The 137,216-nt window shown below is 42.4% G+C and overlaps 21 protein-coding genes across 22 annotated transcripts, besides 136 other annotated features; 15 read left to right on the forward strand and 6 right to left on the reverse strand.

Moving 5' to 3' along the window:
• Nucleotides 1-5,104: part of a mobile genetic element that runs on past the window's edge.
• Nucleotides 1-5,111: part of a mobile genetic element that runs on past the window's edge.
• Nucleotides 2,533-2,588: a tandem repeat.
• Nucleotides 4,917-5,104: a long terminal repeat.
• Nucleotides 4,966-5,009: a tandem repeat.
• Nucleotides 5,105-5,108: a direct repeat.
• Nucleotides 5,110-5,711: a mobile genetic element.
• A 246-nt stretch (nt 5,712-5,957) lies between these two features.
• Nucleotides 5,958-6,016: a dispersed repeat.
• Nucleotides 5,991-6,190: a mobile genetic element.
• Nucleotides 6,012-6,272: a mobile genetic element.
• Nucleotides 6,018-6,190: a mobile genetic element.
• Nucleotides 6,024-6,084: a tandem repeat.
• Nucleotides 6,193-6,202: an inverted repeat.
• Nucleotides 6,193-6,561: a mobile genetic element.
• Nucleotides 6,234-6,242: an inverted repeat.
• Nucleotides 6,234-6,706: a mobile genetic element.
• Nucleotides 6,386-6,396: an inverted repeat.
• Nucleotides 6,386-6,864: a mobile genetic element.
• Nucleotides 6,552-6,561: an inverted repeat.
• Nucleotides 6,635-7,069: a dispersed repeat.
• Nucleotides 6,698-6,706: an inverted repeat.
• Nucleotides 6,854-6,864: an inverted repeat.
• A 190-nt stretch (nt 7,070-7,259) lies between the features above and the next one.
• Nucleotides 7,260-7,389: a tandem repeat.
• A 234-nt stretch (nt 7,390-7,623) lies between these two features.
• Nucleotides 7,624-7,721: a dispersed repeat.
• A 420-nt stretch (nt 7,722-8,141) lies between these two features.
• Nucleotides 8,142-8,239: a dispersed repeat.
• A 1,094-nt stretch (nt 8,240-9,333) lies between these two features.
• Nucleotides 9,334-10,865: a mobile genetic element.
• Nucleotides 10,683-10,766: a tandem repeat.
• A 5-nt stretch (nt 10,866-10,870) lies between the features above and the next one.
• Nucleotides 10,871-11,437: a mobile genetic element.
• A 55-nt stretch (nt 11,438-11,492) lies between these two features.
• Nucleotides 11,493-12,328: a mobile genetic element.
• Nucleotides 12,002-12,044: a tandem repeat.
• Nucleotides 12,304-15,304: a mobile genetic element.
• Nucleotides 12,572-12,580: an inverted repeat.
• Nucleotides 12,572-12,692: a mobile genetic element.
• Nucleotides 12,684-12,692: an inverted repeat.
• Nucleotides 15,299-15,303: a direct repeat.
• Nucleotides 15,304-15,458: a long terminal repeat.
• Nucleotides 15,304-19,082: a mobile genetic element.
• Nucleotides 15,304-27,828: a mobile genetic element.
• Nucleotides 16,422-16,464: a tandem repeat.
• Nucleotides 19,083-23,343: a mobile genetic element.
• Nucleotides 21,895-21,946: a tandem repeat.
• Nucleotides 23,328-24,325: a mobile genetic element.
• Nucleotides 23,568-23,604: a tandem repeat.
• Nucleotides 24,326-24,374: a dispersed repeat.
• Nucleotides 24,383-27,838: a mobile genetic element.
• Nucleotides 27,408-27,468: a tandem repeat.
• Nucleotides 27,674-27,828: a long terminal repeat.
• Nucleotides 27,828-28,089: a mobile genetic element.
• Nucleotides 27,829-27,833: a direct repeat.
• A 4-nt stretch (nt 28,090-28,093) lies between the features above and the next one.
• Nucleotides 28,094-33,374: a mobile genetic element.
• Nucleotides 31,841-31,888: a tandem repeat.
• Nucleotides 33,371-34,974: a mobile genetic element.
• Nucleotides 34,951-35,996: a mobile genetic element.
• Nucleotides 35,232-35,301: a tandem repeat.
• A 513-nt stretch (nt 35,997-36,509) lies between the features above and the next one.
• Nucleotides 36,510-36,631: a tandem repeat.
• A 1,531-nt stretch (nt 36,632-38,162) lies between these two features.
• EKO05_0010489 (uncharacterized protein) lies at nt 38,163-39,812 on the forward strand (the record flags this gene model as incomplete). Its single annotated transcript, XM_038947063.1, has 1 exon — nt 38,163-39,812. One exon carries the CDS (start codon nt 38,163-38,165, stop codon nt 39,810-39,812), a length of 1,650 nt encoding a protein of 549 aa, XP_038794187.1.
• Nucleotides 39,813-40,037: 225 nt separating this feature from the next.
• Nucleotides 40,038-40,057: a tandem repeat.
• A 2,090-nt stretch (nt 40,058-42,147) lies between these two features.
• Nucleotides 42,148-42,510, reverse strand: EKO05_0010490 (uncharacterized protein; the record flags this gene model as incomplete). The annotated part of the gene is made up of 2 exons (XM_059637763.1): nt 42,148-42,254; nt 42,309-42,510. The coding sequence occupies 2 exons, from the start codon at nt 42,508-42,510 to the stop codon at nt 42,148-42,150; spliced, it is 309 nt and encodes a 102-aa protein (XP_059493746.1).
• A 537-nt stretch (nt 42,511-43,047) lies between these two features.
• Nucleotides 43,048-43,083: a tandem repeat.
• Nucleotides 43,084-43,171: 88 nt separating this feature from the next.
• EKO05_0010491 (uncharacterized protein) lies at nt 43,172-44,350 on the forward strand (the record flags this gene model as incomplete). Its single annotated transcript, XM_038947061.1, has 1 exon — nt 43,172-44,350. The coding sequence occupies one exon, from the start codon at nt 43,172-43,174 to the stop codon at nt 44,348-44,350; it is 1,179 nt and encodes a 392-aa protein (XP_038794185.1).
• Nucleotides 44,351-45,339: 989 nt separating this feature from the next.
• Nucleotides 45,340-45,806: a dispersed repeat.
• Nucleotides 45,807-48,323: 2,517 nt separating this feature from the next.
• Nucleotides 48,324-48,365: a tandem repeat.
• Nucleotides 48,366-49,659: 1,294 nt separating this feature from the next.
• On the forward strand, nt 49,660-51,374 carry EKO05_0010492 (uncharacterized protein; the record flags this gene model as incomplete). Of its 2 annotated transcripts, XM_038943088.1 has the most annotated exons (4): nt 49,660-49,755; nt 49,802-50,073; nt 50,124-50,572; nt 50,626-51,374. In XM_038943088.1, 4 exons carry the CDS (start codon nt 49,660-49,662, stop codon nt 51,372-51,374), a joined length of 1,566 nt encoding a protein of 521 aa, XP_038794184.1. The 2 variants fall into 2 exon arrangements, with proteins under 2 accessions (XP_038794184.1, XP_059493747.1); XM_059637764.1 differs by having other exon boundaries at nt 50,124-51,374.
• Nucleotides 51,375-51,393: 19 nt separating this feature from the next.
• Nucleotides 51,394-51,627: a dispersed repeat.
• A 310-nt stretch (nt 51,628-51,937) lies between these two features.
• On the forward strand, nt 51,938-53,150 carry EKO05_0010493 (uncharacterized protein; the record flags this gene model as incomplete). Its single annotated transcript, XM_038943019.1, has 3 exons — nt 51,938-52,177; nt 52,230-52,443; nt 52,501-53,150. 3 exons carry the CDS (start codon nt 51,938-51,940, stop codon nt 53,148-53,150), a joined length of 1,104 nt encoding a protein of 367 aa, XP_038794183.1.
• A 571-nt stretch (nt 53,151-53,721) lies between these two features.
• On the forward strand, nt 53,722-55,227 carry EKO05_0010494 (uncharacterized protein; the record flags this gene model as incomplete). The annotated part of the gene is made up of 2 exons (XM_038943168.1): nt 53,722-54,269; nt 54,318-55,227. The coding sequence occupies 2 exons, from the start codon at nt 53,722-53,724 to the stop codon at nt 55,225-55,227; spliced, it is 1,458 nt and encodes a 485-aa protein (XP_038794182.1).
• Nucleotides 55,228-55,629: 402 nt separating this feature from the next.
• EKO05_0010495 (uncharacterized protein) lies at nt 55,630-57,594 on the forward strand (the record flags this gene model as incomplete). Its single annotated transcript, XM_038947060.1, has 1 exon — nt 55,630-57,594. One exon carries the CDS (start codon nt 55,630-55,632, stop codon nt 57,592-57,594), a length of 1,965 nt encoding a protein of 654 aa, XP_038794181.1.
• Nucleotides 57,595-58,436: 842 nt separating this feature from the next.
• EKO05_0010496 (uncharacterized protein) lies at nt 58,437-59,134 on the reverse strand (the record flags this gene model as incomplete). Its single annotated transcript, XM_059637765.1, has 2 exons — nt 58,437-58,859; nt 58,892-59,134. The coding sequence occupies 2 exons, from the start codon at nt 59,132-59,134 to the stop codon at nt 58,437-58,439; spliced, it is 666 nt and encodes a 221-aa protein (XP_059493748.1).
• A 3,058-nt stretch (nt 59,135-62,192) lies between these two features.
• EKO05_0010497 (uncharacterized protein) lies at nt 62,193-63,917 on the forward strand (the record flags this gene model as incomplete). The annotated part of the gene is made up of 5 exons (XM_038943162.1): nt 62,193-62,885; nt 62,935-63,033; nt 63,080-63,167; nt 63,218-63,339; nt 63,387-63,917. The coding sequence occupies 5 exons, from the start codon at nt 62,193-62,195 to the stop codon at nt 63,915-63,917; spliced, it is 1,533 nt and encodes a 510-aa protein (XP_038794180.1).
• Nucleotides 63,918-64,466: 549 nt separating this feature from the next.
• On the forward strand, nt 64,467-65,027 carry EKO05_0010498 (uncharacterized protein; the record flags this gene model as incomplete). Its single annotated transcript, XM_038947059.1, has 1 exon — nt 64,467-65,027. One exon carries the CDS (start codon nt 64,467-64,469, stop codon nt 65,025-65,027), a length of 561 nt encoding a protein of 186 aa, XP_038794179.1.
• Nucleotides 65,028-66,812: 1,785 nt separating this feature from the next.
• EKO05_0010499 (uncharacterized protein) lies at nt 66,813-69,016 on the forward strand (the record flags this gene model as incomplete). The annotated part of the gene is made up of 8 exons (XM_059637766.1): nt 66,813-66,892; nt 66,948-66,993; nt 67,067-67,308; nt 67,361-67,859; nt 67,914-67,952; nt 68,003-68,071; nt 68,121-68,326; nt 68,374-69,016. The coding sequence occupies 8 exons, from the start codon at nt 66,813-66,815 to the stop codon at nt 69,014-69,016; spliced, it is 1,824 nt and encodes a 607-aa protein (XP_059493749.1).
• A 231-nt stretch (nt 69,017-69,247) lies between these two features.
• EKO05_0010500 (uncharacterized protein) lies at nt 69,248-70,170 on the forward strand (the record flags this gene model as incomplete). The annotated part of the gene is made up of 2 exons (XM_038943140.1): nt 69,248-69,950; nt 70,001-70,170. The coding sequence occupies 2 exons, from the start codon at nt 69,248-69,250 to the stop codon at nt 70,168-70,170; spliced, it is 873 nt and encodes a 290-aa protein (XP_038794176.1).
• A 1,558-nt stretch (nt 70,171-71,728) lies between these two features.
• On the reverse strand, nt 71,729-73,584 carry EKO05_0010501 (uncharacterized protein; the record flags this gene model as incomplete). The annotated part of the gene is made up of 3 exons (XM_038943146.1): nt 71,729-72,837; nt 72,885-73,006; nt 73,058-73,584. 3 exons carry the CDS (start codon nt 73,582-73,584, stop codon nt 71,729-71,731), a joined length of 1,758 nt encoding a protein of 585 aa, XP_038794175.1.
• Nucleotides 73,585-75,437: 1,853 nt separating this feature from the next.
• Nucleotides 75,438-75,481: a tandem repeat.
• Nucleotides 75,482-75,505: 24 nt separating this feature from the next.
• Nucleotides 75,506-75,556: a tandem repeat.
• Nucleotides 75,557-75,909: 353 nt separating this feature from the next.
• Nucleotides 75,910-75,930: a tandem repeat.
• Nucleotides 75,931-76,011: 81 nt separating this feature from the next.
• Nucleotides 76,012-76,022: a tandem repeat.
• Nucleotides 76,023-76,051: a tandem repeat.
• A 5-nt stretch (nt 76,052-76,056) lies between these two features.
• Nucleotides 76,057-76,104: a tandem repeat.
• A 177-nt stretch (nt 76,105-76,281) lies between these two features.
• Nucleotides 76,282-76,309: a tandem repeat.
• A 77-nt stretch (nt 76,310-76,386) lies between these two features.
• Nucleotides 76,387-76,499: a tandem repeat.
• A 346-nt stretch (nt 76,500-76,845) lies between these two features.
• On the reverse strand, nt 76,846-79,141 carry EKO05_0010502 (uncharacterized protein; the record flags this gene model as incomplete). The annotated part of the gene is made up of 3 exons (XM_038943045.2): nt 76,846-77,308; nt 77,397-77,628; nt 77,677-79,141. 3 exons carry the CDS (start codon nt 79,139-79,141, stop codon nt 76,846-76,848), a joined length of 2,160 nt encoding a protein of 719 aa, XP_038794173.2.
• Nucleotides 76,852-76,888: a tandem repeat.
• Nucleotides 78,830-78,862: a tandem repeat.
• Nucleotides 79,142-79,705: 564 nt separating the features above from the next.
• Nucleotides 79,706-79,755: a tandem repeat.
• Nucleotides 79,756-80,760: 1,005 nt separating this feature from the next.
• On the forward strand, nt 80,761-81,639 carry EKO05_0010503 (Sorbose reductase; the record flags this gene model as incomplete). Its single annotated transcript, XM_038943047.1, has 2 exons — nt 80,761-80,960; nt 81,009-81,639. The coding sequence occupies 2 exons, from the start codon at nt 80,761-80,763 to the stop codon at nt 81,637-81,639; spliced, it is 831 nt and encodes a 276-aa protein (XP_038794172.1).
• Nucleotides 81,640-83,051: 1,412 nt separating this feature from the next.
• EKO05_0010504 (uncharacterized protein) lies at nt 83,052-84,730 on the reverse strand (the record flags this gene model as incomplete). Its single annotated transcript, XM_038943118.1, has 2 exons — nt 83,052-84,020; nt 84,071-84,730. The coding sequence occupies 2 exons, from the start codon at nt 84,728-84,730 to the stop codon at nt 83,052-83,054; spliced, it is 1,629 nt and encodes a 542-aa protein (XP_038794171.1).
• Nucleotides 84,731-85,833: 1,103 nt separating this feature from the next.
• EKO05_0010505 (uncharacterized protein) lies at nt 85,834-87,105 on the reverse strand (the record flags this gene model as incomplete). The annotated part of the gene is made up of 3 exons (XM_038943075.2): nt 85,834-86,176; nt 86,228-86,834; nt 86,883-87,105. 3 exons carry the CDS (start codon nt 87,103-87,105, stop codon nt 85,834-85,836), a joined length of 1,173 nt encoding a protein of 390 aa, XP_038794170.2.
• Nucleotides 86,692-86,864: a mobile genetic element.
• Nucleotides 87,106-90,565: 3,460 nt separating the features above from the next.
• On the forward strand, nt 90,566-91,276 carry EKO05_0010506 (uncharacterized protein; the record flags this gene model as incomplete). The annotated part of the gene is made up of 1 exon (XM_038947057.1): nt 90,566-91,276. The coding sequence occupies one exon, from the start codon at nt 90,566-90,568 to the stop codon at nt 91,274-91,276; it is 711 nt and encodes a 236-aa protein (XP_038794168.1).
• Nucleotides 91,277-94,326: 3,050 nt separating this feature from the next.
• On the forward strand, nt 94,327-95,135 carry EKO05_0010507 (uncharacterized protein; the record flags this gene model as incomplete). The annotated part of the gene is made up of 3 exons (XM_038943122.2): nt 94,327-94,515; nt 94,570-94,873; nt 94,933-95,135. 3 exons carry the CDS (start codon nt 94,327-94,329, stop codon nt 95,133-95,135), a joined length of 696 nt encoding a protein of 231 aa, XP_038794165.2.
• Nucleotides 95,136-95,201: 66 nt separating this feature from the next.
• Nucleotides 95,202-95,692, forward strand: EKO05_0010508 (uncharacterized protein; the record flags this gene model as incomplete). The annotated part of the gene is made up of 2 exons (XM_059637767.1): nt 95,202-95,253; nt 95,304-95,692. 2 exons carry the CDS (start codon nt 95,202-95,204, stop codon nt 95,690-95,692), a joined length of 441 nt encoding a protein of 146 aa, XP_059493750.1.
• Nucleotides 95,693-96,056: 364 nt separating this feature from the next.
• Nucleotides 96,057-96,175: a mobile genetic element.
• Nucleotides 96,173-96,193: a tandem repeat.
• Nucleotides 96,177-96,250: a mobile genetic element.
• Nucleotides 96,251-96,302: a mobile genetic element.
• Nucleotides 96,297-96,813: a mobile genetic element.
• Nucleotides 96,814-96,815: 2 nt separating this feature from the next.
• Nucleotides 96,816-96,947: a mobile genetic element.
• Nucleotides 96,900-97,668: a mobile genetic element.
• A 1-nt stretch (nt 97,669) lies between these two features.
• Nucleotides 97,670-100,071: a mobile genetic element.
• Nucleotides 98,179-98,205: a tandem repeat.
• Nucleotides 99,309-99,362: a tandem repeat.
• Nucleotides 100,072-104,793: a mobile genetic element.
• Nucleotides 104,637-104,670: a tandem repeat.
• Nucleotides 104,794-105,509: a mobile genetic element.
• Nucleotides 105,457-105,502: a tandem repeat.
• Nucleotides 105,506-109,079: a mobile genetic element.
• Nucleotides 108,777-108,985: a mobile genetic element.
• Nucleotides 108,780-108,982: a mobile genetic element.
• Nucleotides 108,822-108,985: a mobile genetic element.
• Nucleotides 109,071-109,075: a direct repeat.
• Nucleotides 109,076-110,946: a long terminal repeat.
• Nucleotides 109,076-114,552: a mobile genetic element.
• Nucleotides 109,080-110,946: a mobile genetic element.
• Nucleotides 110,945-111,547: a mobile genetic element.
• Nucleotides 111,059-111,261: a mobile genetic element.
• Nucleotides 111,059-111,267: a mobile genetic element.
• Nucleotides 111,059-111,276: a mobile genetic element.
• Nucleotides 111,104-111,264: a mobile genetic element.
• Nucleotides 111,548-112,685: a dispersed repeat.
• Nucleotides 112,684-114,552: a long terminal repeat.
• Nucleotides 112,686-114,552: a mobile genetic element.
• Nucleotides 114,542-115,088: a dispersed repeat.
• Nucleotides 114,553-114,557: a direct repeat.
• Nucleotides 114,823-114,983: a mobile genetic element.
• Nucleotides 115,089-115,322: a mobile genetic element.
• Nucleotides 115,320-116,400: a mobile genetic element.
• Nucleotides 116,197-116,427: a mobile genetic element.
• Nucleotides 116,428-116,440: 13 nt separating this feature from the next.
• Nucleotides 116,441-116,952: a mobile genetic element.
• A 7-nt stretch (nt 116,953-116,959) lies between these two features.
• Nucleotides 116,960-117,811: a mobile genetic element.
• Nucleotides 117,812-118,070: a mobile genetic element.
• A 359-nt stretch (nt 118,071-118,429) lies between these two features.
• Nucleotides 118,430-122,675: a mobile genetic element.
• Nucleotides 119,733-119,768: a tandem repeat.
• Nucleotides 120,269-123,249: a mobile genetic element.
• Nucleotides 120,567-120,575: an inverted repeat.
• Nucleotides 120,567-120,627: a mobile genetic element.
• Nucleotides 120,619-120,627: an inverted repeat.
• Nucleotides 123,023-123,100: a tandem repeat.
• Nucleotides 123,189-123,275: a mobile genetic element.
• Nucleotides 123,276-123,952: 677 nt separating this feature from the next.
• On the forward strand, nt 123,953-126,380 carry EKO05_0010509 (uncharacterized protein; the record flags this gene model as incomplete). The annotated part of the gene is made up of 3 exons (XM_038943126.1): nt 123,953-124,520; nt 124,572-125,270; nt 125,329-126,380. The coding sequence occupies 3 exons, from the start codon at nt 123,953-123,955 to the stop codon at nt 126,378-126,380; spliced, it is 2,319 nt and encodes a 772-aa protein (XP_038794164.1).
• A 186-nt stretch (nt 126,381-126,566) lies between these two features.
• Nucleotides 126,567-126,591: a tandem repeat.
• Nucleotides 126,583-126,618: a dispersed repeat.
• Nucleotides 126,619-127,609: a mobile genetic element.
• A 160-nt stretch (nt 127,610-127,769) lies between these two features.
• Nucleotides 127,770-129,223: a mobile genetic element.
• Nucleotides 129,072-129,107: a tandem repeat.
• Nucleotides 129,223-129,300: a dispersed repeat.
• Nucleotides 129,233-130,099: a dispersed repeat.
• Nucleotides 130,100-130,107: 8 nt separating this feature from the next.
• Nucleotides 130,108-133,275: a dispersed repeat.
• Nucleotides 130,201-130,236: a tandem repeat.
• Nucleotides 133,276-133,613: 338 nt separating the features above from the next.
• Nucleotides 133,614-133,892: a mobile genetic element.
• Nucleotides 133,893-133,925: 33 nt separating this feature from the next.
• Nucleotides 133,926-135,604: a mobile genetic element.
• Nucleotides 133,933-133,936: a direct repeat.
• Nucleotides 133,937-134,089: a long terminal repeat.
• Nucleotides 133,937-137,216: part of a mobile genetic element that runs on past the window's edge.
• Nucleotides 134,407-134,462: a tandem repeat.
• Nucleotides 135,842-135,900: a dispersed repeat.
• Nucleotides 135,900-137,216: part of a mobile genetic element that runs on past the window's edge.

Genomic DNA, 137,216 nt, shown 5'->3' on the forward strand with positions numbered 1-137,216 from the left:
TCCAGCGTGGTTCTGTCTTTGTCCTAGACAGCTGGGGGCTTTTAGAGCTAGTACTTATTAGGTATCCTATTAAATCCCTTAGGGTTAGTGCTAAAGGTAACCTTAATAGGAGATTCTCTATATACAGAGTAAGCTTTAGAGTTGTAGGCATACTTAGTATATAGCAGGAGGTCTACCTAGTTATTGTATTAGTAGTTTATGTATATGCGTAAGTACATCTCTAACTCCTAATTCTAACGCTCTATTTGCCTGTCTGTCTAGGGATAGAACGCTGTACTAAGCTGGTAGTTAATTGTTAGGTAGTAGCAAATATTAGACTAAAATTGGCTAGTAAACACTAAACCTTAATCTAACAGCAGCGTATCTAGTAGTCCTTGCTTTAAGAAGCTCTATTCCATTAACAGTTTAGCTAGGTGCTAGGCAGTAATTGTCTTAGTATAGGGTAGGTACTAGACATACTTACTAAACTAGTCTATAAGGACTAGTATAGCGTTATACTTGTTCCCCTTAGTGTCTATTAACTTTAGCAGGTCTGTTATAAAGTTAAGGGAGAAGTGCTACTAGGCTGTATTAGGGACTGGAAGTAGTGTAAGTAATCCCTACAGTTTATGTCTCCTAACTTTGTAGAGTTAGCACTTAGGGCACCTTTAGATGTAGTAATGTACGTCCTTTATCAGCCCTAGCTAATAGTACTTCTTCTTAAGTACTTTAGCAGTCTTATCTACGCCATAGTAACCTCCTATAGGGTTATTATAGTTCCTTAATAGGATAGTGTGGCGCAGAGTAATATTATTAGGAATCTAAACTTTCCTACTCCTGCGTAAGGTCCCACTTAGGTTAACCTCCTAGTAGTGTTGTGCCTTCTTTGCTCCGCTATCTGTTCTAGTTGTTAGTAACAGCTTTCTAGGGTATAGTACGTCCTGTTGCTAGACCTGCTTAATAAAATCTGCTAGGATTAATAGTGTATCTAGGGCAAAAGCAGAATCTCCTTATGTGGCTTTATTTGTAAGGTTTATAGGGGCACTAACTCTGCCGTCTAGGCTATAAAGGAGAGCTTTAGCAACGTTAAAGTCTAGTCCCCTAGCTTTAGTATTAGGCTAATCCTAACCTTAGTTAATAGATAGAGGATTAGGGTTTATAGGAGACAAATCTCTATAACTAATCTAATATTAGTGGAATTCCTTAGGGACAACTTTAGGTAGTTGCTAGACTGCTGCTAGGTCCGCTATAGGTACGTTAAGCCTAGATGTTACCTATGCATTATTTTAAGCCCTAGACTTATAAATTGTCTAGATTTAAAGCTTTTATTGTAAGGTAGGCAGCATAGCGTCCTGCAGGGCCTGCTGTTCTCTAACCTTAAGACCTTCTACGTAACCTAGACGCCTTAATAGGCTGTCTGCTGCGTTTTTAGGTCCTAGCTTGTATTTAACTTTAAAGTTAAATCTTGCTAGCTCCTTTGCCTATTAGGCTTGCTTAGGAGAGAGCTTCTTTGTTGTTATAAAGTACCTTAGGTTATTGTAATCTAAGAGTACTCTAATCGTCGCTAGGGCGTGTTTAAGATAGTGTCTCTACTGCCTAAAGGCTTTAACAATTGCAGACAGTTCTTTATTGTAGGTATGCTATCTAATAGATAGGCCTGTAAACCTCTAGCTCTAAAATGCTACAGGCTTCTAGTGTAGCTCTGTAGACACTTTAGACGTTTAGGGTTGTAACAGGATAGCTGCTATAGCAAAGTCTAACGCGTTAGTAAGGACAATAATAGGCTTGTTTAGGTTAAAGTGCTAAAGCACTAGGGCCTTTATAAACTTCTCCCTAATTGTAAGGAACGCTGTGCGCGCTTCCTCTAGCCAGTGCCATAGTTTATACTATTTTATTAGTCCCTTCTAACTCCTCTTTAGTCTTGCCCCCCCCCTCTTCTTAACTAGGGACCCCCTAGTCCTCTGCTAGGTGTTGGGCGGCTGTTATATAGTTAATAAGCAGCTAAATAATTCCTAAGTAGTTAAATATAAACTGCTAATAAAAGTTAGTAAAGCCTAAGAACACTTAAATATCCTTATAACTAGAAAGTTTAGGCTATTTAGTAATAGTACGGACCCTCTTAGGATCTATTACCACACCGTCTAGAGTAATAACAAATCCTAGAAACTCTACTAACTTGCTAGAGAAGACGCACTTACTTGCCTTCACAAACATTCCCTATTTAACTAGGCAATTAAGGACCTCTTTAACGTGCTTGTTGTGGTCTTTTTTGTCCTAGGAATAGATAAGGATGTTGTCTAGGTAAACCACGCAGATCCTATCTAGTAGGCCTCCTAGAGCTCTGTAGATATAGGATTAGAACGTGGCTAGTGCGTTAGCTAAGCTAAACAGTATTACTAGGTATTTAAAATAACTGTATCACGTCTTAAACGCAGTCTTCTACTTGTTGCCCTTCTTAATCTAGAGCCTATAGTAGGTGTTACGTAGATCTAGCTTAGTAAAGACCTTTGCTTTTAACAGACAATCTATTATCTTGCTTACTAGCAGGATAGGATACTAATTCTTAATAGTTATCTTATTTAATCCCTAATAATTAACACACAATCTTATAGTGCTATTAGGTTTAGGAACAAACAGGATAGGTGCTTCTGCCAGCAACTTGCTTAGGCGGATCTAGCCCTTCTCCTGTGCTGCCTTAAGGTATTCCTAGAGTATATCTAGTTCTTAGCAGAACAGGTTATAGATTAGGAGGTTAGGAACCTTAGTACCTGCCTTAATCTCTATAGAGTGATTATACTCCTAGTAGGGCGCTAATACACTTGTCTAGCGTTTACTAAACGCAAACTACTTATAATAGAGGTGCTTAGGCACGTATTTAAGCTCTTCTATGTCTAGGGCATTAGCCTCTAGTATAGGGCTACTATTAATTCCTACTGCTATAATCCTTAACTACTCAGCAAGGGTTGCGTCTAGCGTCTGTCTGTTATCTGTCTAGTAGACGTCTGTTAGGCCCCCTATACCTAGACTCTTAGACTGTAGTAGGTATAGATGCTTGCCTAGGTCTAGGTTACTAAATAATTGTTTAGCAGTTACTAGCTAGACTCTCTTAATGTTGTCTGTAAACTACTTATAGGTTCCTGCAGAGAAACAGATATATAGGTCCGCCTTAGCTAGCTATAGATAACCTAATACTAGGTTGTATCTAACAAATAATATAGACTAGAATTTAGTTAGACTAACTGTCTTAGGTGTTCCCTTACTGTTGTAGCAGACTATTGTTAACTAGTACTGCTCTGTTAACAACAGCTTTGTATTGTCCAGGACTACCACGTTTAGTCGCTGGTCCGTTCCCTTTAGGTTAAGCCCTAGGTCTTTAGCTACCTGTTTAGTAATAAGGTTTAGCTCTAAACCTAAGTTGTACAAGGCCTAGAGAGTCCTAGGGTTACCCTTAGAGTTAATTAGCTGGATAGTAACTACTATACAGGTTTATTTCCCTTTAGTCTCTAGCCCTAGTTATAGGTAGGAAAGGTTAGTAACTAGGGCTTCCTATTTCCCTAGTTGCTACTAGGTTGTTAATTACTGCCTCTGCGGCCTCTCTAATAGCTCTGTTGCTAATAGCCCTAAGGGTTTTGCCCCTAATTTAGCTAATAATAACTACCCCAATTAGATTGTTAGTAGTAATTGCCCCTATAGGACCCCTTACCTCCTGCTAAATTAGCGTTATTAGTTGCTGGCTAGGAGTCTCCTGGCTGCTTTCTGGCGTTGCTCCTAGAGGGGGTTAAGGCCTGGCTGTAGTGCCTTTTAAATCCTCCCCTATTAGAAGAAGAGTAAGGTCTTTTGTTTTAACTGCTGCCTTTAGCCTAGAGGCTTAAGTTTAAGGGGACTGTTACGGTCTCTGCGTTACAGAGGGCCCATTTAAACTCTATCTACTTAGTAATATATTCTAGGCTGCTATTACGCTAGATCTTATGTTAGAGTTTATAGGGAGTAAGGCTCTATACAAACACTATCTTAAACTTATAGTTATCTGTGCTGTTATTAAACTTAGCAAAGTTACAGGGCAGTAGAGACTCTTGCTTGTTTAACTTTATTAGGAAGGTGTTAACAGAATTGTTAGCCTTCTACTTATAGTTAAAGTACTTATTATAGTTCTTATACTAAGTAAAGACTAGGTCTTATATAAGCTACTCCTCCTCTATATAGAAGGTAGCCCAGGTTTAGATTAATCCCTTATTAATATGTTGTTAGATTAATTTATAATAGACACTATAGTAGATAGTGCCTATAATCTAATAGGTGCGGGTTACAGAGTCTTTAACTACTTAAGCGTACTAGAACGCTGTGTCTATGTCCTTAATCTACTAGTCTACCTGCTAGGTTAATAGAGGCTTGTTATCTGTCCTAAGTTTTAGCTTAGGTTAGACGTTGTTAAGGACTTATATTATCTTGCTAGCCTTATTAAACACTAGGCGGTAGCTACCTGGTATGGGTCTAATGTGCGTCCACTACAGGGTCTCTACTACCTAGTTAAATTACTGCTGCTAGATTTTAATTTCTTGTTTAGGGGCACTAGACAATTCTGCCTTATTAAGTGCCTCTAGCAATAACAGGATAGAAGCCTGTAGTAACTCTATTTGTGTAACGTGTAGCGTTAGGACGTCTAGCGTTGCAATGCTTGCTGCTGTAGTAGCTAACCTACCCCTAATGTAAGGGTTAAGCAGTAGCTCTATAGGTGCTAGCAATACCCTAGGCGCGTTGTTGCGGCATTGTGCATCCAGCTCCTAACTAAGGTTGTTGCAAGGGGGCAACTCCTCTACGTTGCTAGTGGTTAAGCAGAGGTTGCGTTGTCCTCCAGCCATTACTAATGGCTGAGTTTTTTCCTGTCTCTCTGCTGCTAATTAGCTGCCTGTTCTAAGAGGAAGTATAAAGGATTTGAATTATAAGGGCACTGTAGGCAGGCAATAGAGCAGAGCGATATAGGATGAAATAATAGGTAATATTAATAGATAAGACAAATCCTTAATAGATAAGTCTTTAGGTGTGTAGGTGTTATATACTGGTCGGTGGGTCTCTAGGCTTAGCCTAGGACCTAACTAAGGTATCCCCTGCTGTAGGGAGAACACCTATAACATGTTGCAGGTGTGTAAAGACATCTTAACTTACAGGTTACTAGATATAGAGATTATAGATTATATAAAACTCTAACAGACAATTATACAGTTTAAGGACAAAATAAAGAGAAAGAGGAGATAGTGTTAAAATCCTGTGCTAGGGCACAGCATAAACATAAGTACTAGCTAACTAAGACCCCTAACTCTACTATAAAGGAACAAACTATAGAGAATGATAGAACAGAAAGGGTTATTATATAACTGCTTATTAATAAGCATAATATATATAACTACTTATTAATAAGTATAGTATAATATACTTGTCTATAAGCACCTTTATATATTTTATTAGACTAACTCTAGTTACTTGTTAATAAGTATTATATCTTCTTAATATATAGTTTATAGGAACATAACCCTTCTAGTTTATATTTAACCTTATTAATTAAGTTTGTCTTTAGAATCTTAACCTGCTCTTTAACTAGACAGTCTACTCTGTACTATTTATTACACCCTATCTTTATAAGCTTTGCTTAGTTAATAACCCTAACCAATCCACTAGTACTTATCCTCGAGAGTTTATAGAATTAGTGCTTATGGTCTTTAACTAAAGTACGACTTCAACAGCGGTATAACACACTAGTTACCTAAAGTCTTTTCTAATTCCTCTCTAACTTATTACTAACTTAGTGCTGTTACATCCGTGTCTACCCTACACCCTAGGCTAGCACTCTAATTCTTCCTAACTCTTATAAGGTATAAAAGGCACAAGGTTAACAGGTATAGAGATCTAGTTTTTAAGTATTCTTTTGTACAAGACCTATAGAAATATAACAATTCTCTGTGTAAACTATCCCAGTGCTCCCATACACCTCGTAGCGGATACCCACATCTTTTAGAGACTTCTATCATCCTGCCTTGTTACAACTATTTTAAATAAAGAAGAACTAGACGTATATTTAAAAGAAGATGTTATAAGTAAAAGTATAAGTATCTTAGACTATTATAAAGCTAATAGAGATAGGTTTCCTATATTATATAAGATAGCTAAAGATTATTTAGCTATAACTTCTAACTCTAGCCCTAGTAAATCTACATTTACTAGAGTAAGTAATATAATAACTAAGTAAAGAAACAGGCTATTACCTACTACTATAAAACAGTTAATAACTTTATAATCTTAGAATATTATAGATAACGAAGAACTAGAGATCAATAATAATAGATCCGAATTTTCTATTATAAGTATTAATAATATAGAAGTTAAGATTAGATACAATAATACAAAGGAGTATAGCTTTCTAGAAAATAGTACATGTTCTTTCATAAAATAAATATAATAGAAAGCAATAATTTTTTAAATATAACTTTGTAACCAATGCTTAATATAGAAAAGCTATAATAGTTATTTAAGTTATTTAATTTCTTTAGTTTATAAGTATTTTTTCTAAAAATTCTATTTACTTACTTTATACTAATTCTATCTGCTTCTATATAGTACTTAAGTAAGAATTATATTATAATATAAAAGAGTTTAGGTTACAAAAGTAATATATTTCACTTTAAATATACTATACTAATCCTATTTACTTCTTTTAGTAATTCTGGTAGTAGTTACTATTAAGTTCTTTCTATTACAGCTAAGATTTAGAATCAACCTTCCTATTAATCTATTTGTTTGTTAGTATTCTATCTATTAAAAAGCTAAACCTAACTATTTTTAGCGTTATTAAAGCTTTTAGTTATCTAATTTTTAGTTAAAATTCTACAAAGCTTATACTTTCTTGTATTTCTACTATTAGAACATAGGCTTACTAGTAGTAATATTCAAGATTAAAACCTAAGCTTACAAGGAATCTATATTAAGTTTTTTTAATTTGGTACTATAATTTTTTTAATTTAAGCGTAAACTTAGTAAAATTTCTAAGTATATCTAGATTAAAAGTAGATAAACTATAAGATATGTAAAACTTACTTAAAGTAGTATTTTTAATAACTTTTTTTAAAAAAACTAGAGTTTTTAAGCAAACTTGAACTCTTAAACAGAAGGATTTTTAAAGCTAGGCTTTAAAGCTAATATACTATACTTTTCAACCTAAATAACTTCTATAATATTATAATTTTCTATATTAAAATAAATTTAAAATTAAAAATTAAAAATTTAAAGCTTTTCTTATTTCACCAGGTAATTACTTAGTAATTACTATTTCTGAAGTGTTACTTTACTATTTATTTTTACTTTTTAGTAATTTCTATATAGTAAAATATTAATTACTTAGTAATTACTATTTTACTATTTTCCCCGTCTATAAGTTGTAGTAGGTTTAGTTTACAAGTTCTAAACGATTTACCTATCTATTATATTTTAGACTGCCTAATTAGGTAAGGTTCTGACTTAGCACGTGCTACTCTTACAAACACTAAAACCTTAAAAAAATAATTAAAAATAGATATTTGCTGCTGCAACAAAGGTGCACGCATTGTTTAGGGAGCGTAGGGATTACAGGCTATGCGAAATTAAAGGGCGCCCTGTGAGGGCTCGGCTCGAACCCACCTGAGCCACACGGACCAAAAAGGTACACTAATCCATTAGATAGATTGACTAGGGTTTAAACAGTATAAATACCCGTGACAGTATACCCCTCTCCTCTAAGGCTTAACCTAAGACTTGCTTAGGCAAGCCTATTGCCCCTAGGCGCTGCCCTTGACGTGTAGTGCCGAAGTCTATAACGCCCCTAGGCACTCCCCTTAACGCCTCAGCGCCTCCAGGGCTCCCCCTTAACAAGCTGGCTAACCAGTCAGGGTATGTATTCCTCTAGAGCGTGCTCCTTAAGCCTAGGTTGCTGCAAACGCTGCCTAGGACTAGGCCAGGCTTAACCCAGGTCTGCCACGTGGCCATACTAGACCTCTTAGCAGCAACAGCGTAGCAGCTAAAGGGCCCCGCCTCACGCTTCAGCCAAAATTAGCTGGCCTAGCTGCCTAGGAGTAGTAGCAGGTGAGGATTAAACCTGCAACCTGCACACGCTCCCAAGATCTAATGGATTACTCTGTGAGGGCTCGGCTCGAACCCACCTGAGCCACACAGACCAAAAAGGTACAGTAATCCATTAGATGGATTGACTGGGGTTCGAACAGTATGAATATCCGTGACACGCCCTACCTAATGTTGCATTACGCGTTATCTAAACTTATCTAGGCCATGCCGCCCCCTGTTAGCTCTCAGCCAGAAAATCGAGTTTTTGCGGTAGTTATATCTAGAATATTACATACAAGTAAGATAATTCTTAGTTTGATTATAAGATTTACCGTATAAAACTTAAATTAGAGTTAACGTCTGTTCCTGTGCAGTGGGAGACCCGGCAAGCTAAGAAAAGCTAATAAGAGCGCAAGGATGGTATTCTCTGCGACAAAGCGCCGTGTCTCGTTAGCTATTCTCAACAAATGTTTACTAGAATCTTACGTTATTAACGCAGGGACTGTGATGGGTAAAGGCCCGTTTAGCAGCGTCCCTGATGGGATCTCAGTGCTCATCCTCAGAATCCGGGTGCGGGTCCTCACACCTGGATTCTGCTCATCTGAACCGTGTTCAGATGGGGCGCGCGGATGCAGCCAGACCGTCTCTCTGAACGACGCTCACATCAACAGCTGGGCATGCCTCTCTGATCTGCACTCAGATATAAGCTCTCTTATAAGTAGTACGATAACTCTTTATCGAACACAACCTTAGTAAACCTGTGCATCTGCTCCTTGAGCGTAGCCCCTTACAGGGACGGGCTCTTATAGAGACTAGAGAAGTATAACCCTTAGGATGTAGTGTACCTTGACCCCGTGTAACAGATAGACGTTAGTTAGACAATATTCACAGCCTGAGATTGTAAAATTTGGTCTAATCAGCATAATCCAACTTTATGCAGTAGTTCTTACCACAGGTAAGAAAATTAGACAACACTAGGAGCGCATCTACGAGTCAAGGGCATATTATCTGTTAGAGTGCTCGTTGGACCAATCTCCGTATTACAACCGGTTGCTGCACTACAGCACCTCCTGACTTTCGGTCCGCATATCTGTGCTAGGCTAGAGCCTAGCCGTGGTGATGTTCCTCGGTAGGACATTCGGAGCCTTGGCAGAACCTTAGAGAATCCTTGAGAAGGTTCTTAGACCACTAACGTGCCCGTGCGCGAGACGCCCGGATTCGCGAGACGCCCCGCCGAACACCATCTCAGCGATCTCAAATTTGAAGCCGTACGGAGGAGCATTTCAAAAGTCTTTCCCCCCCCCTGGTCAACGCACGGGGTAGTGTCAGGGGTAGTAGGCCCGATAGATTCAATCTAACTTAATCAGTCCTACGTACATCTCTGCCCTGCTTGTACTTATTACCTATATCTAACTTAATAATCTTCTAGATATAGATTAGGATACGCTTAATCTAGCACTAAATCTTCTCTTAAGGTAGCTTATCCTAACACTGTTTCTATACCTAAATAGCCTAAGGTCTACTCTTTAGTGCTCCTTTCTTTGTTATATATCTCTTTATCCAGAACTAATAAGGCTTAATAGCATTCAGATCTAGTAAGTTACTACACTAAAGTAGCTGTACTATGTGCTTCTAGCTATATACTACTCTTTGTATATAGTAGTTATAAGCAAGTGCTTTATCCTTCTAAACTAGTGTACTAGGCCTCTCTCTTATACACTCCTTTATAAAAGGAATTAGCTTAGGCTTTATAATAGTTAACTAGTACTGCTACTAGTCTATTCCTAAGCCCTTGCCTTATTATAGCTTGCTAGTCTTCTAATTCTATCTCTATTAAGGTTTCTTGCCAGGCTTTATACGTAGACTAAGCCTCTCTATACCTGTTATAAGCTTCTACCTCTCTTTTATTAAAGGCTCTATCTCTTAGTTTAACTTATTAATCTTCTTTATAGCCTCTTCCTTCTCTTGCTTTATCTTAGGTGTCTAGTAGTAATAAGGACCTTTCTTCTTATACGTAAAGCAACCCTAGAATATAAACTTAGAGTATCCTTTCTATCTCTCTTAAATATAGCTCTTAACAACAGCCTTATCTACCTTTCTCTAGACTCTGTATCCTCTACGTTAATAAAGGAGAACTACAGCAGTCTTATTACTCCAGATAACGTTCTTCTAATCCTTAATAGTCTAATCTTTATGCTTAAGACACTAAGCTAACCTCTTCTTCCTTATCTATTTTGTTAACCTAGGTTTCCTTGTTAGTTTAGTCTTCTTGTAGCCTGCTTTTCTAAGTACTCTCTACACTGTAGAGGCTGAGATATCTAGGCTATCTTAACTAAGATTACTAGCAATATTAGCACAGATCTTCTTTCTGCTATAATAATCCTGTCTTATAAGGTTTACAACCTTCTTAAAGGCCTATTGCTGTTTTAAAGGCCTCCTAGATTGCGCTCTATCTTTAACATGCTTGTTCTCTAGTTAAATAGGTCTAACAGTAGGATTAAAGCCTCTCTTAATTACTTATAAGTAGATTTAGTTAATTATATGCTTCTTAACACTAGTTAAGAACGTAATCTCTTAATTTATCTTTCTATTAGCCTTATAGGCCATAATTAGAGCACAAGTAGCAAGATTAAAGACTAGCATAATAAACTGTAGATAGATAGAAGTAGATAGAGAAGGTAGAGGAGATAGAAGAGAGAAAGCCGAGAGGACACGTCATAAGCAACCCAGGCCGATTTACCCTTGACTGCTCCGTGCGTTGACCAGGGGGGGGGGGAAAGACTTTTCAAATGCTCCTCCGTACAACGCCACACAATAGCTTAATATTCATAAAAACGCAATGTTGCAGTAAATAGATGCTTGCGATTAACTTGTACTATCTATATTCTTGTAGGAGGTTGACGTTGCGGCCACGTGATGTGAGCTTTATTGGAGGAGCTGGAGGCTCTTCTTGAATTTAAGCACCAGCGCAAGCAGCCCTAACGCGCTTTTAACGCTTGTTGCTTGCTAAGGATACTTGTAAGGCTGTTCTCTTTCACTTTTAGGATAATTGTAGAGCTTTAGCAGCATCTCTCTTCCTTCTAGCGCGCGCATTCAGCTACTTTCTCAGCTTGCTTAACCTCCCTTATCTCCTTAAGTCTCTGCCTCTCTACACGCTTCTCCTTAAGCTTAACTTAACGCTGCAGTTAAGCCTCCTTGCGCTGCTTCTTAGACTGTGCTTTTTAGAGTTTCTTACCTATTTAATCTCGCTCCTGTACTGCTTCTCTAGCTTAAGCCTCACGCAGCTTGCAAGGAGACTAGTGGACTGCGCTACTGTAATACTCCTAACGCTGTTAAAGGTTAAGAGCTTTACCCTTCTTCTTATAATTCTTTTTATGTTAAAGAGCCTCCTTTAAGCCCTTGTTTTTATGCTGTAAAAGCTTATACTGCTGTTAGATTAGATAGTAATGGTAATAAGTTGATGATAAGGTATTAATTGTCTGTTGTTGTTCTATGTAAGGGTGATTTTTGTCTTATCTTGGTTCTAGTAGGAGCCCCTACACAGTTTCTTGGCAGGTATATCGCCTAACCTATTTCTCTAATACCTTTTATTTAACACAACCCCTTAGCTTAGAATCCTATTACAAGCTGCGTAAACTAGTTAATTAACTCTTTAATATAAGGTCTTCTAGTTGCTCTTACATTCTCTTAAACAGGATATCCCTTATTGCACCCTTCTAGCCCTTAATAGTTCCTAACTAATTAAGGAAGCTAGCCTATTTGTTAATTAGTAACAACTTTATAAATGTATCTGCAATTATATTATTAGATAGGATATATTCTACTTTAATTATTTTGTAGTTAACTTCTTATCATAACTAGTAGTTGTATATATTAACATGCTAAAGCTTAATTTTATATCTTAGTAATATCTACAGTAACTAGACGTACTGTCTGCATATTGTTATATTTAAATGTTATTGTTAGAATGCTTAGAGTTAAACAAAGCTCTTTTGATAGTTAAGAGGTAAATATTACTTCCTTAGCTACTTAAGACAGTGCTAGGAGCTTAGCCTTACTAGTGAACGTTGTAACATTATCTTGTTTGTTTGCTCTCTAGGCGATAAGTCCTCTAAATAGCTTAATAGCGTATCCTTAGGAGCTCTCTTAGTCTACAGTATTATTAGCAAATAATGTATTACTTGCAATTTTTAGTCCTTTGCCCTGTCTAAAGCTAATTAACAGATTTCTTGTCTTCTGTAGGTATAGATGCACTTAGTTAGTATTTAAGTCGTACTTTAGTTAAAGACCGTAAGCACTGATTTTATTGGTTCTCGGGGATAAGTACTGGCAGATTGGTTGGGGTTATGAACTAAGCAAAGCTTTTAAAAATAGGGTGCAATAAATAATACAGAGTAGACTATCTAGTTTAAGAGCAGGTTAAGACTCTAAAGACAAACTTAATTAATAAGGTTAAACACAAACTAGAAGGGTTATATTCCTACTAACTTATATACTAAGGAGATATAGTGCTTATTAATAAGTAACTAGAGTTAGTCTAATAAAATATATAATAATGCTTATAGACAAGTATATAATACTATACTTATTAATAAGTAGTTATATATATTATGCTTATTAATAAGCAGTTATATAACATCCCTGTCTGTTTAATCCTTCTCTACTATTTAATCGTTTAGGGCAGAGTTAGGGGTCTTTGTTAGATAGTACTTATGTTTATGCTATGCCCTAGCACCAGATTAAAACACTATCCCCCCTTCCTCTATAGTTTATCTTTAGACTATGTAATTAATTATTAGAGTTTTGTATAATCTGCAATCTCTAAATTTAAAAACCTGTAAGTTAAGATGTCCTTACATGCCTACAATATCTATCTTATATTAGAAATTTGTTAAGCTAATACACCTACTAAAGTCTTCTATAATTGTTATTTCTTTAGCAGCTATAAGTACTATATTATGCTAGGTAGTCTAAAAGGTCTAAAGTGTGCTAAGTCTATAAAGGCTAGCAAGCTATATATAAATATGTCTTAGGCATTATTAAATAAGACTTGCAAGGATTATAATAAAAAGGTAGAAGTAGATAAGTTACTCCTTATAACTATAATTGCGCAATTATTACGTAATAAGAAAATTCTAAAATAGGTAAATTAACGTGTGTGGTAAAAGGCGTTATATTTAGCAAATAGAATAGTTAAGGCTAGCAAGTTAGACCTAGCTAAGGAAGTTAATTCTTACTGTCCTGTAGCGTCTATTAAAATATATACCTTACTAGCTACCTACGATGCTCTTAGTTTAATTAAAGAGTCTATAGTAAATTATAGTCCTTATATACTCATTAGTAGCGCCTTATAAGGTGCGTAGGTGGTTCCTATATGTTTTCTAAGTTTAGGTATCCTGAATATTTAACTAGATACCTTTGTTAATTGCTATTTCCCTTGTATATTACTATTTTTTTAACTTTTTATTTATATTTACTATTAGCTTAATAATAGAAGGTCTCCTAGATAGACGTTCTAGGGTTAGCTGGTTCTAATAGCAATATGTGGAACACTAGATAGATCTTTGCATTCTTTAGTAAATTAAGTCTATAGTTAACTAGGCTTATCTACTTAGAAAAAAAAAACATCTAACTTTAACGTAGTCTAGTTTTTGAATTAGTCTTTACCTGTAAAGGTTTTGTTTAAGGAGATAGAGTTTATCCCCCTCTTTTAGGTAAGGTGCTGTTTTTCTTTACTAGTTAATATATAAGAATACTTGTTCTTAAGCCCTGCTAATATTTTCTAGTGCTTTTTTATGTACTTCTTTTAGTCTTACTACTAAAGATATTGCTATTTTAGTCTAAAATAGCATGTCTAGATTTCTAGTAAAGAGATTTAGGTGCATCCTGTAATTTAAAAAGAACAGTAATTCTTGTGTTACTTCTAACAATTTGTTATTATATACAATCTTTGCTATAGGTAACAGTAAAACCTAGTTATCTTACTACTAGTTGCTGAATATTTTTAGGTATGTTTCTATAGTCTTATCTGTTCTTTTAGTCTATCTATCTGTTTACAGATAATAGGCTATTAAAAGCTTCTTCTTAGTACTGATAGCTGCTAAGAGCGTAGTCTATTAGTTTAACGTAAAGAGCTTGTCTTAGCTACTAATTATTAAATCTAGTATGCTATAATACCTTATATATTTATCTAGGAACACCTATGTAAGCTACTCTGTTGTATAACTATATTAAACCAGTATTATCTTAGCGTACTTAGTAAATCTGTCAACTATAATAAAGATTAAGTTGTAGTTGTATCTAGTTACTAGGTCGCTTAAGATAGGCAGCTGTGTAATAAGGTCTATTATAATATTTGTCTATAGTGCTGTTAGCAGCTCTATTACCTAAATTTTTCTGTATTTTACGTGTGTACTATGTTTATTTTGCTAACAGTTAATATAGCTCTTAACATTTTTAGTAGCCTTATCCTTTATATTACTAAACTTATAGTTTCTTTTAATAAGCTCTACTATATATGTAATTCTAGAGTGTCTGTATAGTAGGTTATAATAGTTATTAGCTATAATTTTGTTCTAAAGTTCCTCTAGTATGTCTAATATAATGCGTTGTTTATTTTTAATTTATATTATATTTTTTAGCTGCTGCAATAGTCTAAGTAACCTATTATTGTTAATTCCTAGTACTGCGAACTAGTTTATTGTTTTTTCTCTAGTAAGGCTGTGCCGTCAGCTAAGTGCGTTAGCTCTGCTATTATCCTTGCCTAGCGTATATAATATCTTACATTTGTATTACCTAAGCATCTTAGACTAACATATTTATAAATAATTTAGAACTTTAGTAGTAGTAAAGTATACTAGGTTCTTATAGTTAGTGTAGATAGTAAGTTCTAAGCAGCTTTCTGCGTATAGTTACTAATGTTCTAGAGCTAATATAATTGTAAGTAATTCTTTTTATGCATATTGTAGTATTCCTTAGGTCCTAAGAACTTATATAAGTAGTAAGCAATAGAGTACTATAGTCTATCCTTTTCTTATATAATACATGCGCCTAATATAAGATCTAAGGCGTTAGTCTCTATGCGTATAAGTTTACTACTATAAAATGTAATTAACATAGGAGGTATAATACAGGCTTACTTAAGTGCCTTAAACGCGTTGTTCTATTCTTGTCCCTACTTAAATAGTGTATCCTTCTGCATAAGCTTTATTAGCAGGATTGCAATCTTAGAGTAGTCCTTGTTATGGGCTTAGACATTGTCTGAGCCTTAAGCGAGACAGGGCGGTCACGTGCCCTACAGACATATTCGAAGGACACGCAACTTGTTACCTTCTTAAGAGATACAATACTATATTAACCCTTATTACATCCTACCCTAAGGCTAGTCTATAACATTTATATCTCTTCCTCTAGAAGAACAGCTAGCACTTATACTATGTTAGCTAGTTCCTAGAATAATCCCCTAGACAAATCTGTCCCCCTAACTCTTTAGGAATTTATAGCCTAAACGTTACAGTTTATAATAAACTTGTAGTAAGCCTTAACTACTACTAATAAGCGTATAGTATTACCTAAATATAATAACTCTAATATATACGTATTTGTAGAGTCTCTAGCATAAATAGCTAACGCCTGTACTAGACCTGCGTCTACAGTCCTATTATCCTTCTTAGGAGTAACGCTGTACCTATTAACATCTACTCTAGCCTCTAACCTGCCTTATAAAGCGCTGTTTTTCGTGTCTACCCTAGGCCTATTTGCTTCTATGCAGACGTCTACAGCCTATAGGAAACTTCTTCCTATAGGCAAGGCCTTTTCTATGGATAAATTCTTATTTAAAGTGTAGTAGGTTATAATATAATATAAGCTGCAAGTAGATATATCCTTTATTAGTAGGCTATAGGACATGTTTACCTTTATATAGTCCTAGCTTAGTACGTCTGTGTAATAAGATATAGCTCTGTTCTATAAGATTAGGGGTACCTAAGGTGTGTAGAGCCTAGAGAACTTCCTAGTATACCTAGAATTCTGCTACAGCAACAACTATAGCTAGGAACAGGCCTAGGCAAAACTAGAGAGCGTCTGTTAGGGTCCTAACAAGTTATTCTTAGACTTTTTTATCTAGTTTAAGCAGCTACTAGTGCAAAGTGGCAGCCTCTACTAGGACAGAGAACAGTGCCTATTAAAGCTCTATTAGGCCCTAAACGCAAACATCTAAAATATAGTAATAAACTAAGGAGTACCTTATATAGATTATAACGTAGCTGTTATAGAGTATAAGTCTATTACTATAGACGTTAAGACTATAGCTATAGAAAACTAGCTGTGCTACAGCCCTACCTAGGCGCTGCCTAAGCGTAATAGGGATAGTAATATTAAGATAACAGTTATGTCTATAGTGTGCACTAGCAGCAGTACTAAATGTAGGAGTTAGAAGTAGTCTGCTCCTAACTAGGCTATGTAGGTTCCTAATAATGTATTCTAGCAACGCTAGGAGGCTAACCTGTGTACCTGTTGCGGCAAAGGGGGATACATTTACTAGGAATATGCTAACATAGTAGTAACTACAGTATAGGTAGTAGTAATCTTAGGTAAGAAAGAGGCTAGTTTATATAGGGGAAACTAGCTACTTTTAATATAAGTCTAAGTTAGGAGCACTATAGGAGCAAGTTAGCAGAAGAGACTACTAGTGTAGGGGCATTATAGGCTACTAGGGGAGCTATTATAGACTCTATAGACAAGCCCCTATTCTACATTCTATTATTTATTAATAGGGTAACTTAGGCTAACGTGCTAGTAGACTTGTTGTGTAAATGCTTTAGCGTAGTAAGTAATAACTCTACTGCGCGCTTAGAAGGTAACTTTATTAAGGTGCTACTATAACGCTTAGCGTATGTAGTAGGCACTAGTAGGAAGTCTATAATCTCCTATTTAGTCCTGTTTAGGTATAACTTAGACAGGTAGCACTTACAGGCTGTAGCCTACGTAGTGCTAGGTATAAGCTAGGATATTATTTTAGAGAAACTCTAGCTTTAATAAGAGGGTATAGTATTAGATGTAGAGAAGGGCACGCTAATAATATAAGAGGTAGGGAACCTTATAGTTTATAAGTTCTTATAGTATACAGTAAATGTTTACATAGCTCTTCTATTAGTAACTAAGTTTAATAAGACCCTAACTAACAGGCTCTAGAAGCACCTGCCTAGAGACTAATTTGTCTCTACAAGCCTCTACAACATTACTAAAATCCTCTTAGTCTAATCCCTAGGGGCGTAAGGGACGGCGGAGGAGGTAGACTCTCTCCCCCCTAAGTAGTCTAGTTTTAGGACCTAATTAATAGGAGGAAGGCCTTAGGCCTCTCTCTATATAGGGGCTAGATAGATTACTATATATAGTTACAACGCAACTAGTCTAGGAAGGAGGAGCCTCTACCCTAGGGCCCTCTGTACAACATACTAAGGGACTAGCTACTTAAGCTATAGAAGCAGGTGTTAGCACTAATAGATAAGGGGTAGATCTGCGCCTCCTCTTCCCTAGCAGGGGCCCTAGTCTTACTAGTTAAGAAGTCCTCTAGTAGGTAGCGCATAATTTTTTGACTATTACGCACTTAATAGCATTATAATTGCTAACTAGTACCTACTTCTTCTTATTAAGGATACGTTGCGTAAACTAGGGGGTGACTACTAGTTCTCTAAGGTTAATATTTATACAGCGTTTTACTAGATTTGTGTTATAGAAGGAGATAAGCACCTTACTACATTCTGTACTTATTCTAGGCTCTTTAAGTAGCTAGTCTGCCTGTTTAGCCTAGCTAGAGCACTAGCGTACTTCTACTATTACATTAACAGCGTGCTTTAGGAGATATTAGGCAACTATACTACTATGTACCTAGATAATATCCTTATTTATAGTAGCAGGTCTAGAATAGACTACTTAGGGAAGGTTAGCAGAGTTCTTACGCTCCTACGTAATGTAGGGCTATATTTAGATCCTAAGAAGTGCGTATTTACAATAAAGAAGGTACACTACCTAAGATATATTATAGAAGCTAGAAACAACATTTACCCTAATCCTAAGAAGGTTAAGGCTATCTATAATTAGGAAGCCCTACAGTCTTTGCACAGGGTCTGCAGTTTCCTAGGGTTTACTAACTTCTACTAGGACTTTATCCTAGCCTTCTCTAATATTACTGCCCTACTCAATTATCTTATAGGGAAAGATATCCTATTCTAGTAGGGGTAGGAGGAGGACGCAGCGTTCTATTAGCTAAAGAACACATTTATAACAGAACTAGTCCTAGCCTAGTAGGACCCTAAGCAAGAGACACTACTAGAGGCTAACTGCTCTAGCAAGGCGTTAGGCAGCTGCCTTTCTTAATAGCATATGAAGGTGCTTTGCCCTATAGTGTACTACTCTGCTACACTTATAGTAGAATAACAGAACTACACTATCTATAATAAGAAGTTAACTACTGTTATAAAGTGCCTAGGAGTCTAGGCAGCTAAATTAGGGTCTGTTGCTAGGCTGTTTACTATCCTAACTAATTAGAAGAATCTCTAGTACTTTACTATAGCGCGCAGGCTGAGTAGGAGGCAGCACTGCTAGGTAGAGGAGCTGTTAAAGTTCTGTTTCTACCTTTGTTTCCGCCTAGGGCGCCTAGCAGCCTAACTAGATGCGCTGAGCTGTTAGGAACAGGACTATAATAGGGGGTTAAGGGGGGTCTATAAGATAATAACCCTATTTTTAGTATTAGTAGTTAGTATACTAAGCCCTAATATACCTCTACTTTTTATTAACACGTATATGCAATTGCTGTAGAACAAAGGTGTTTAGCAGGACGTAGGGTATATAGCGCGCCTGTCTACTGTCTATAATAGGGCCTGCTAGTTCCCTCCTAAGGCTAAGACTACTTAGCAAATTGCAGATTGCACGCTTAGTGCTTATAGCACGCTGCTGTAGCGCAGGGTTACGTAGGTTCTGTGTTAGAAGCTACTTATAACTATAATAATCTAAAGGGCTGTTAGATAATATGCTTGATATGTAAAGATAATAATAAAGGTGATTAATTGATAATTATCTGTCTTAATGGCTAATTTTATGTGTGTGTGCCGCTAGCCCCTAAGTTAGCCGAGGTTAACCCTAACTTGGTTTGGCAAGGTTAGTTATCTAACACACCCCCTTAGCTTTAAGGCTCTATTCAAGGTGGACATATTTAGCTCTTATTGTACCTCTAGGTCAGCAAGCTTTTACTTAAGTAATTCTATTTAGGTGTTAGCTAGCTTTCTTTGTTTAGTATGTTTCTCTAGTCCTAGCTACCTTAGAAAGGTTAACTACTTACTTGTAGGCAGAGCCTTTATAAGTCTATTAGCTAACATCTTAGTAGATAGGACATAGGTTACTGTTATAGCGCCTTTATTTACCTCTTATTGAAGCTAGTAGTTGTAAATATCTACATGTTGTAGTTTAGTTTGTATTTTAGAGACTTCCTTATTAATTAATTAGATAGTCTAGGTATTATTACTTTAAATCGTAATTGTTAATTATAAGAGGTTTATACTAAGTTCTAATAATAGTTATAAGATAAAGATAACTTCCTTAGCCACCTGTGCTAGGGCAAGTAGCTCTGCTTTAGTTGTTAATGTAGTAACTGTGTCTTGTTTATTAGCTCTCTAGGTAATAAGTCCTCTATATAGTTTAATAGCATATCCTTAGAAGCTCTTCCTATTAAGAGTATTATTAGCAGATAAAAGCATTACTAGCAACTACTAGGTGCTCGCTGCCTCTAAAGGTAAGGGACAGGTCTTATGTTCCTTATAGGTATAATAGTACTTAATCTGCTGCGTTATAGTGCTGCTGTCTAGGGTTAGTTAGAAACTGTGCTAGCCTAGATGTGGCAAAGGCAATGTTAGGCCTAGTAGTAACTGCAGTAAAGAGGAGAGATCTAATCTTTCTATAGTATTTGTTAATTTCTAATACTACAGCTTCCTCTTTATTTAGTAGAAACTTAATACTTAATAGTAGTGTGTTATATTGTATGTCTGTCTTACCTGCTAGGGAGCTAATTTTGTTAATGTATAACGCCTGTAAGAGGAGGATCCTTAGGTTGTCTTAATCTTAGGTTATCTCTACTCCTAGGAACTATAACAGATTGTTTCTCCCTATAACAGAGTATTTGTTAGTAATATAGCTAAGGGCCTTGTCTACCTTATGTCTTCTAGTTAGGTAATAAGCTATAATAATATTGTCTATATAAAAGAAGATAGTAACTCTATTCTAAAGGAAGCAGTAGGGTTTATAGGGAAAAACTGCGAATCTATAGCTTGTTAGAGTAGATGTAAATTCCTTCTACTAGAGGAGTAGAGAGAATTTTAGTCTATATAGTGCCTTATATAGCTGTAGGACTATGCCTAGTTTCTAATACCTGCGTAGTATCCTTATATAGACCTCTCTGTTAATTAATATATAAATAAAGGCGTTTATAATATTGAACTGCTTAAGTTCTAAGTTATATGCTGCTAAAATTGCTATAAGCATTCTTAAGGACCTGCTAGCTAGTGTTGCTGCGTAGGTATCTTTAGAAGCAATGTTTTATTACTTTTACCTTAGACTACTAGTCGCGCCTTATATTTAAGTAGGTAGTAGCTTTTATTAAGCTTGTACGTGTTTACCTACATACAGTTAAGTATCTAGTGTCCTGCTGCCTTAGTCTCTGTTAGGGGTACTTCAGACTATAACTTTATGTTCTAATAGCTGCTAAGTTGTTCTTATTTAGCTTCTTTAAACTATTTATAAAGTAGGTAGTCCTCTAGGTTTAATTATACTGCTAGCTCTAGTAGGAGTTAGCTTTAATAAGGCTTAAGGCCCTTTATTAGCATTTATTTTAGCCTAGCCTTATTACCATTATTGCCCTAGTATGTGCCTATGTATCTGCCCTATATGCTAGCTATAAGTATAGCTTTCTACAGGATAGTTTGTAAACTTCCTTAAGATAGCGCTAGCATTAATTCTAACTAATTAGCTGTTAACTAGTGACACCTGCCAACTCCTGATTAGCTGTTACCTCTTACTAACTGGGATAACGGCAGTATGTTTATTAATAGTGCGACTAGTAGTAGAGTTAGAGGAGCAGTTAGATATATATACCTAGCGTTCTGTCTATAATAGTAGCCTAGTTAATCTTCTGTAGTATTTAAGTGTGTAATAGTGTTATCCTTATAGAATAACTAGATTTCAGCCTTATTTTAGGTTAGAGGCAGAAGCTCTACGCTTCTTGTCTATCTTACTATCTCTTTAAGGGTGCTGTGTATAAGGTTGTCTATTAGGTCCTAAGTCTAGCTACTAAAGACAGTATCCTTATTAAAGATTATATCTCTTGTTCTAATAACTTTTACTAAAGTTAGAACCTATACCTAATATATATTTAAGGATTAGTATCCTACTAGGTATCCTACCTATGCTCTTAGGTCTAGTTGCTAGAGTTGTAATTTTCCTTAAAGGGTGTTACTTATAAGAGTAAAGGCTTTATATCTATATACTTTTAGATATACCTAGTTTAGTTTCCTACTTTATATATATAGGCTAGCTAGTTAAGCTGTATAGGTAAAGAACACATTATAGGGTATTTTCTAGTTATTTAATAACCTTAGTATTTAGTTGTGTAGGTATACTGCTGCCCTTATAATCTCTAGCTACTTTTTCTATAGAAGGTTTATGTCTAATCTTATAGTGCGTGCCTTATCTTTTATTATACCCCCTAAGCGTTTAGCACCTCTGTTCTGTACTTAGGTGTCTAGTGTAGAAGGCTTAAGCCTAATTAATTATACAGCGTACTATTATAATACTTCTAGTTTTATTATAGTAATTTTACTATTATACTTAATTAGCTTAACCTAGATCTTGTATTGCTTTAACAGGAATTCTGTAAAAGTGTCTAGGAAGTAGATAATTATTTTTCCTAGTTAATTATCTTTAAAGTAGAAATCCTAGAGGAAGCTAGATTGCCTGTTAATAGTAAGTAATTAGCTCTTTTCTTTAGTAAAGCTTCCTTCTTTATATAAGTAGAAGTTAATTGCTATGCGTTCTCTTAGTCCTTTATTGCTTATTAGCAGTGTTTAACTAATTTACCTCTTAGTCTTAGCCTGTCTGTAAGCATTATATTAGACTATAGTAATACCCCTTACTCTTACCCCCTAAGATTGTTAGATAAGGTGTTTAATAGTAGCAGCTCTAGGGTGCCTTATTCGCTTGTGCTATAGCATAGTAGTAGCAGTCTTAGGTATTTAGCTTTATGTTAATTGTATTGCAAACGCTGTCTGTAGCTGTTCCCTAAGTACTTATTATCTATGTTGTTTATCTAAGGATGTAATAGCTGTGTTGTCTACTTATCTAAGCTAAGTTAGATCTCCTTTTATGTCCTACTAGATGCCCTGTTAACGTAGTTGTTAGAATAAGACAAGGTTGCAAAGTATGTCTAGGCACTATGCTACGTTGTATAGTTTAAGAGTAGTTAGTTAGCTTATATTTAATAGATAGAGTTAGATAGTGCTATATCCCTATATCTATACCTAGGAGTTTCTTACCTATAGGTAGTTGTTTAATATAGGTAGAGTAAAGTCTTATATCTAGTCCTTGTTATTTATAATATAGATTGTTAATCCTAAGTTAAGGATAAAGAAGTTCCTAAGAGGGTAGCTTAGTAGATCTATATTATATAATTTTTTAACTAGACTTATATTATTTATTAATATCTTCTATCTCTATAGTTATTTTAGAGGTGCCTCTAGTGTTTAGGATGTCTTAATAGCTAGTGTCTTAGTATAAGTTTATTTTGCAGATCTAACCTAATCTTAAAGGTTAGTATTTTGTTCTATCCTAAATTATACTATCTTAGCAATTCTATTATATAGGGTAAACTCTCTTAGTGCTTTATCTTTGTAGATGTAGTAGTAATCTTCTAGTCTATAGCGTTGTCTACAAGCAGGGAATTTTGCTCCTCTAGCTGCTGCTCTATCCCCTCTTAGGGACTGCTTAGATGTAGTTATTTAACTAATATTCTATTTTTACCAATGTCTTCCCTAACTCCCCTATGTAGTAGAAGTAGATAATACGTCTTTAATAACATAAGAGGCGTCCCTATTAGTGTCTAAAGTAGATTTACTACTAGTAGTAAGAGTTAAGTTATTTTCTGCAGTAAAGGCGCCCCTTTACTATCTACTCTTTAGGTAGTACTTGCTTATATACTCTTAGAATTGTTTTATTATTTCTGTCTAAAGTAGATTTACTACTAGTAGTAAGAGTTAAGTTATTTTCTGTAGTAAAGGCGCCCCTTTACTATCTACTCTTTAGGTAGTACTTGCTTATATACTCTTAGAATTGTTTTATTATTTCTTTATAAGTTATGTTTTGTTCTTGTCTGCTATAATCCTAAAATATTGTTACCTAGGTTAGCGCTATTTTTATTACTATATCTAAGAAGTTATAGATAGTGTCTTATATATTGTATATTTTAGTAATACCCTTAGTTTTAGTGTTAGTTATAGTATAATTATACTTAAGGAGCTAGATATTCTAGCTCCTAGGTTGTCTTATTAGCTTAAGGGCTGCTAGGTATTAGTAGCGTGCGCGTAATTGTTCTTCTTTAGCATTAATACTAATAGTGTGTTTAAGTCTAATAAGTTATATTAAAATTAATTTACCTAGTTAGTAGTAGTTCTTTATAAGGTAAGGTAATACTAAGCTTTAGATAAGTATTACTACCTTGTCTAGGTTAGCTTATTTCTTATAGTAGTCTCTATCCGCTATCTTATAGGATTTAAGGCAGCTTTTCTAATAGTTATTGTCTTCCTTCTATGCCTTTAGGCTGTTAGCTAGTAGTTTAGATAGAATTTCTAGAAGCTTAGGGTTTCCTTGTTTATTATTGCTAAGGGCTAGCCTCCTCTTATAGTTAGTAATGTTTAGAGTGCTAGTTACTTGTAGTTTAGTCTTTAGAGGGATAGTCTAATTTAGGTCTATCTTCTCCTATACGTCTAGAGAGGCGTAGTAGGTCTATAGTTAATACAGCTAAGGTATGTAGGTTATGTAATCTATAAGAATTATTATTAAATCACGCATTGTTAATAGCGACATATTAAAAGAGTATTTTAGTAGTGTTAGTAAGACCATTAATTGTTATATAATATGCCTAATATGCAAAGATAATAATAAAGGTAATTAATTAATAATTATCTGTCTTAATGGCTAATTTTATGTGTGTATGCCGCTAGCCCCTAAGTTAGCTAAGGTTAACCCCAACTTGGGGTAGCAAGGTCGGTTATCTGACAAGGGCACACAAATCTAACCTAACAGGCTATCTAGGTGCTAACGCCACTTTCTACATTATTAGACGTAACTTCTACTAGAAGGGGATGTTACAGAACGTCTAGCGTTATATCTGTAACTGCTACTGTTTTAGCGCGTATGTGTTACAGCGCTAACAGTAGGGCTTACTTTAGCTATTGCCTATTACTTACTATTTTTAGTCCTAGATCTTAATAGACTTTATAGTTAATCTCTCTTAGGCTAATAAGAACACACTAAGCTATCTCTTAGTTATTATAGATTGTCTCTCTAAGCATATGCAGCTAGAAGCGATAACTTCTATAGCTGTATAAATATTACGCTAAGGTCTTCTATAATATATAGTGGTAGTTTTATAGCTTTTCTAGTGCTATAATTACAGACTGCAGCTTAGACTAGCTAGGATATTTTTGGACAACGCTGTGTAGCCTTATAGGGGTGGACTAGCTACTCTCTACAGCCTATTACCCCTAGACAGACAGAGGGACAGAGCGCGCTAACTAAGAGGTGTAGGCAGTCCTATAGGTTATAGTTAACTTTAAACAGGATAACTAGCCTAACTATCTTCTAGCCTGCTAACTAGCACCTAATAATCGCAACTCTTTAGTTACTAGGGTTAGTCCTAACCTGCTTCTCTATAGTTATAATATAGACCTCCTACAGACAACAGTGCTACTAACTATTAGCTAGAACACAGTACAGGGACAGGTAGTCTATTTTCTAGACGACCTTTAGTAAGGTATAGAGCTTACCTAGGTAGCTATAGTATAGGTATAACAATATACCTAGGATACAACAGACTATAGCTATAGGCCTATAGAGTAGTACTATATAGAAGATAAGGTATTGTTTTTCCTCTATAATAGAAAAACTAATAGGCTAAGTTAGAAGCTTAACTAGTTATAAGCCTAGTATATAGTAGTCGCAGTTCCTACCCCTCTAATAGTTACTCTAGATTTACTATGTAACCTCTATAAGACAGTGCATGTAGACGTACTAGAACGTGCAGCTTCTAACCTGTTACTAACACAGCGCCTGCAGGAAAGTAGACCAGGCCTACTAGTTGTCCTAGAGTAGGACAACCTAACCCTGGCTAAATAGGAGGTAGAGGCTATCCTAAAAGAGAAGAGGGCTTGCAGGTAGAACAAGTTACAGGTTCTAGTTAAATAGAAGGGATACATAAAGCTAACGTAGGAACTGCTAGAAGCATTACAGGATATAAAGGCCTAGAAGGCCTTTACAGCATTGCATATAGCACGCAAGAAGTAGAGGTAGAAATAGAGAAACTTTTATTATTTATAATAACCCTTATAGGGTCCTATTAGGAGATACTGCGTAGGGCATAAGGCCTAGCGCAGGAGAGCTTAGGGACCTTACAGCAATAGCACGCTGCCGCCTCCTGCTCTACACTACTAGACAACTAGCAGCAAGCCTTAAGACTTAAAAAAGATAGAGTTGTTAACAGATAGGGAATAATAGGCAGCAGTAGCTGTATTCTAGGCCTAGTTTTACGTAATGTAGCAGTAGTATTTAACCTTGTAGTTATTGTTGTTATCTACCTTATCTACCTTAATAGTGCTGCTACGCGTTAGCTATAATATCTCCTTAAAGTTATAGTAGGGCGTGTGCAGCTGTATAAGGGAAGGTAAGCAGTAATAGTAGGTAAATAAGCGCAGCTCTATAAGAGAGGGAAAGTAGTAATAGTATAGGGGTATAGGTAACTCTATAAGAAAGGGAGAGCAGTAACAGTATAAGGGCGTAGGTAACTCTATAGGGGAGGGAGAGCAGTAACAGCAGGGAGGTAAGCAGAGCTAACAGACAGACAAGCAGCGCTTATTAGAGGAGTTAGAGCAGTAGTAGTAGGATAAGCAGAACAGCAGAGTGTACTCTAGGCGGCAGTAGAGTATAGTAAGCAGGCGCTTAACTTAGTTAATAGCATCCTTTAGATTAAGTTAGCTGCACTCCTAATATAGTTAGAAAAACTTATAGTAGTGTAGGCCTAGACTGCCACTATCTAGTTTATGCGCTTAGTTTAGGACTAGAAGGCTAACCCTACAGCAGCTATAAACTGTTAGAAATAGGAATTAAGCTAGTTACTGCTATAACGCCTAGACAACAGCGTAGTAGGTAGGGTAACCTAGGCACTAGGCTTTATAGGGGCACAGGCAGCGTAAGAGGTAGTTAGCCGCTTTGCTAGCGTACGGTTAGCTAGGGCTAGGTTAAGGGTAGCCTTATACACCTGCTAGTGCTTATAGTAGGTACCTAATAAGACTATTATATTAGAAAGGAAGACCTATAGGGGCGCTAAAGGGGTAACTTATAGTAGAAGACAGGCTAACGCCCCTAGTTAGCCTTGTTACTACCTACACCCTAGGTGCTAGGCGTCTTAATATAGGCGTTACTAGCGCGCACTAATACCTTAGCTGCTGTTAGTTAGGAATATAGGGCTAGGACAGAGACATATACTTAGATGTACTACTTAAAGTTACACTAGGTACAGCAGAGCTTAGTGTTTATAGTAAAGAGGTTGTTATTATACACCTAAGTGCGCTTACGCTTAGCGTAGGTACAGTATGTTTTTCTAGCGCTAGGAATAGAGTTAGCTGCAGAAGGTTAGCAGGCAAGTAGGCCTATAATAGAAGCAGGACACGTATAGAACTAACTAGTAAGAATAGTAAGAAGGCGGCATAGGTAGTATAGGACAGCGCTAGTAGAGATAGAGACTAGGTCCTTGTTATCTAAATTACCCTTAACCTTATAGTTACCTATACAACAGTAGCAAGCTTTCTACATATATAGTTAGGCCCTATAACTAAATTAGAAACTATAAAAAAAAATACTAGAGGAACGTTGTAGGTAGAGGGGAGGGACTGTAGCAGACTACAACCGCCCCCTCTAGGGGGACTACTAGCTCCTTAGCTAGTAGCCTAGTAGCTATAACTAAAGGCAACAAAGACATAGTAGGTAGAGCGTAGGCATAATACAAAAAAATAGGGTAGATATAATACAGGTAGGTTAGGTAGGATCGTAGAGTAGTATAGTAGCTAACTTAGGTAGGTGCGCTAGGTAAAATAAAAACAACCTAGGTGTGCGCAGGGACTACCCTAGGTAAACTACAGACTAGACTAGTAGCTAACCTACTAAGAGGCGGACCCTTACACAACTACAACTAGCTCTAGGGTTTACCTACTACTATCGTCCCTCTAGTCTACGCAAAACGCGGAAAGGACCTAGTAAAATACATTTAGCTAGGGAGAGATAGGGAAAGGAGGTATGTTATAGGCTTAGACCTTATCTAAGCCTTAAGTAAGACAGGGTGGTCACGTGCCCTACAGACATATTAGAAGGACACGCAACGTGTTACCTCCTTAAGAGATACAATACTATATTAACCCTTATTGCATCCTACCCTAAGGCCAGTCCATAACAGTCCTTAATAAAGCGTTAGCAAAAGTTAACAAATCCTAAGAATTCCTAGATCTGTTTAACTGTTTTTAGCGTCTGCTAGGTCTTAACTACTTCTACCTTTGTTAGACTAATCTTAACTCTGTGTTATCCTTCAATGTACCCCAGAAATTTAACTTCCTTCTTATGCTATTTATACTTCTTAGGTTCAAGCTGTAGGTCTACCTACTTTAGGCATTCTAGCACTTCTGTAACGTGTTGTTTATGCTCCTCTAGTGTCTTTAAAAACTGTTAAATGAAAGGTATTAGAGAAATGGGTTAGGCGATATACCTGCTAAGAAACCGTGCAGGGGCCCCTACTAGAACCTAGATAAGACAAAAATCACCATTACGTAGAACAACAACAGAACATTAATACAATATTATTAACTTATTACTATTACTATCTAATCTAACAATTAAGAGTCTTACTACTGCTATAATAAGCGATAATAACAAGCAAAATAGCAACTAGCCAAAGCTAGAGGGACGCAACAGTCATTCTTACTAACTTAAGCAACTAGGTCTCCTAGTACTGCTAATATGAAATTAAGTGCCAATTACAAGATATATAGCTGCTAGTAGATCTTAAAGGGGTGTAACTCTAACGCATACAACTAAAGGCTCTACTACCTTTAGAAATTACGTAATATAAACTAGTAATAAGTATAAGCAACACCTTAACTATATTATTACAGAATATCTAAGCAGGTTAAACTAGAGCTTATAGAATAACACACAAAGTAATAGATATATTAATAACGACTCTATAAACACCTATAATCCTAATACAGGTATTAGACCTCTTAGAAAAAGGATAAGAGGTATATAAAGAAGATTATAAAGACTATAAGCTTTACCTTAAGTTATATAAGATACTTAAGAAAGACTATTAAGATAAGAAAAGCAAAATATTAAGAACTATTAAGCATATTCTTACAACAGTAACACTATATCTGCACCTAAGCTACTGCGCAGAAAATAGAACGCTGCGCAAATAGACAACTACCCTCTAAGACACTATTAGAGTAGACGTAGACAAAGAACAGGCGTAAGTATAAGAAAGATACTACACTACACTTAGACTAATGCAAATAACTGCAAATTAGGAGATATAGCTAGGTATTTAAAATTAGGTAGTAACTTAAGCTAAGACCCTTAAGGTGGCTAAGGTTATATAAACACAAGCTGTTATTAATAATCTTAAAGGCTCTGTATCTAAGATAGCATTAACCTAGACTACAGCGTTCTAAGGGCTAGGATATAATAAGAAAGCTATAAACAGAAAAAGAATAATAAAACTCTTCTATAATTATATAAGCCTTTAATATCTACTAAGAGGGAAGCCTAAGAGCACCTTTACATTAGGAGAGGCATTATACGCAGTAAGTAGTAAATCTAACTTAAACCTATAAAGGAACGCCTTTAGTAGAGAACTAAGAGCGCTATCTAACAACTATTATTAAGGCTAGGGAAACCCTAGGCAAAACAAAAGAAAGATAGATAGCTAAAGTGCTAGAACCAAGCAGTTTCTAGAGAGGAATATAGTAAGAGCTAAAGACATATGTCCTACCTGTAAACAGCGTTACAATATATCTAACTGCTACTACATAAATACAGCTAAGGCACCTAAGTAGTTTAAGCTAAATAGAGGCATTGTAAAACTGGTACAGTACAAGCCTAAACATAATAGTAACTTACAAAAGAGAATACAGGCAATGTCTTAAGGGACTAAGCAACTGCAAATAACAACAATAAACTCTTACTTAATCATTCCACACATTAAGACTTCTTAAACACCAGACAAGATTATTAAATAACTAGATAGATAAGAAATTGCTTAGGTTAATAAAGGTAGTATAAAAGCAGCATGTAGCGCAAGCAATTAAGGATATCTATTAAAGGAGGTATTTCTCTAAGATTCTAGCTTAACTACGCATATCTGTAATAACCTCTTAAGACTTAGAAACGTACGCTAGCTAGCAATAGGAGATTATATCTAGACTAGGAACTCTAAGGTCTAGATATAAGGATATAGTACTGTAAATATGTTTACAGAGGAATCTTAAGGCAAATAAGTACTATGCTTAGACAATGTTGCGTAGTGCCTAGATTTCCTCTGCAACCTAGTATTATTTAGGCTACTCTAAAGACAGGGAATATAGTAGGATAACTAAGAATATCGAGCAACGCTATGTTAAAGAAACAGCAATATTATAGCTATCCTAATAGAAAGCTTTAGATAGTAGGTTATTAAATAACTAAATATAGCTAGAGCAGCACTCTATATGCATTTAAATTGCAATAGAAAATTACTACAGAGAGTAACAGGCATAATAAGGTATAAGAGGCTTAGATATCTAGGACTATCTGCAATTAAGCACATTATATATTAATCTAAGGGGGTTAAGATTAAAGGTATTATAACAGTATAATGTAACGTATATAGATAATTAAAGTTAAAGCGTTAAATATAAAGAACCCTATAATTAAATAATTAAGGCCTAGGTAAACAAATAGGTATAGACTTCTATAAATATAAAGTAGGAAGCTTTAATAAGGAAAAGAGTTAAATACTTATTACCTGCTAACACTCTTAGTGCGTGTGGGACTTCTACTTAAAGGACAACAGGCCTGCAAGATCTATTATCTGTCTACTTAGGATCTTTATCTAGTTCTTAAAGAAACAGTTTAACATTACAGTTAAGGTAATTAAGATTAATAATAAAATTGTTATAGTTAAACAAGGAGTTAAGAGATAGTGCACGTCCCTCTTAATATAAATTAAGCCTTCTGCTCTAGACATACAAGCTTAGAATAGAAGAGCTAAATGCTTAGGGGGTGTAATAAAAGAGAAGGCACACACAATTTAACTAGACGTAAATCTACTATAGGAACTCTGGCTAGAAATTACTAAAGCAGCAGTATACCTATACAATTAAACGCTAAATTATCTAATAAAGTTAAGATTACTATGCAAAATATTCTTTACGCATATAGCTGCTATAAATAGCATAGTTACTAGACCTTAAAAACTAAACTAGGCTTACTTAAGAGTATACAGATGCAAAGCATTTGCTATAACTAATAACACCTATTAAGGAAAATTAAGGCTATAAAGACTAGACCTAAAGGTATAGTTTAGATACTTAGTAGGATATTAGTCCACCAACATATACCAAAAATAGGTCCTATTGATAGCTAAAGTAATTAGCCCCTGTAATGTGGTGTTTAGAAAAGAAACAATATTTAACTGTAAAATAGAGGATATTATAGATAACCTTATATATAACACGTTAGAAGAGATTATAACTTAGATGAGTATAGTTTAACTCCTAGCTATATAGAGCTATATACCTAATACTAGAACATTCTATAAGAATAAGACAGTATAGGAGAACACTCTATATACTAAACAACCCTAATATTACTAAGGTAGAAAGATTATAGAGGAATACCTAACGCCTCTACTAAATCCTCTGCTAGCAGCATTCCTATTTAAATAGATAAGCTACAAAAAGACAAAATACTAACTTAAACAAGAATAAAGAACGTCTGTTACAATGCTGTAGGCAGCTAGATTTATAGCAGGCGCTAAGGCAGAACACCTTAGTTAATATAGAGGAAAACTATTTAACAAAGCTTAACTAAAAAGGAATATAGCAAAGGGAATTAAACTGCATTAGAATAAACTCTTACTATTACCTACAGCATACTTAAAGCTAGAGGAGCACCCTCTCTATAAAATGTTTAAGTAGCCAGAAAAAGAACTTCTGTAAAGCTACAAACAAATAGAGTTATACACTAAGGTCCTAGCAGGTCTAGTTTAGAAGTCTAGATAATTAATACTTAACTGTATATAGGTCTATATATATAAGTTTAATAAATACTACTACCTTAATAAGTATAAAGTAAGGCTTATAGTTAGAGGAGACTTATAATATAATATTATGTTATAAGACACGTATACAGCAACACTTTAAGGCTAATTACTTAGAATACTAATAGTAATTGCTGTAAAATATAAACTTAAACTAAACTAATAGGATGTTATAAATGCGTTTGTCTATACAGCTATTAACTGCAAAATATACATAAGGATGCAAAGAGGATACTAGAAGACAGGAACCTTACTAAAGGTACAGAAAGCCCTGTACAGACTCTACATCTCCCCTCTGCTATAGTAGAAGGAACTTATAGTAATATTAGCTAGAATTAGATTTAAATAAGTACTATAAGAGCTATACTCTCTAATTAAGGATAGAATAATTATCTTCTTCTATATAGACAATATTATAATTGCATACTACCTAAAGCACAAATAAGATGCAAATAATGCTATTAAACAGATACAGGAATAATACCTATATATTAGAGGAGACAACCTTTAATAGTTCCTTAGTGTAGAAGTCTAATATAACAGACAGTAATAGATAATTTAATTTTTATAAGCTATATAGGTTAATTAGATTACTTAATTAGTAACTAGACAGGACATAAGGTATAATACACTAATATCTAGAATTAAACTTAAGCCTAGGAACAGTCTAGCTAAACTACTAGAGATTAATTAATATTAGCAAAAGATTAGATCTCTGTTGTTTGCAGCAGTAACTACTTAACCTAATATAGCGTTTGCTACGTCGCAACCTGCACGCTTTCTAGTTAACCTAAGTAATAAACACTAAGACACTCCTAACTAAGTACTCTTGTACCTATAGAAGATAAGAAATCTATTACTTAACTTTAGATAGGGTAAAGGACTTAAAGTTACAAGTAACGTATTATTTACTAATAACACTGTAGACTAAAAGAGTTCCTAAGGATACGCTATTAAGCTATTTAGAGGACTTATTGCCTAGAGAGTAAACAAATAAGATGCTGTTACAACGTTAACTACTAAGGCTAAGCTTCTAGCACTGTCTTAAATAGCTAAGGAAGTAATATTCACCTCTTAACTATTCAAAGAGCTTTAGGTAACCCTAAGTAATCTAACAATAATAATTAAATATAACAATATGCAGAAAATACGTCTAGTTACTATAGATATTACTAAGATATAAACTAAACTTTAGCACATTAATATACACAACTACTAGTTATAATAAGAATTTAAGTACAAAATAATTAAAGTAGAATATATCCTATCTAACAATATAATTATAGATAGATTTATAAAGTTGTTGCTAATTAGCAAATAGGCTGGCTTTCTTAATTAGTTAGGACTTGTTAAGGGCTAGAAGGGTACATTAAGGGATATCCCGCTTAAGAAGATGTAAGAGCAACTAGAGGACCTTACGTTAAAGAGTTAATTAACTAGTTTGCGCAGCTTGCAATAGGATTCTAAGCTAAGGGGGTGTGTTAAATAAAAGGTATTAGAGAAATAGGTTAGGCAATATACCTGCTAAGAAACCGTGTAGGGGCCCCCACTAGAACCTAGATAAGACAAAAATCACCCTTACATAGAACAACAACAGAACATCAATACATTATCATCAACTCATTACTATTACTATCCAATCTGACAGCTACACGAATTGGAGGTACAATACAGTTTTCATTGTCCTCTAGACTAGACTCTAGGTCTTCTAGCAGTCGTCCCCTGTTATTAGTAAGAATTTCCTATTTACTAGCATCTGTGTTATTATAATTAAAGGTAAGTATATTTAACTAGTAGTAAACCTTGTTTATCTAGCAGTTCCTAGCAAAGTAGCCTAGTTTGCTACAGTTGTAACAGTCTTTACTGCCTCCTAAGTGCCTACCCCCTCTAGACTTCTTATTCTATTGCTTTAGTAGTCCCTTGTTAAGGTTTAAGAGGTCTATTGCTTTAGGTCTGTAGTATCTACTCTAAGTGTTGCTGTAAATACAATAACTGGTATTTAGCTAATTGCAGCCTCCTTATTGTCCTTAGTTTAGGTTGTTGTGCCACTAGTTCCTTAGTAGCAGTTAGTTTATAGCAATAACAGTAGTACATACTCTAGGATTATCTTAAAGTTCTTACTAAGTTTATAGAGTTGTATGTTAATGTTAATAGCAGTATTAATAAGCTTATTATAGGTTTCTGTGCTTACGCTAGTGCGCAAAAGTTCTTCCTTAACCTTAGGCTTTAATCCCTATTAAAACATAGTAATTAGGGCAGTGTTGTCCTAGCTAGTGTTAGCAGTAAGCTGCTAAAACTCTGCGGCGTAGTTCGTAGCTAACTTGTCTTATTTATTCTTCTGAATGTTAGGCTAAATAATATATAGTTTGTTAGAGACTCTAAAGATTAGCTTAATCTTTTCTTTAAATAGGTTAAAGTCTTTTATATATTTGTCTATGTTGTCTAGGGCCTTGCTAGCTTAGTACTGCTGTATAAAGGGCTTAATCTAGGTAAACACTTTGCTACAAATATAGCTAGCTGCAAGGACTACTTATTTAGCCTTAGGAACCTTCTTACCTTAGAAGGTAAAGAAGAGGTCCTACTGCATAATCTAGTTATTAAGCCTACTACAATCTTTTTAGTAAAGGTTAGGCTTATTAACGTTTATAGTGCTAGTAGTAATAGTTATATCTATATTAATGTTGCCAGACATAGAGTTACTAGGGGTAGCACAGGATCTAACAGTACTTATCTTAGGGGTGTTTAAAATGTTAAAGTTATACTTTAGTTAATGACTATAAGCACTAATTCTATTAGTTCTTAGGGATAAGTACTAGTAGATTAGTTAGGGTTATTAACTAAGTAAAGCTTATAAAGATAGGGTGCAATAAATAGTACAGAGTAGACTATCTAGTTTAAGAGTAGGTTAAGATTCTAAAGATAAACTTAATTAATAAGGTAAAATATAAAATATAAGGGTTGTGTTCTTACTAACTATATACTAAGGAGATATAGTGCTTATTAATAGGTAACTAGAGTTAGTTTAATGATATATATAAGGGTGCTTATAAATAAGCATATTATACTATACTTATTAATAAGTAGTTATATGTGTTATACTTGTTAATAAGTAGTTATATAACATGCCTTTCTGTTCTGTCCTTCTCTACAGTTCGTTCCTTTAAGGTGGAGTTAGGGGTCTTGGTTGGCTGGTACTTATGTTTGTGCCGTGCCCTAGCACAGGATCGTAACACCTTCCTACGCTTTATCTTAGCCTTAACAGCACTAGCCTTAGATTAATCTTAATTCTTAATATATATACTAGATAAGGTTAACTTAAGTATATAAGTGTTGATGTTATAGAGTATAAGTAGGTCTTTCTACAGTAAATAGTTCCTTTAAAGGTTAGAAGATGCTATAATAAGCTAGAAAGAGATATAACATACTCTTAAATTATACCTAGTAGCAAGCTAGCCTAATTATCAATAGACTTACCTAGTGCAGTCTTCTTATTAATAGACATAGCTACAGTAGTAGTAGATATTATAGGAGTAGTCTTTATACTAGTATTATTAATAATAGTAGTATAAGCAGCAGTAACTATGCAACAACCTAAGTAAAGGCGAGCGAAGTTACTAGAAAGCCTTTAATAGCTGTTAGTGTACTTATTAGGGCCCTAAACGTGTTAAAACATGCTAGAATAAGCTAAAAGGAGATAAAACACGTACTAATAGGCAATTCTTATTGCTATTATAACAATCTCTGTAGTAGTAGGCCTAAACGTACTATAGCGTAGGCTACCCTACAGAGCTAGAGTAGTAGAGAAGTAACAGTCCCTATTAATATTACTATTAGTAATGTAGTAGAGGCACAGCATACAGCACTGCTTAGCAGTCCTACTATTCTCCTTAATATTAATCTTACAGCAAGCAGGCATAGACATCACAGCTATAGTAAATAGTATTTACTAGTAGTTAGTAATAGTTAGTAGTAGGTGGTAGTAGTTAGAAATAGTCTAAATAGGTTACTAGGGCGTAAAGTGCAGTACTATCTGCTAAAACGTGTTAGAATATGCTAGAAAGACCTAGAAAACCCCTTAGCTATGCTTACGAAAATGCTAGACAGAATAGGTTAGTACCTACTAAAACGAAGTAGGACATAGTAGTAACTAATAAAACTAGGGGTATAGATAGCTTATATGCTGCCAGACTCCTATTTAGAGCTTTAGCCTGCGCAAACAGCTGCCTAGACCCTAGAGGTAAAGTAAGAGGTAAGAGAGGATTTATATTTAATTGTCGCGCACTATTTGCAGAGATGAAGTGTCGTAGGAGAGGTAGCGCAACTAAAGGCAGGGCGAGTAGAGCCACAGCATGCGTCTATAGCTATGCGTCCAAGGCAAGGCGTAAAGGGAGGATAGAATAACATAACAAGAATTTAAGTTTAAACAACAATATAGGCTGCAAAAGTGGAGACAAGGAAGGAGGACAAGGTCCCTGTTTATGTTGCTCTAGATAGTAAAGAAGGAGCCTTTAGTACTCCGCTGGTAGAGTAACCTTAGATTAGGTTAGCGTTCACTTGTAGTGTTTAGAAGAGTAAGTTAGGTTACAGGCATACTACAGCGTTCCTAACAGGATATTAAATTAGCCCTTAGACTTGTTTAACGCATACACTAGCTAAAGTAGGAAAGCTAAAGAGGTTTTTGCTTAGGCTACAGCCCGCACAATTAGGGGGGTTTTGCGGCAAGTCAGCATCTAGAAACGGCGGTACAAACCACCAAAATCAACAGCCAAATCGCCGTTGGATTGTTTAAGATAGTAAAAAAACTAGTAATTTCTAAATAGTAATTACTAAATAGTAAATTACTATATGCTAAACCTACTCTGGCATTACTATTTAGTAATTACTATTTTACTAAGTAAATACTAAGTAAACCCCCATCCATGCTTCAGTGCCACATTGTGCATAATTCGCCGAAGCCGGCCAAGCCTCGCCTTGCGCTGCTGTTTCCTGTTTCTCTGCTCTGCTGTTTCCTTGCGAGGGATGTCCGTGTCTCTACGACGAGTGTTCGAGTGCTGCAGGCGTTGCACAAGGGGAAGAACGCCGAAGCTGCTCATTTCGGGAATTCGGCCGCCGCGCGTCATGTTGATGTTCATTTCTTGCCGTCTTGACGGCACTCACACTGACTCGGTATATAGCCAACTTTCCGCCTGATGGGTTTGCAGTCCTTCGAGAGCTGAAGTTGCTACTAACAGTTCAACAGGGAGCACTTTTGTCTTCTCTGAAACATGTCGGCCGGCCTGACGAGTAAGGATGTGTGTGATCGAAGCTTTCGAAACTTGACCAAGCCCTCGCCTTCCTGTGAGCAGTATGCCAACGATGCCGTGCGTGGCACAACCGACTTTGGTTCCTTCGCCCTCTTGAAGTCCTGACCATCCATGGGCAGAGCAGCATTCGCATTTAGGCACACTCGCGTGCCGACATGCCGTCTTGCCACCCTCGAGTGCCATTGGCCAAAAGACACTTGCATGGATTCGCAGTCCCGTGCTCACTCCATTAGCAAAGAGTCCCACCTGCACCATCCGAGTCCTTTGGCCACGTTCAGGCCTTCACGACATTACCCGCACGCTTCAAGTCCCACACTTCAAGATACCCTGAAATAAGATCTGGGGGATATCCAACAAGAGGATCGAGATGCGTCTCGAGACCCAAGCGTGCTTGTCCCCCAGCAATTTCCTAAGGCCAGCAAGAGCGCGTTGTTGGCGGTCTGGCTTCCAAGACCTTGCTGCGACGTCGTGTGCCGAGTGCCGACGAATATTGGCCCAAACGCTCTGAATGGCTGCCACCATCTCGGCCTACGTAGGTCAAGATGCGGCTCTTTCGCTAGTGCGGCCACTCCCGAATACGATCTACGTCATATCAGACCCTTGGCCTTGACGCCCATGCGAAGTCTACGCTCCACAACGATGGACATATGTGAAGGTGGAGCGTACCTGCACTGGGATTTGAGACCGTATACAAGATCAACCATGGATATAGGCGAAGACCAGGAACCGCAAGACCTTCAATCTCACCCATGCTTAGCTGGTCCACATGCCCTGAAGCGGAAAATTTCCCCTCGCCTCACTCGTCCGAGACTGAGCTTCAACAGACCCTTTGCACGTCGCATCTAGCGCCTTGTGATCGGTTTACCGGAGACGCGCCCAGAGAGTGCGTTCAGATGGACTCTATTCCAACCTGCGTGACCTACGTAATACTGCACCACACCACCGTGCCCCGCCTCCACAGTCAAGTGCGGTTCCGTACTCGATTTCGGTCACTTCCTTCGTGTTTTTGAGACTTGCTTTCCAGCTTTTCTGGTTGCCCATCTCTCGAACGCCTTTCCCCCAACTCTTTCGACAATAACCAACGCTATACTGCCGAAGTCACCAAGGTGTAGGCGTGAGCCATTGACGCATTCAAAATGAACAGGCATGATGATACCAGTTCTAACCTCAACGACACTTCCAAGCGACACCCCCAAGACACCATGGCGCACAGCGGAAATCCCATAATACCAAGCAACAACAAGCCCAGCAACAAATCCATGTTAGCAGACAGACAAACGCTTCCGTTTGCAGCAGACGCAACGCATGATCCTGAACTCCCTCTTAGCGCCCGTGACTTCGCCGACAACGAGAAGTACGACTCACAATCTGATAGCGACACACGACTCGGTGATGTTTCAGACGTCCAGAATGCTCGTCTAGCAGCGGAAGCTTCAAAACAAAAGCTTTCAACAACACAAGCCGTCATCATCTTCGTCACCAACGAGGTAGGGATCGGCATGCTGTCCTTGCCCTCAGCACTCAACGTTCTCGGTTTCTTTCCCGGCGTCCTCTGTATCATCGTCCTTGGCCGGCTTTCTCTCTACACAGCCTACAACCTCATCCAGTACTGGCGCAAGTACCCATACATGCTCAACATTGTCGATTATGGACGCGTTCTGGGCGGCCCCTGGTGCGAAGCCATCTTTGCTGTCGGCTTTCTCATCAACATGGCTCTGATCTCTGCCTCGGCACTCGTAACCCTCACCATCGGGCTCAACACGGTCTTCTCGCACGCCAAATGCACAGTCGCTTTCACAGTTGTCGCCGCTGTTACAATGTGGGCCCTGTGTGTCCCGCGCTCAATGCGGTTTGTCTCATGGGCATCTTGGCCATGCACAGCCAGCATCATCATTACCGTGCTCCTAGTCATGATCACACTCGGTATCCAGGGCCCTCGCGACACATCTGCTCCTCTCAACCTAAAAGCCATTGGCAGTCCAAACTTCACCCAAGCCGTCTCTGCATTCCTCAACATTGCATTCGCCTTTGCTGGAAACCAGGCCTTCCCCACCGTCCTCGCAGAAATGAAGAATCCTTCCCATGACTTCCCCCGTGCCGTCACAATCGAGAAATGTGTCACAACCACCATCTACATCATCGTCGCCTCCACCGTGTACGCTCTGTCCGGCGAGCAAGTCGTCAGCCCAGCGGTTGGGTCGTTGCAGCCGACAATGGCAAAGGTCGCCTATGCGGTATCCTTCATTGGACTTCTCGGCACCGGGCTGATCTTCGGCATGACGAGCGCGCGATACCTACACGTCGTCTTCCTTCGACACACCAGTAAACTCCTTCGCCGCAAAGATTCTTCCGTGCGTCGTCCCAGTGTGGCCTCTGACCCCAGCCGCGGCCGCCGTTCTTCCATGTCCATCCCTCCCGTGTCCCAAAAACTCGACTGGGGCATCTGGCTCTTCTCCGTAACACTATTCTGGGTTGTGGTCTGGATCCTCGCCAACGCAATTCCCGTCTTCAACTCGCTGCTTAACATTAGCTCCTCTTTGCTTCTTTCTTGGTTTACGTGGGGCGTCACAGTGCTGTTCTGGTTCCACCTTAACTGGCACGGCAAGTGGCGCAGTTCTGGACGCAAGCTGGCCGTCGCGGCGCTAAATGTGTTTATACTGCTTTTGGTATTTTTCCTTACGATTCCAGGCATGTATGCGAGTATCAAGACGCTGCTGGGTGTGTTTGCGGATCCGAACCAGACGGTCAACGGTCCGTTTACATGTGCGGACAACAGCATCATATAGCGTTGTAGAAACTAAGAATTTAAGTCTTTTTCATTCTTCTCCGTCGGTTTGGCTTACTGTGTTTTAGCGGCATAGCTACCACCTCTACTAGCCTCGAGAGCACTCCATGTCTACCGCCCTCATTCCTCTCCACTACGCCACTCTCTATGCGTCGTCACACGTACATCTATGCATGAACCTATGAAATATTCACAACTCCCTCAAACTGCGGTACTCTAAATGCAACCCCCCCCCCCTCCCCCCCCTTTGGCGATCTTGCAATTAACAACACCACACCCCGCCGTCTTGGAAGATGTATTCATCTGAAGCTATTCCCCCTCGAATACAGGTATTGAACAAGTAATTTCGCGCGCAGTATCAAGAGGGTGAAGAGGATATATTGCAGTAAAGTTGAAGATTGAAAAAAATAAAGGTCTGCAAATAGTCATTATAATGCTCCGCAAAGCACAGGGAGATTGTGATAATTTTTTATAGAAGCCAAAGGATACCCAACTCAGTCCAAAGCCGGCACCACCAACCCGTTCGTCTTCGACTTGGGCCCATGCCCCTTGAGCACCTACCCGAAAGCGTCGTCGAGGATACGCAGACCCTCCGCGATCTCATCCGCCGACACCGTGACAGGAAGCGCTACTCGAAACACGCCGCCCATGCCGGGCAGGTTGAAAACATTGCATGAGAGGCCGCACGTCCGAGTTCGAGACCTGGGGCTTTTGCCTCGGGGTCAGAGGTGATCTCGACTCCCTGGGACATGATGGCCCCGCCCTCGCACGTCTCCAGTGCATCAGTACTTCTCGTGAAGCTTGTCCAGCCCTGCGCGCAGCTGCTGCCCTCTTTCCTGCGCGCGCTGGCAGATGTTATCTCGCTCGACAATCTCCAGCACCCTGTTGCCCACAGCAGCAGTCGGCGGATCCTTGAGATGGGTCGTGAGCTACAAGAACCGGCAATGCCAAGGTTTTAATTGAGAAGGAGAGCGCAGCAATGAACGAGATAGTCAGGTAAAACCGGTCCTTCAGTGTTACTCGAGGTATAATCTGGCAACACAGTGACCGTCGAATGCCAATCACCTATAGAGAGCGTTGCGGACTCAACGTGTCTGCGATTCCGGCACCTGCGCCCCTAACGTATTTCGAACAGTTTCTCCCGTGACAGCAACCCGCGTGCCCAAGCACGTCCAACGGTTAAAACACACCGTCGTTCAAAGAGCATTATCTCGTAATGCTCGCTGAGCCCAGTGCTTTCGCGGAAGAGCCCCTCTTAGTAGAAAAATTGATTTCTAGCCAGTTTCTCGCGCATCTTTCGCTGCATTCCTTTAATTCAACGCGGCTTCAGATCATCTGGCTTGCATGCTTTCCACCAAAACAAGAGCGCCGATAGCTGGATTTCATCACAATCGCATAAGATCCGGACGTATTTCGAAGTCCAGAGCTCCTGTAATGTCCAGATACGCCAGAGGAAAGGCCTCTTCGGAAGCTCATGTAGTGCTGTATAGAAGCGTAGGTAGCATCGTCGATACCACAGGTTCAGTCATGACACGCTTTGAAGTAACGATCCTTCGCTTTTGGATGCCTACGCGATGTTTCCGTTGCTGGCTCTTTTTTTGCCAATGCATTTCCCTGGGTTCGTAAACGTAGCGTTTTTGATACGTCAAGAAGTTTTGGTAGGTGTAAGGATTGGGATTGGTCATAACATAGCATGAGCCCATCGCAAACTTTGAGGCCGCTGTATGTATCCAACCCACCCTCGATACAATGTCGAACGCGGATCTGCTATTGGGCTGTGAGGTTACCCCAGGTGTAAGAGACGGCGTGGTAAGGCGGGGCATGTTCGACTGTTGTAGTGTGTAAGGAGATTTCGATGGCATGGTTGGCTTCGCTGCTGGTATGAACCTCGATCAACCGTGCATACGTTGCAGGACCCGGTAGCAGCAGATGCTCAAGCAGCTGACTACTAAACCAGGACTGAGCAGATATGTTCATTGTAACTATTGACAGTGAAAGTGAGATGGAGCGAGACTGACGCTGTTGAGCAAGGCAGTAACACATATGACCAAGCATGCATATGCTCGACACGAGCCAACCATTGTGAGAAGAGGACGCATCTTCGTGTTGGCATGCTTGGCAATAGTGTTGAGGGGATGAGCGTGTGAAAGAAGCGGGGGTTCAATTAAAAACTCAGAGGTAAAACTCGAGGTCTTCAAGTCTCGGGACTGCCCAAGCGCTTGTAGACATCTATGTCGTTTGAGGGGGTATCATACAAATTCAGCCGGGTGTGAGAAAAGGGAAGCCGCTTCGCGCGCAACGTCTTTGAGACTTTGCACTCTGCCATATTTTGAAAGCTAGTTGAGCTTCTTGTTGCCGACCTTGACGGTGTTGCCCTGGTTGCGCTGGTACTGCAGAAAGCCAAATGCAACTGCAGCAAGGACGCCAAGCATAAGAACGTTGCCTGTCACGATTAGTTTCGAAATGACGAGTGACAGCGGTTGCAAAGATGACCTACCCAGCACGAACCCAACAATGCCGCCAGCAAGGTCAACCAGGCCCCTGAAGAAGTTGACAAACAGGCCAATGATCTCAGAGAAGAACTTGAGGATGAAAGAGGCAGTCTTCTGGACAAGATCGCCGGCAGTGGTGAAGAAGGACCATACGAGCTCAAGGAGCGAAGTGAAAACGTCGGAAAGGGATTTGACAATCGACGGCATGGTGGCAGTAGGGTAGGGTGTGGTGTGTAAGAACTGCCGTGTATCGAGGTTGGTCTTTAGGTTTGGTGTAGTCGCAGGTGAGCAAGTGGAGGTGAGTATGGCGTGGCGTGGTATGGTGGACTAGCGTTGTTGTTGATTGCGAACGGCGAGAGAAGGTGCAGCTTTATGTGGAGGGAAATGACGCGACAGCTACGTACGACGCAACAGGTGTGACAGGCAGACGGGTTGCGTGTTGTTTCTTGTTTCTACCAAATACCTGGCTGGCGACCAGGCACCCTTCTGGACGACCTGAGGCGTTTCGGAGGGTGGCTGGTTGGGTGTAAGGATAATTGCTGTTGGAGGAAATGACGTCGTGCAGTCCGCAACCTGTCAGCACATCACGCACGTTTACAAGCTCAGAGAAGAAGATGGGTTCTTGAATGTACGTTAGCCGCGTTAGCTGCTACAATGCAGGATCAAGTTGAAAGCGGCTGTCAACGAGATGAACAGTGGAGGCTGTTGTAAGGATCCGTGGTTCTGCTGCCTACCAAGTGGACCCTCTCCTCTCTGCTCCGTACTCTCTGGCATCTGCTCCGTAGCCCTAGCTTAGTCATGCCTCGTGGCTGGGCAAGGAATGCGCTACGTCATGCGAGCTGCATCTTCCACAGCATCAGCATCGACCATGTCTACATTTGACAAACTTTTCGCAAAGGGCAAGGCCAAAGTGAAGGAGTTCCAGGCCCAACACCAAGGAGGCCAGCCGCAACAGCAGCACGGCTATCAGCAGCCATCTCAGCAGGGCTACGGCGCGCCGCCAGGCCAGCAACCGCAATACTCGCAGTCGCAGTACTCGGGCAGCCAGTACCCGCCGCAAGGCCAGTACCAGCAGCCTCAGCAGCAATGGGGTCCTTCGCCAAATCAATGGCAGCCACAGCAGCAGCAGAACTGGGGCCCGCCGCCTCCTCACCAGCAGCAGCAAGGCTTCGCACCGCCCATTCCGCAGAATAAACCGCACTCGCCAGCGCCCCCTGTACCGCAGAACCGCCCCACGTCCGCGCAGCCTCCGCCGCCGCAGAACATCCCGCCGCCCTACAGCGAGAAGGTCTACTGGAAGCCGTCCTTTGATGCCGCGACTCCGGTGTCGCAAAACTTCCGCCACGAGCTTGGCGATCACGGGTGGGGCAACGACGAGAAGCAAAACTACACCGACTCCCCTGCCAATTCCTTCCACCATGACAACCGCCTTGTCGTGCGCGCTCTTGTCCAGAACGGAACCTACACCTCGGCACGCCTGACCTCGCACCAGACGCTCTCCCGCCCGCGTGGCTACCTCGAAGCTACGACCCTCCCACCGTCGGCGCCAGGTATCTGGCCCGCCTATTGGATGCTTCCCTGCGAGCCCTTCAATTGGCCCGGCGACGGCGAGGTGGATATCATGGAGAACTGGAACGACGAGAAGACGAACCACTCGTGTTTGCACTGGGGTCACTACATCGGAGAGGATGCACAGAAGCACCGCGTAGTTCAGACGCCTCTGCCCGACCTCACCACACGGCCACACACATATGGTTTCGCATGGATTGAGGAAGAAGGCATCCCCGGTTGGAGGGGCAGGCTCATATGGTTCATTGATGGGAGACCGGTCATGAAAGGCAGTATACCAGCTGGGTCGAGGAGGATGGAGGACTACAGATTGCTCATCAACATCGCCATGGGTGGTACATGTAACAAGGGCAAGTTGCCCAGTGACGGGTACTATGATCTTGTTGTCAGCGATGTAAAGATGTGCGAAGAACCAGTGGGAGGGTGGCAAGCCTTTGAACACGCCTGGAATAGTACTCCAGAAGGCAAGGTCATGTGAATCTCTTTAGTGTGCATTGACTGTTGAATACAGAGCTGTTAGAAAATTCTGCTTCCTTGTTAGCTCTGCTGCTGTCATATCGAATCGTCCGTTTGGCAGACAATTCAAAACTTGGCTGAGGCTGCTGACATCAAAACTTCAAACGCCAGACTGCACTTTACACTTTCTACACAACTGCCCTCGCTAAGAAGATGCAGAGACGCTTCTACTGTACTCTGTTTGTTCAAGAGTAGGACGACAAAGGTAAGAACTTCGTGCGATCTCTGTGACTTATATATGACACTGTGTAGTCTGCTCCGCGCACCATCTGGCCGGCCGAAAAGATGACGGTTCACAGCGATGTGAAGCAATCATTCATTGCAGTAGTGGTGACAGTGTGCGCCACGGTATTGGGCCCAAGCTCCTTGCCATTGCCGCCAGATCGTCTGGTGAACGACATCTATGGCCTTAGTCCCGCCGAGATCATCATCTCGGCCACGTTTCAACCCGTTTTCAAACTCACGAGAAGCTGGCCCGACCGTCCGTCGTTACCGAATCTTCGTAGGATTGCCATGGATCTCTCCGTAACAAGGTTGAATCACCATCTGTAAGATATGTACCTACAGTCCTTTCAGATGCTACTCGTCGGCTACACAGATATTCGGGCCAGGGCAGCCAGCGTGTCCAACCGTAAGTAAACGGCTACGGCAAAGGTCGATTGCCGTAAGTAACGGCAATTATCGTCGGCCGTTACGTCCCAAAATTACAGCGTAGGCCCACTTTACAGTGTAGAGACGTAGCTACAGGTGTACAGTTGCTATTTTTAGTCTAGCGTAGTTAATAACTGTAAAGGAGGCCTATCCTGTAACGCCTGTAAGCACTTAGGGGTTGCTGTTTCTGTTAAATCTACCTACTTCTTCTCCTGTAGTATTATTAACGCCTCTATTTTAGTATATAGGCTTGTAATAAGCCTGTAACATAGCTAATTCTTCTATAATTAAATAGCCTCTATTATACATAACGTACTCCACGGTCGAGCGGATCACACGATCGAGCGGATCACTCAAAACCCCACCAAAATTGTCCAAAACTACAACCCTTTATTTCAACAACCACGCAATAAAATCTTCTTAAAATCTCAGAATAGTATTGCATAGTTATTGGTAAGTACATATCTAGATTTCAGCTTTATAGCTATAATAGTTATAGAAATAGCCTGCAAATAGTGCTAAACACCCCTGTAAAACAGTAATCGCTTAATAACGTCTGTGTTATAGATTCTAGCACTCTAAGACTTTTAAATACTCTTATTTATATTAGTGCAGCCCTGTCCTGAAAATTTTAGAAGATTTTATTGCGTGGTTGTTGAGATAAAGGGTTGTGGTTTTAGGCAATTTTGGTGGGGTTTTAAGTGATCCGCTCGATCGTGTGATCCGCTCGACTGTGGAGTACGTTAAATAATTTCTTGTTATATAACGCCTATAAAGTCTATAAATTAGGGATAGTCTGCTATAATAAGCTGTATCCTAATTAGCTGTTATTACCTTTAAAACGCTTTATAAGCTAGTACAGCTATTACAGGAAATTAATAAGCCTGTTAACTTTATCCTAATTATTCTTAGTAATATAATTATTAAGTGCTTTAGTAGTAGCTTTGTTAATTTTAGAGGTTGTATAGGTATTAAGGCTGCGTAGTTAACATTAATAAGCTTGTATAACACCTTAGAGCTCCTAGCAACAGAGTAATATAAGGTATGTTAAGTGCTAGCAGACCTCTCTAGCCTTTACAAGGTTAAGCGTAAAATGCTCCTATAGAGGATTATTATTAGATAATAATTATTAGTAATATTTAAATACCTTATAACGCTTATGTAAGGTATAAACAGCGTTAACAAAGTTATATAGCTTACTAATAATGCTATATTACTTATATAACTTAAATTAATCTAGAGGACCTACACTAGTAAGCTCTTCTTTAAACTAACTAACACTGTCTCTATATAGTGTTGCCTTAACAATAAGGTTAATTATATAGCTAGCGCAGCAAAGGCAGTAACAGGAGTCTAATTTAATTAATTTAGACAGGTTAGAAAGCCTGTTGTATAGCAATTAATTGTTACTAGTAGCATTATTGCTAATAAAGCAGTTAAATTAAGTCTTAAAGTTATACTTGCAGATAATGTTAATAATAACTAAGGCTTATGCACTACCTAAGTAATTACTAATAAGGTTGCAGAAGGTAAGAAGTACGTCTTATTACTTATATAAAGCATTAATAAAGTAAGCTACAATAGTAAGAAAGCTATAGTAGTTACGTAATGTCTACACATTAACGCTTACGCTAATCTTACTCTAAGCTGTCTTAATAAGTGCTGCTACCTCTAATTAATGTTGTTAAAGTTAATTATTAATATATAATAATATTGTTAAGCAGGAATTAGGTAAGGCGTAGAGTAGATCTTATTAATTCTAAGTAATTAGGCCTTATGTAGCAGGTGCTGTTATTATAGCAAACAATATATTATTAGTAATAGCCTAATTAATAAAGGCTAACTAAAGCTTATCCTCCTCCTAAGGGGTATGTGTAGTAAAGGTAGATAAGCTAGTAACGCGTGCAGCTGCCTATAGGTTCTTAGGGGTAGCTTAGGTGTCTAGAATAAGGCCTATTTTAGGGTTAATTTAATGCTTGTTGCGTATATGTGTGTTAACGTAAGCTGTCCTATTAACGCAGAGGGTATTAGGGGTAACACCTAATTTATAATACCTCTAGCAAAGCTAGTACTTTATAGTAGAGCTGTTAACCTCTAAGTACTGTAGTGTAACTCTATATAACTATATAGCAGCTAAGTCTTTTCTACTAGCTAGCTAGGCCTTATAGCGTACCTAATAACCTAGCTAACTAGCGTTAAGGCGTGTGTTCCTATAGTATACTTAGTTAAAATTAATAGAAAAGTTAACGCTAGTAGCGTTAGGGTGTTATATGTAAGCTAGGCTTACCTTAATTAATAGATAGGGCGATAGTAATACTAACAGAGAGGTTAACAATAAGACACAGGCTATCTTACTAAGGGTCTTTAAGCCTGCTAAGTAGTATATAGGTGCTCTAGTAACATTAGTAAGCTAGGTCTAGGTTAATCTAGTTAGAGGCATATTAATAATAGTAGTAGAGGGCGTAAGAGGGGAGGAGGAGAGGGTTATATAGGCAGACTTACTTAGAAATCTCCTTTCTAGCCACCTAGATAACTAGCTGTCCTATATAGCGCTAAAGTTAATAGATAATATAGATCTATTATAAGGAGCCCTAAGGACCTTCTTACTAGAGGTGCTTATATATACAGCCTAGCTACACAAATAACCTTTACTATTACTAGTTAATAGTTATATACTACGCAGCAGAGAATATGTTATACTAGGGTGTAGATGCCTTAAAAAGCTCTAGATTTACTTTCCTTTAGTAGGTGTCTATATTATCCTAGCGCGTTGTATGTGTAACAGTAAAGTTAAGCGTATAAGGAAGCTAGGGCTTGTTATAGGTAGGCGTAGAGGCAGAGGCAGGTTATAGGTAATAGGCGTTGTAGTGTTATAGTGTTATAGGGATAGTTTAATTAACAGGGAGCTTAATTAACACTAATTAGATAACTTATCCTATTAGTAAGGCGCTAGTATGTTATTTAGAGCAAATTTAAAGCTGTTGCAATGCCTAGGGATGCTGTAGTTGCTAAACCTAGTAATGTACCTCCTGCATACCCTTATAATTAATTTAGAGTATAACTATGCTTTAGAAACATGTTCTATAGGCTTTATCTGCCTTTGTGCGTATTAATATTAAAAAAAAAACGTAATAATCGCGTTGTAGCGTGGTAGGGGAGGAGGTAGTGATACTGTTAAGGCCTTACGTTAGGCATAGTGTTAAGTTTTAACAATAGTGGCCCATGCGGCCCCCCCCCCTATCCCCCTATTGTTAACACTAAGGTTAGCCGTACTATAACTGTATTACAGCTTTATGTATAGCTACAGTACGTATACGGCTACAGCTTATATAATTACTGTTACTTACTATATTTACGGCTGTAACCCGTAACCGTTACGGGCCGTACTACGTACGGTTGGACACGCTGGGGGCAGCAACACATGGTTAAATGTCGTTTTGGACATCACAATCCCTGAGCAACGTTGGATTGTGAGTTCTCACAAGTTCACACCCATCAGGGACGCAACCGCACATCGACTCAAGCTTGTGGGATGGTATCGAACTCGAGGAGAGCGTAGCACCAGAATTCTCAACCTGCAACTTAGAAAGAAGATACGAGCCTGAGATCTTGATGGGCTGGCAGTGTCGAAGCGGGGAGCATGCTGGGAGGGTATTCTTCGTCCAAGTGAGGACGCCACTCCGCACCTCTTCTGGCTTACTACCTGGGAAACAGCTTATGAAGGAGGAGGTGGCACTGTTGAAGGACGACATACGGCCTGTACGGAACTCGGACAACGAGGAACTGCGAATCATGCGGCTAGTGTCTTACGCACCACCCACATATGATGAGGCTGTTCGTACAGCAGTCACGAAAGGGTTGAGAGGCTTCCAAGTGAGGAATTCTGGTGGTTCGTGATTACAATGGTGGCCGTGTGTCGAAGGGTTCGAACAGGGTGGGATATGATGAAAAGAACGCATGTCAATTTCAAATCTTAGTGCTGTAATGCGAAGATCTATAGCACTGGGGTGTGGCGATCAGCAAGCCTTTTCACTGTTTCCAAGCCAGGCTCCAGTAAGACTCGCAACATGCTCCCAAGATTACATCACTTACCTACCTTTCGAAATTGCGCAACCCTACCTCACTGCGCCTGCTGCTCGGCTGCTGTCATTTCCACGTCTACCGATCTTGAGCTTTTAATGCTCAATCGGCTCTCATATTCTCTCGTCTCAGGGATGAATTCTTATCATGTGCGCCAATAGAATCGCTGCTGCATGTCCGTGGTTACACGATTTGAGGAAACGATAAGCTTGATTGGCTGCGTTCTATCACGCAGTGGTAATGCAGGCAACCCGGTCTATATCTGACTCCGCATCATATTACAGGTGGTACAACTTGCAAGGCCCCTCCATCGGTGCCTGAGACGCAGCGTACAGGATCATGCCACCGCAGCAGGACGTCTGAAATGGAGTGGTTGGAATTAATACATCAGCGCTGCCCCGCGTTTTCTGCGAAACGCTCCAACGTCCGACCTTTCAGTCTACCGAATTGCAACTCTCAGTGCAGTAGCAGCCTAGGATCGCACCCGCTACTCACAAACAGAGCTTGTCGTAACGTTGTTCTACCAGCACAGAAGTTAGAATGGGGCTCGCGGAGAAACATCACGCAGTCTCCAACGTTGCGTACGATGTCGACGCTCGCGAACTTGCACAACTTGGCAAGAAGCCCATACTGCGTGTACGAGTCCTCTCTTAAACGGTTTCTAGTCGCTAACAGCTAACAGCGAAACTTCTCACCAATCGCCATCCTCGGGCTCTCATGCTCTCTGATGGTCACGTGGGAGGGTTTGTTCAGCGTCTTCGTCTTCGGTCTGCAAAATGGCGGCCCCGCGGGTCTAATCTATGGGTTCTTGTTTGTATGGACCGGTTACACTTGCGTTGTCGCCACTATGGGCGAGCTTGTCAGTATGTGGCCCACCGCGGGTGGGCAGTATCATTGGGTCCATGTGCTTGCACCGGAAGGATGGAAAGACGTCCTTAGCTACCTTACTGGATGGTGTGTTTACCGTTCGAACTATGCCTGACATCACTAACAAATGTGGGCAGGCAAAGCGTGATTGCGTGGCAGGCAGTCACGGCTTCAGGTTGCTATCTTATGGCTACAGCGGTCCAAGGCCTCGTCATCAACTCTCAATCCACTTACAAGCCCGAACGCTGGCACGGCACGCTTTTAGCCATCGCTATTATTCTTGTCTGCTTACTGTTCAACAGTTTTCTATCCAAGGGTTTGCCGCATGTCGAGACTGCGACGTTGGCGCTCCATGTATCACTTTTCCTCATCATACTTGTAGTCATCACAGTCATGTCGCCAACTAAGAGCAGCCACAGCGAAGTCTGGGCATCATTTCTTAATGAAGGAGGATACGAAAGCAAAGGACTTAGCTTTTTCGTTGGCCTTATTACCCCCGTGTTTGCATTCACGGGTGTAGACGGCGCCGTTCACATGAGTGAAGAGGTCCGCAACTCGAGCCGCGTAGTCCCCTGGGCGATGATGGGTACGTACCTCCAGCTACCAAAGCAATTCCATTCGCTGACAGCAAAACATCAGGATCCATCCTCATCAACGGCGTCACCGGCTTCGGCATGCTCATCGCAATACTCTACTGCATCGGCGACATCGACGCCGCCCTCAGCACACCCACCGGCTACCCCTTCATCGAAATTTTCTCCTACGCCACCCGCTCATCCGCTGGCGGGACCGCCGTCTCTGCGCTGATTGTGACCATGTTCGCGCTCTGCACCGTATCTACCCTCGCTTCCGCATCTCGCCAGCTGTGGGCGTTTGCACGGGACAACGCCGTACCCAACGCGCATCTCATCTCATACGTGCATCCGCGCATGAAAGTGCCCATCGTCAGCATCGGCGTCACGACCCTGATCTCCTGCTTCTTGAGCCTAATCAATATCGGGAGTACGACCGCCTTTAATGCTATTGTCAGCCTGACTGTGTCAGGGTTCTTCGGGAGCTATATTCTGCCATTCTCATTGCTTTTGTATGCGCGCATCAAGAGGCCGCAAGACCTTCCGCCAAGTCGCTTCAGATTGGGCAGGTGGGGCGTGCTGGTCAACGGGTATGCAATTGTGTGGAGCATGCTCGTCCTGTTCTTCAGTTTCTGGCCGCAGAACGTTCCGGTCACACCGCTGAACATGAACTGGAGTGTTCTGCTGTGGGGTACGGTTAATATATTTGCTGTGGTGTTCTGGTGCGCACACGGGAGGAGGGTGTATAAAGGGCCGGTTGTGGAAACACATGCTAACACTATGTTGGAGGGGAACATCGTTGCGAAGCACGTGTAGAGGAGCCTCTGTCGGTTCACTATGGTATCCGGCGAAAGTAGAGTCCCATGGCCAGTGCAATGTGGAGGAAAAGTAGAGGCTTGGCAAGTCCGACTCCCGAGGTTTTCTTGGCTTTCCACCAATTAGCGGACATCTTTTCCCTTTGTTATCTGCATAAGCGTCCGTGCGCGTTCGTTATAAACATCAATAGGCGTTTCTGCACAAGACCCACCGCACTGTCCATGGGACTCTACTTTCGCCGGATACCACAGTACTCGTTTGTCACTTCCTTGAGCGCTGGTGGACACGTTGGTATGGATTGCACGCTCGCTTCGAACCAACAACTCCTTTCTCCCCATGTCGAAAAGAAGGCGAATATGAGCACAGGCGGTCTCGCATGCCTCTGGATGCTGAGATTGCTGGGTTCGGGATTGCGTGGGTGCATGTTACGATGGAAGGTGTTTCCGTTATCTCGTCGCGGAATCACGTCATCACTTTGATTGGTCAGCGCTTACCTCCCCTAAGTCCGTACTGTGTACGACTTCGTACTCCTCACTCATCAAGAACACCAACTATCAAATACAATGGCAGCGCGCCGTGCTCTCGAAAACGGGTCAACCTCAGATGAGCGTGCGCCTTTGCTTGCGCCCTCGCGATCTGAAGACGTTATTGCTGCGCCGACAGAAGAAGAAGAGCTGGCTGCAAAACCTCAATCGGAAGCGTCCAAGCGGCGGGAGTACGGCTGGCGAGGCTTCTGGATTGTTGTCGCTATTCTCATCGTTGCTTTATTCGTAAAAGGATGGATCGAGTCGGATGATGTTGATGTGAGTGGTCTACATCACACATGGACATTGCGCCTCTGACCGCGTGTCTTAGTTTGATCTCAAAGGAGCTTTGATGCGTGCCCTAGGTGGGGGTGTAAGTGGTGCGGCCGCGATGGTTTTGCAGGTCCTGCTGTTAATGCCGATACGGACTATCATGAACTACCAGTACCGCCATGGAACTTCGTTGACTGTCGCAACGAAGACACTGTATCGGGATGGCGGGTATGGCAGATACTACGCAGGAATGGGGGCCGCATTATTTCAGGGTGAGCTTCACATCAACTATACTACTTACTTGAACCATCATTTCTAAGCATCAACAGGTCCCATCGCACGTTTCGGAGATACAGCAGCCAATGCTGGCATCCTGGCTCTTTTGCAGTCCAATGGATACTTGGCTGGGCTACCATCACCAATTAAGACGATTTTTGCGTCTCTGTGCGCTGCCGCCTTCAGAATGATTCTCACTCCCATCGATACTTTGAAAACCACTCTCCAAGCCGAAGGACCGCGCGGAACTACCCTGCTTCGTCAACGCATCAAGACCAATGGAGTTGGTAGCCTGTGGTGGGGTGCTTTTGCAACAGCTGCTGCAACTTTCGTTGGCCACTACCCTTGGTTCGCTACATACAACTTTTTGTCTGAAACAATCACCGAGCCTCCTAGGAGCAACATTGTCCCGTGGCTTCTTAGGGCAGCGTTCATTGGGTTTTGTGCTTCGGTAGTCTCGGACACGATATCGAACTCGCTACGTGTGGTTAAGACATATCGTCAAGTACACGACACCCAAGTTTCCTATACTGAAGCTGCAAGGCGAATCATTCGACAAGATGGCAGGCGGGGTTTGTTTGGGCGAGGTTTGAAGACAAGAATCATCGCAAACGGTCTGCAAGGTATCCTCTTTTCTATCTTGTGGAAGCTGTTCTTGAAGATTTGGGAGGACAAGACTGGCGACAGCAAACATGCGCATTGAATCCGAAGGATTCATAGTTAGAGCAGTAGACGTGCAGAAGTAGATTTGGTTCTTACTGCCCGCTGTTAGTCGATATCAGACGTAGACGAACGCTCAGAATGATACACGGCGTTCGAGCGTACAGATTCTCTGAGTATCGACCATCCTCTGAGAGTACAGAGATCGCCTGACGTCGAGAACAACCAATCGATTCTACACCCATCCACCATCCGTATGTTGATACCCCCGCACTTCGACAGCCGTTGCCAAGTCCACAGTGGAGATATCGCCGATCTCGGAACTGACCAGTGCAGTTAGACTATTCTGATGGCGCCTTGGTGCCCCTTCGAGCTTCCTCTTCTGATGCAGATTTGCAGATGTCATGGCGGTGCATGCGAATATCGTCATCGTCGGAAGATAGGTTAATCATGACAGAAGCGAGGTTGCAGATAGCAGCAATCAGCAACCGATGTGAACGTAGAGTGGGACAGCTCGAAGCGACGAGAATAAAAGCCACCAAGGTTGCCTGTTTTGGGTGTGTTAGACGTAATGAAAGTTGCGATCGAGTTAAAGAAACCCAGCATTTGCCATCATGTGGTCCAAAGTATGCAAAATCGCGCTGCTAGCAGGCAGTACACTTCCTTCAGCTCTCGCATCACCTCTACAACCTAACACCTCACCCAATGTGTTTCCAAATACGGACCAGTGGCCTCTCGCAACCGTCGGCAAGGCACTGGAGCAGCAACTTCCTGATGCCGACCTGCAAGCCATTCTCGCACATGTCTCACGTGTCAACATTGAGGCCACAATCCGGAAACTGGCCTCTTTTGGTACGCGACATACGCTCTCAAGCCAGACCGACCCTAATCGCGGTATTGGTGCTGCTCGCGACTGGCTCACTGTTCAATTTCGAAAAGCCGCGAAAGCGAGCAATGGCTCTATGAGTGTGTCGTGGAACAGCTTTATCAAGTATCCCGGGGATAATGAACGCATTATCTTCCCTGTCAACATCACGACCGTTGTTGCGACTCTGACAGGCAGCGAAGATCCCGAACGGTTTTATGTCGTTGGTGGACACTACGACTCTAGGAACAGTGACCCGGTAGACTATGAAGGGGATGCACCAGGCGCTGTGGATGAGTAAGTACGGTCTATATTGTACAGAAGACACGTCACTAACGCGGCTAGTGCATCTGGCGTAGCAGTATCTCTAGAATTGGCTCGCATCTTCGCTACCTACAAGCCCAAAGCTTCGATAGCATTTGCAGCTTTTGCAGGCGAGGAGCAAGGCCTTCTCGGCGCCGAAAACCTTGCTAAAACATACAAGAACAGCTCGACTAACGTTGGCGCCATGATCAATCTCGACATGGTAGGCAACTCCAAAGCTGAAGATGGGACTTCTGATCCTTACAACATCCGTCTTTTCTGCCAGGGCACTCCTCTGACAGAAAATGCTACTGTTATGACCTCTCGCCTCAGTATTGGCGGCGACAATGATAGCCCATCTCGTAACTTAGGTCGCCATATCTACGAGGTTGCTTCAAACGCCTTCACTCAAATGACTGTGCGCCTCATCTACCGTCTCGATCGCTACGGCCGCGGGGGTGACCACCGCCCGTTCCTCGAATCCGATTTCAATGGAGTACGTTTCGTGCAACCCAACGAAGATTACACACAGCAGCATCAAGATATCCGAATTCAGGACGGCAAGCAATACGGTGACCTCGTTGAGTTTCTTGACTTCGAGTATAATACGCGTGCAGCCAAGGTTGTCGCGAGCACAATGTGGAGTCTCGCCAATGCCCCTGGGGAGCCGACTAACGTCGGAATCAACACAACGGCAAGCGATAACTTCAGTCAGTTCAGATGGACTGCTCCACTGGGGTTGGAGCCTGAGGGGTATGAAATCGTGTACAGGGATACGATTGAGCCGCATTGGACGAGTGTGATCGAAGTGGGCAACGTGAATTGGTACAACCTCACATCGGCGACGATACACAAGGACAACATCATTTTTGGCGTCCGCAGTGTAGGCAAAGGCGGCTACAAAAGTCCTGCGGTGTTGCCATTTCCGTTTGGTTGCGCAAGGAACTGTTGATGGTTCATAGGCTTAGTAGTATGATTCCGCAACCTCTATTGATACGGGCAGGTTTGATTGGAGTATGTGCCCACAAATCGTGGTCGCCTTCTCTTTGCATCTGTTGGTTTCTACCCATTAGGCTCAATGTCGTCTACTTGCCAAGCTAGGTACCCTCGTTCTGCTTGTCATCTCATTCCCAGCCCACACTGTGTTACTCAAGTATTAACTACGACTCTGACTAATCTGTAGATACAGTTTCACAGCTGTTGAAGCTCCACTCGAATTGTGACCAATTATAGTCGAGCATGACTACATGAGGCCAAAGCCTGCAGTGCCCCGCACTCTTCAGCCATTCTCTTGACACACCCCACACTTCGGTTTGAGACGGCGATAGCAGTCCCATATTAGTCTGTCAATAATATGGTAGATACCACACGGCACTTAAGTGAACGATTTGAATACACGGCTCTCGCCAACCCAGCTCAAAATATTCGACTGATCGAGGTGCATCAACCAAGCGGGCCCTCTCTCATCCCAGTCATCACCATCTCTGAGACAACCATCCGCGATGCGCCGCCTGCTAGTCACGCCCCACCCTATGATGCGATTTCCTACACTTGGGGAGATGCAATCGCTGAAGACTGCATATATATCCGGCATTGCGATGCATTAGACATGCAGAAATTTGAAACTTTGATAGTACGAAGAAACTGCGCCGATGTCTTGCGGCAGCTTGCTCAATTCGCATCTTCAAGGTACTACTGGATCGATGCAATTTGCATAAATCAAGAAGACGAGGACGAGCGAGCCCAGCAGGTGGCGTTGATGGGTAACGTTTTTGGTCGGGCCCAATGCGTTCTCGCCTGCGTTGGGGCGCATCGAGATGACAGCGCCTTTTTGGCTCATACCTTGGATCGTTTCGACGAATTCATGGCGGCAGGTCAGGTTTCGAGTAGTGTCTGGACAATGAGGACTAATCGTTCTGGAAACACTCCATGGAGAAGCAGAAGCGACTTCGGTACATCTCAGGAAGCCAGATGCGTCATACGGTACTTCGCTTGGGTTAGGCAGGCGAGTGACCTTGCTTTTGAGCGCTTCTTTCGGGCTCTCGATCGTTTCGCACGGCGAGTGTACTTCTGGCGAATATGGATTCTCCAAGAACTTTGTCTGGCAAATAAAATCAGGATATTCTGTGGCGACAACGAATTGCGTCTATCATCCCTTCTTTTTTGGTGGAGGGACGCGAAGAGCATGGCAATGCATCAGATACAATATCAGGACGCCGATTCAGGTTATCCTGTACATGCATTTCACACGATTTTGGAGAAGTTAGGACCATCTTACCTTCAAGAAGCGCTCTGGAAAGACCCACACTATTTTCAAGAACATGGGGGATCGGGTCTTGGGACTGCATTCGAAGATATGCTCTACGAACGTCAAGCTACCAGATCCGGTTCTCAACCCTTCAACAGACACTTGATGGCAATCCCGGATGTTCTTAGGATGTGCGAGTACAGACAGTGTCAAGATCCGCGAGACTGCATCTACGGAACCCTTGCTCTATGCAATTGGCGGACTGGTGTCTCTTTGTGCAGAGGTGGTCATCATGTCAACAATGGATCGATCATTCAACCAGATTACAAAATGTCTGCTTTCGATCTTGCCAAATCGCTCATGCCAGGCCTCCATGATGTCCCACAGCTGAACAGACTAGTCATGGGCATGTTAGGTCTGAGCCATCTAGACCCAGAAGTCCAGAAAGGTCTCGAGCTTCGATGTAGAAGGTTTCCCGACCTCATGTCGCTGGAAACAATGCCATATCGACGCATAAGCAACGGAACGCAGAGCTGTGTTCACATTGTGGAAGGGGGGTTTCAATTAACACCCGATTCCCCGTGGTCACTCTTACAAGAGAAAGTTGGATTGATGGCGTACACAAAAGTGCTCGGTCCGGATGATCGATGTTGTGCGATCACATCGGTGTCAGTCAAAACTGGCGATTGGCTGATCCCAACGCATTACGGCCGAGGATTCGTACTGCGACAATGGGGCCACCGCTATACCATCATCGCAAAGGCCTACTGCCCACCAGAACTAATGTCTGATGAGCTTGTGCTCACTGCATTTATGATGTGGTACGATGTCGATGACCTTCTAATCCATCTTGTTGGAGGACTACGAGGTCTTGCGGCTGACGAGATCGATCCGCCTTCCAGAGAATTGATCGAGCATCTTAACATTGGATTTTGTGCTACGGAAAACTCGTCATTTGGCCAAATGCCATCCCGACGCCGAATTTTAATGGCCTATGAATATGACTTTGATACGTTGGGGGTATGCGAAACGATTGTAAGAGACTGCTACGAGGACAACGATATGATCTGATAAAGCCTGAAATCTCGGTCTCATCGATTGGTCGTATACTCACATAATAGCGCTTTAGAGACAAATAGACTTTGTCAAGCTCTACACGCAGCGAGGAATCATATCTCGGAGTGTAGCATTTAAACAATTTGAAAGCTATGAACTAGGATTGTGCTGCATTGCTTGAACGAGAGGGCAATGCGATGTAGCCAGAATAGAAACACTCGGAGTGTTCAATGTCATAGCCATCAGCAATCCCGGATCAGCCCTGCGCCCGGCAGTGTAACAATGCAGGACGAGAAGATAAAGGCGACCTGCTTCCAGTTGACTGCGCGAAAGTCGTAATTGCAGAGTGCTACACCAATCGTTGCACCAGTCAAGCATTGTGTTGTGGAGACAGGCAAAGCAGGTCTCGAGGCGAGGAGAACAGTGATGGCTGCGCCGAGTTCCATCGAAAACCCTCGCGTAGATGAAACCTGAGTGGTCTTATTTCGAAGCGATCGTATGATATAGTATCCGTAGACTGTGGTTCGAATGTCGGCAAAAGCTAAAACAAGACGATACAAAGCTAGATACGTACACCAGGATCCCAGTCCGAGCAGTAGACCGGCAACAATCAAAATCCAAATGGGGGTGTCAGCCTTGGCAGTTACCTCTCCACTGGTGTATGTGTTGTAGCTTGTAACCCAGGGGCCGACGGAATTTGTAACCGCAGGATCCTTAGCACGCATCGGGACAGCTTAAGAACATTGACCTCGCATCGTTGTTGGATCCGTGCGCAATGGATATTATGATCGCGGATGCTACTTAGGCGTAGATCCATAGATTTTTGACTCGATTGTTGTAAACAATAGCGCGAGCGTCTACTGTACCAAAATCTGCAGTAAAGAGTGAGTGAAGGAGACAAGTTCTTCTGACTTTGGCTTACTCTTTTGTGTGACAACATCACGGCTGACATCTTGAAGAAGCAAAAATGTGGTCCAATTTGTAGTATTTTTTGGCGAGTTGGATGGCAGATGACGAACAGGCTCCAAAAATCGCTCCTCCGGCTCGGGCTTCTTGGGGATGACATGAGCAACAAGATCTCCCCGGTCATTCGGCATGGAGAGCTGACAGGAAGGGAGCGCTTTGGAAGCATCATGCAAGTCGTTGTCTATATCAATCGATGTATACAAACCTTCGTTGCTGTTGTGGCTCAGCCCCTCAGCAATAGGCGTAGGATCGCTCAGCGGAATATCCTTTAAGGGGGATTTCTTGAGGTAGTTGGTCGGACTGTCTGTAGAACTCTTCGAGTGGTAGTCAGTGGCTACCTGGGTACCTTTTCCGGGCCAGTAGATTGGGGGGTCCTCTCGGTAGAGTAAGGTTCCAAGTGGAATATGCCACGGTTGTATTTGAGCGTCGTTCTTGACAAGGCGCCGATGAAATTAGGATACAAAAAGGTGTATTCGACAGCTAGGATGCCGAAGAAGACACCAAGAATATTTCCGGTCGCTCTACCGGCATCCATTGATTCTCCATTTAGAAGCTCATCAACTATGAACAGAGCTAGGACACCAGCCATGAAAGCTAGGTACCAGGGGATGAGTCGAAGGCCCCACTCGAGAGGGTCTTTTCTTTCCAATACAAGATACGTTATAGTCAAGAATAGAACTGTGGATAAACCAGCTGCAGTAAGTGGCGCAATTGCCCAGGAGGCGGCAATGTGGCTGAGACTGCCACTTGCCCAGACCTATTTGAGAGGGGTTTGTGCCGCAATACCAGCGCCTGCAAGCGCGCCGACGAAGGTCTGGGTGTTGCTATAACTAGTGATCAGCGATATGGTTCAGGGTGATAAAACCATCGAAACCTACCTCTGAGGGAAGTGTCGCTCATCTGGCAAGGTCGAAGGCTTTTAAGGACTCTTCGACAAGGGGATCTCTGTAAAAAATGGCAGTAGTAGACTGGAGACTCGAGATCGTAGACATGAAAAGCGGAAATCGCCTTCGTAGGAGGCATTCACTTAAGATCTGCAGCGGGCCCCTGTTGGCACCAGTAATCATTTCTCCCTGGGTCTACGCAGTCGAAAAAGCATTCTGGGTAAGCTTCGGTCTGCATTTACCCGCCTCTACCAATTTCTCCCAACTGTTTCCTGATGTTTGCCTCGAGCACTACTTTGGCACGGTGCGAGAAGCGTCATTGTAGCAGCTCCTCGGCAAAGGGTAGTACTGAGAATAACAATGTGGGATCTTGCACTTGGTGGATCACATCCTTGCCCCATCATATCATGGTATCGTGTGCTGGTGGGAAACAATCGCTCCAGCGAAAGAGCAGCGTAGGTTGAAGAACTTGGGCGGTATCGAAGGAGTTGCCAAGAACCGAACATGGTAGCACCTATTTCCGTGACACCCGTCAGCCAAGCACTTGGCATCGTAGCGGACACAACGGAGTCATTAGCAAGCACCCTTCTTTTCTTGTTAAGCATTGGCATGTGTAAGACTGGCCAAGGTGCAGCTGACTTAGCTTGGCAGCAATCCTTCTATTGCTTTTACTCGCCAGGAGGCTCAAGCGCGTAGCGACAGAAGTTTCAATCGCCAGACATCGGCATGTGTTCTGCCAGCGTCCTGAAGATGTTGACTGCCTCAATTTAACAGCAGCCATTGTCTACCGGCAATTGTTATCGCGGACCCATTTGCGACAGTCCAAAAAAACAACAATTACGTGTGACCACGAGTGACCTTACCTCGTGTGACTGCTCAATGTTTCTCGCTCCATAAGCCTGTTGATCTCTCACGGCTGTATTGGCGTCCGCAAGCATTTGCCCTGAGCTCCTGTTGGCGCTGCACTGACCCGCTTATTCAAGATGGTTGATCCTACTGGATCAATCATGGACAGATACTGACAAAGTTGGTTGAAGGATGAGTGCCAGTCATCTATGGGTACTTAAAATCTGATCTGAATCTGATCTGTACCTGGAGGTTCAAGTGACACCTCGAGTATATGGGCTGGAGGTACTTTTTTGAGTGTAACCCCATCTTCCAGAGAACGCCATGTTTGACTTGAACCGCTAGTTCTTTCATGTTATAGTCCAGGTTTTGGAAAAAATGACAGGGCAGAGGACAGACCTTGCGGCACGGTAGATAATCATGGGAGCTTATAGCTCTGGCCCGCTCCGTTCAGTATTTTGGTCACTATAGCAGTGTCTGACCATAATGAAGCAACTTTCGCTCTCTTCGCAAGCTTAGACATGACCTGATTTGTAACGCGTGCGGAACGAGGAACGAGTGATGGCCAATCTGATCCTAGATCGCAAAGAAACCGAGACATGTCATCTCTGTTTGCGTCACTAAAGAGAGGCGTCAGCTCGCGTTCCCCCCGTTGTCTGGAGGTCTATTTCCACGTTGCCCCACTTGACCGGGATTGCGGGTGCCTCCAATGCCTAGAAGCTGTGGAAGAAAAAAGATGGAATGCAACCGAAAATTGGTAAAATACCAACACGTAATTAAGTTGACAAGTGAAAAGAACACAAGCTACAGGCGTGTTTTTGATAGGCAACAGCGCCAAACGACGACGTAGCCGCCCTCACCTAGCTCATACGAGTAGTTCCCTCCTTAAATCTGTTCTCATCTGCGAGCTCATGCCTGTGTTATTAAAGATTCAGAAGAGCCATATCTTTCTTAGAATCTGCCGCATCATCCATGCACGTTGCGTAAAAGAACAGTCTTATTGATTGTTTGGGCGGGAATAAAAATTCGTTGCGCGGTCGGAGAAAACGATAGGGGATCTGCTTCTTGCTTCACAATATACCTTTAGCTATGAACGGCTCGAGTAAAATCACTTCACTGCTTTGAAACGACAGAGATATCTATATATAACTCTTGACTTACTTGCTGAGATTGGCATCTGGTAAGGGGGTAACAGCATTATGACGCAATCGATCCGGAACAGCTCGGGGATTCTATATCTTATTAACTCTAAGAACAGTTTTGTTTCGCACAGAAAACTCCATTTCTAGGTTACGCTCGCGAGACTTTGGACGAAAGAGTTTGAAGGCGCTATCACGTGGCTTTTGTGGGGAAAATGGGGCGCCCCCAAGTGAGGATTAGCGCTAACACATGTCCACGGTCCTCCCTAGGTCGACTCTTGCTTAGTACACCCTTCACACGCAGCACAAAGCATCATGGCATTGAACTTAGATGACAGAAAGTCATATCAGAGAACCGCCCCTGCGCACAGACGCTCATCTGCAGGGTGCCTCGACGTCTGGCTGGCCTGCACGTTAGCCCTGAGCACCTCATCCGTATCTCGAATGACATCAGCTACAACGCACCTCTCAGGTGCATGAACACTCCCGACAGCGGCCACTGATAGATACAAGCCTACCGCCTTGCGTCTAAGCTCCTGACCGTATCGTATTTAGTGGCGCGGTTCAGTGGGGACATCTGACCGTGACGACCCTGTATCGGGGAGAAAAGCGATTGCAAATAGACGATTGTGGAGGGTTGAGCGCTCACGCAATCTAAGGCATGTATGCGACAATCCTGGAGTTCTTGCGAGCGCCTTTATCGCACAAGTCGCGCCTCTTGGCCCGTACAAATTTAAGTCGCCCGCAATTACTGTTCCTATCAGATCGAGCAGCAAATATGACTTTTGAGCCTGCGACAGACAAGAAGCTCGACTCAGAGGTATTGTCCAAAGATGATACAATTTCAACCCACATCGAAACGCCAACGCCACGGGACCTGAAGACAAGGAAAGTGCCATGGTATGCCTACATCTGGGACTACGAACCAGATCGCACGCACGAGGAGCGTGTATTCGTCTCCAAACTCGATGCCTACCTCATCACCATCCTATCTCTGGGCTACTTCATCAAGAACCTCGACCAGACTAACATTAGTAATGCCTTCGTGAGCGGTATGAAGGAAGATTTGGCCATGAACGGAAACCAGATCAACCTGGTTGATACTGCCTGGACCGTTGGTTACGTTGTTGGTCAAATCCCAAGTCAGATCATCCTCACAAAAATCCGCCCCTCTGTCTGGGTGCCGAGCTGCGAGCTAGTCTGGACAATGTTGACGTTCACACTGGCAGCAGCCAAGACTAGCAATCATGTTATTGTCATACGTTTCTTCATTGGCATTGCAGAATCTATCTTCTACCCGGCTGCGCACACCGTCCTAGGAGCTTGGTATAAACCGAGTGAGCTCGGCAAACGGGCTTGCATCTTCCACGCATCGTCTGCCGTGGCTGCTATGTTCTCAGGCTACCTCCAGGCTGCAGTCTACAAGGGCTTGAATGGTGTTCACGGTTTTGCTGGCTGGCAATGGCTCTTTGTAGGTGTCTCTGAGATCCATCTCTGTATTCCACGCTGATTTCTCGCAGATTATGGATGGCATCATAAGTGCACCCATCTGCATTGCTGGATTTTTTCTGCTGCCTGATCTACCGGAGAATACTCGCGCTTTCTACTTAAGCGATAGTGTAAGACTGCCGGAAAAGTATGACTGCGAGTAATAACAATATCTAGGATCGAGCATTAGCGAAAAGGAGAATGGACAGCGTTGGTCGCGCCCCACGAAAGAAGCTTACTTGGTCTACATTCCGGAGGATCTTCAGTAAGCTAGTAGATACCCTTTTTTACTTCAAAATGCTAAACCACCCACAGGTCGCTGGCACGTCTATCTTTTGACGATCCTTTACGTAATCTTCATCAACGTCAGCCCGTCCGGCAGCGTCAATCCGTTCTCGCTTTGGCTGAAAGCTAAAGGGCTTCCGGTGTCCAAAATTGTGAGCAGCATGGAGCGCCCCGTCAGGCATGTGCTGACTGCTGGTAGAATATCATCCCAACAGGGAGTTCGGCAATTCAGCTCGTCCTGACTGTTTCGTTCGCCATCGTCTCAGACGCTATCCGGCATCGCGCGCGCATCATGTCAATCAGCACTTTGCTCGGCGGTTTTTCTGCCCTTTGCCTGGCCATATGGAACATACCGACCGGTCTAAAATGGCTCTCTTTCTTCCTGCAACGTGCATCCGTGCCCTACGGTCCACTGAGTATGTCTTGGGCCAACGAGATCTGCGGCGCAGATGCTGAAGAAAGGACCCTCGTCATCGGTATCATGAACTCCATGGGCTACGCGTTCAATGCCTTTATACCACTTCTCACGTACCCGCAAACTGACGCACCGAAGTTTCGGAAGGGTTTTATTTACTCGACTTGTGCCTTCGCCGCTCAAGGCTTAATCACTGCAGTCGTCGCGTACATGCAGAAGAAGGATGCGAGAAAAGCAGGAATAGCAAGTACAGGAGATGAGGAGAATGTCGACAATGCAATTTTGGTCGGTGCTACAAGGACAACAGACCTTTGAAGTTCATCGGTAACACACAGACGTCGCGCATGTCCTTGCGGTTGTGGGAGCTCGATAAGTATCAACTTACAGAAAGCTCAGAGCGGATTTGTGGCGGTGCAAGATACATGCGCTGTCAGCCAAGTCCTTTTGATGCACGCCGCACGAATGACAAGTCCGGAGTGTTCGTTGGCATGTATGGTGGGGAAGCCAAGGGCAGTGCAGTCTCAGCGGAAGTCATCGGCCAAGCTCGGCCGAGCTTTTTGAGCCACACATCCGCTCGTTCCGCCCGCCGTTCCGCTCTCACTACTGACTGCGCCACGTGCGACGCTGGTCATGCGCCACTTGTATTGTAAAGCTTAGTCGAATAAGCCTGTGCCGAATTGCCGAACGAGTGCATACGCATGACGCGTATTTAGATACCCGTGAGATCCGCATTCAATATATATGTCTTGATTAGCCAGCTTTATTGGATCAGCAATTTACACACCGTATACGTCAGAATCATCAACCTACATTGAACCTATACACACATCAAGGATCATTACCATATCTGACTTCTAGTCTACGATGCCACTCAATTCTCTCAGGGATGCCATTGGACATGTTGAAAACGCACTGTTCATAATGAAGGCAAAGAGACACGAGAACCAGAGCGACGGTATGGCATACGGGAACAATTACCACCAATACCACAACTCAGCACCGATTATACCTCAAAATTCTCCTCCTCAGCATAACTATGGCCAGCCGCCCTACTGTCCACCGGCTGGATGGTCACAACACTGGGACCATAGCAGTCAACGCCACTACTACATGGATCAAGCCACCAGTCGTTCACAATGGGAGCCGCCAGCGAATCAGTTTCACCAGCCGCCTAGACCTACATCAGCGCACCAGCAACGATATTCTGACGAGCAAGTGCGAGGCAACAGCTCTGGAGAGCACAACAGGCAACATTTGAGACCGCATAGTAACTCGAATATGTCGCAAGTGTCAAGGAACGGTAGCCCACTGCCGAGAGCAATGTCCATACCCCCTGGCTATTCGCTCGATACAAAGACAGGGCAGCTCGTCAGTACCATGTTGCCGCCTGCTGGTCATCACAGTGCACCTGTCAAATACTGGTGATTGAAGAACATGGTTGACCTAAAGAAGCCACAAGCAGCAACACAAACTTTATTGCAGATCAGCACGCCATCTAGCGGAGAACATCACTCCAAAAAAACTTATGGTGTATATTTTCAGCACTGTTTAGTGTCACAAAGACACAGTGACGAACTGCATCGAGCCGATCGTGGATTCAAGGATATTTGCACCATTGAGAAAGAAAAGGAGAGAAAAGCAAGTCGGAACCGGCAGTGCAGTCCTTGGCTAGCTGTAAGTGTGGATAGCTGTGCGGCGGGTCTTTACCACATTCTCGATGAAACTATCAAGGGCGTCAAGACCTGCATTCCAGCCAATATAATATGATGATTACACTTCATTTCAGTCTTCAACTAGCCGGTACTGTGTCTCAAATGGTCTCCTCTTCAATGTTGCTTCTTGCTTTGTGATTGTTCGCGCCCGCTTGGACACAATGAACTCCACTCTTGCTTGAGGGTTCCACACTCCCATTCTCGCATTCCGTTCACCGAGGTTTTCGGCACCAAGCATACTTAGGTAGCTATGCATACTTGGGAACGAAGGTCTCCACCCTCCCCCCGGTATCTCCTCGACGAAGTCCACTTTGGCATCTTCAAAGAAAACAAGTTGTATTTGCGTCGTCGTGCCCTCGAGGGGCCACAACGTGACCTTCATCACATCCCGCCCAATCGCCGCTTTCCAAGCTTCTCTGTGGTCCGAAAAAATGGCATCTAGCTCTGGCATGGGGCCAAATTTGTCGAAAAATCTGCATTCCATGTGCTCAATGCTAAAACTGATCATGAGAAGGTGCGTAATATCCAGTCTTGATGAGCTTCCTCCACAATGGGAAGTAAATTCAACCTCCACTTTCCTCGGCGTAAGCGCAAACCTGTTTTCCCTGACGCTTTCCCTATAGAAGCTATCCAAGAATCGCGGTAGAATATGCGCATTTACGCGGATTCGATGAGTGACCTGCGATACATAGAGCGGTCCAAACTCGTGTCGCGTAAGCTGGCAGACTTGATTGAGGGAGTAGTGGTTGCCTCGATGCGGGTTCTTCTTCCTCCAATACCTTGGGAAATCGGCTCGGGATCGAAGGCAGATAGTTCTGGGGCCTACGTTTGTGTCTATGTCTTCTATGAGGAGCGAATAGATTTCGTTGCGCAGCTCTGTTCTAATTATCAGTACTTTAAGTCTTTCAGCAATGTTTAATAAATGTACCTGCGGGCAATTGGAGGAACCCGGTTATTGACTTCGAAGCCATGTGTATTTGATGTTTATGTTTATTCTCAGGCTCACGGCAGTAGTGAGTGGTCTAGAGTGGTCGTTCATTTGGATGCCTGGTGTGGGAAAGAGTGGGTGGGGCCAATTCCGCGCCAGCGCCTCGTGGCTGCCTGCTGCTGTGACACTATTTCCTGTTCGTATACCAACATAATCGACAGCAACAGCACAGTTCCTCTAGGCCATCGGTGTTGTCGGTCTTCATCGTCTCTTTCATGTGACCTCCCAGAGTACTACTATCATTAGCGCATCTGTACATCACCAGCACCGAGGGGCTGGTTTCCGTCGCTGCAACTGTTTCGAGCTTCACGAAGTGGCTGAAAGGCCATAAGCATAGATTACCGTCATGTAATAGCCAAGAGACGAACTCCAACCCTCCTTTATATCTTCGCGACGTGATGTTGTAGACAGGGACGAATTCTGTGATGGAAGAGGGGAACTGTGTCTACAGTTCCGAGACGCCGGCGGCCGGCGTCTCAGCCGTTATCGCGGCAATTGCCAACGACGTCAATGTCTACAAACACCAACATGAGCATGCAACCTCGCCGACGTCTCGAACAGCCGCCTGTAAAGGCCGCCTGCCTAGCATGGTACACTCGTATCCCGCTCTGATGCTTGACGATGACAAAGCTGATGGAAACTCAGCCGTGCATCGAAAGCCCGTTGCAACGGTCAAACACCGTGCAACAGAGTAAGTGACTCCTTCCCCACACGATAGAAGAAGTGTTGCTCAGAGCTATAGCGTTCGCTAACGCTGGGCAAAGTGTAGTGTCAGTGATAGGCACTGTGAGTATCGACCCAGCCGGAGAGGGCGTGTAGTCCGAGCACCGGTAACGCCACCATCAACGAACGTCTCGCCGAAATCACCCACGAGTATACAAGGTCGTCTGATTGCTAGTTCCCACAAAAGGTCGAGAGAAGACTGCGGCACACACGGGAAGACATACCAGCGTACGGAGAATCATAAGCCCGCAAAGCTCTGGCTCCATGAAACTAACCAAGCAATGTACAACTGCACCTAGAACGTCCTGCCATAACTCGACTAACGCATCTGTCAGTATTGATGCCTATTATACGTATATACACCCCTGTTTTCCGGTTCTGCCACCTCCTTGCTTAGGTCAGCAGCCTGACCGGCTAGTAGAAGAGGGCCATGCCTTTTGTCCAGAATCCCCACTGCTTCACGCTATTGCTGCACTTGTCGGCCTGATATCTGCAAAAGACGAAGATGAGTATGCTGCCATCCGTGATCGAGCAACTAGACAAGAATATGCCGAGCTCTGTTCGGAATTGGCCCTGAAGGGAATAGATCGCGACATAGACGTGTCTGGACCATTGAGTCGCAGCCGCGTGCACGACAGCGTACCAGTTAGCCTCGAAAGTACGATTGCGACTCTGCTTGTTGCGGTATACGAGTACTGCTACCGTGGTAGCTTGATGAGAGCACGCACTCGCATGGCTACCGCCATTACGTTGGCTACGGATCAAGGACTGCACGACACCGGTCCTGAGCAGACGACAGACTCTGAATGCGAACGAAGAACTTGGTCCATGATAGTAGGCCAGCCTTTGATCTCATTCACTGTAGCGCGATCTGATAAACCAAACTAGTGCTTCTTCGCAAACAAACTGTCGATCATTCACCATCTGGTAAGCAATAGTCCTTGACTTTGCATCTCTGAGATCACGAATATATACAGCCACCTTTGATATCAATCGGCGATCCGCCAATCAAGATAGCATCACCAAAGTTAGGAATGGAACCAGAAGTAGGTCTTTGTACCTCACCCATTGAATTCTCCTTATTGACAATTTCAGCCATGGGAGGCCATATCAGGTGCACAGCAGATACTTCTCATTTGTCAAACGCGGGTTGCAACTTGTGACGAACTAGAGAGGCTTGATACAACAGTCTGTTCATATATTCGAGATCTTGATCGTCCGCTTCCTGCACTTAAGCCAGATGACGTGGAGGGACTAGCCGCACACAACTGGTGGGCTATTGCTCGCATTGTTGTGCACAGGTAAGGCTATTTTCCAGTGCAGATGACTATTGACTGATGCCCTATAGTGCTCGCATAAAGCTACACCGCCAATCAGCGTTCGCTGATATACCGGCCTTCGTAAACAAGCACTGTGATATGGCTGCGCTCAAGGACACTAAACACTTTCCTCTTCTCACCCCAGACTGCCATCGACTTGCGTCTCCGGGGTCGCAAACAAACAGCCCGAAGACTGGTGAATGGCCATTAGCAGATGTTTCGCGCAGGGCACAACGGTCATCCGACGTCTGCCTCAAGTCCGCCTTCGTTGTTCTGCGGATGTTCAGATACTTAACAGAGGTTTTGGTTGACAAGCAGTTGCAACTGCCCGGACTCCGCCACGTTGACGACGAAGCGAAGAAGTCAATCAGATCTTCGTTACCAATGACAATGCCTCAAATGGCTTGCAGTGCGATGCAAGCATGCTACGTAATGGTTATGACCTTGTACAGGGTGAAGTCTTCGCTCGTACTTGATAAAGCAACAAGATCAGATACTGCCTTGCAGCCTGACCTATGCTTCCAAGATACTGAGCGCTTAGTAGAAGAGCTAAGGCACGGTGTGAAAGACAGTATGGAGATGCTGAACAAGTATCAGATGGAGTTCGCGCACATCAAAGCTATGTTTGAGGAGCTCAAAATGGTTTACGAAGTTGCGTTTGCCGACGTCTGAATATGGAACTTACCTGAGAGAGAAGCGGGCAAAAGCGATGCTGTGAGGCCGGCATCGCTTCGGCTTTCTCGAGGCCGAAGCGGGGATGACGAGATACGAACATTAGCCTACATCAGGTTAGCAACTTTCACCCGTCTTACATCTTTCAACTTTATCGCCTGTCTCTGTTTACTCCACACACAAGTTGTTTTGAAACAGAATTCCGTTGCGGAAGCGCCGAACTTGGACACGATGATTCCCAATGAGGCCATTGCCGCCCTTCTTACGCCATGGCAATTCATGCTCGTATCTTGTTCCTATCTCCCTCATGCCACAATACATCTTTACGAGACCAGTGGATTCTCCTCCCTCTTCTCGTGGCAAAAACTCCAAAGCGCATGGTTCAGCAAGTTCTGGGCCTGGGCTGGTCCACGCATTCGAGAAAACGACGGGCCCCGAATCACCGCACTACTCGAAGGACGTGTGACCGGCGCACAAGTAGTTGACAAAGTTGTGGGCGAGCCCATCAGCGGTGTGGTGCTGGACGTGGGGCCGGGGCTGGGGTATTGGGTTGATCTCTACGCCCGCGCTGATGTACCCATCAACCAGTCAGGTGACAGCGTGAAACAGAGAGGTGGAAATGGGAAGGGTATCACGAAAGTGTACGGCGTCGAGCCGAATACTGAATCTCACGCTGCGCTGAGCCAGCGCGCCAAAGCGGCAGGGCTCGATGGGGTGTACGAGATCTTGTCCGTGGGCATTGAAGACATTGCGAAAGAGACTGCCGTTGAAAAAGGTAGTGTGGATGCCATAGTAAGCCTGTTGTGTCTGTGCAGTATCCCAGAGCCTGAGAAAAATATCATGGAGCTGTACGGCTACCTGAAGCCAGGCGGCATATGGTACTTCTTTGAGCACGTGGCCATCAAGAATTACTGGCCTATGCAACTCTACCAGGGTAAGTTATCCTCAGCAACTTGATCCATAGCAAGACTGACCGGTATTTAGCCTTCGTCAATCTCTTCTGGCCACACGCTCTCGGCGGCTGCCAGCTCTGCAGGGACACAGGGAAGATGCTGCGCGAAGCCGGATCCTGGTCGAAAATAGATTTCAAGCAGCCACCGGAAGAAGCATGGTATCAGACCGTCCCTCATATCCTAGGGACCCTGACGAAGTGAGAAAAGAGATCAAACACAAAAGCGATTTCTGTTCTGCGCTGTTCTAGCCTGAAACAGCCATGGCGGTGTATGTATTGTTTAGAATGATACGTGAAGATTTTGGGGACTTGAATGTCTAAATTGTAGATGTTTGCGCGATGACAGGCGCCTTTGTGCCGTTTTTGAAGAATAAAAATGAAACCCGTGTGTTGTTGAATCTGGTCTCGCACTGGAAAGGCTTGCAGAGGTATCAGAGCATACCACAAGATGCACTAGCATCCTGCTCGTTTGCTACTCCACAAACAGGGAACTAATCTTTCAGTAATGTGTTCTACGAATTTGCAAAGTAAACTCTATAGGTTGTGGAGGTAGATTAATAAGCCACGAACGGACTCTTTGAGAATGCGCGTGGACTATTTCCGGAAGGTAGCTTCCAAGCTAATGAAATTTAAAGAGACGTCTAATGTGGGGGTGCTTCAGTGAAGGAGAGCATCAATTTCCTGCGCATCGTAGAATCAATCCACTGCATATCCAGCGACGCAAGCTTCTACATATAGTGACGAAAAGCATCTCTGTTTCATCAAAGACCAGCTAAAGGGATCCAGCAGATGCCTCGGACCTTTTCTTCGTCCTCACACAGCTCTCCGTATGGCCGTCTGTGATAGCCCAATCGACCGCTAGGATTCTTTCACCAAGTCAACGCATGCTACCAAGGCTGGGGTTTCCATAAGCCAATGCTGCGCTCAATTGTTAGCAATGTCCAAGTACTACCCAGCAGAGTCTTTCGCCGCTGGATAGAGTGAGAAGCGCGAGATTTTGCTTCAACGCAGCGAGAGACCCTCCGAACTGTCTAGGGTAAGTGTTCCAACGAAGGAACATCCAGATCTACATTGTCACTCTGCGATCCATAAATAGAGGAAAGCACGAAAACACGAGTAAAGAAAAACAAAACATGCAATCACCTTTTCACGCGGGAAGAGTATGTTATACCTTTTACCTTGTTAGCTTCTAGACGGTTGCGTCTCTCCTCTGCAGGTACGGGATTGCGCGACGCACAAACCTACGTCTATCAAGCTATGCACATGTGCTCCGACTATCCTTACTATAAACTAGTTTGCTTCCTTCAGCGATATATCCCGGGATTAGGCACTGTGCTTTCAGGTTGTCGATGGTAGGCGCGGTGGAGGTGGACGTGTGTTCTTGAACATATCCCGGTCTTCGACAGAGGGGTGGGAGGGCAGGATGTCGTGCGAGTAGAAATATACGACGTTACTTCAACGATCGCTGGGATTGCTAGAGTTTGGAGTCGTGGTGAAGTATCTTGGACCTCGTCCCTGCCGTCGTGGCTGCAGCGGAAGATCGTGTGATGGTACCCCGGCACCTTGGCTGCTTCCGACCGCCAGGTCTTGAAGCTGGGAGTAGCGGGATGTGTCGGGGTTGCTTTGTTCGGTTTGATGGTAAAACACTCGTGGTAGAATGAATGGTCTGGGTATACTGTTGTTACGAAACTGCACACCTCCGACAACATGTATTTGCATGCTGCCTACGTTGATTTTACACTGGAACAGCAATTTTCTCATCACTTCTCTCGCACATCTTCTCCCACTGTCGCCGCCTCGACATCCCTACTCCCGCCACGCACCACTGCCGCCTCTGTTTTTGTGCCAGACTTTGCCTCTCGCTGCAGCGTGACCCTCTTGATCCCGAACGACGCAGCCAAGCCTAGAGCGCCGACAACCGTGTAGCAAATCCACGTACCCTTCAGTGCCTCCGCAAACCCAGTTCGAACGACCACCCTCTGCGCGCCGGGGAGTAGAGCAACATCACTCGCCTGACTGACGGCCTCGCCGCGCGCGAGCTGCCGCGCAAAGTCGCCAGAGACGCCAGCGCCAATGATGGCGTCCAACTGCGTTGCCATGAGGGCCTGGAAGATAATCTGGCCGAGTACGACGCCAACAGCGCCCGAGAGCATGCGCACGAAGCCGAAAGTCGCGGTGCCGACGGCCATGTCGGTGTCGCGGATACGAGTCTGCAGGGCTATGAGCGGGGTGTGGAAAGTTGGACCAAAGCCTGCTCCTATGAGGACGAGGAAGCCAACGACCTTGCCGATATCGAAGGTGGTGCTCAGTGAGATTAGCGCGCCAACACCGCATGTCATGAGGAGTAGGCCGCCTTGCAGCCAGTCCATGAAGCGGCCCGTTTTCTCGATGAAGTAGCCTGATGCGAGGCTCACGACGGTGAGGGGGATAGCCAGCGCGAGCATCAGCACGCCAGTCGTGGAGGGGCCTCGGCCAGCGACGATCTGCAAGTAGAGGGGCACGAAGTAGGCGATTGAGTTGAAGACAAGCGCGTCGAAGGCGCAGACGCCGAGCGCGCTGAGGTTGCTTGTGTCGCGGAAGATGCGCAGAGGCATGATGGGCGAGCCGTTGCGCTTGCTTTCCCACCATTGCGTGAGAGGGAAGAGAAGATAGGCCACAGCGCCGAGCACAAGGAAGGTGATTACCATGGGCGAGTCGTAGGATGCTGTGCCGCCGGTCTGTAGACCGACCAGGAGCAGGATAGTGGCGGCGAGGATGGTGAAGATGCCCAGCCAGTCAATCGAATACAGACCGGCCAGGAGCGGTGTCCGCGGGTTGTGGAGGTGTAGAGTGAAATAGAGGAGGATGATAGAGAGAGAAACGATGGGTACTGATCGATATCAGTGTGTGGGATTGTAGGCCTAATTGTAGACTTACGGTTGATATAAAAACACCATCTCCAATTGATTTCCTCCGCAAAGACGCCACCAAGAACAGGGCCCAGAGCTGACGCAACAGCCCAGACAGCGCCTACAGTCCCGAGGTAGAAAGACCGGTCGCTGACAACATCAGCATAGAATCATCCACGCACAATCCAGCAGATCACTCACCGGATAGTGAACAGATCACTGACACAAACATAAACCAACACGGTAACTCCACCTCCTCCCAGCCCCTGCACCGCCCGCCCAGCAACGAGCATGACAGCATCGACACTGACGGCGCACAGCACACTGCCAGCGAGGAAGACGGAATTTGCAACGAGGATGACAGGCTTGCGACCAAACACATCAGCCAGCGTTCCCCAGAAGGGGATTGAGGAGGCGTTGGCGAGGAGATAGGCGGAGCCCGTCCATGCGTACAGTGAGTCGGGGATATGGAAGGATTCAGATATGGTAGGCAGAGCGGTCGGTATCAGCACTGTATCGAGCGCGACGAGGAAGATGGAGATGCAGAGGGCTGTATAGGCTATGAGGATGGAGAGGGGTGGGCGCGAGGAGGTGGACGGGGGAGTGTCGTCTGTGGAGCTGTTGGGAGTAGGAGGCATCTCAGTGACTTTTTGTTTTGCTGATTTAAGAATTTCAACAGTCGAGTCGAGAGTGAGTGATGTGTGTCGAGACGAGCGTTCCGAGGGCATGCTGGTGGTTCCAGCGTGTTCCGGCCCAAGTCTTGATGTATCCGTCGTCGATGTTCTTTGCGCCATCATGTGAACGACCTCTAGCGGAAGAGGTGAATGCGCCCAGGACTGCGGAGAACACAATCCACTCTTGCAACAATGATAGGTGTATATATGGATAAGCTGAGGTCGCGGTGGTGTTGCAGATGCTGATAGGGTTTCGGCAACAGCGACAGGACCCGGTTTATAGCGTTGCTCGCCTGAGGCAAGTGCCGATCAGCCTTGACTGCGGATCTCGAAATATCCAACTGAACTCGGAGAGACTCCGGTGTATATACACTGCATGTACGCTTATGCAGGCTACCTATGGCCATGATCAGCCGAGCGAGCGCAATGTTCGGCAACCAACTTCCTCATGGACACCCCTTGTTCACACAGCCATGGATCCGCACGCAACAGACGTGCGCAGTTTCAAATGCTTAGACCGCGCTAGATGTGAAGGAGATGTATTGTGTTAGAAAGGATTGTGCGGCGCAACAATAGCATCTGCTTGTTCCCATGAAACTAGAGACAAAAGATTGTAAAAATTTCCATGACTGTGCCGCATTGGCACAGCTACCCACCACGCCCACAGCGGACGGCGCTCGAGACAGCGTCCCCCAGAGCTCCAGAATGCAGCTCCGCCGGGGGATGAGACCTGCAGGTCCGCCTACTCGAATCGCCGGGCCGACCAGCAGAGTGTCAGCTCCCACTTTGGCGATCTTTGACGTAACAACATGAGCGCAATGGTGCTCCGCTCGCCGACGCAGGGCACAGTGTCGGCTGAGCAGGTGCGAAGGCGTGCGTTGTACCTGCATGACAAAGCTGGTGAAGCAGAAGCCAACTCGCATGACGACGAAACCTGCGAGTGGGTAATGAGTATCGACGTTCCCAATGCCGATGCTCGGGGCAGGTCGTGAAAGGCTATTGACGAGCGTGCGTGCGACTCGATGCACTCGTCCCGCGTGCAGACTCGGCAGGCTATTGCTGTCGTGTAACAACCAAGTCGAGGCTCAGCAACGGGGACTTGCGGTGCAGCCCGTCTTGTATTGCGTTGAGCTCAGGCACCTTCCCAAGGCGCAGAGCGTTCAGCGGAGAATGACTGACAGTGTTTCCTGCACAGCCACTCCAGATTGAGGCTGGCGTACTGTTCTGACGTTGGAAATAGGTTCAACGTCGAGCGCCGGCCCCGCTTGGCTAGATACTTTGGTGTTTCCGGCTACCGGTAGGTACCGTAAGCGCAGGTCGACGAGGTGATCACCTCGAGTCGTCGTGCCGCGCGCAGAGGTGTGATGAACCATGCCCTGCAGTTCGGCGCATGAGCCCACTCCACTTTGCAAGCCACGAACGGCATGAATCTTCGGTCGTACAAGCTCAAGCGTGGTGGACGCCTTTTCGTCGACTTGCCGAAGCCGTGATCCTTCGGTAACGATCCTTGCAACCCTTTTGGTCTGCGCCTCAGCATGAAGCTTGCTGACTGGATCTGACATGGTTGGATGGCAGACTCTACCACCATCAAGACAGCGTGCACTGACTACGACCATTACGATTCGCTCTCTTTCGGCAGTAGACCAAGCGACTCACGTGCCACTTGTCCCGGCCAGTATATCAGCCCTGTGCAACCTCGCACCCTAGCTAATGACGAAAAGCACGCTATTCTCAAGCCAAGAGGGAAGCGTTCCGTATCCAGCAGGTCCATAGCAAGACCACTCTCCGCGGACGTCTGCTCATCACCTGGCCAGTAGAGCACGCACTGAATCGAGGCCCATCGAAGGCCATGACAGGCGAAGAAAGAGGGGGATCTGTAACCCCAGAGCTTACTTCGCGCCACACCGTGCCATGCCATGACATGCCATGCCATGCCATGCGAGGCCATGCCTAACGCACCGCTGCGCCACAAGGGTCCACTCCCCTCCCCTCACCACACCTCGCCTCAGCTCACCGCCTCGTCCCCAGCCATGGGAGGAAAGCTCTCGCGCAACGTGTCGCAAGGCCAGGTACCCACCCGCCGGTTCTCGAGGTCGCCGTCCAGGATTCCTGCACCCGTTCCCGCGAGCTTCTCGTTCTCGCGAGCAGGCGATCTGCGCAACCTCGCACACGCACTCTGTCCCAGCGCGCGGCTACCGACGTTCTAGCGTCCCCGGGGCGAAGGCGCTCTGTAAGGTAAGCACCTACCTAGCTCTGTGAAGCGGGTGGGTCGGCGGGTAGGAGATGCGCGCAGATATTGCGCAGTGCATAGCCATATTGAGACCGACAGCGATGACTTGCTCGATGCGCATTCCTAATCCCTGTAGCGATTTATCTTCCTTTTTTTCTTTTTTTTTTTTTCTGCATTTCATTAGCTGCGTAACGTCACATCACGTTCATGCTAAGCCCGCCTGCACAAGACAGCTAGTATACCTACCTTCTCACCGCCCCGTCCACCAACACCACCACCCCACCCCACCCCCAGCCCAAGCCCAAGCCCAAGCCCAAGCTCAAGCTCAAGCTCAAGCTCAAGCTAAAACCCCAGGGAACCGGCATCGAGCGTAGTCCATGTCTCAGATGTCTCAGCGTCACACCGTGCCACGCATCTTGAACGCCCCGAGACAGAGACGGCAATAACGTGGTGGTGTCCTACCGAGACATGATCATGCCCGTCACTCCACCACGCTCCACTCCGTCTCGCTCCTCGCTTGTAGCTCGGCTCAGCTCTACTCAGCTCGCTTGAGCCCTGCCATGGCGTCATCTCCGTTCATCCGTTCGTTTGGAGTCGATTCGCCTGCGTCGCGTTGCGTTTCCCGCTTGTGTTAGGTTGAGTTGTTAGGTTGAGTTGCGTTAGGTTGAGTTGTTAGGTTAAGTTGTGTTAGGTTGAGTTGAGTTGAGTTGAGTCAAGTCCAGTCAAGTGGACTTGACTTACAGTACAAGTACAAACCACGGTACTCAGTACCCAGTACCGAGCAGAGAGCGAGCAACCTCTATCCACGACGAGAGCGGGACAAAACAAAACACGGCCGTTTGCGTTTGCGTGGCTTGCTTTCGTCGCTGCCTCGAGTGTCGCGTGCGCTGGCTGCAGGTGTAGATGATGTGTGGACGGGGCTTGTGGGGGACTTGGTGGGGGGGTTAGGGCCGCGGATGGGGCGGTAAAAAGAAATGAGATGAGAACGACGGGGCTGGGGCGAGGACGTCAGTGCTGTAGGGCTAGGGCGGAAGGGCACGATGCAGAGACATGGTGGTTCAGAACACAGATCAATAGTGTGAGATCTACTCCTCCTTATCCCTCTCCGTCTCCGCCTCTCTCTCTCTCGACGTCGTGTTGCCAGCGACGCTGCTCTCCTCGCTCCCTGCGCTCTCCTCGTCTCTCTGCTTGTCGTGCGCGATATCCGGGGCAGGTGCGAACTTGCTCTTGGCCCTGATCTTCTTGCCATAGAGGTAGAAGAAGACGGGCATAGGAGCGAGCACAGCAGCAACGCATCCAATCAGCGTGCTGGCCCACTGGATGCCCATGCCCTGGAACATCTGAGTGGCGAAGAGCGGGAAGATGCCGCCGAAGATGGAGCGCATAAAGGTGTTTGCGGCGATGGCGGAGGCGGCGAACATGAGGTACGCGTCGACAATGTAGTTGAGCAGCGAGAGGAAGATGGTAAAGATGCCAAAGCCGGTGAAAAGACCGGACAGGACAGGCACGATCCAAGGCACGTTGCCCGAATAGCCCGTCCAGCCAAACCTGAATCTGTTAGCAGTGGCCTTGGCGGGTACATATCTCGGGGGACTGTAGATAATTCATCTGCAATTCTATCAGGAGGTTGACATACCAGAACAGACCGCCAGAGAAGAGTACGCCGCCGACCATGGAGATAGGCAGGCGCCATTCAGGCACGGGAATGTTGTTGTTGGCCTTGAGCTTTTTAACGTAGCGCGGGTTGGTCAAGACGACAACAAAAAAGGCAATGAGCTCGCCGGTGATCATGCCGAAGTAGGCGAGGCCCGAGACGCCAGACGACCAGCCGTAGACACCCTGGAAGACGAGGGCGTAAGCCGTGAGGACTGCTTTTGTTAGTGAACGTGATCCTGTATGAATTTTAGGCCACCTACACAAATATAACAATCCGTAAATGAAGCTCATGTAGATGGTGATGAGCAGCACAATGGGCTCAGTAAACAAGATGCGCATAGGCCTGCTGACGTTCTTGACAATCAGCTCTTTGAAGTCGACCTCAATCTCCTCCTGCTTGGCGTGGATGCCCCAGTTCTTGGTTCTGCGGCGCAGCTCCGAGGCCTTGTTGATCAGGACGACTGGGGGGTAGGTCTCCTCGAGGAAGAACAGCAGGAGGCCAAAGGTGAGGAAGCCCATGAAAGAACTGATGTACATGGTCCACCGCCAGCCGAGGTAGCTTTCTGTGATGAATCCACTAATAAACGGCGCCATCAACGGCCCCATAAATACAGTAGCGGAGAATACAGCGACGGCAAGACCACGCAGCTCATTGTTGAACATGTCGGCGAAGACGGCGGCGACGATGGCGAGGGGCGAGGAGCCGCACAGGCCGGCGAAGAAGCGACAGATCATGATGGTCTGGATGTCCTTTGCGACAGCGACGGCGATGGTGAAGATGGAGAAGCCAAAGGCAGCGATGACGAGCGGCGGACGACGGCCGTAGAGTTCGGAGATGGGCGCCCACATCAACGGACCAAAGGCATAGCCAAAGACGAAGAGGCTGGTACCCAGGGTGCCGACCTCACGGCCCACGCCGAACTGAGCAGCGACGGGCATGGTGGCGCTGGAGAAGATGGAGGAGCCCATGCTGGCGCTCAGGGCGTCAAAGGCCAGCATGACGGCCATGGTGAGCTTCTTGTTCATGGGCCAGTTCTGGGGGTGCAGGGGGTCGTCGTGGCCGTCGAACTCGACGACATACTCCTCGCGGTCGGGCAGCAGCGGGGGGAAGGGCTTGCCGGCGCCGAGCGTGGGCAGCGGCTTTTCGGTGCGGCGGCGGGTGAGGGTGCGCTCGAGGCGCGAGGGGACGTGGGAGGCGCCGACGGTGCCGGCGTGCTGGCTGCGGTGCGTCTCAATGCGGGTGATTGCGACGGGGTGGCGCTCGGTGGGGTGGCGCTGCAGGACGGTGCCGCTGGAGTGCTGCGTCGAGTCGGTGTAGCCGCGCGGGCGCGTCTGCGTGTTGGTGTTGGTGTTGTTGGTGCGCGCGGTGCGGATCTCCTCGAGGCGCGCGCCCCGGGCCGTCGAGCGCGAGCTGGTCGAGCTAGAGGTCGAGGCCGACGACGACGTGGTCTGGCGTGACAGAGGCGCCTCTTCCTCCTCCTCGACTCTGGCGCTCATGGGCGAGGCGAGGGGCTCCGTGTAGGTGGCCGTGGCATGGTGCGCAGGCTCCTCAAGCACCGACCGCCCGTTCGCCTCTGCATTGCGCACAATCTCGTCGTACGTGGGGTCGCGGCCGTGGCGCTCATAGTACTCGCGGCGAAACTGGCGGTTGGGGTCCCATTGCGTGAAGCGGTCGGGCGATGCGTTGGCCTCGTTGCGCAGAATCTCCAGGTCCGAGTCCTGCATCGTGCTGGCAGTCCGTCTCTTGCGCCGTGCTGCTGTTGCTGGAGAAATCGATCCCAATGTGCTGCAACACCTTGAATACCTCCAGTCGAATGCTGCAGGAGATATCGATCCCAATGCTGCAATACTTTGAAAACCTCCAGTCAAATGCTGCAGGAAATATCGATCCCAATGCTGCAATACTTTGAAAACCTCCAGTCGAATGCTGCAGGAAATATCGATCCCAATGCTGCAATACTTTGAATACCTCCAGTCGAATGCTGCAGCAGAAATCGATCCCAATGCTGCAATACCTTGAATACCTCCAGTCGAATGCTGCAGGAGAAATCGATCCCAATGCTGCAACACCTTGAATACCTCCAGTCGAAATGCTGCAACACCTTAAATACCTCGTCACCACGCAGCTCAGCAAAAGAGCAACCCAGGCTACGGCGCTGACGTCGCTGTCCGGAAGATGCGTGCGGCCTAACGCGCGCCGGTGCCTCGTAGTCTGCTGTTTGGCGTGACGTGGATGCGGCACTTTGCGCTGTCTCTGCTGCTTCAATGGTCTTCGCTGCGCAGTCTTCGTCGTCTTCGTCTTTGTCTTCGTCTTCGTCCTCGTCGTTGCCTTCGTCTTCTCTCTGCAGATCAGCGCGGCCCTCGGTCTCTATAGCCTCCAAGCTGCCGGCCGCGCTTCGTATCGGCGTAGCAAAACTTTTTTTCTTGTTCGCGACCCAGCGTGCACACACCCACGCCCACGGCTACACACCTACCTACCCGCTGCTCCACCGTCATTGTCATGCCGAGTCCCGCGGGTAAGCTTTGCAGGTCCCGCTGAGGCGCTGTTCGGCACTGTTCGGCACTGTTCGGCACTGCTCGGCTCTCTGTCCTCGCTCTGCAATTGGTGCTCAGCTGCTCAGCTATGGCGAACGGTCAAGCTTCGACGCCAAAATAGAAATCGTGCATTACGTCACTGCGCTAGCGTCTGTGTAAGCAGGCCCTCGACGACGACTCGTTGAGTCAGCAAGTCTGCGAGTCACGTGCAAACCTACCCATCAAAATTGCTGAAAGGAGCGTTTAGACGCGCCAGCCTGTGAAGCCTTGAATGGCCTTCTTGATCAGCTGCAATCTAGCAGCCCCAAAGCTCAACTGTGAAGAAACTGGTGAGATCAAATCGCGGAATGATACCTTGGACCTGCATCGAACGCTCCGCTGGCATGCCTGAAAGACAACGCCTTGAATCAGTATTGCCCACTTGCTCTGCCACGGCTATTCGGTGTTGCTGCTTCGCAGATGAAGAACTCTTTCTTTAGCAGAATGAGATAGAACACTCCGTCGCCAGGTGTCAAAGCTAATAGGGCAGGTAAGCCGGCCTCCCACCAACCCCACGCTACCCCACCCCATCCTCCAAAACGCCCCGCCATCGGACGACAGTCGCCCTTGCCTGCTCCGCAACACCAAGCGGACAATGGACCTTATGTCGGTGACGTCGCCGAGCCGCGGTGCTGGCCGCGTGCCTTAAGAGCCGCATGTCGATCTAGCGCACCCTTTTTCTACTTCTTCGTTTTCCTCGCTCGTGTCTAAATTCAAGACAAACCTCACCTGTAAACACCGTCGCAGGCCAACACAACACGCAACTCACCATGTCTATGTCCATCGACGAATGCCAGACGCCGCGGCCCGGCTTCCCTAAGCCGGTGCCCTCGGGCCCAGCGAACGTCCTCGAACAGTTCAGCATGAAGGGCAAAGTCATCGTCGTCACGGGCGCAGCGGAGGGCATTGGTGGAGCAGTCGCTGACGCCATGGCCGAGGCCGGTGGACATGTTGCGCTGTGGTACAACTCGTAGGTTATATCCTCTTCAAATTCAGACCACAGAACTAACGCGAACAGCAACCCCGAAGCGGAGAAGCGCGCCGAGCGCCTCGCAAAAGAGCACTCGGTCAAGACAAAAGCCTACAGCGTCAACGTAACCGACGCCGAAGCCATCAAGTCGACGCTCGACAAAGTCGTCGCCGAGTTCGGCAAAATCGATGTCTTCGTCGCCAACGCAGGGACTGGTGACTCACAGCCCCTCCTCGAGCAGTCGCTCGACGCCTACCGCAACCTCATGTCCGTCAACGTCGACGGGCCGGTATACTGCGCGAAATACGCGGGCCAGATCTTCAAGTCCCAAGGCTTCGGCAACCTCATCCTCACGGGCTCCATCTCCTCGCACATTGTCAACGTCCCCGTCGACCAGCCCATCTACAACGGCTCCAAGGCCTTCATCACGCACATGGGCAAGTCGCTGGCGCGCGAGTGGCGCGATTTCGCGCGCGTCAACATCGTCAGCCCGGGATTCTTCGATACCAAGATGGGTGCGGGGCCCAAGGTCATCACAGAGGGGCTGAGGATGATTCCGCTGGGCCGACAAGGCCACACGAGGGAGATCAAGGGCGTGTTTCTGTTCCTCGCGAGCGACGCGTCGAGCTATGTCACGGGGAGTGATTACCTCATCGATGGCGGTTACGTACTGCCGTAGACGGCGAAGCAGGCCCCCAGCAAGAAGAAAAGAAAAGCAAAACTCAAATCAACACGTTCACACAAGCTACTGGAAAGAGACCGACGAGGACAGAGTAAGCGAGGATCTGCAACTCGACGCTGTAGAGTAATGATGTAGGAAATATTTAAAGATGAATAAAAAGGTAATAACTTAGGTCACGTATAACCAAGTACAGATTACATCTACTATTTTACTACAGAAACAATTACATGAGTATGAATTCCAAGATTACAAAGCTACCAAAAAGACAAATAAGGATAGAGTAAGTAAAAACATAAGTATCAAATCACTCTCACCATCTCAAAACAAGAAACATTGCACCAAGATAGCTGATACCAAGAAGACAGAGCTAACAGAAAGAGACCGACGAGAGCAAGGCGAGCGAGGTTCTGCAACTCGACGCTACAGAGCAACGACACAGTACTAATGCTAGGGTTAAGAAAGATGTGTGTTGTGCACAAGTGTAGATATCTCTTGGTGTTCTTATATAGAAGATATAACCTGTCTTTAAAGTATAGATAGCTAGGTATATATAGGTTAGTCTGTTAAGTATATATATACATGCGCTCTTTATACCTTGTTACTTAGCACGCTTACTGTAGTAGAGAGGTACAGGCTTGTAAGTCTGTATAGTGTTATCCTCCTCACTGTCAGCGCCTTGTAATGCCTAGATTATAGCCTTCTTCTATAGTATATTCTTCTGTTAGTGTAATTCTAGGGTTAAGAGAGATGTGCGTTATATTTAAGTGTAGATATCTCTTAGTAATGTTATATAGAAGATATAACCTCTGTCTTTAAAGTATAGATAGCTAGGTATATATAGTTTAGTCTGTTAAGTATATATACATGCTTTATACCTTGTTACTTAGCACGCTTACTGTAGCAGAGAGGTACAGGCTTGTAAGTCTGTATGGTGTTATCCTCCTCACCGTCAGCGCCTTGCGATGCCCGGATCATGGCCTTCTTCCGCGTCATGTTCTCCTGTCGGCGCGTGCAATCAATATCGCTGTCCGTTGGTGTGGCGCTCCTTTCGTGATGTCCAAAGCCAGCTACTTGCGGGCCGGGCGTCATGTAGTCATCGAGTGGAATCACACGCGACGGAATGCATCGCCGGTGGTAGTTGGAACCAAGCCACCCATGGGCAAGGCTGCTGCTGAACTTGCAGTTGCTGATTCGGAGCTTGGGCCAAGTGCCGTTGTTTCAGCTGATGGTTGCCAGTGTTGCGGAGGTACTTAGCAAAGCCTACGAATCGAGTACGGACTACAACACACATGCCCCTTGCCTACAACACTTTGTCGATGGAGAGACTGACCAGTAGGAACTCCTTCTCCATGTCTGGTTCTTCTCTGTCTGGTTCCTCTCTATGTCTGATTCTTCTGTCTGGTTCTTGTCTATTTCTGGTTGAGCTTCCTGGGCGTCCTCGGTGTAGTAGGCGTCTTCGGAGGCGTGCTGAGAACAGGAGCAGGCGCGAGCTTCCTCGGCGCGCCATGCACCGTCGGCGCGGCATTGTTGTCGTACTCGTACCACACGCCGCGAATGCGCCTGTTCAGCTTCCTGGGCGCTGGGCTGATCCTGTTCGCCATGGCACTGGTGAAGGACGGCGGTGGAGTGGACTGTACACTCGAGGTCTCTGAGGCAGATGCCGCTGGTGGTGAGGCTACGGTCATGTGGTCGACCGAGGTGCTGAGGGTTTCAATAGTGCGCACCATGGCTTTGCAGGTCTGTGCGAGCTGGGCCTGGCTGCCGCTCAAGCTCTGGATCTGGGCGGTCGTTGCCTGCAGGACGTGTTTGACCTGCTCGTGTGACTCGAAGGAGGTGTTGGAGAGGGCAATGTAGTGCGAAGCGTTCTGGTCGATCAGGGCCTGGAGCTTGGCCTGCGATTCGGCGAGCGCCTTGATCTGCGTGCTGTTGCTCTCGTTGATCTCCTGCATGCGCTGGAGGCCGGCGGACTGGGCGACGGACAGGGCGTGGATGTGCTCGGCGCTGCTCTCGACGACCGAGGAGAGTCGCTCCAGCTTCTCGGCCAGGCTGTCGACGGCCGTGCTGGCAGGCTTCTCGGCGGCCGGCTGTGCTTGGGGCAGAGGAGCGCGGGCGACCAGGTGGCCGGTGGTGCCCTGCAGGGGGATGACGGGCGTGGCGCAGTTGGACCTGTCCTGGGAGGTGAAGAACCACTTGCTGCGCAGCTCGAAGAACCTGGGGTCGTCCTGGATGGCCTGCATGTCGTCCGTCTTGAGGACGAAGAGCTGGGCGCCGGGACGAGTGGACTCGGGGTACGAGCGCTGCACGAGCGACCACCACTGGGCGCAGACGTCCGAGGTGGCGAAGGTGAGGAGGTACGGGGGCGAGTTTGCATAGTCGCTCTGTGTGTGGTGTCAGCCGGTGTGCCGTGGATGCGCGCTGTCCGGCCTACCTTGAGGGCATAGGCGTAGAAGAGGCTCTCCTCGCCGTTGTCTGCCGCGTTCAGCTCGCTGTCCTGGCTTCCCCGGCCGAGGGGGTGCCGGTAGGGCGACTTGGGCGGATGCAGCTCGCCGTTGATGATCAGGCCCTGGGCCAGCGACATGCTCGGCTTCTTGCGCGAGTGTCCTGCCGCCCTCTCGGGGGACCTCGTCTTGGGGGACCTCGTCTTGGGGGACCTCGTCTTGGGGGACCTCGTCTTGGGGGACCTCGTCTCGGGGGACCTCGTCTCGGGGGACCTCCTCTCGGGCAATCTCCTCTCGGGCGATCTCCTCTCGGGCAATCTCCTCTCGGGCGATCTCCTCTCGGGCAATCTCCTCTCGGGCAATCTCCTCTCGGGCAATCTCCTCTCGGGCGATCTCCTCTCGGGCAATCTCCTCTCGGGCGATCTCCTCTCGGGCGAGGTGCTCCTTGGCGTGTTCGTCTTGCTCTCGAACAGCGGCATCGAGGCGTCCATGAGGGCAGAGAAGTCGGGCATGCTCTTGGGCCTGCTGGACATGATGGACTCAGAGCGCGTGCGTGAGCGGCTGGCGACGGTGTTGGCGCTAACAAACGAGTAAGTGGACGGGAAAGTCGTGGAAGCAAACGACACGCGGCGGGAGTCTGTCTGCGACATGTCGTCTTCTATTGTACTGCGCAGAGACCGTTGCGCCGAAAATAGCAGACGCAGGGTGCGGACGTCCAGCTGGTTGCGATCCTTGTCAATGACCTCACGCTGGTGGAGCTGCGCCGAGATGGGCGCTGTTCATGCTCTCGAGTCTCAGGACACGGCCTTGCTGCGGATTCGGGCGACCAAGGATGCGCAGAGTGAAGCAAGGCAAAGTGCGGTGGCAGCTTCTATACGTGTCGCGATACAGCCGTTGCATGCTGTGGGCATGGCTAGCTGGCTAGCTGGCCTGCACTAGAACGCGGGACGCTGAGCGGGGGGACGACGCAGCATGACCTCAAGACGCGAGCTGCAGCTAGGAAGCACGCCACAGGGGCTCCGCGCCTGGCTCGCGCAGACTCAATGGCAGAGGCAACCACACAAGCGCAAGCAGAACGGGGCATTGGGGTGCCTACTGGGGACGCACACCCACTTTGTCACCACACACTCTGTCAGCTGCCCATCTGGAGAATGCAACAAAAGGGGATGATGTCACACAGCGCACGTGCTTCCGCGCGCATCTAGGCCAGATCCAGCAAAGACAGAAATAGCGGGTCCCGTGTCTCCACCTCGTATTGTATTTATTGTATTGGGGCCACGAACACTCCAAACCTCTGACATCCAGCAGCCAGTCAAGTTGGTTTTGTTGAGCGATGTTCATTTCAGGGATACACCCGACGACTACGGTACTTATCGCACGAAACCAATCACAACCTAAATCTTGGAGAGTGTAGTAAATATCTGTACGCTGCCAAGACGAAGCCATGAGTTATGAAACCTGATGTCGTGGGATCTACGCTCTTTCCTCCTAATCAATAACGCGTAGCCAGCACTTTCCATGCAATACCTGCGCTGTACAAACGCTTCTGCAGAACTCCGAGCAGCAACTCAGCCAATGCAACCCGGCCAACGCAACCCAGTCAACGCAACCCAGTCAACGCAACCCAGTCAACGCAATCCAGTCAACGCAACCCAGTCAACGCAACCCAGCCAACGCAACCCAGCCAACGCAACCCAAGCAGCTTCCCATCTTTACCGTGTCGTCAGAGATGTGCAACAAGCCATCCAAGCATCTACAGAGAAGAGGCGGGCGCAACACCAACCTTGACGTCAAAGTGTTCCATGCTGCTGAACCCACGCGCCCTCAGCCAGCCATCCGGAATCACAGGTACCTCCTCTGTCATCCAAGCTTCGGCGGCCTCGCGACGGAAGAAGATGTGGATCCAAGGTCGAGGGCCAGGAGCAGTGAGAGCAAGGAGTCGAGTTGACATGCTTGGGAAAGTCAAGGAGTGTGACGCAGGCCTGCGATGAATCTTGACAGAGGCCAGAGAGCGAGCGCGCAGGATCGTCCGCCACGTCGTATTCATAGTAGAGCAGCGGCGGTCGGGCTGCACGCGGCGACCAAAGAGACGGTAGCTGTGCATGTCAGTCTGGAAATAGAAAGAACATGGCCTAGAAGATACTCACAGATCCTTGGCTTCTCCGTCGCCGGTCGCGTTGTATTCGACTTGCATGTAGCGGCCGAACCCAGCCTCGATCTTGTACGAGTTTGCCCAAAGGTCGAGCAGCGGCCACACATCGACTCCCTCCGCAGATTTCTCGACGTCCTTGATCTTCTCGCCCACGGCAATCGTGAGGTTGCCTGTGAACGGCATGTCGATCTTGCGGTCCTTGGACGTGGGGAGACACTCCAGCAAGGCAGGCGCTTCCGAATAGAAGGTCTGGAGGTACTTGACCACCTCCACCAGGTCCATGCCGATCTCCTGCCTCAGCATGTACAGCGGACGGAACTCCTGACGAAGGAGACGGCTCACTTGGGTTAAGCCGAAGAACGGTCGATTGTTCTCGCGCACCAGTAGGGCAGGCTGAGCCTTGCTCTTGCTGGCGCGAACGTGACCACGGCGGCTGGCAGCAGGCACAGCATCGTCGTTCTTCTTGTCCGTGATGTCAGACGGCAACGTGCGCTGGCGGTCGAGGCGTGTGGAGGAGCGAAGAGAGGCAATGCGGGGTCGATGGACGAGGAGGGCTTGTCGCGAGCTTTGAGACATGCAGCCGTAGATCAAGTTGCGAATCTCTGCATTTTGTCAGTACAAAGACATGGACGTGCAAGGAGACAATGTACCTCCGGGCAGATCCATAAAACCTGTGGCCTTCCTGTCATCTGCCACAGCGTTCTGGATCTTGACAACAGCGGTCTTGGTCTTTGCCTTCTTAGGCGCGACCTTCTTGACACCTGATCTCTGGCTGTGCGTGCGGTTGGCAGGTGGAGCTCGGAGACGAGCAGACGGTTTCGGAGTAGCGACAAGAGTCTGCGATACTGGAAAGCCTGGCGAGGGCGGGATCATGGTACGTGGAAGAACATCATGTGGAGCCCCGGGTGTCGACGGAGGCGCGGAGAGAAGCTGCCTCTCTGCCTCAGCTGAGGGTGGTGGAGTTGTTGCGCGTTTGAGGCTGCTTGTGTCAGTATAACCCATCTCAAGGATAAGCAAACATTGATCAGAACCCACTCCATGATGTCAATCCTAGTCGTCCTTGAAGCTTGTGATACTGTGCGCGGGCGTCCAAAAAAAAAATCGACGGTGCGAGGTGGCAGAGCAATAGCAGCGACGGGCGCTCAAAGATATATGAACTCCACGGCACCGACCAAAGGGAGGGTGAGAGTGAGCCATCTGCACCACTGTGGCCACCGCAAAAAGCTCATCTGTCGCGACAATGTGGGGCGCAAACTGTCAGTCACCTTGGAAATCGTTGTCCAAAGTGGAGACTCAAGACCTCATGGCCAGTAAAGAGGACCGGACATGCTTAGGTGGCTTTGCGGAGTGGAGTTTGGCAGAGGTCACTGTTGTCGTATTTGCAGGTGAGAGAAGGTTGGAAGCCTGATTGCGTGGTGAGAGTTGACAAGTGTCGAACAGGCTTGATCCTTACAACTAACAACACCGCATAGGTGGTGCAGCGCAGGATGCAACAGTGTGGATGCGCTGAATACTAGATCTGGTGTCAGAAAGTTAGGAAATCGCGAAGAAGCTACGCAGTCACAAGGAAACGTGCAAAAGAGTTAGTAGCTGAGGGAGACACGCGCCAGCAGCAGAAAACACAACGTGGGGCTCAGCGATAATATCAGGCTCTAACCAAGGGCCAAACGGAAAACCCAGTCTTCTCATCAGGGTCTGATGGTTTTTGATTGCGCTGCAGGGCTGGATGTTACCCCATATGTGTTGACGTACAAAATGGGAGCATGAAGCCGGACAACGATAGTCGCTCACCAAAGACCTCGGAATCTGTTCAAGCTACAAGCAAAATCATGATCGCCAAGATGCCAATGCCTTGGTTGTTACATATGTGAGTGGACCTTCACCCTCAACAGTATCAACGCGCAGAGCCTCATCTGCGCGCTTTGCAACCGGTTTTCAATTCACGCTCTAGATAAGAGGGAATGTAGCTAGTCTCTCGCTTGCACGTAAAAACAGTCTAGTGTGCACGCTGACGAGAGTGGATTTGTTGCGTGTCATCACTTACTATTACAAACATCGACAGGCGTCGACAAACACGTACACAAGCTTAAATAGGCTGTTGAACTGCACATATGGGGAGCAGAAATCGAATGCGCAGATCCAGGTTTTGGGCTGGTCAAAACTCTTGTGAGATCTTGGCTTGTGGGCTGGGTCAGCTGAGAGCGGTACCAACGATTGCAATGATCGCTAACCATATATGAGTAGCGAAGATCTGAGACAGAGTCTCCCATAGAGTGCTCTGAGATTTCGTTTGTTGGGATTTCAAGTTCTACTGGGAGGATCGCTTTGACTGACCTAGTTTGCTAAGTGTACTTGAAGGCCAGATAGATGCTCACTGTACTGAGCACAACACGCTGCCGAGACCGTGAGTGGGCCCTTGCCAAAACGACAAGATCACCACATCAGCCGTTGATGGGCCCCGCTGTTGATCAAGGATACTGGTTGAAGAAGAGGGGTAAGGGTGCAGTGCCAGCAATTCCAACGTGTTCAGTGCGGAGGAGGTGGCCAGCTATGCTGAGGGTCTCGAAAATCCAGATTTCTAACTCTACTAGATTGCGTGGGTCTTGAGTCCCTTTACACACACATCTTCGCACTCATTGATCAGAGGCTTCCATTTGCGTTTGAAGCCATCGGGGGCATTCGTGGCACGACAAGCTCGTAGTTATGCCTTGGGGGGTACTTCGGTTTGTCGACAGCATCGAGCGAATCCATCTTCACACCCGAATTCATGTCCGGGGCCATCGAAAACGCCAACCCCACAAGACAGCAGGGCATAAGATGGCAGATCGTTCGCCCTGCCGGAGCCTTTTGAATTTGCCTCCTGGTACGATAGCCTTAGATCCTCAAACCTGTCTAGGTAGGTTGTATTACTGACAAGAGCACAGAGGCGCGAAATCTTATCTATGCCTTTGCGTCTTCGCATGCATCAGGAGAAAGATGCTGCGTTGTCCCATGCCTGCAACTCGCTCAGACGTGCCGCCAGCTTCGCCACGAATATCGGCCCATCTGCTTTCGATCATACGTCACGATCGACTGGAAAGACGTCCCCGCATATTTCAGAACGTTCTTTCCCACCAGGGGCGGAAGGATCTCGAACATCGACTTCGCACCCACGGGCATGACCGTGTTTACCAATACCTACTACAAGAGAACTCCAGAAAAAGTAGATGTCCAAATTGATCTCTTGCCGATCCTGATGGTGGGTCTTGTCGACAAATCATTTGAATGCAAATTCAGGTACGATCCAGGGTCACCGGAAGCAACAAACATGGATGCAGACATATATGCCATGATGACAGCCGATGTGAACACGATCCAAAAGCTGCTCACCCACCAACACCCAAATTGGCTCCGAGATGTAACGTCAGGCAGAGTCTCCAGTCTCCTGATATCCCACATTGGCACGAACGATTACCCTCGCGCGCAGTTCGTTTTCCAACCTACAAAGGAAGGCAGGGTCTCGTGCGGAATCACACGACGCAACCGAGTCAAGACAAACTCTTCATCTCCGCATCAGGCTGAGATTGGACAAAATCAACTGTTCCTCAATCCACATGCCTTGAGCGGGTACGTGGGGCATGTTGACCTTCGAAAGATCTTCGTTGAAAACGATTACATCTTTTTGTGGGACGTCAAATTGGATGACAGTCCTCAGCAGGAGGCAGAACTAGGCTTCTTTTTGGAATGATTTTGTCGGATTTGCTTTGTTTCCAAGTTTGCGTGTGAACATAGAGTGGTGGTGCGTATCCACTCAATGCCTTTGGATGCAAGGCTTGGAGCCGAGAGAGAGCACCTCTCACAGTACCTGAATTCAAGCAAACTCATTCGTGGCAGATGATTGGATTCATCCTCGACTGCAATATCACTCTTTGCTGAAGTGGATACGAGACTTTGACACCTGCGCTTGAAAAAGTCTTGGGCATGTTTTCGACCAACCCTCACCCTGATTATTATCGTTTATGGCTGTATACAAGATGCGGAACAACTTTCCAAATTGTGACAGGCGTTCATGCGAGGGTAATTTGGGTGGTCAACAAGTCTCGTGGAGTTGATAAAGGGGCGCCACAGGCGGTGATACCTTATGAAAGCAGGAAAAGGGGCTACTTCTAAACAGGCAGGTGCGAGTGTTAGCGTCGCAATCTAGTACTTGGAGGGCAACGGAGGATGTGAGTCAATGACGCGATCGACGACGATAACTTCGTGAGAAGGTGCTGCCAGATTACATGATGTTGCCTGATCTTTGCACATAAAACAACGGTATCTAAGACATCTCCGAGTCGATACTCGACCCAGAATGACATCACCAACATTATCTGCGCCGACTTTATACGCACGTTCAGACCTAAAAGATGACCCAAAATTGGTCACCCAGATAACTGACCTCGTTAATGAGGCTTTCTATCGATCGAAGCTCCCAGATCCAGTGAAATGGCGACAGGCCCGCGGGAGGCGATTTCCAACGAATGACCTCTACTTCGAGATGCTTGGACAAGAGGGCCTTGCAGTTGTCATCTTTGACAACGATGCAGCGGAAAAAAAAGCGGTTGCTGTCGCAGCTGCAGTGCCTTGGGAAGGTGGCTGGCAAAAGGAGGGCGCTGGAGTCGAGCATGGTTGGGAGTTCAAAGCAGTTGCTGTTGACGGCAGCTCCAAATACCTGCATCGAGGTCTTGCCGTGAAAATGTACAAGTTTCTGGAGCAATACCTGGTATCTCGAACCCAAGAGTATGGCGTCTCGACGAACGGAAGACAACTGGGCAAGAGAGACCAGTTGACGCTCTGGATCTTGGCAGCAGAGTGCATCAACGGCGCGTATTGGAAAAAGAGAGGGTATGAATTGGTTCGGCGGGGCACTTATGGGCCACCCACTTGGGGGTGTCAGACGAGTTTTGAGATGGTCGTGCTGCGGAAGAATGTGCCGCTTTCTGCTGCGGGGATGGATCACCCTACCGAAGTCGCAAAAAGCATGGAAGAGCTGTCTAAGAGGGATATGGTGAAGGTCAATTAAAATTATCTCCCCGCAACCACAAGACCCAGACGCCGCACGCCGTCGTCTAAAAGACTGTCTAGCGGTCGTTAGAAAAATCTTTGCACGGAGGAACCGATTCCGTTTGCAAGACCATGCAAAGGCCGGACCAAGACAGGTTATCGTGGCCCAATTGCACGCCATTCGAGGGATGCAGTAACCCGTTCAAGTCGGTCAAGGGCGTTGTAGTGGCGGTGCACAAGGGCTCGATACTCATAATAAGCCAAGGTGCTGAATTACCTGCACCAGATCTCGAAATGATGGAGTGAAAGAGGCGGTTACTATAAGTTAGCAAGCTCATCAATGGTCGCAATCAAGTTCCCGCCTAGTTCTCGTGCTTTACAAAAGTTTCTGATCGAACATGGAAGAAGAACATTCCACTTCAAACCGGGAGATCACCTGGCACAGGTACACTAGATACCGATGCTCTACTCGAGGCAGCTCTCCCTGCTACTGTCGAGACTATTTGTCCAGATCTGGAACCAGACAAAGACACCAGCAATGACGGATATGACGAAGACGGCGACAAAGAAGTTAAAAAAAAGCACGTGCTGAGAGGCTTCGTGAGACTGGGAGATGGCTAGTTTATGTGAAGGACTTCACCATCTTCTTGCCCTATGTTTTCCCCCGAATAGACGGGAGAGTACAAGTCTGCTTGGTTGTTTGCATCACGACAATGATTGTGGAGTGCGTTTTGTAAGCTGTTATACCATACGTGCTCGGTATCATCGTCGATAAAGTCACATCAGGAGCTGCGCCCACACTAGAGCTTCTCATGCTTCTAGCCCTGGACATTGTTTACGCCCCATCCAGCATCGGCCTTGTGCAACAACTGTCGAAGATACCCATTAAACGATTCTTGTACAAGAGATCGACCAATGCTGCTTTCAATCATGTTATGGCGCAATCCGTCGATTTCCATTCCACGCAAGACTCAGCCGAAGTCATGGAGGCTATTGAGCAAGGCAGGATACTGGGCGACGACTTTGAGTAAGCGGTCATCAACATCGCCCCAATTTTGGTATGTACTATTGTCGCATGTTTTATCTTCTAAGCTTGATACTGCTGTGGCGACGGTTCTGCTTGAAGCATCCATTGCCCACATAGTCGCGGAAGCGTGATCATCAAGACTCAAAACGGATGACCAAAAGGAAACCCACAAAAAGGGAGCGACTGGAAACATGAAAGACGCATTAAGCAGTGCGAGTTTGGCATACTGTTACCTGCTTCAATTAACTCCAACACGAAGCTGGGATTGTTTGACCGCAGTTGCTGAACACATGAAGGCAAAAATGCGATTTGAGAGAAAGCAAGTGCTGATTGAGGCTCTGGTGGAATTTCTAGTACCTGTTACTTTTTTCGTCGTTACGTATCTAGCTCCCCAACGCATTAGTGCTGGAAGTGCATCTCTGGGTGACTTCGTCTTCTTTATGACATACTGGGAGGCTATTAGGTACCCACTTAAGTTTTTGACAAACCACCTTTGATGTTTAGTGAGCGACTTCGTCGACGCAGAAAAGCTCCCTCTACTCCTGAAGACTAAGCCTTAAATCACAAAGGCGCCTGATGCTGTGCGACTACCAGCGTGGGAGGGAGATGTTTAATTCGACAGTGTATCTTTGATGTATGATGAAGGCCGCTACACACTTCCCGATATCTTATTTATTGCTTTGTCCCACCAACCTATCGCGCTTGTTGGTTAAAATGGTGCTGGCAAGTCTTTATATCTGAAATTGTTGTTGCGATTGCACGGCATCGCCTCTGGCAGTGTTAGTATTAGTGGCCTTGATGTTCGCACTGTCGCACTCTGCTCTCTGCGAGACTGTGTTAGTGTGATACCGCAGAGTTCCATGTTTTTAATACATTGATTATAGAAAATGTCCGCTACGCGCGCAGTGCAGCAACTGACGACGAAGTACCTTCCATTTGTTGTGCGGCAGCTATTCACGACATCATCATGAGCTATCCCAACGGCTATGACAAGCAGGTTGGCGAACGTGGCCTAAAGTTGTCGGGCGGCGAAGCACAAAGGCTAGCTATTGCCAGGGCATTACTGGAGAACACGCCAATCGTGCTACTGGACGAGGCAACAAGTGTTGTTGGCACAATGACGAAGAAAAAGATCAAGAGCGCTTTGGGAAAGCTGGCAGAAGGAAAAATTGTTCTTGTTATTGCGCATCGTTTGAGCACTGTCGTGCATGCAGATCGGATTCTCGTTTTGCATGAGTGAAGTATCGTCGAAAAAGGGCGACACGCAGAATTGTGCAAGAACAAGGGCGGATACTGGGATCTCTGGAAAGAAGCTTGAACGCTTCATCGGCCTCGCAATAATTGAGTGATGAAGCCTTCTCTCTCTTGCATTCACTGTTGCAGCGGTATTGACACACTATCTACCCGCACTGGTGAGCAGGAACCATCGCTCTTACGTCGTCTGCACTGAGAGGGGGCAAGCTTTGTAAAAAAAGCACTTGTGTCGGAATTCGGGACAGCTGTCGCGTTCTTCGCATTCGCCGATCTGGATCTCCGGCGGGTTGTTATTATAGGTACCGTGCTAGCGGTAGATGAGGCACTTCCCGCCGGCAGCTCCACATCTGAAGATCTTCGGACCCACCGTACAGGGGACTTGCGTCGCCTGTTTAGGAAGACAAACAGCAAAGTATGACTTAAGGTTCAGCAGGGGAATTTTGCATGGATCTTAGCGGATCAAAATCGATTAGTTTGCACCTAGACCTCCGCCGACAATCGATGGTGTCGAATCCTTAACCATGGCTTACTCGCTACACACGGCAGATGTCAGTTTCCCTGCATATGGTCCTGACTCTCTTCCCACCGTCGAGCTGGTTCTATGGTGGTTCTAGTCGAACGACTCAGCATTTCCCGCTAGAACTCACGTCCAAGGCTGACATCGGCCAAACCATTTTTAGTGCTGTCATGACCTCCCGCAGAACAAATACAAGGAAGAGATCGTCTTCTCAAGTATCTTTCCATCATCCTGTTGGGTATTTGTTGTTGGAGGTTGTCCTAAATTCACGATGTCTGCGCCCTCAGTTGATATCGATCCCTCAGCAAGATTGATTACACCTAATGGACTACCACTTGCTATCATTGTGATCTCAGTCATCTTTCTCAGTCTGTCCCTAGTCACTGTGTCCTTGAGGACCTACATCCGCCTCAAGAAAGGCACTTATGGTCTCGATGATGCATTCATGACGATCGGAAGGGTACGTTCACCGTCAGGAGCTTTGGAGGAAAACAATGCTGACGCAGTGCGACAGATCGTTTATATACCAGTTGTAGGGTTGGCAGTATACGGATGCCTTGTTGGCCTCGGCAGGCTGAACGAAGATCTCAACGCATGGCAGCAGGCTGAAGCTGTCCAGTACTACGCCATCTGGATCTTGCTGTACGTTGTCGCGCTGGCGACAATCAAGTCGTCTGTGTGCATCACTATCCGACGGATTGGTTCGATTAAAAAATCATACAAATTGACAGTCTGGGTTCTACTGGCAGTGACATGGGCCTCGTTTCTTGTCACCTTCCTTGGCACCTTACTCTACTGCCAGCCAGTTCGTTCTTTGTGTTAGTTGAACTAAAAGCACATGCTAAAATCAAGGAAAATACTAACACTGCCCGAACAGGGACACCCGCATTGATTACTAGTGGTCAGGGCAGCTGTGCGCCCGTCGATGTTTTTATCATCATAGCGCACACCGCTACGGTCTCCACCATCCTGACTGACATGGCTCTTGTCATCGTTCCTGCTGTTATTCTGTGGAACACGCAAATGAAAAGACATGCAAAGATCCAGGCATTTGGGCTTCTGTCGTTCGCTTCTATGTAAGTCTGGTCCCATGGTTTAAAATCAAATTCACCGGTACTGATACATAAAAGAGCCTCAATCATTACTATGGTTCGAATTCCCTACGTCAACAAGTTTGAGAGTCAAACCAATCTTCCTTGTAAGAGAGTTTCAGCCTGTGGAAAAACCATCGCAACTGACCTTTCTCAGTCTGGGTCTCCTACATCATTCTTTGCTCCAACGTCGAAACCGGCATTGGGTGTTTTGCATCATCAATTCCTTCGCTGCGTCATGTCTTCCGAAAGGAGAGCAATGGCAGCTCCGACCCCAGTAGTAGGCGCCACATATCGGCTGGTAGTAAACTCATGACTCCAGGTGCCAGTTCCCGCCGACCCAAAATCTGCGATAGTTTCCGCAATCCTACCGATATCGGATTCAGCTTATCAGCTGTACATCATGGACGCGCAGAAGATACATGGGAGCGTCTGCAAGACGGAGCGTCAGACAAGAGTGATACTCCAATAAACCACAAGGGTATCTACGCTGAGCGCACCTACGCAGTCGATGTCGAGTCAGCTGAGGGGCATAGACAATTCTAGTTATAGACCCTCGAGCTGTTCGTACAGGGAGTCTTTAGTTTCCAATGCTAACAAGCACAGAGAGAATGCCATCGCTGCTATTATGTGCAACTCTAATGTACAGCGTACGAACAAGATAGAGACTAGCCGCATACGCATCTAGTAAAGATTAATTAGATTTTATAGGAACACAAATTTCAAAGATTATGGTAGGAAGTATGTCGATTTACATATAAGTTCTGTCTCATATCATATCCACTATTTTGTCATGTGCCCATGAGCGCACAATCTATACCAAACAGCAATGGGGGCAGCCTCCCTTGAACTTAAGGGTAGAAATGTAGCCTTTTTTCCCAAGTACTAATTCAACCGTTGGTAGCCAGTCTGTCAGGCGCTGGGCCCGGAGGTACCTCTGCCAGTCTTGGCGAGCTACTATAGGGCTAGTCAGCCCAGACTATATAAAGGTGTTAGAGGTTATTGCTAATACACTAGTAATTAGTCTTGATTGATTGATTGATTGATAAGTTTAACATCCTGTGTGAGTCTAAGACTATATAAGACGAGAGTTGTTAAGCTACTTGTCAGATTGAATGGTAATGGTAATGAGTTGATGATAATGTATTAAATTGTTACGATCCTGTGCCAGGGCACAGCACAAACATAAGTACCAGCCAACCAAGACCCCTGACTCCGCCCTGAAGGAACGAACAGTGGAGAAGGACAGAACAGAAAAGGGTTGTCACGTGACTGCTTGTTAACAAGCATAACACACGTAACTGCTTATTAACAAGCACAACATATATAACTACTTATTGATAAGTATAGTATAATATGCTTGTCTATAAGCACCCTTATATATTTTATTAGACTAACTCTAGTTACTTGTTAATAAGCACTATATCTCCTTAGTATATAGTTAGTAGGAACACAACCCTTATAGTTTGTGTTTAACCTTATTAATTAAGTTTGTCTTTAAAATCTTAACCTGCTCTTAAACTAGACAGTCTACTCTGTACTATTTATTGCACCCTATCTTTACAAGCTTAACTTAGTTAATAACCCTAACTAATCTACAAGTACTTATCCCTAAGAACCAATAGAATTAGTACTTACGGTCTTTAACTAAAGTACGACTTCAACATAAATGTTCTGTTCTTGCTCTATGTAAGGGTGATTTTTGTCTTATCTAGGTTTTAGTAGGGGCCCCTGCACGGTTTCTTAGCAGGTATATCGCCTAACTTATTTCTCCAATACCTTTTATTTAACAACTTCTTTATAGTTTATGTACTTAGGTATAGTATATACGCAGGCTTTACCTATAGTACTACACGTATTACACTTGTGTAGTGTTGTAGGGTGTTTATCTGCATATATTTTGCATATATTGCTATTTAGGCACCTGTTCTCTATATGTCTAAATTGCTAACATTCTTAGCATTGTGTAGTAGAAGGTGTAGTAATAAACCTTTCTGCTCTTATGCTAGCTTCTATTAGGTATAGTCTATTCTGTGTAGCTTGTTAAGCTTTATTTTCTATTGCAAACGCTTCACAGACAGATCCTAGTTATTGCTTTTATCTCCTTTTGTAGCTTGTTAGCTAGAATAGGTTTCCTACTATAGTTAGGTCCTTTTTAAAGGTAGTTATTTCTAGCTTAAGCACCTTTAGGTCCTAGTTTATTTCTAGGGATGTAGGGATGTTGTATAGTATTACTTTGTGCCATAGTTTTTTTAGAAGGGCTTTCTTATAGGTAGTAACTAATTGCCAGATTACTTAGTTTTTAAGTAGGTATTTTGCTGTAAAGGAGGGTGTAGTAGTAAGAAAAATATATTTCCTTCTGCTTAGGCTAGTAGAAGTAATTTTAGGGAGTCTTACTCCTTTATCTATAAAGGCCTTATTAAAAGTGTTATGCATTTAAAGGGGAGTAAAAAAGGGTGGTTCTTGTTCTTGTGTAAGAACTAGTTAGCGTACGCTTAGGGAGTTCTTTATAATAGTAGGTTGCTGTCAGATTGGATGGTAATAGTAATGAGTTGATAATGATGTACTAATGTTCTGTTGTTGTTCTATGTAAGGGTGATTCTTGTCTCATCTAGGTTCTAGTAGGGGCCCCTGCACGGTTTCTTAGCAGGTATATTACCTAACCTATTTCTCTAATACCTTTTATTTAACACACCCCCTTAGCTTAGAATCCTATTATAAGCTGCGCAAACTAGTTAATAAACTCTTTAATGTAAGGTCCTCTAGTTGCTCTTACATCTTCTTAAGCAGGATATCCCTTAATATACCCCTCTAGCCCTTAACAAGCCCTAACTAATAAAGAGACCTAGCCTATTTGCTAATTAGTAACAACTTTATAAATCTATCTGCAATTATGTTATTAAATAGGATATATTCTACTTTAATAATTTTACAGTTTACTTCTTATTATAACTAGTAGTTATGTATATTAATATGCTAAAGTTTAGTCTATATCTTAGTAATATCTGTAGTAACTAGACGTATTGTCTGCATATTATTATATTTAATTGTTATTATTAGATTGCTTAGGGTTACCTAAAGCTCCTTTAATAGTTAAGAGGTAAATATTACTTCCTTAGCTACTTAAGACAGGGCTAGGAGCTTAGCCCTAGTAGTTAATGTTGTAACAGTATCTTGTTTATTTGCTCTCTAGGCAATAAGTCCTCTAAATAGCTTAATAGCAAATCCTTAGGAACTCTTTTAGTCTACAGTGTTGTTAGCAAATATTATATTACTTGTAACTTTAAGTCCTTTACCCTGTCTAAAGTTAAGTAATAAATTCCTTATCTTCTGTAGGTACAGGAGCACTTAGTTAGTAGCATCTTAGTATTTATTACTTAGGTTAACTAGAAAGTGTGTGAGTTGCAATGTAGCAAACGCTATATTAGGTTAAGTAGTTACTGCTGCAAATAACAGGGATCTAATCTTTTGCTATTATTAATTAATCTCTAGTAGTTTAGCTAGACTGTTCCTAGGCTAATGTTTAATTCTAGATATTAGCGTATTATGCCTTACATCTTGTCTAGTTACTAATTAACTAATTTTATTAACGTATGCAGCTTATAAAAATTAAATTATCTATTACTGTCTATTACGTTAGACTTCTAAACTAAGGAACTATTAAAGGTTATCTCCTCTAGTGTACAGGTATTACTCCTATATCTGTTTAATAGCATTATCTACCTCTTATTTGTGCTTTAGGTGGTACGCAATTATAATGTTGTCTATATAGAAGAAGATAATTATTCTATCCTTAATTATACAGTATAGCTCTTATAGCACTTATTTAAATCTAATTCTAGCTAATATTACTATAAATACCTTCTACTATAGTAGAGAGGAGATGTAGAGTCTGTATAGGGCTTTCTATACCTTTAGTAAGGTGCCTATCTTCTAGTATCCTCTTAGTATCCTTATGTATATTTTGTAGTTAATAGATGTGTAGACAAACGTATTTATAACATCCTATTATTCTAGTTTAAGATTGTATTTTGCAGTAATTACTATTAGCATTCTAAGTAATTAGCCTATAAGTGTTACTGTATATATGTCTTATAACGTAATATTATATTATTAGTCTCCTCTAACTATAAGCCTTACTTTATACTTATTAGGGTAGTAGTATTTATTATACTTATATATATAGACCTACATACATTTAAGTATTTATTATCTAGACTTCTAAACTAGAGCTACTAGAACTTTAGTCTATAACTCTATTTATTTATAGCTTTATAGGTATTTGTTTTCTGCTTATTTAAACATTTTATAGAGAGGGTGCTCCTCTATCTTTAAGTACGCTGCAGGTAATAGCAGGAGTTGTTCTAATGCAGTTTAAATCCCTTTGCTATAATCCTCTTTAATTAAGCTTTATTAAAAGGTTTTCCTTTATATTAACTAAGGTGTTCTGCCTTAGTACATGCTATAAATGCAGCTGCCTACAGCGTTGTTACAGACGTTCCTTAGTCCTGTTTAAGTTAGTCTGTTGTCGTATTATAGCTTATCTATTTAGTTAGGAATGCTACTAGCAGAGGAGTTAGTAGAGGCGTTAGGTATGCCTCTACAATCTTCCTACCTTAGTAATATTAGGGTTGTTTAGCACGCAGAGTATCCTTCTATATTGTCTTATTCTTATAAAACGTTTTAGTTTTAGGTATATAGCTCTATATAGCTAGGATTCTAACTATACTAATCTAAATTATAATCTTCTTTAATATATTATATATAAGGTTATCTATATTATCCTCTATTTTGCTATTAAATATTGTTTCTTTATTAAACACTACATTATAGGTACTGATTACTTTAGCTATTAATAGGACCTAGATTTAGTATATGTTAGTAGACTGGTATCCTACTAAGTATCTAATCTATGCCTTTAGGTCTAACGTACTCTACGGGTAAGCGGATTAAACGGGTAAGCGGATCACTCTGCCAAGACCACACCAAACCTCCACCTTACCACGCAATGCCTCAACAACAACATCAATCTACGCCCTTAAGAGAAGCTGTAATACAGCTTGCGCTCTAGGCAATTAAACAAGACGCAACACTTACTCTGTAACGCGCTGCAGCTATATATAACGCGCCTTACAGCATACTACACGCTTAATACACAGAACAACCTACACAAGCTAATTATACGCCAGTTTAACAGATTATAGACTAGACTAAGGAGGACGTAATTACTAAGTACATCCTTAAGCTAGATGCACAAGGATTTGCCTCTTAGCTAGCTGCTGTAGCTAATATAGCTAATTCTTTGCGTGCTAAGCGTAATATAGGCTATGTTAGCATAAACTAGCCTAACACGTTTATTAAGCGCCGCCCTAACCTTAAAGTAAGGTTTAATCGCAAGTACAACTACAAGAGAGCCCTCTGTAAGAATCTAGAGATTATTAGGGGCTAGTTTAGGCTTGTAGCAAATGTTAAAGCTAAGTATAGCATCTAGGACAATAACACGTATAACTTTAATAAGACAGGCTTTATAATAGGCCAGATATTAACAGGAGTAGTTATTACAGGCTTAGAGCGTTAAGAACAGCTAAAGGCAGTGCAGTAGGGTAATTAAGAGTAGACAACGGTTATACAGGGCATTAATGGCACAGAGTAGGCTATTCTACCCTTTATTATCTTTAAAGGCCGCAACCACCTCTCTGCCTAGTATAAAGAGGACAATCTGCCCTATAACTAGGTTATTAGAGTCTCTAAGAACAGATTGACTACTAACAAGCTTGGTCTAGACTGGTTAAAGCACTTTAATGCCTATACAAAGACGCGCACCTAAGAAGTATACTAGCTGCTCCTTATTAACAGCCATAAGAGCCACAACTCCCTTAACTTCTAACAATACTGTAAGGAAGCAAAGATTGTTATACTGTGTATACCTCTACACTTATTTTACCTCTTATAACTACTAGATGTAGGTTGTTTTACCCCTCTAAAGAAGGTATATAGGCGCTAAGCTAAGAATCTTATATGTAACTACATTACTTATATTACTAAAACTAAGTTCCTACTATGCTTTATAGACGCCTATAAGGAGACATTTACTTCTAGTAATATCTAAGGAGGCTTCTAAGGCGCTGGAATAGTCCCCTTTGACCCAGAACAGGTTATAATGGGTCTTAATGTCCGCCTACGTACCCCACCACTACCTACTGTAGAAGATGAGCCCTGGCAGTCCCAAACCCTAAGCACTACCCTGCAATTAGGGTCGCAATTAACGCTGGTTTAAGAGAGGATTTAAAGGCATGCAAGCAGCTTACCAACTTTAATAGTTAAGGCCTTTAAAAAGCTTGCTAAAGGCGCAGCTATAGTAGCGCATAAGCTAGTGTTAGCTTAAAGGGAGATTACTAGGCTTTAAGCAGTAAATAAGGCTGCTATGCGACGTAAATCGCATAAAAGAAAGCAATTACAGCAGGAGGGAGTCCTAACAGCTAAGGAAGGCCTTTAATTAACTACTCTAACTAAGTTTAGGGCGCGTAGTAATAGTTAGAAGGCAAAGAAGCAAGTACGCGCTAAAGGAGGGGAAGTAACCTAAAGACGCTGTACAAAGTGCTATAATGTTAGACATAACTTACGTACATGTAAGAAGGCTGTAGAAGATGTTTCTAAATAATATTATATACTGCACTACTGTATATAAGGCTAAAGTAGGCTAATACGAGCTATAATAGGGTAGAAATTTAGTGTGGTCTTAGCAGAGTAATCTGCTTACCTGTTTAATCCGCTTACCCGTAGAGTACGTTAGTCTTTGTAGCCTTAATTTTCTTTAATAGGTGTTATTAGTTATAGTAAATGCTTTGCATCTGTATACTCTTAGGTAAGCCCTGTTTAGTTTTTAAGGTCTTGTAACTATGCTATTTATAGCAGCTATACGCGTAAAGAGTATTTTATATAGTAATTTCTACTTATTTAGATAATTTAGCGTCTAATTGTATAGGTATACTACTACTCTAGTAGTTTCTAGTAAGAGTTCCTATAGTAGATTTGCGTCTAGTTAAATTATACATACCTTCTCTTTTATTACACCCTCTAAGTGTTTCGCTCCTCTATTATAAGCTTATATGTCTAAAGCAGAAGGCTTAAGTCTTATTAAGAGGGACGTGCACTATCTCTTAACCTCTTATTTAACTATAACAATTTTATTATCTGTCTTAATTACCTTAAGTATAATATTAAACTGTTTCGTTAAGAACTAGACAAAGATCCTAAGTAGACAGATAATAAATCTTACAGGCCTGTTGTCCTTAAAGTAGAAGTTCCACACGCACTAAGAGTGTTATTAGGTAATAAGCATTTAACTCTTTTCTTTATTAAAGCTTCCTACTTTATACTTATAGAAGTCTTTAGCTATTTATTTACTTGAGCCTTTACTATTTAATTGTAGGGTTCTTTATATTTAACGCTTTAATTTTAATTATTTATATATGTTACATTACACTATTATAATAACTTTAATCTTTACCCTCTTATATTAATGTATAAGGTGCTTAATTACAGATAGTCCTAGATAATTAAGCCTCTTATGCTATATTTTAGCTGTTACTTTCTATAGTAATCTTCTATTATAATTTATACGCACGTAGAGTACTACTATAGCTATATTTAGTTATTTAATAACCTACTATCTAAAGCTTTCTATTAGGATTGCTATAATGTTGCTGTTTCTTTAACGTAGCATTGTTAGATCTTCTTAGTTATCCTACTATATTCCTTGTCTTTAGAGTAGCCTAAACAATACTAGGTTACAGAGGAAATCTAGGCACTATGCAACATTGTCTAAGCGTAGTACTTATTTGCCTTAAGATCCCTCTGCTAATATATTAACAGTACTATATCCTTATATCTAGACCTTAGAGTTCCTAGTCTAGATATAATCTCCTATTACTAGCTAGCGTACGTCTCTAAGTCTTAAGAGGTTATTATAGATATACGTAGTTAAGCTAGAATCTAAGAGAAATACCTTCTTTAATAGATATTATTAATTACTTCTGCTATATACTGCTTTTATACTACCTTTATTAACCTAAGTAATTTCTTAGCTATCTAGTTACTTAATAATCTTATCTAGTGTTTAAGACGTCTTAATAGGTAGAGTAATTAATTAAGAGTTTATTGTTGCTAGGTAGGGTTGCTTTAAACTAGTATTTAGTTTATTTACTATTCTGTATAAGTCTAGCTTATATTAGAGTTTATACTATACTAGCTTTATAATATATTAATTTAGTTTAAACTACTTAGGGGTTTCTAAATTTTTATTAATATAGTAATATTTACTAATGTTATAGCACTATTTATAAGCTAGACATATATCTACAGCTTCTGCTATATTCATTCTTTAGAATTGCTTATACTTATTACTAGACGCATTTATTTTACGCTTTAATTACCTTTAGTTTAGGGCTGCAGATAGCGCTCTAATTTGCATACTTAAGGCGTCCCTCTGTATGTTTAAGTTAGTTTTACTGCTTACTGTAAAGGCTCCACTATATGTTATAAAGGTAATTTTTATTCTACCTTATATTAAATAGGCTAGGCTTATATGCTTATAGAAGAGTTTTATTATCTATCTTCTTTCTATATTACTTAAGTTACTTCCTACACTAGTAAATGTTACTATCTATGCTAGGGTAATGCTTTAGACTGCTTTTAGGAAGTTATCTATAACTAGCTTGCTCTGTATTGTGTCCCCTATTTTAAGAGCTTCTACGCAAGTTAAAGCTTAGTTGTATCTGCTAAGCTATAGTTCCTAATTTTACAGGACTCTTATAGGCTTTAGTGCTTTATAGTACCTTTCTTATACCCTTCTAATCTTATTATTAAGATCTACTCCTACTGCTGCCTAGGTTTTTATAATCTAGGTCTATAGGGCACTATGTTTGTTAAAGCAGCTTACTTATAGATAAGGGCTAACTATAGTATTTAAGTGTTCTATTATTATAGCTATATATTTCTAATTATCTTAGTAGTTTTACTTATATATTTTGTATAAGTTAAATATTATTTTGAATTCTTACACGTTGCTGTTGTATACTTCCTTTCCTTCTACTAAGAGTTCTAAGTATTACATTAGGGTATTAGTTATTGCTATAAAGGTATTAACAGGGTTAATTAATTCTTATGTAGTTATGTGCGTATTACTCCTTATAGTTTGTGTTAAGAAGGATACCTAAGTGCTCCTTAGAGCAGAGGCTAGTTTGTATTCTAAGACAAGTAGAGGTTGTAGTTTAATAGGCTTCGCGCGCAGTTAAGTGTTGCCTTCTAGGTCTATAATATCCTAGATTTCTAGAGCTTTGTATTACATCTTAAGTTAGCTATACTAGAAGATCTATTTACTTAAGTTAGTAAGAATAACTGTTGGGTCCCTCTAGCTTTAGCTAGTTGCTATTTCGCTTGTTATTAGTGCTTATCGTAGCAGCAGTAAGGCTCTTAATTATTAGATTAGATAGTAATAGTAATAAGTTAATAATAATGTATTAATGTTCTGTTGTTGTTCTATGTAAGGGTGATTTTTGTCTTACCTAGGTTCTGGTGGGGGCCCCTACACAGTTTCTTAGCAGGTATATCGCCTAACCTATTTCTCCAATACCTTTCATTTAACAGTTGCTTCTTTTTTGTAACTGTTTGCTACTCTGTGTTCTTAGAGAGGTTAGCTAAAGCTGCAGATGCGTATAAAGTAGGGTAGGTAGAAGGTTAAACAGTTAGAGTCTTAGTAGCTAGAGTAGGTTTTAAAAGGAGTTTTGCCCTTGTTTCAATTAACTTTAATACAGTTTTAAGGTTTTATACTTAAGAAGCTAGGATAGAGAGGCCTTGTTTGTTTTTCCTTTTGTTTTCTGTATAGTCCCTAAAGAATTTAAGAAGGTCTAGGAGGTTTAATTGTTCCTTATTTAAGGTAGCCAGGGAAGAAGCCTAGATAACTATTGTCCTAGCCCTAAATAGCGCTTCTTTTACTGTTGTAGTAACAGGAGCTTAGGTAATAGGCCTAGTAGCTATGTTAAATTAGAAAGGGGGGAGCCTAGGTGCTATTAGAGTAGCAGGTCTACTTAATAGTTGTTTAGAAGAAGCAGAGGGTAGAGGTATAGTTACAGTCCTGTTAAATTTACTAGGTGGTTGTATTCCTAGAGTAGATTGCTAAAGGGGTGTTAATAATAAGGGTATAGACAGAGGTCTAGGGGTAGGTGTAGGCTGGTACATCTCTCCTAGATGAATTTGGGAGCTTTAGGGGCTTATTTCCATTGTCTCTGTATTTAGAGAGTGCTCTCTATTAGGTAGTAGATCCAGTTCTATAGTCCTAGGATCCTGGTCCTAGGTAGGTGTTACGATCCTGTGCAGAGGGAGCAGCACAGCAACAAGTATCGTCTAACCAAACCCCTAACTCCTCCCTAAAGGAACGACAAGTAGAGAAAGACAGAACACCTAGGGTTGTTATGTAACTGCTTGTTAACAAGCATAACACATGTAACTGCTTGTTAATAAGCATAGTATAATATGCTTGTCTATAAGCACCCTTATGTATTTTATTAGACTAACTCTAGTTGCTTATTAATAAGCATTATATCTCCTTAGTATATAGATTACAGAAACACAACCCTTATAGTTTGTGTTTAACTTTATTAATTAACTTTGTTATTAGAATATCTTAACCCTGCTTGCAAAACAGATAGTCTACTCTATACTCTTCCTTGCAACCCTAGTTGCTATAGTCTTTAACTAGATAACTACCCCTTTAAGAACCCCTGCACGTACTTATCCCTAAGACCTAATTAAACAATTACTTACAGACCTTGTCTAAAGTGTAAAACTTAACATTTTGAACACCCCTAAGATAAGTACTACAGGATCTTGCGCTACCCCTAGCAGCTCTAGCATAGATGTAGACACAGACAGAAATGTCTACACCTTAAGCGTTATAAACGTTAACAAACCAGATTAATACTATAGAGAGCGTAATAAGCTTAATAACTAGCTTATGCAGTAGGACCTCTTCTTTACCTTCTAGGGTAAGAAGGTTCCTATAGACAAATAAGTAGTCCTTATTACTAGCTATATGCGTAGCAAAGCTTTCTAATAGATTAAACCTTTTATGCAACAGTTTTAAGCTGGCAACGCACTAGCTAAAGTAGATAAATAGATAAACAACTTCAACAACTTTAAGAAGAAGATTAAGCTAATCTTTAGAGTCTCTAACAAACCTACTATTGCTTAACGCAACATTTAGAAGATTAAGCAGGACAAGTTAGCTGCTAATTACGCCGCAGAGTTTCAGCAGCTTGCTGCTAACACTAACTAGGACAACACTGCTCTAATGACTATGTTTAGACAAGGACTAAAGCCTAAAGTTAAGGAGGAACTTATGCGCACCAGCGCAAGTACTAATAACCTTAATAACCTTATTAATACCTTTATTAACATTAATGTATAACTATACAAACTTTAGTAAGAGCTTTATAACAACCTAAGGACGTGTATTGTTACTATTGCTAGCAATTACCTACTACAGAACTAATAGCGTAACAACCTAAACTAAGGACAACAAGGAGGACGTTATCAGCCTAACACCAGCCAACGCATCCACAGCAACACGCAGAGTGGATACTTCAGACTAGAGGCTATAGACCTCTCGAACCTTAACAAAGGACCGCTACTAGGACGGTGGAACGCGAAGGGTAGAGGAGGACACTACTCCTACAAGGACGGTAGCAAGGACTGCTACAACTGTGGTAAACTAGGCCACTTTGCAAGAGACTGTAAGATAAAGAACAAGGTTCTTTAACAGCTTAATGTCCTTACCTGCGATAACAATACCACAGATGCTAGTAACTAGGAAGTAGTTACTAATGACATAGGACGACTTATAGAAGACCCAGAGTCTAATCCTAAGGACAATAACAAATGCATTAAACCTCCTATTTGTGCAGCAACTCCTTACTACAACCCCGTAGAAGATAAAGGAGAAATAATTACTAATAGTAATCGCTACTACAAGGTAATTGAATGCTACATAGATAGAAACGTTATTAAAATAGGCAAAAGGCACAGCAGACTATTTTAAAGGTAAGGAAGTTGATACTTCAGCCTTAAAGGTAAGGAACTTATGGTTCTTAAACGTAAACTAGAAGACATTGCTACAGAACAAGCCATGCTTAACAACGTTAGAATACTATATAAAGAGACAAAGGACTATTAACATAAGATAGACAACCTCTTAGATAGTCCTTAACCTTTAACAGTTAAAGGAACTAGCACTTAACAACAGCAACACAACTGTTGCAGAATAGAACATGCACGTTAACAAAATAAAGCAGCTTACGCATAGTAGTGTAAGGAGCTTGTCTGTTATAAGGAAGACTTAGAACACAGTAAGTACAACCTAACTATTAATAGGCTTATTAGACAACTTAAAGAAGACATTACTAACTGCTATAACACTTTAAAAGATCTTAAAGAAGCTAAAGACTAACTATGGTGCGAAAAGGAACTACAGCGTAGCAGCGAACAAATGCAACAGCACCTGTAGTTGCCTTTAGCCAGCCTACAACCCTAGTACAGTCTAGACATTAGGAATTCTAGACATAGAGACCTTATGTAGACAGCTTACGGCAATAACCTATACAAAGTACACTACAACACTAAGATTAATAACAGATAGTTCCCTAAGGGACACACCTCTTATTACGCGCAGTAGTATAACTGCAAGAACAACTTGTACAAAATGCACCTTATTAATAAACACAACTGTGCCTACTTTCCTAGAATAGAAGACCCTTAAGCAATCATTTAGATATAGCTAGTAGTTAATAGATAGTGCTACAATACGCACTAGCAGAACTGCCTAAATTAGGACTGTAAGGTTCACTAAGGACATAAGGAACATAACAGATTTAAAGACAAGTCTTTTTTAGGACAGCGCCTAAGAGCGCTAGGGATTAATCTATTAATTCTATTAGGACCAATCGCCTTATTAAGCTCACTATTATACTAAATAGAGTAGAGCTATTAGTATTGTTAGACTTAGGAGCCTAGGGAAACTACATATCCCGTACAGCAGTAGAAGAAGCTAGACTTTAACTATAGTACAAAGAAGAACTGTACCTATTACAAGTAGCTAACAGAGAACTAGTGCTAGGGGAAGAAAGGATTACGCTTGAAGTTTAAGGTGCCCCCCTAAAGATATACGACCATAAAGAGAAGTTAGACCTTAACATTCTTAGGACAGCTGCCTACAATGTTATATTAGGACTACTATAGTTATAAGAGCATAATCTACACATTAACTAGAAAAAGCAACAAATCTTGTTTAACAGATGTAAGCACTATATAGCTGCACTAATACCTACGCAACATACGCCGCAGTTAGTAGATAAGAAGAAGATTAATAATATCTCTTTAACACATAAGACGCGCTAAGATAGAGCAGTTGGCTACAACGTAAAAGAACAACAGTTAGTAGTTAAGGAGAAGGACAGTGCACCTCCTAACATCCTAGATAAATATAAGAGTTATATAGAACTCTTCTAGTATAAGAAGACTATAAAGGTATTACCGCAGCACAAACTATAGGACTGCGACATTAAGCTCTAGGAAGGGAAGGAACCGCCCTTTAAACATATATACGGACTCTTAGAAAAGGAACTTAAGGTACTATACAAGTACATTAAGGAAAACCTTAAGAAAGGATTTATTAGAGAATTAGAATCCCTAGCAGGATTTCCTATTACCTTTACAGCTAAGAAGGACGGCTTACTACGCCTATGTGTTGACTACCAAAAGCTTAACAACATTACAATTAAGAATTAATACCTGCTACTAAACATTAAGGAGTTATAAGACAGACTTAGTAGAGCACAGTACTTTACTACACTTAACTTACGCAGAGCGTACAACCTTATAACGTACTCCACAGGTAAGCGGATCAAACAGGTAAGCGGATCACTCTGCCAAGACCACACCAAACCTCCACCTTACCACGCAATGCCTTAACAACAACATTAATCTACGCCCTTAAGAGAAGCTGCGATACAGCTTGCGCTTTAGGCAATTAAACAAGACGCAACGCTTACTCTATAACGCGCTGCAGCTATATATAACACGCCTTACAGCACACTACATGCTTAATATACAGGACAACCTACACAAGCTAATTATACGCCAGTTTAACAGATTATAGACTAGACTAAGGAGGACGTGATTGCTAAGTACATCCTTAAGCTAGATGTATAAGGATTTGCCCCTTAGCTGGCTGCTGTAGCTAATATAGCTAATTCTTTACGTACTAAGCGTAATATAGGCCATGTTAGCATAAACTAGCCTAACACATTTGTTAAGCGCCGCCCTAACCTTAAAGTAAGGTTTAATTGCAAGTACAACTACAAGAGAGCCCTCTGTAAGGATCTAGAGATTATTAGGGGCTAGTTTAGGCTTATAGCAAATGTTAAAGCTAAGTATAGTATCTAGGACAATAACACGTACAACTTTAATAAGACAGGCTTTATAATAGGCTAGATATTAACAGGAGTAGTTGTTACAGGCTTAAAGCGTTAAGGACAGCTAAAGGCAGTGCAGTAGGGTAATTAAGAGTAGACAACGGTTATACAGGGCATTAATGGCACAGGGTAGGCTATTCTACCCTTTATTATCTTTAAAGGCCGCAACTACCTCTCTGCCTAGTATAAAGAGGACAATCTGCCCTATAACTAGGTTATTAGAGTCTCTAAGAACAGATAGACTACTAACAAGCTTAGTCTAGACTGGTTAAAGCACTTTAATGCCTATACAAAGACGCGCACCTAAGAAGTATACTAGCTGCTCCTTATTAACAGCCATAAGAGCCACAACTCCCTTAACTTCTAACAATACTGTAAGGAAGCAAAGATTGTTATACTGTGTATACCTCTACACTTATCTTACCTCTTATAACTACTAGATATAGGTTGTTTTACCCCTCTAAAGAAGGTATATAGGCGCTAAGCTAAGAATCTTATACGCAACTATATTACTTATATTACTAAAACTAAGTTCCTACTATGCTTTATAGACGCCTATAAGGAGACATTTACTTCTAGTAATATCTAAGGAGGCTTCTAAGGCGCTAGAATAGTCCCCCTTAACCTAGAACGGGTTATAATAGGTCTTGATGTCCGCCTACGTACCCTACCGCTACCTACTGTAGAAGATAAGCCCTAGCAGTCCTAAACCCTAAGCACTACCCTGCAATTAGGGTCGCAATTAACGCTGGTTTAAGAGAGGATTTAAAGGCATGCAAGCAGCTTACCAACTTTAATAGTTAAGGCCTTTAAAAAGCTTACTAAAGGCGCAGCTATAGTAGCGTATAAGCTAGTGTTAGCTTAAAGAGAGATTACTAGGCTTTAAGCAGCAAATAAGGCTGCTACGCGACGTAAATCGCATAAAAGAAAGCAATTACAGCAGAAGGGAGTCCTAACAGCTAAGGAAGGCCTTTAATTAACTACTCTAACTAAGTTTAGGGCGCGTGGTAATAGTAAGAAGGCAAAGAAGCAAGTGCGCGCTAAAGGAGGGGAAGTAACCCAAAGACGCTGTACAAAGTGCTACAACGTTAGACATAACTTGCGTACATGTAAGAAGGCTGTAGAAGATGTTTCTAAATAATATTATGTACTGCACTACTGTATACAAGGCTAAAGTGGGCTAATGCGAGCTATAATAGGGTAGAAATTTGGTGTGGTCTTAGCAGAGTAATCCGCTTACCTGTTTAATCCGCTTACCTGTGGAGTACGTTACGCATAAAGGAAGGCAAGGAATAGAAGACAGCATTTAGAACCTGTTACAGTTACTACAAGTACCTGGTTATGCTATTTAGGCTGACTAATGCACTAGCTACGTGCTAGGCTCTAATTAACAACGTGTTAAGAGCGTACCTAGACAGAACAACAGTAGTATACCTTAATAATATCCTAGTGTACAGTAAGACACTAGAAGAACACATAATCCACGTTAAGGAAGTGTTAGACTACCTAGGAAGGGCAGACCTCTACCTAAAACTAGAGAAATGCGAATGGCATAAGGAAGAAGTAGAGTTCCTTAGCTATATTATAGGAAGATATAGAGTAAAGATAAGCCTAAAGAAGATTTAGGTTATAAAGGATTAGCTAACGCTAAAAACAGTTAAGGGAATCTAGAAATTCCTTAGCTTTGTTAACTTTAACCGACGCTTTATTAAGGACTACTCCACAAAAGCACTACTGCTTACCAAGCTAACGCAGAAGGACGTCCCATTTAAATAGGAACAAGCATAAGAAGATTCCTTCTAGTTACTTAAGCAAGTATGCGTAGAACCACCTACAATAATCACCTTTAAGAGTGGAAAGCTACTTTAGATTAAAACTAATGCCTTAGATCTAGTATTAGGAGCTTATGTAACGTAAGAACAAGATAGCCTATAGCACCTAATCGCCTACTATTTATAAAAGTTTATAGGACTAGAAGAAAATTACAATGTGTATAACAAAGAACTTATAGCAATTGTATTAGCCCTAGAACATTAGAGAATCTATGTAGAGAGTTGTTTAGACCTTACTATATACACAGACCACAAGAACCTAGTTTATTTCACAACAACTAAGGTTCTTAACAGAAGACAAGTTAGATAGTTAGAGTTACTAGGAAGATACAAGTTTAAGATACTGTATACCCTAGGAAAGGACAATAGAAGAGCTAACGCACTTAGTTAACAACACAACCTTGCTAGAACTAAGACAATTAATAAGCACGCTATACTCAGAATTAACAAGGATAGATCCTTAGGACTATTACAGCAGCTTAACAACATAATGCAAGTTCAACAGAAGCAGCGCATCCCGTCGTAAGTACTAGAGGAACTTTAAGAAGAAATTATAGCTAGTTATTACAACAACCTACTACACAGACACCCTAGAATCACGTACATAATAGAACTTATTAAAAGACATTACAAGTTTAAGAACATAAAAGATAAGGTTACTAAGTATATTAAGAACTATGTTAATTATTAACAAAACAAGTACAGTACACACATAAAATATAGAGAAATGTAGGCTATAGAGCCGCTAACAGCACTATAGACAAACATTACTATAGACTTTGTTACGCAACTACCTGTCTCTAAGGACCCTGTTACAGGATATGCCTACAACGCAATCTTTGTTATAGTAGACAGATTCACTAAACACGCTAAGATAATACCTTTTTAATGCAATTATACTGCTAAGCAACTAGCCTAAGTATTCCTAGATTAAGTGATTAGGTACCACAGTATACTGGAATCTATTATTAGCAATTAAGATAAGCTCTTTACGTTAAACTATTAGACTACGCTGTTAGCAGCTATAGGTACTAAGAAGAAGCTATTAACTGCCTACTATCCGCAGACGGATAGAGAGACTAAAAGAACAAATTAGACTATAGAAACATACCTACAGATATACAGCAACTAGCAGCAAGACAACTAGGTTTTACTGTTACCTATAGCACAGATTGCGTATAACGTACTCCACGGGTAAGCGGATCAAACGGGTAAGCGGATCACTCTGCCAAGACCACACTAAACCTCCACCTTACCACGCAATGCCTCAACAACAATATTAATCTACGCCCTAAAAACAAGCTGTAATACAGCTTGCGCTCTAGGCAATTAAACAAGACGTAACGCTTATCCTGTAACGCGCTGCAGCTATATATAACGCGCCTTACAGCACACTACACGCTTAATACACAGGACAACCTGTACAAGCTAATTATACGCCAGTTTAACAGATTATAGACTAGACTAAGGAGGACGTAATTGCTAAGTACATCCTTAAGCTAGATACACAAGGATTTGCCCCTTAGCTAGCTGCTGTAGCTAATATAGCTAATTCTTTGCGTGCTAAGCGTAATATAGGCTATGTTAGCATAAACTAGCCTAACACGTTTATTAAGCGCCGCCCTAACCTTAAAGTAAGGTTTAATCGCAAGTACAACTACAAGAGAGCCCTCTGTACGGATCTAGAGATTATTAGGGGCTAGTTTAGGCTTGTAGCGAATGTTAAAGCTAAGTATAGTATCTAGGACAATAACACGTATAACTTTAATAAGACAGGCTTTATAATAGGCTAGATATTAACAGAAGTAGTTGTTAAAGGCTTAGAGCGTTAAGGACAGCTAAAGGCAGTACAGTAGGGTAATTAAGAGTAGACAACGGTTATACAGGGCATTAATGGTATAGGGTAGGCTATTCTACCCTTTATTATCTTTAAAGGCTGCAACTACCTCTCTGCCTAGTATAAAGAGGACAATCTGCCCTATAACTGGGTTATTAGAGTCTCTAAGAACAGATAGACTACTAACAAGCTTAGTCTAGACTGGTTAAAGCACTTTAATGCCTATACAAAGACGCGCACCTAAGAAGTATACTAGCTGCTCCTTATTAACAGCCATAAGAGCCACAACTCCCTTAACTTCTAACAATACTGTAAGGAAGCAAAGATTGTTATACTGTGTATACCTCTACACTTATCTTACCTCTTATAACTACTAGATATAGGTTGTTTTACCCCTCTAAAGAAGGTATATAGGCGCTAAGCTAAGAATCTTATACGCAACTATATTACTTATATTACTAAAACTAAGTTCCTACTATGCTTTATAGACGCCTATAAGGAGACATTTACTTCTAGTAATATCTAAGGAGGCTTCTAAGGCGCTAGAATAGTCCCCCTTAACCTAGAACGGGTTATAATAGGTCTTGATGTCCGCCTACGTACCCTACCGCTACCTACTGTAGAAGATAAGCCCTAGCAGTCCTAAACCCTAAGCACTACCCTGCAATTAGGGTCGCAATCAACGCTGGTTTAAGAGAGGATTTAAAGGCATGTAAGCAGCTTACCAACTTTAATAGTTAAGGCCTTTAAAAAGCTTACTAAAGGCGCAGCTATAGTAGCGTATAAGCTAGTGTTAGCTTAAAGGGAGATTACTAGGCTTTAAGCAGCAAATAAGGCTGCTACGCGACGTAAATTGCATAAAAGAAAGCAAATACAGCAGGAGAGAGTCCTAACAGCTAAGGAAGGCCTTTAATTAACTACTCTAACTAAGTTTAGGGCGCATAGTAATAGTAAGAAGGCAAAGAAGTAAGTGCGCGCTAAAGGAGGAGAAGTAACCTAAAGACGCTGTACAAAGTGCTACAACGTTAGACATAACTTACGTACATGTAAGAAGGCTGTAGAAGATGTTTCTAAATAATATTATGTACTGCACTACTGTATATAAGGCTAAAGTGGGCTAATGCAAGCTATAATAGGGTAGAAATTTAGTGTGGTCTTAGCAGAGTGATCCGCTTACCTGTTTAATCCGCTTACCCGTAGAGTACGTTAACAACAAATTATTAGAAGTAATAGGCACAACGCTGTTCTTCGCAAATTACAGGAGACACCTAAATCTCTTTACCAGAAGTCTAAAAACAACAGTTTAGACTAAATTAGCAATATCCTCAGTAGCTAAACTAAAGGAAGTACACTAGAAATTGCTAGAAAACATTAGTAAGGCTTAAGAACAAGCAATCTCTTATATTAACCAGAAAAGAAAAATAGCACCTTAGCTAAAAGAGGGGGATAAAGTCTACCTCCTTATAAAAAACCTTTAAACGCAAAGACTAACAAAAAAACTAGACTACGTTAAAGTTAGACCCTTTTTTATTTCTAAACAGATAAGCTTAGTTAACTACAGACTTAACCTGCTAAAGGATGCAAAGATCTATCTAGTGTTCCACATATCCCTGTTAGAACCAGCTAACTCTAGAACGCCTATCCAGTAGAACTTCTATTATTAAGCCAACAGTAAAGATAAATAGGAAGTTAAAAAAATAGTAACATATAAAGGAAATGGCAACTAACAAAGGTATCTAGTTAAATAGTTAGGATACCTAGACTTAGAAAACACATAGGAGCTGTTAGGCCCACTCCTTCCGCTTGTTCCGCATAAGGAGCCAAGGGTCCGATTGCGTAGCAGGGGTGGCGTAACTATATAGCCTACGTGAATTGCTCTGATCATTTCAGCAGCGATTCGTCTCTCCATAACCTGCAAATACACACTCCATCTTCAAATGCTTAATAACGTGCCACCCCTCTGAAAAGAGATCCTGACAGGAGCCACCTACACATCTTAAGAGTTACTGCTAATTAGTACGCGAGTACTATAGTTCGCTACAGACTCTTTAATTAAGCTAAGGGTACCCTAGGTAGCCGGCGAAGCACACATGCCAATGGACGCCGCAGGACAGTTAGGATTAACTTCCTTAGCTAGGTCTAACTTGCCTGCCTTAACCATCCTATTTACTAAACACAGCGCCTTTTGCTACGCGCGTTCATTTGCCTATTTTAGGATTTTCTTAATACGCAACAGTTGCGCAATAACAGTTATAAGGAGTAACTTGTCTTCTTCTACCTTCTTTTTATACTCCTTGTAAGTCTTATCTAATAATAACTAAGACATGTTTATATATAGCTTACTAGCCTTTATACACTTAGCACACTTTAGACCTTTTAGACTATCTAGCATAATGTAGCACTTGTAGCTGCTAAAGAAACAACAATTATAGGGGACTTTAGTAGGTGTATTAGCTTAATAGATTTCTAATATAAGATAGATGTTGTAAGCGTATAAGGACATCTTAACTTATAGGTTACTAGATATAGAGATTGTAGATTATATAAATCTCTAAAATATAATTACGTAGTTTAAGGACAAACTAAAGAGGAAGGGGGGATAGTGTTACAATCCTGTGCAGAGGAAGCGGCACAGCAACAAGTATTGTCCAACTAAACCCCTAACTCCTCCCTAAAGGAACAACAAGTAGAGAAAGACAGAACACCTAGGGTTGTTACGTAACTGCTTGTTAACAAGCATAACGTACATAACTGCTTATTAATAAGCATAGTATAATATGCTTGTCTATAAGCACCCTTATGTATTTTATTAGACTAACTCTAGTTACTTGTTAATAAGCATTATATCTCCTTAGTATATAGATTACAGGAACACAACCCTTATAGTTTGTGTTTAACTTTATTAATTAACTTTGTTATTAGAATATCTTAACCCTGCTTATAAAACAGATAGTCTACTCTATACCCCTCCTTACAACCCTAGTCGCCACAGTCTTTAACTAGACAACTACCCCTTTAAGAACCCCTGCACGTACTTATCCCTAAGACCTAATTGAACAATCACTTACGGACTTTGTCTAAAGTGTGAAACTTAATAGTAGGGATTCCTTCTCTTTTTATAAAGAAAAGAAGAAATAACTAAAAGAGAGCTTGTTATTGCACAGGCAGAGGTACCTAGTCTCTATCTGCTTTTTAAGGCTGAAAAACAAGGAAAAAGGCAGTCTTAGCTTTACTAATCTTGCCTTTCTTCTATTCTTACTAGCCTAACTAGTTGACCTCTAGGAGTAGAAAGAAGAGGTAAAAAGTAGAAAGCTAAGGAAAGGCTTGTTGCTATTTAGTGGAGATAGGATGTTTTGTTATTTTTGTGTTCTTTTAGATATAATCTAAGAAGATAATATAAGATAAGATTTTTGTTGCAGGGGTAGTCTGTGCTCTGCAAATCTGAATTTTTTTGCAACAGAACAGGTTGGATAACCAGGCAACGTGCAGCAACCAGACGCCTAGAGGCTCTAGGAAGTTCAGGATAGTATATCCTCGCTTGGTTAAGATAGATTCTAATGTTTTTTTTTGGTTTGCAGGGCACTATGTCGAAATTTCGCTTTGTTGTGTTGCAATGTAATCTTTTCTTTAAATAGATTAAAATCTCTTATCTATACATCTATATTGTCTAAAGTTTTACTAGCTTAGTACTGCTATACGAAGAGTTTAATCTTAGTATACATTTTACTACGCATATAGCTAGCTGCAAGAACTACTTATTTAATCTTCGGAACCTTCTTACCTTACAAGGTAAAGAAGAGGTCTTACTAAATAAGTTAGTTGTTAAGCTTATTACAGTTGCTGTAGTAAAGGTTAGAATTGTTAACGTTTATAGTGCTGGTAGTAATAGTTGCATCTATGTTAACGTTGCTAGACGCAGAGTTACTAGGGGTAGCACAGCATCCTGTAGAGGTACTTATCTTAGCGGTGTTTAAAATATTAAAGTTATACTTTAGTTAAAGACTGTAGGGACTAATTCTATTAGTTTTTAGGGATAAGTATAGGTACTGGACTAGTAAGGGTAATTAACTAAATAAAGCTTGTAAAGATAGAGTGTAATAAGTGGTATAGAGTAGACTGTCTAGCTTAAGAGCAGGTTAAGATTCTAAAGACAAACTTAATTAACAAGGTTAAACACGAACTATAATGGTTATGTTCCTACTATCTATATACTAAGGAGATACAATGCTTATTAATAAGTAACTAGAGTTAGTCTAATAGAATGCATAAGGGTGCTTGTTAATAAGCATATTATACTATGCTTGTTAACAAGTAGTTACGTATGTTATGCTTGATAACAAGCAGTTACGTAACAACCCTTTCTATTCTGTCCTTCTCCACTTTTCGTTCCTTTAGGGCGGAGTTAGTGGTCTTAGTTGGTTAGTACTTATGTTTGTGCTGTGCCCCAGCCTAGGATCGTAACATATACACAAACTAAGAAATTATAGCTACTCTAGCTTTTATTTTAGAGACTATAGTAAGCATACGCAAGTAGTACCTATAACAAATAACAGACACCTAAAATCCTTTGTTTACTACTAAGAGTATAGGCTCTTACTATAGAACTATAAACACATATTTACTATCCCTTTACACAAATCACTCCTTAAATTACTAGAGTAGATGAACTGCTCTTGTCTTATGTACTCTTAGACTTACGTAGGACATTAAACTAATTTATTAATCAACTATTTGATTAATTAATACTTAAATCCTAAATATCTAAGCCTACTCCTTCTTATGCCTTTAAACCTTTAAGTATAGGAGAGAATAAGAGGTATTAACTAGGGTGTAGGATAGAAACAGGATGTAAAGGCACTAAGCTAGATATTATTTAGGTTAGGAACCTTAAGAAGGACTAGTGCCTTATATATAATGTACCTAAGTGTTAGATGGTATAATGAATGTGTGATGAGGTAACTTAATAATATTAATGGTTGTTCTGTGTTCCTGTTCCCCTGTTTTCAGTAAGATTTAGGTTCTTCGCTAGTGTGCCAAGCCTATCGGTCCCTGCTTAATTGTACAGATCCGACCTTGCTAGAGCTTGTTCTATCTAACACACCCCTTTAGCTTAGAGACTTATTAAGCTAGTAGTTATATAAATATAAGGTCTTTAAGTTGCTCTTAAATTTCCTTAAGAGGCACACTATTTGTTACCTGTACTAGCTCTGTAATAGCTAGGCTAAGTTATTAAAGGAAACCCTACTATTTATTTGCTAGTAGGACCTTTATTATGCTGTCTGCGATTATATTTGCTAACTACACAAATTCTATCTTAATTATACCCTTAGATACTTCTTATCTAATCTAATAGTTATAGATATCTACATGTTAAATTTTAGTTTAGAGATAGAAAACTTCCTCTGTTACTAAGCGTATAGTTTGCTTATTATTACACTAGATAGTAATAGTACGCATGTCTATTTTTATTTAGAGTTTGTAGAGCAGTCTTAATATAAAGAGTGCTTCTTTAGCTACTTATAAGAGAGCTAGTAGCTCTGCTTTAGTAGTTAATGTAGTAACTGTGTCTTGCTTATTAGCTCTCTATGTAATAGGTCTACTAAATAGTCTTATAGCGTATCCTTGTAAGCTTTTATAATTTAGGGTAATATCTTTAAATAAAGTGTTACTTGCAATCTGTAGTCCATTAGCTCCTCCTAGTTATAGGGCTTATTATCTAGTATCTTAGAGGTATAGTAGTACTTAATCTACAGCATTATAGTGCTTAGGTCCTAGATTTACTAGAAAGTAAGCTAGATGTAAGGTAGCAAAAGCAATATCTAGCCTTGTAGTAACTGCAGCAAAGAGCAACAACCTAATCTTACGTTAATGTTTATTAATTTCTGCTAGCGCTGCTAAACCCTTCCTTAGCTAAAGCTCTATTGCTGCTATATGAGTATTATGTTAAATATCCTGCCTATTAGCTAAGCAGCTAATCTTGTCTAAGTATGCAGCTTGTAATAGTTAGATCTTTAATCTGCTCTTTCTTAGATAATTTCTATGCTAAGGAACTACTAAAGGTTATCTCCTTTAGTAAATTTGTAACTATTTTGCAAGTATCTAATTGCTTCTTATGCTTTGCGCTTCTTATCTCTGTAGTACACAAGTATAATATTGTTAACATAGAAGAAAATAATAACTCTATCTTTAATTAGGCAGTACAGCTTATAGGGTACAATCTAGAACCCTAGTACCTTAAGTGTTATAGTAAATTCTTTCTACTAGAGAAGTAGGGAGATACAGAGACTGTATAACGCCTTATTTATTTATAGAATTGTTCTAGGCTTCTAGTAGCCTTAAGGCATTTTTATATAAACCTCTTAATCTATTATTACATAGACAAATGCGTTTATAACATTATATTATTTTAGCTCTATATTATAGTAAGCTACAATTGCTATTATTATTTAAAACAATTAGCTAGCAAGCGTGGCTGTATAAGTGTCTTATAAGGTTACGTTTTATTATTAGTTACCTCTAACTACTAGTTGCGCCTTATACTTTAGTAAATAATAGTATTTATTAAGCTTATATATGTATACCCACATACAGTTAAGGATCTGTTATCCTATTAATTTAATCTTCTTTAATAGTATTTCTAACTATAATTTTATATCCTAATAACTTGCAAGGTGTACTTGCTCAGCCTCTTAGAATAATTTGCCTATTAGGTAATCCTTAAGCTTGGTTTAGCAAGTTAGTAAAGGTAGAAGTTAACTGCGATAGGGCTTTAAGCCTGTAGTAAGTATTCTTATTATCTTAGCCTTGTCTATAACTTCTTCTCTATATTATCTAATAAAACTAGCTTAGGTTCCTGCTATAAAGGCCGCTGCCTAGGGGACAGTTGTTAAGGACACTTATTGCGTTAGATCTAGTTGTTCTCTAGTTATTAACTATGCAAGTAGTGCTATAGGAGGTAGTGTAGATAGAGGTGTTAGGTAATTATCTCTAATCTTCCTTCCTTATTAGTAGCCTAGTTAGTCTACTTTGTTTTGTTCTTCTAAACGTTCTTTAGCAACATTGTCTTTATAGAAGGATTCTGTTTCTAGTTGCTAATATAGAGTTGGTAGCTTAATAGTCCTAACATGTGTTACTATCTCCTCTATCGTCTCATGCATTAGGCTAGCTTTTACATCTTTAATCTCTCTATTAAATATTAACAGTTTATTAAATACAACGTCCTAGGTACTAATTACTTTAGCAAGTAATAGTATCTATATTTAATATATGTTTAATAATTAGTATCCTACTAGATAACTAATCTATACCTTAAGATCTAGGCGTTAAAGGCGTAATCTGCCTCTGTGTGTATTATTAGTTATTGCAAATGCCTTGCAGCTGTATGCTTTAAGGTGTGTAAGATTAGGTTTGCGTAATAATATTACTATCTTATTACTAAAAGTAACTTATATAAAGAATATTTTATATAGTGTTTTCTAATAGTTTATGTAGTTTAGAGTTCTGTTATAGAGGTATACCGCAGCTCTTATAACTTCTAGCTACAGTTCTTAGGAGAGGTTAGCGTTAAGTTGCATAGCGCGAGCTTTCTCCTTATTTACGCCCCCTAAGCGTTCTATACCTCTATTTTGTGCTTATATATCTAGTGCAGAAGGCCTAATAATAATTCCTTACATTGCTAACTATCTTTTAACCTCTAGCTTAACAGTTATTATTTTGTTATCTGCCTTAATTGTCTTTATAGATATGTTATAGTAATTTTTATGAAATAGTATAAATATTAATAAGGCTTTAATAATAGATTCTGCTGTTTAGTTGTTAGTAAAGTAGAGTTCCTATTGTAGGCCTAAGAATTTGTTAGTAATTAATAATTAGCTCTTCTCTTTTATTACCCCTTAAGCTTTATAGGTGTAGAAATTAATGCTTAGTCTTTCTTCTAGGCTGTTATTATTTGTGCGTAGGGCTTAGCTTATTTATTACTTTAACTTTGCTCTTCTGCAGGAATTGCACTCTACTGTAGTAATGCCCTTAATGCGCACCCTCTAAGTTTGTTATATAAGGTGTTCTACTGCTACTAGGCTAGAATAACCTAGTTGCTTGTGCTATAGTGTAGTAGAGGCTCTTTATAGTCCCTTTTTAGTTTTTAATATAGTTTTGTGCGTGTAGTATAAGGCAACTTACAATTCCTTATACTCTAGTACCTATTACCTAAATATTTTAGTAATAGTGTAGATAATTTTATTGTCTAGTCTTTATAGGGTTGTTAGATTCGTCTAGGTATCCTACTATATCCCTTGTTGTCTTAGGAGGTAGAAAGATACTAAATTGTATAGTAGGTTAGGGTAGACTGCTACGTTATGCAGTGTTATACTGCAGGTTCTAGACTAGTTTATTAGACTTAGCTTAATTAATCTGTATCCCTTTATCTACACTTTTAAGTTTCTAGCCTAGATATAGTTACTAAGCATTAGTAGGTAGAAGTTATGTATATAGTTAGGGTTGTTTATTATATAGCAGGTTAATCCTAAGTTAAGGATAAATAACTTCCTTAGTAGATAGCCTTTAGTATTCCTTCTGCCTAATGCTGTATTAAAGACAGCTTTTACGTTTGTGACTCTCTAGTCCTCTAGTTATTCTTTAAGGATTTTAGGTGTTAGAGTGTGTAATTGTTTTATAACTAGTGTTCTTAAACAGGTTCTGCTTTTCTGCAAATTAGCCCTTAAAATATAGTGTCTTTCTTACGCTTAAATTATATAAGCTTATTTATAATCTTATTTAGTTTCTACTACTTAAGTGCCTTGTCTAGATTAATATAATAGTAATCCTGTATAGTGTAGCATTGTCTACATGCAGGGCATTTTACTCCCTCTATAGTAGTAGGTCCTTAATCTAAAGGCTGCTTAAGTGTAGTAGTTTTCCTACCTGCTGTACGTTGATTGCAGGGTCTGCCCTAGTTGCTAGATAGCGCGCTTTCAGTATATTAGGCGTCCCCTTTAGTGCTCTAGAAGGTTCTACCCCCTTTAGTAAGAAATAATGCATTACTAGCTATAAAGGCCTTATGTTTCCCTAATCTAAGAGGATAATGTATTATTATGTGTTCTTAGAAGCGTTTTATTATCTCCTTCTAGCTTATGCTAGTTGCAAATCTACTATTATCCTAAAAATTTGTAGACTATATAGGCGCAACTTTGTTTATATCTACTAGAAAGTCTTTTGTTATTACATTTAATTATAATAATTTAGTAACTTAATAAGTCTCTGCCTCTATAGCTGCCTAGTTATACTTAGCTAGCTATATGTCCTATTATAACGTGCTTCTTATTAGCTTAAGAGCTAAGAGGTATCTGTTGCGGGCTTGTTCTTGTTTAATTTGTTTGTTAATTCTGACTGTTAATTGCAGGTTAGTAATCTACTGTTAGAGTAGTTTGTCTGGAAGACAGTATGTGCGTAGCAAGTGTAGTAACACAGTTAACTAGATAAATGCAACAATCTGTTGCATGCTGCTTTGTTCTTTCTTATACTTATATTAATTGCTCTTGTACTATTTAAGGAGTATCTTGTAATATTTAAGGTCTTCCTTAAAAGCCTTCTAACCTCTGGTTGATAGTTTAGTTAGTCTTGTGAGGACTTTAATGCTAGAAGCTAGCGCGTAGTCTGTAACGACAGGCGCACGTATAGCTAGTAGTTTTAGTATTTCTTAGACACTAGATTTTAGATTTATCTTGTCCTAAATGTTGTAGACTATATATTTAGATTGTAGTTATGTAAACTATCTAGTATAATTAGTGTAATCCCTTAGCGTTATTGTAGGGTTGCGGTAGGTTAATTACGCCATTTTGTGTTAGTTACAGCAGTAAGACTCTTAATTGTTAGATGGTATAATAAATGTGTAATAAGGTAACTTAATAATATTAATAGTTGTTCTGTGTTCCTGTTCCCCTGTGTTTAGTGAGATTTAGGTTCTTCGCTAGTGTGCTAAGCCTATTTGTCCCTGCTCGATTGTACAGATCCGACCTTGCTAGAGCTTGTTCTATCTAACACTAAGATTAGTATAGCTTACTATACAGTTAAGTATATTACTACTATATACTATAGTATTACAAAGTAGTTAAAGTAATTGTGTAGTATTAGTTAAAGTAGAAAGCTTACTTAAGCAGGTACCTTACTTAGGTAAGTAGCTTACTAATAGAGTATGTTATAAAATTTATATCTACATATAAAAACTGTAGAATTGTCTCCTAGTAATAAGTCTGAATAGTATTTCTATCTTCCGTGGATTAAGTAAAGAGTAGTAGTGTTATGGTATGTACTGTATTAGAAGTAGAGCTTAGCAAGGTAGACAGATTGTCTAGGTAAGATAGAGTACTTATTAACTACGTTTTAAATATATAAAAATTGATCAATACTAATAATTAAAATTAAACTAAAGTGGTACTTAAGTAGGAGTGTTAACTACTAAGATGTCTTGTGTGGACAAGTAGCGATGTAAGGCGTGAATGATGAGTACTCTTACTCTCTTCGTACTAGCGTTTACAAGGGCTAAAAGTTGTGCGCGAACAACCCCCTGACTGCTTCGCTTCACACATACCAAGCACGTCCGACCCACCCATAGATGATGGACGATCTTGACGCAAGGAACTCTTCTCATGATGTCAGATTTGTCGCGCTGTCGGAACTATCGTTGGACAGTCCAGCGATGACGCCATTTGATTTGCAGCCCCATGCTGCAGGCCTCGACAGCTATTTTAATAGCTGCTCTGCTTCTCCAACAGTCGTTTCGTCAACCACAAATGCCACACTACCGAAACAAGGTGGGCGCTTTAGCAAGGAAGCAATTCGTGTCCTCAAAACCTGGCTGAGGACGCATGAAAATAGACCTTATCCTCGCCCTGAAGACTTGCAATTCTTGCAGCAGCAAACTGGCCTTGATTGCAAACAAATAACGACCTGGTTTGCGAACGCTCGGCGTCGCGACCTTTCTCGCGCCCCTCGACCCCAGTCTCCGCAAGTAACAGCAAGCCCTGTTGACATTATTGCGCGGCCTGCTACACCAGCAGTGCAGCTTCGGACCCAGCACGAAGATCCTTTGCAGCGATGGGTAGAGTCACCACCAGAGCAAGAGGCTGCGCTTTTTGGTGATATCGTTCGTGCTGTAGCCACGCGCCCGGATCACACCGGTGGTAAGTTGTAATTGAACGCGTATAGCGCAATCAAGCTCACCTTTTCTCTAGATAAGGACTGCAAACCAGAAGCATTGTATTACTCATCCTCCGCAAGCAGTGCTGGAACATCTTTTTCTAATCCACTATCGGACTGCAACTCGTCTGGGTCTCGAAAGTCATATTCACTATCTCGAAAACCGCGCAGACGGAGAGTGAAGAAGAGCCATCGACCTAGAGAAGGTCACGCCGCATCCCAATTGCCATTCCAATGCACCTTTTGTGTTGAAACATTCAAGACCAAGTATGATTGGCAACGTCATGAAAAGGCCCTACATCTCTCTCTAGAGCAATGGACGTGTGCACCCGAAGGGCCCAGAGCTTCGGTGTTAGGTGGGTCTGGAGAGCTCTGTTGCGTATTCTGCGGTGAATTGTCTCCTGACGATGCCCATCTTAATACTCATCAGTACTCGGCCTGTCAAGCACGAGATGAGGGTGAGCGCAGCTTCCATCGGAAGGATCATCTCGTCCAGCATCTAAAGCTGGTACACAAGGTTGACAGCAAACATGTCCAGTTAGACCGGTGGAAGACATCGACGCTAGATGTCCAATCAAGGTGTGGGTTCTGCACTCTGGCCATGAGTACCTGGACGGAGAGAGTGAATCATCTGGCGGACCATTTTAAAGCGGGTGCAACAATGTCGCAATGGCAGGGTGATTGGGGATTCGAAGACCACGTCTTAGAGCGTGTGGAAGACAGTGTACCGCCTTGTAAGTGCTCAACCAGGTCGATAAGTAGTGCAGGAACAACAGTCTGATGAAACACTAGACTTCATCCATCTTGAGATGAATACGCCTTGGCCTTTACGCGCAAGCGATACACCAATTGCCACGCTTGTCAACGCTTACGAACTCCTCAAATTTGAAGTGAACTTTTTCCGACAGAATTACCTTGACAAGAACGGATCGCCACCGAATCATCGTGCTTTTCAACTCGAAGCATGCCGTACTGTGTTCGCATCAGATGCATTATCAGATAAGAAAGTCTCGACGCCGCAACGAGATGATGACGAGTCTTGGCTTCGCGACTTGATCATGTCGAATCCAGATATCACACAAGAAGCTCTATTTGGGCCGCTCCGAACACCTTCTGAGGGCATTTCGACGTTGCGAATATACGGCCGAACTCACCTCTTCGAACAATGTCCACTTGAAAATCAGCTCCTCGCTTTTGTGCGAGCTCAGGCTGATGCAGGCTTGCCAGACTGGCGACTTCAGCAAGAAGCTTGCGATATCATTCGTCGCGCTGAGGCATCGTCCAATGCTACACTCGAAGGCTTTTCCGACTGGGTAATCCACGCTATTGGAGCTGACAGTGACTGGCTCCTACCATTCAAATTACGCGTGGGCTTGGACATTGGCGATCAATTTAATCCTGCCGCAGTTCCCTCACTCGAGTCAGTCGATCATCAGCAAGTGTCTGCGCCATTTTTCCCGGAAGCCTTTACCCATGTTGGGCTCCCTGAAAACTCATCTAATGCACCTATTCATTACCTGGCTGCGCCTCCGTCCGCCTCCAATTTTCCGGACAGCTACTCACAGAGCAATAGGTCTATGGGCCCGAACTTCTTCCGTCTTTTTACTGGCGACCTCAGGCGCTGGGTCTTTGCGACAATGTCCCCCTCTAACCCGGGAAGTCACGTGCCGTCTGATACAGAGATCCAGCACCATGCGCGCTGGATCATGTATGAGTCTGATGACCCGTGGAATCAGACTGCAGCGGATCATCCGGAATGGCTTTGGCGATTTAAAAAGGACGTCGGAATTTTGAGGGAAGGGGAGGCGGCTGTGGGTGGGGATCCGGGATTCCCGGCTCTATGAGCTGTCTCGGCAAACAAGCCAATGAACACCATTGCCGCCGTTCGGAGAAGCCATGAATTTATCTAGCAGAAATCTTCGTCTAATGGAATTTTTTAACGGAAATTGTCATCTTAGGTCATGTTCGAGCGAATACTAGATTTATTTTTAGAAGTCAATGTAGTAGTATTGTCTAGATGTCGTACGCTCTGATTGATTGATTAATTAATTGCTTAACGTACTCCACGGGTGAGCGGATCAAACGGGTGAGCGGATCAAACGGGTGAGCAGATCACTCTGCCAAGACCACTCTAAACCTCCACCTTACCACGCAATGCCTTAACAACAATATTAATCTACGCCCTTAAGAGAAGCTGCAATACAGCTTGCGCTCTAGGTAATTAGATAAGACGTGATACTTACCCTATAACGCGCTGTAGCTATATATAACACACCTTATAGTATACTCTATACTTAATACACAAAACAACCTATATAAGCTAATTATATGCCAGTTTAACAGATTATAGACTAGACTAAGAAGGACGTAATTGCTAAGTATATCCTTAAGCTAGATGCATAATAATTTGCCTCTAAGCTAGCTGCTATAGCTAATATAGCTGATTCTTTATGTGCTAAGCGCAATATAGGCTATGTTAGCATAAACTAGCCTAACACGTTTATTAAGCGCCGCCCTAACCTTAAAGTAAGGTTTAATCGCAAGTACAACTACAAGAGAGCCCTCTGTAAGAATCTAGAGATTATTAGGGGCTAGTTTTAGCTTATAGCTAATGTTGAAGCTAAGTATAGCATCTAGGATAACAATATATATAACTTTAATAAGACAGGCTTTATAATAGGCTAGATATTAACAGGAGCAGTTATTATAGGCTTTAAGCGTTAAGGATAGCTAAAGGTAGTGTAGTAGGGTAACTGTAAGTAGATAACAGTTATACAGGGCATTAATAGCATAGGGTAGGCTATTCTACCCTTTATTCTTTAAAGGCTGTAACTACCTCTCTACCTAGTATAAAGAAGACAATCTGCCCTATAATTAGGTTATTAGAGTCTCTAAGAATAGATAGACTACTAACAAGCTTAGTCTAGACTAGTTAAAGCACTTTAATGCCTATACAAAGACGCGCACCTAAAGAGTATACTAGCTACTCCTTATTAACAGCTACAAGAGCTACAACTCCCTTAATTTCTAACAATACTGTAAGGAAGTAAATATTATTACACTATATATACCTGTTAGATGGTATAATAAATGTGTAATGAGGTAACGTAATAATATTAATAATTGTTGTGTGTTGCTGTTACCCTGTGTTTAGTGAGATTTAGGTTCTTTGCTAGTGTGCCAAGCCTATTAGTCCCTGCTTGATTGTACAGATCTAACCTTGCTAGAGCTTGTTCTATCTAACACACCCCTTTAGCTTAGAGACTTATTAAGCTAGTAGTTATGCAAATGTAAGGTCTTTAAGTTGCTCTTAAATTTCTTTAAGAGGTATAGTATTTGTTTCCTATACTAGCTCTATAATAGCTAGGCTAAGTTATTAAAGGAAACCCTCCTATTTGTTTGCTAGTAGGACTTTTGTTATGCTGTCTGCGATTATATTTGCTAACTGTATAAATTCTATCTTAATTATACCCTTAGATACTTCTTATCTAATCTAATAGTTATAGATATCTACATGTTAAATTTTAGTTTAGAGATAGAAAACTTCCTCTGTTACTAAGCGTATAGTTTACTTATTGTTACACTAGATAGTAATAGTACGCGTGTCTATTTTTATTTAGAGTTTGTAAAGCAGTCTTAATATAAAGAGTGCTTCTTTAGCTACTTATAAGAGAGCTAGTAGCTCTGCTTTAGTAGTTAATATAGTAACTGTGTCTTGCTTATTAGCTCTCTATGTAATAAGTCTACTAAATAGTCTTATAGCGTATCCTTGTAAGCTTTTATAATTTAGGGTAATATCTTTAAATAAAGTGTTACTTGCAATCTGTAGTCCTTTAGCTCCTCCTAGTTATAGGGCTTATTATCTAGTATCTTAGAGGTATAGTAGTACTTAATCCGCAGCGTTATAGTGCTTAGGTCCTAGATTTACTACAAAGCAAGCTAGTTATAAGGTAGCAAAAGTAATATCTAGCCTTATAGTAACTGCAGCAAAGAGCAACAACCTAATCTTACGTTAATATTTATTAATTTCTGCTAGCGCTGCTAGACCCTTCCTTAGCTAAAGCTCTATCGCTGCTATAGGAGTATTGTGTTAAATATCCTACCTATTAGCTAAGCAGCTAATCTTGTCTAAGTATGCCGCTTTTAATAGTTAGATCTTTAATCTGCTCTTTCTTAGATAATTTCTATGCTAAGGAACTACTAAAAATTATCTCCTCTAGTAAATTTATAACTGTTTTGTAAGTAACTAATTACTTCTTACGCTTTGCCTATCTTATCTCTGTAGTACGCAAGTATAATATTGTTAATATAGAAGAAACTAATATTCTATCTCTAATTAGGCAGCACAGCTTATAGGGTACAATCTAGAACCCTAGTACCTTTAGTGTTGTAGTAAATCCTTTCTGCTAGAGGAGTAGGGAGATACGGAGACTGTATAACGCCTTATTAATTTATAGAATCATTCTAGGCTTCTAGTAGCCTTAAGGCATTCTTATGTAAACCTCTTAATCTATTGTTGTATAGACAAACGCGTTTATAACATTATATTATTTTAGCTCTATATTATAGTAAGCTGCAATTACTATTATTATTTAAAGTAATTAGCTAGTAAGTGTGGCTGCATAAGTGTCTTTTAAGGTTATATTTAGCTGTTAGTTACCTCTAACTACTAGTTGCGCCTTATACTGTAGTGGAGTAAAAGTACAAGGCTAACTAGTAAGGGCTTAGTAAAACATTGGGGTTTGGATGCACGTGATTATTGGGTGTGTTAACTAGCAAGGGCTTAAAGGGCTATTAGGGATTAAAGGCACGTGATTGTTGGGAGGGTATATTAGATAATCTCAGCAAGCTATTAGGGCTTGCTATTAAATACAACTACCTTCTTGTATTAAGCAATATTTACACCTACAAAATAGTAACTAATATGCAACTTAAACGCCTATAAGCCTTAGTTTTAGGAAGGCTAAGGCTACTTTAGCTAGTACTTAATAGGATAACAATATACAGTACGTGAAAAACAGTATCTTCTTTATGATTTCCTTTTACGTAGTTGCAACACAGTGTTTATAGGACAGGTCTAGCAAGCAGTTACAGACTAAGCAGTAGGCCTAGAAAAACAGCATAGAGTAAAAGGCGTTAGAAAGATCTAACACTAACAACACAGAACTAAGCTAGGCTTAGAAATCTATTAGGACTTACAGTAAAAGGTCTACACATACCAGCAGTACAGAGCTAAGCTAGGCTTAGGAGTCTATTAGGACTTGCAGTAAAAAGTCCACACATGCCAGCAGTACAGAACCAAGCTAGGCTTAGAAATCTATTAGGACTTGCAGTAAAAAGTCTACACATGCCAGCAGTACAGAACTAAGCTAGGCTTAGGAACCTATTAGGACTTGTAGTAAAAAGTCTACACAGTTATAACAGTTACAGCCCTTACGTGCAGCGTGCACAGCCCTAGTAAGAGAGCGTTCTTATAGTTTTGTTAAGGCTACAAAAACCTCTGCCTATTAGATAATTATATAGTAACAGGAAATAACAGAAAGGTATAATAGAACTAAGTTATGTTAGAAAAAGGGACAAGTATAGAGAATACCTAAGCAAAGACTATTTAAACAAGACAAGAAGACACCTTCTAACAAGCAATTACCCACAATTTTTAGCACTAACAAATACCTAAAAATAAAAATAGTAACTAAAACTTACTAGTATGTTAAACACTCTAACCTATAAAGCTCCCTCTAGCACCTATTAGGATGCTGTAAGGGGAGGATCTACTACATTACCTCTAGAAGCAGAAACTACAGCAGCTTATCTCTATCCTAAAAATTTAGAGACCCTAAACGCGTTACTACTAAGCAATAATGCTTTAGGAGACCTAGACTTACGCTAAATCCTTTCTATCATTGCTAATAGAGTGGGACATATTGCCTAGGAGATCTAGTGCACCTACGCTAACAAGTAAGCCCCTTTTACAGACGTACCTCTAGTATTTAGCAGAGAAAATATAACCTATTTCCTAAAGGAGATTAAACAACGCTTTAGTTTCTACAAATAGACTATTAAGGACTGTATTAGTAGACTCCTTAGTTACTATAACTATACTTACTAAGAGACTATTAAGTTAAGTCTAACAGACTTTACAGCCGCCTAGGCAGCAACTAATTAGCAAGCTGTTAAGGAAGCACTCTAACGTTAATTCTAAAGCTAGGATAAGGCCTAGCAGGAAGAGACTAAAGATTTACTCCGCACTTAGTGCATATTATGCTTATTAACCCTAAATTTGTTCCTCTAAGGATACCTAGACAACTTTAGCCCTAGGTTTAAATAATGCCTAGAAGCTAGGACAGTAGCAGAATTATATAAAGGATTCTACTTAGCAAAAGGCCTAAATAAAAAATATCTTAATAAGGTATTAAACAAATATAAACTTACTATAACCTATCTAGAGGACTTTTACTACGCTGAAATTAAAGCGTTCCTTAGCAAGGTTGCCTTACAAGAATTAGAAATTAAATTATTTAAACTAGTATTTAAGAAGAAAACAACAACAACTAAGTTATAGGCACCTAATAAACTATTAGGACTCCTAAACACATTTAAACTAGCCTAGTTAAACAAAGAAGGCGTGCTAAAGAGGCTATCTAGAGCACGCCCCCTAAGTAAAAGAGGAGTCTAAATGCTACCAGGGCATTAGCCTACACAAGGAGAAGTTAATAACCTTATTAAGAAGTTCTCTAGGATTAAGCTTAACGGCATAAATCTCTTACTTGCCCCTTAGGAGCTATAGGAAGCAGAACTGCTTTTGTATAAAGACATATAACAGGAAGTTAGTACAGCCCTTATAGGTCTTAAAAGGCAATACTAAAGACCTATTAAGACGCAAAACCCTACCAGCTTTAATTAATCCCATGTTACTTAACAAGAAGGGCTTTTTCTAGCTAGGACAACGCCGCAGGGATATAGCTAACTAAGAGGCCTAATAGTTTGTTATGCCTGTAGAAAGGAAGGCTGCCTAGCGTTAGCATGCGCAGACAGAGAGAAACTAATCTAGGTCCACCTTAACTAGTAAGGACGTCTTATATGGGGATTAGCTAAAAACCTATAGGGTAATATTTATAACGTGTTAGAGACGTATATTATAAAAACAGTTATAAAAGGCATTACGGAATAGCTTAAGAGATAAGGGCACGTAGTAGTTAAACTACTAACTACTATTAACCTATACGCGCAAGAACACTATACCTAAGGTAATATTAGGGCTACTAGCAGTGCTATTGTTATAAACCTTAACGCAGATTAAGAGGCAGGCCTTTTAAAAGAAGAAGACTACGCCTAAAAACTAAAGACAGTTATAATAGTGTAAAAAGAAAGCAAGAGCTGTAAGGTTTAAAAAGGACAACTTAACAGTTAATCTGTAGAAATAGTTAACCTAATATAGACTAATTACTATATAAGGGATGTAGTAGTTTCTAAAGCATTATTAGGTTACACCCCTACTATTTAGAACAACAAAAGTAAGAACGCAGGATAGAAGGTCCCTAAGGCAGTGGCATTTAAAGAAGAAATAGATGTTAACAACTAGGCCCCTAACCTAAGAACATAGGAAGATGTAAAAAAGCACTAACTACTAGATAACCTTATAGTAGACCTAAACAAGATAGTTTGCTAGGTCCTCTAAACTACCATTAAGGTATCCCTAAAGGATCTGTTAGCATTAGCCCTAAAGCTCCAGCGAAGACTAGGCAAGCTATACTACGCTAAAGCAGACCTAGACTTATTAGGCATACTAGCACCTAATTAGAAAAAAGATTAATAATGTTTCTAGGTTAATAATATAACACTCTCCTGTTCTAAATATGTTTATATAGAGGCTTACAACAGACAAATTATTTAAGCTAGCTCTTATAAGTTAAGTACTAATAGAACATTAATAGCTAGACCTATGTTCCCTTACTAGCAGCTCTAGTATACTTATAGTATAAACCTTAAAGAAGAAGAACATAAAAGGACTATAGAGGAGCAAAGAGAGTATAATTAAGAATATAATTTTAAGCACGTCTAAAGAGACTGCTAGCAAGCCCTAATAGCCATTAATAATGCTTAGATGTTAGCACTGCTAGATTCTAGAGTAGAACTTAACACTATCTTGCTAAAGACAGCTTAAGTAGCTAGATTAGTAATAACGTCTGTGCTAAACAAAATAGCGTCCTTACGCCTGCAGGCTGCTAATAGCACCTTTAAAGCATTTACTAGGATAATTTAGCATGCCCTAGTTATAATTAGGAACATTATAATCCCTACTAATTTCTTTACGCTAAAATTATTATTAAGCCTAGTTATCCTTAGGAACCTATACCTGGCAGATGCACAATACACCTTCTAGTACTAGGCAGATAGACAAATAAGGTGTACTATCTACTCTAAAGACTGCAAATTATATATAACATTTGTAGAAGCAACAGATAACACTATTAGAGTAATTACTTGCAGGTTAATTCATTTAAAAGAATAAGGAGAGCAAGCGTTAGGCCTAACTCGCTATAACCTTTAAAAACCCTAACAGCAAACAGACAAAGACTTAGTAGGCTTTTAAGATGCGCCTCTACGCAACTAGTTAGGCCCTAGCTAGATTACTATCTGCTGTGCACTATAATTAAGGAAGATTAGCACCTCTACAAGAGTAGACATAACAAGGTACTATCTAACATGCTTCTAGACCTAAACTACCTCTATTAGGCAGAACTAGCACAATTAAAGGAAGAAGTTACTTAATGTCCTATTAAACTTAGGTGTAGCACCGCGTATAAAACTATAGCTAAGAAGGTCTAACTAGTCTATAACTTAACAGTAACCCTACATGCTGGAGAGGGACGCTAAGACTAGTAGGAAAGGGCTTAATTTTAACAGCTACTAAACCTAGATTAGAGCTAGCAGCAGTTTTAGAGGCACATTAAGGACTACACTGCCAGCTTTCTATTAGGTACTAGATTAACCCTAGAACAACTTTAGAAAATGAAGATAGCGGACTAGCTGTAGCCTAGGGAACAAGAGATGTTAATTCAATTATTCTACTGTTAAGAAGCAGCCTTATACTTTAATTTCTTTAAGTCTAGGCAAATCTATACAGATGTCTACCCTCTAGTACAATTTAACACAGTACTACATGCTGCTTAGAAGGGAAACAGCTTCCTAGTCCTAAGTAAACTTAGGGGCGTAGTAGAACAAATAATCTAGGAATAACTTAACTGTGTAGTCTTAGAGTACAGTAAGAGCCTATACAGTAAACTATAGTTCTTAGTTAAGAAAAAGAACACTAAGTATTAGCTTATTAATAATGCCTAACAGATTAATAAGGTTATAATAAGAGATGCAAACTTACCGCCTAATCCTAATAAGTTCTTTGTTAGATAATATGCTTAATATAAAAAGATAATGATAAAGGTAATTAATTAATAATTATCTGTTTTAATGGCTAACTTTATGTGTGTGTGCCGCTAGCCCCTAAGTTAGCTAAGGTTAACTCCAACTTGGTTCAGCAAGGTTGGTTATCTAACACACTCCCTCAGCTTTAAGGCTCTATTAAAGCTGGACACATTTGGCTCTTATTGTACCTCTAGGTTAGCAAGCTTTTAGTTAAGTAATTCTATCAAGGTGTTGGCTGGCTTTCTTCGTTCAGTATGTTTCTCTAGTCCTAGCTGCCTTAGAAAGGTTAACCACTTACTTGCAGGCAGAGCCTTTATAAGTCTGTTAGCTAATATCTTAGTAGATAGGACATAGGTAACTGTTATAGTGCCTTTCTTTACCTCTTATTGCAGCTAGTGGTTGTAAATGTCTACATATTGTAGTTTAGTTTGTAGTTTAGAGACTTCCTTATTAATCTATAGATAGTCTAGGTATTATTATATTAAATAGTAATCATTAATTATAAGAGGTTTATACTAAGTTCTAATAATAGTTATAAGATAAAGATAGCTTCCTTAGCTACCTATACTAGGGCAAGTAGCTCTGCTTTAGTTATTAATGTAGTAACTATGTCTTACTTATTAGCTCTTTAGGCAATAAGTCCTCTATATAGTTTAATAGTATATCCTTAGAAGCTCTTCCTGTTAAGAGTATTATTAGCAAAAAATGTATTACTAGCAACTACTAGGTGCTTACTGCCTCTAAAGGTAAGAGATAGGTCTTGTGTTCCTTATAGGTACAATAGTACTTAATCTGGTGTGTTATAGTGCTGCTGTTAAGAGTTAGTTAGAAACTATGCCAGCCTAAATATAGCAAAGGCAATGTTAGGCCTAGTAGTAACCGCAGCAAAGAGGAGAGATCTAACCTTCCTCTAGTATTTGTTAATTTCTAATACTACAGCTTCCCCTTTATTTAGTAGAAGCTTAATGCTTAATATTAGTGTGTTATAATGTATGTCTGTCTTATCTGCTAGAGAGCTAATTTTGTTAATATATAACGCCTGTAAGAGGAGGATCCTTAGGTTGTCTTAGTCTTAGGTTATCTCTACTCCTAGAAACTATTACAGATTGTTTCCTCCTATAACAGAGTATTTGTTAGTAATATAGCTAAGAGCCTTGTCTGCCTTATGTTTTCTAGTCTAGTAATAAGCTATAATAATATTATCTATATAGAAGAAGATAGTAACTCTATTCTTAAGTAAATAATAGGGTTTATAGGGAACAACTGCAAATCTATAGTTTGTTAGAGTAGATGTAAATTTCTTCTGCTAGAGGAGTAGAGAGATTCTTAGTCTATATAGTGCCTTGTGTAGCTGTAAGACTATGCCCAGTTTCTAATGCCTGCGTAGCATCCTTATATAGACTTCTCTAATAATTAATACATAAATAAAGGCGGTTATAACATTAAACTACTTAAGTTGTAGGTTATGTGCTGCTGAAATTGCTATAAGCATTCTATAAGACCTACTAGCTAGTATTACTGCGTAGGTATCTTAAGAAGTAATATTTTGTTGCTAGTTACCTAAGACTACTAGTCGCGCCTAATATTTAAGTAGGTAGTAGTTCTTGTTAAGCTTGTACGTGTATACCTACATACAATTAAGTATTGAAACGCACTAGTCACCTAAAGCCTTGTCCGATTCCTCTCCGACTTATCACCGACTCGGTGCCGTTACATCCGTGTCCACCCCACACCCCAGGCCAGCACTCTAATTCTTTATAACTCTTATGAGGTATAAAAGGCACAAGGCTAAAAGGCATAGAGAGCTAATTTTTAAGTATTCTTTCGTATAAGACCTATAGGAATAGAACGATTCTCTGTGTAAACTATCCTAGTGCTCCTATACACCTTGTAGCAGATACCCACCCCTTTTAGAGACTTCTATCATCCTGCGTCGTTACAAGTATCTAGTGTCCTACTACCTTAGTCTTTGTTAGGGGTACTTTAGAGTATGACTTTATGTTCTAATAGCTGCTAAGGTGTTCTTGCTTAGCTTCTTTAAACTATTTGTGAAGCAGGTAGTCCTCTAGTTTAATTGTGCTGTTGGCTCTGTTAGGAGTTAGCTTTAATAAGGCTTAAGACCCTTTATTAGTATTTGTTTTAACCTAGCCTTGTTAATATTGTTGCCCTAGCATGTGCCTATGCATCTGCCCTATATACTAGCTATAAATGTAGCTTTCTACAGGATAGTTTATAAAGTTCCTTAAGATTACGCTAGCGTTAATTCTAACTAATTAGCAGTTAACTAGTGCCATCTGCTAACTCCTGATTAGCTGTTACCTCTTGCTGACTAGGATAACAACAGCATGTTTATTAACAGTGTAACTAGTAGCAGAGTTAGAGGAGGGGTTAGATATATATATCTAGCTCTCTGTCTATTATTATATCCTAGTTAATCTTCTGTAGTATTTAAGTGTGTAATAGTGTTGTCCTTATAGAATAACTAGATTTTAGCCTTATTTTAGGGTAGAGGTAGAAGCTCTACGCTTCTTATCTATATTGCTATCTCTTTAAGAGTGCTGTGCATAAGGTTGTCTATTAGGTCCTAAGTCTAGCTACTAAAGACAGTATCCTTATTAAAGATTATATCTCTTATGCTAATAACTTTTGCTAAAGTTGGAATCTATATCTAATATATGTTTAAGGATTAGTATCCTACTAGGTATCCTACCTATGCTCTTAGGTCTAGTTACTAGAGTTGTAACTTTCCCTAAAGGGTGTTACTTATAAGAGTAAAGGCTTTATATCTATATGCTTTTAGATATACCTAGTCTAGTTTCCTACTTTATATGTTTAAGCTAGCTAGTTAAGCTGTATAGGTAAAGAACATATTATAGAGTATTTTCTAGTTATTTAATAACCTTAGTATTTAGTTGTGTAGGTATACTGCTGCCCTTATAATCTCTAGCTACATTTCCTATAGTAGGTTTGCGTCTAATCTTATAGTGTATGCCTTATCTTTTATTACACCCCCTAACCGTTTAGCACCTCTGTTTTATACTTAGGTGTCTACTGCAGAAGGCTTAAGCCTAATTAATTGCGCAGCGCACTATTATAATACTTCTAGTTTTCTTATAGTAATTTTACTATTACACTTAATTACTTTAACCTAGATCTTGTATTGTTTTAACAGGAATTATGTAAGAGTGTCTAAGAAGTAGATATTTGTTTTTCCTAGTTAATTATCTTTAAAGTAGAAGTCCTAGAGGAAGCCAGAT

The sequence above is a fragment of the Ascochyta rabiei genome, chromosome 19 (genome assembly GCF_004011695.2).
Source record: "Ascochyta rabiei chromosome 19, complete sequence".
NCBI classification, from domain to species: Eukaryota; Fungi; Ascomycota; class Dothideomycetes; order Pleosporales; family Didymellaceae; genus Ascochyta; species Ascochyta rabiei.